Source organism: Schistocerca americana, chromosome X (genome assembly GCF_021461395.2).
Source record: "Schistocerca americana isolate TAMUIC-IGC-003095 chromosome X, iqSchAmer2.1, whole genome shotgun sequence".
NCBI classification, from domain to species: domain Eukaryota; kingdom Metazoa; phylum Arthropoda; class Insecta; order Orthoptera; family Acrididae; genus Schistocerca; species Schistocerca americana.
Window position 1 is genome coordinate 581,348,450 of NC_060130.1, and position 121,896 is coordinate 581,470,345.

A 121,896-nucleotide genomic window follows, 5' to 3' on the forward strand; every position below is an offset into this window, starting at 1 on the left:
CATTTTTCATTAGATTATATGGTTCAAATGGCTCTGAGCACTATGGGACTTAACTACTGAGGTCATCAGTCCCCTAGAACTTAGAACTACTTAAACTTAACTAACCTAAGGGCATCACACACATCCATGCCCGAGGCAGGATTCGAACCTGCGACCGTAGCGGTCACGCGGTTCCAAACTGACGCGCTTAGAACCGCACAGCCACACCGGCCGGCTTAGATTATATGTTTCGATCACTCGGGATCATCTTCAGATCGAAAACAAAGTAAAACTAAATATGTACCATCTAATATTTCACAAAAGTAGAAACGAACAGAATGACAGTATTATGAAAAGGATAGATTGCTACTTACCACATAGCAGAGATGTTGAGTCGTAGATAGGCACAACAAAAACACTGTCAAACAAGTAAGCTTTCGGCCAAAGGTCTTATTATGAATTAGACTTAACAAACATACACACACTCACGCAAACGCAACTCACGCACACATGACCACTGTGTCTTGCTGCTGGTCTGGCCTCGGTTATCTACGACTCATCATATCCGCTATATGATGAGCAGCAGTCTATCATTTTCCTAATATTGTCATTAAACCATCCTGAATTTTCCATTGTTTGAAAATGTACACAAATGTACAGTTTACCTGAGTAATTGCACCGGCAACCCGTCTTGTCCGCTCAGAACAACATATCAGAGTACTGTATTTTGCAACAGCAGTCATTGGTTAAATAGGTATATGTTGGATGTAGGGAGAAGAAAGGGAAGGGTAAATGGAGTTAAGCTGATTGAGGAGGGGAAAGGAGGCGGGGAGGAAGTGGTGGGATGTCATGATTTTAACAAGAGAGGTCGTGCTAAAATTGTAGAACTTATAATTATGCAAAAATTCTCGTTGAAGCACTAACGGTACAGAACAATGCGTATATAACATGTAAACGGCATCAAATAGTAAACATTGGAAATTTGTGGTAAGGTCTTATGGGACCAAACTTCTGAGGTCATCGGTCCCTAAGCTTACGCATTACTTAATCTAACTTTAACTTACGCTAAGGCACACACGCATGACCGAGGGAGGATTCGAACCTCCGACGGGAGGCATCAAATAGTGAAATTATAATATGGATCAAGGCAGGAGGGCGGATTTAAGGGTCTTAAACTGTTTATCCGACTGCGGTGGCGGTCGACGTGGGGGTAAGCCGATTAGATTCCCGTTGACGGGAAAAATTTTCACTGCCAGTATTTGGCAGGTAAGGGGGGCAGAGTTGGTGACTTGAAGTTCTTAATTAGCAGACTTTGCGCCAATATCCCGGTTTAAATGCCAAAACTCGCCGCATTGTCTCATGAAGTGACTGCATGTGACACTGTTGATGATGAAGCGTCCGTCGGATAGGGGCGTTGTTAAACTCGGCGGCCCCTTGGTGCTATCCGTGAGGAGTAGGCTATGTGTCGGCACCGGGTTTCACCCTCTCCCTTCTCTCATCATCGTCATCAGCAGCAGCATCACACAACAAAAACACTATAGCCGGCAGTTGTGCCCGAGCGGTTCTAGGCGCTTCAGTCTGGAACCGCGCGACCGCTACGGTCGCAGGTTCGAATCCTGCCTCGGGCATGGACGTGTGTGATGTCCTTAGGTTAGTTAGGTTTAAGTAGTTCTAAGTTCTAGGGGACTGATGATCTCAGATGTTAAGTCCCATAGTGCTCAGAGCCATGTGAACCATTTGATCACAGATACATCTAGAGCAGTGGTTCCAAACCTGGGGGTAATTAATTCCTGACGCCTAAAATGAATATTTTTGATGGGAAAAAAATCAACGATTCGATTCCGTTACAGTCATGAAGCTAAATTACACTGATCGCCTCGCCTGGGCCCGTCAACACTTACATTGGACTGATGATGACTGGAAATATGTTCCTGGTCGGACGAGTCTCGTCTCAAATTGTATCGAGCGGATGGACATGTATGGGTATGGAGACAACCTCATGAATCCATGGACCCTGCATGTCAGCAGAGGACTGTTCAAGCCGGTGGAGGCTCTGTAATGGTGTGGGGCGCTTGTAGTTGGAGTGATATGGGACCCCTGATAGGTCTAGATGCGACTCTGACAGATGACACGTACGTAAACATCCCGTCTGGTCACCTGCATCCATTCATGTCCACTGTGCAATCCGACCGACTTAGGCAATTCCAGCAGGACAATGAACACCCCACACGTGAAGAACTTTTACAGAGTGGGTCCAAGAACACTCTTCTGAGTTTAAACACCAGCCACCAACTCCCCAGTCACGAACATTATTGAGCATATCTGGGATGCCTTGCAACCTGCTGTTCAAAAGAAATCTCCACCCCCGCGCACTCTTACAGATTTATGGACAGCGCTGCAGGATTCAAGATGTCAGTTCCCTCCATCACTGAGACGGCCGAAGTGGCCGTGCGGTTAAAGGCGCTGCAGTCTGGAACCGCAAGACCGCCAGGTTCGAATCCTGCCTCGGGCATGGATGTTTGTGATGTCCTTAGGTTAGTTAGGTTTAACTAGTTCTAAGTTCTAGGGGACTAATGACCTCAGCAGTTGAGTCCCATAGTGCTCAGAGCCATTTGAACCATTTGAACCTCCATCACTACTTCAGACATTAGTCGAGTCCATGCCAAGTCGTGTTGCGGCATTTCTGCGTGGTAGCGGGGGCTCTACACGATGTTATAAATACTAAATATGTCAAGAAAATGTCTTCTATAAGTTGTAGATAGTACCTGCATTAGCAAAGGAAAAAAACAGATAAATGAATTAATTGATAGCACGACACAGCAGTAAGTACAGAAGGGCTAATATAGTGCTGTACACAGTATTATTGTTATCATTTTACTACTATTATTTTTAGTGGCTGTGGTCAGGCACAAATTTTTACAGCTTGAAGACTCTCAATTTGTGCCAGTTCAGAAGTAAGGCGTGCAGCAGTCAAGTTATTTACGAAAGTTGAGTAGTGCGCACATTTTAACTTGGTTGATTTTAAATGGGGCTGCAGTGTGCAGGTCAAACAAGTACAGCAATGGAGAGAAGTAATGCAAGGGAAGTATATTTTGTAACAGGTGTCTACACTCAATATGGATAGTTAGCTTTCTTATCTGAGAAGGAGTTGCAGTAACACTTGCGATGCGCCACGAGTTCCTTCCTCATCCATTCTAACACACAGACACACACGCACACACACACACACACACACACACACACACACACACACACACACAAACTAAATATCATTCATCTTTCATCATTTTAAAAATAAAAGTGTTCCAAGAAAAGTCTTTCATCGTACAGTTTAGTTAGGTGCTAAAGTTGGTGATAATGTGGAGAAGGAGGGGGGCAACAGACACAATTGGGGGGGGGGGGGGGCGTAGCTACTACCTAATGTCTAATTGCACTCAGTTGTAATGGTCTAAGAACGGTTTGGTAACGGTGATCTAGCGCATAGACAACAGACGACGAGGCCATTTTCAGTGGAGCCCAATCTCGGAAGGGATAATGATCGGGAAACATATACCTGTTTCCAATCCCGTTTTCCTACTCACTGCATTCTCCCCAAATCTTATTTATAACGCAATAAGGGAAACGTGTCGTACATCGTCCAACATAGGAGCTGTAACCGAAAATCGTAACGTGCGCGTAGTCCGTCAGTCGCCCCATAAACAATGTTCTTTCCAAATTGACTATCACGACGTTGGCCTAATTAATTTATGGAAACCATGGAAAACCTAAATTTCGATGGCTGGACAGGGATTTAAACCGCACCCATTCCGGATGTTAGCCCAGTCCCTTAGCTATTTCAACACCACCCTAGACTATTTATGGCTTACTCCATTTAACTGTAAATCGTGCTGCATCATTATCAAAATGGTTCAAATGGCTCTGAGCATTATGGGACTTAACTTCTGAGGTCATCAGTCCCTTAGAACTTAGAACTACTTAAACCTAACTAACCTAAGGACATCACACACATCCATGCCCGAGGCAGGATTCGAACCTGCGACCGTAGCGGTCGCGCGGTTCCAAACTGTAGCGCCTAGAACCGCTCGGCCACACCGGCCGGCTGTATCATTATCGTCGAGTAATGTGTATGGTTTCATTTACGGCCCCCGCTAGTTTAAAAGCGGACCACATAACAGTTACACCAGGTCCCGAGTTCGAGTCTCGGTCCGGCACACCGTTTTAATCTGCCAGGAAGTTTCATATCAGCGCACACTCCGCTGTAGAGTGAAAATTTCATTCTAGAATTCTGTACTTGTTCATTATTGTACAGGTGTAGCATAATGTTACAACAATAATCTACAAATAATTTCAAATCTGACATAACAAAACTGAAGAGGTCACAACTGGAAAACAAGAAAAAGTACACCAAAAGCAAAAAGAAAACTCAAATACGACAAAAGATATTTTATATTTCATAAAATTAAAAGAAAATATATATAGAACAATATATCTAGAACCTATATCTAAAACATATTTGTAAGGGAAAGGTTTATTAAACAACCCAACATGATAATAGGTATTGAAGTGGACACATGTCGGGTGCGCGTACTGTGATAGGGAGATATTTCTAGCTTATCTCTGACAAGTCTGTCTTTGGAATACCACTTCATCATGTATGATTGAATTTGGTCTTAACGGTGCGACACAATACTGAGCTGATCCCGCAGCGACGGCAAACAACACTGTACTAAAACGCGGCGGTTGTGAGGACCTTACCCGGCTACATTCCCGTAAGTTATTTGAACACATCACTGTCCTTTTGCATCTGTATGTATGTTCATAAGCTTGTCCTGCTCATCTTAGTGACGGCACTATTACAGACTTATTCATTATTTTGAAAATATAAGGGGCGATCAAAAAGTTTTTGTTCGAAGGCCGCTCAGTCCGTAATCGGTATGCCAATCAGGCAAAATCGCCATGATCATTGAGGCAATTATCCCACCGATGCACTATGTTGAAGATACCCGTTTGGCAAAACACCGTATCCGGCTGTGTGAAAAAGTCCGTAACTGTCTGTCGAACATCCTCGTCTGATAGGAATCGTCGACCCTTCAAGGCATTATTTAAGGGAACGAAGGCGTGATAATTCCTCGGTGAGAGATCAGGCCTACAGGGCGGATGCTCGAGCGTCTTTCCTTTGATGTGGAGTAGCTTCTGCCTTACAACACTTGCGATATGGGGGCCCATGTTATCACGAATGAACAGCAACACTTGTCGCAGTTTTCCACAACGGTAGTTTTCAACAGATATTATGCCCCATAAACATTCTTCATCCTCCAGTGGATATTTGTTTGTCCTTTCGCAGTCAAGAAAAGAATAACAGCACTTTGGTCTTGTTTGGACGCATGTAGTAACAATGTCGCCATAGTTCACGTTGCAGCAATTACCCCGCACGCACGTGGGCAAGACACGAATGCCACACTAATCCCTCGCTCTATGTCGGTGCTTCCATACATGTACTGGAGTAGTGCTACATTGCATACACGCTGCAGCAACGCCCTCAAACGGAAACTTTTTGATCGTCCCTTATATATTCACAGAAACAAATGTAACTGGGGTAACAAACCGAATAAATCAAAATTACCTTATTGCTCTGTAACGAGCCACCAGAGACCACGTGCCTCTTGTATCAAAATACTTGGAAAATATTCCTGAACAACCTCCGAAGTTTTGACGTTAAAGTTCGGATTCAGTCTGTATTCTTAAGTTATCAACTTTTCTGTGGAAGTGTACTGATATTGACTTGCTGAGCAAAAAAACTAGTTATATTGAAGTCGTTTTATGTATCTGTATGTAATGTGGAACAAGCCAGAGCCTGGAAAACTTCATCGGGAGGATTAGATTAAGGTTCGGAGTGTTTACGGAGTTAATAAAGTTGCCTGTCACTTTCGCCGTGTGTAGCATGAGGCGCAAGGTCGATGTGCCAGAGTGGCAAAAAGCGTTGATTGCCTTCGGGAGTATCAAAGGTCATTCCGTGGAGGAAGTGGTGCATTTCACGGTCTGACACCGTCCTACAGGTTTACTGCTTGTAAGGAACTCACGTCAGAATTGCGGTCGAGAGGCGATCTTAGTCCACTGGGGCCACCGCCATCTTTCGTGGCTCTTAGTTATCCAATACTCCTGCTGCGAGGCAGGAATTTCTGCAAGACATCAGCGCTTCTCTGTCCTGACCGATTAATGAAACAGATGTCTAGAGATAATCACATAAGATGGACAATACAGCAGAACTGCACACAGTAGACCATTGCTCGCTTCATCCTAAAATTCGTTATGTTATGGTGGACGAAGAGAAGCTTCAGTCCATAAGGACAGGAAACATAGCTATAAAATAGATGGTTAGTCATGTACATCAATGATACACAGAATAGGGTTCATCATAGGAGTCAGGAACATTCTTGGAGGACTGGACGTTGCTATGGTCTGTCGGTGTTTTAATTACACGGAAATTTATTCTTCGTTTTGAGTGACTTGTACATTTATTACAACTGCAGTACACCGGAGCATTAGCAGTACTAGCTCTGTCCTTGGAGTAGACACTTGTAATAGTTTTAACAGTAGAACTAGAAATAAGGGAAAGAAATAACAAAAAGTCAATCTTAATTTCTCCATTTACCTTATGATTCACGACATGCCACTACCTAAATTTAGAATTTTTCGCCTTTTTAGAAGCACGTCACAGATTTTGTTATACGAGCATGTGCACGAATGCCTTTATAAAGTCCACAAAAATCGCAAATAGCGATCTAAACAACGAACATACTTTTTCTTTATTTTAAATACTATCCTCTTCTTAGATGTAGAAAATTTTGTGTTGGTCTGCTTGCATGCACTATACTTTTTAGTAGGCAATCAGGCTGCCGAAAGTGCAACAAAATTTTCTATAGCGTTTCGGTCATTAAAAATCGAGAGCTTGAAAACAGCTAAAAATTTACAGCTGTGTCTAAATTTACATTTGGTACCTATAGGTCCGCAAACAAAATAGTGAAAGGCTTTTTTATCAACAAATAAGTACCACGAGAAAGCCTGAAACTGAAACACGCTTAATAGAACATAAGAACTTCATAGAACACATAAAAACCACATTTCTTTAAATTTTATAGCGATAATAAGCTTCTGCTGATCTCACTTTTGGCAAGTATTTACCTATTAGTGAGACTAATCGGTGTTGTAACTGTTCAAATATAATTATTCACGCAGGAATTTGAATTCAACGCCAAGGATGTCACTTTGATCACCGCACTCGTACACATCGTGGTCAATGAATAACTATGGAGTTACATTCTACAGATTTTCTGCATGGTACTGGTCGAAGCTTACGACGTATTAACCTTTAAATACTCAGGCTGTTGTACTGCATTCACCACATTTCCATGTTTGCTTATTCCTTGAAGAAATTGTGTTGCTCAACCTTGACCACTCACCTATCGTATCACTGAAGCTGGCAAACTTTCCCGGTATGGTTAAGTTTACATTTATATTTATTGGTTTTTATTATGTTTAATTACTGAACCTTTTTTGCTGAACCTCCTTTTCTTACAAGCTAAACTCACTGTATGCCTACAATAACCATAAATGGCCGCAACTAAGTAATTTTAGGACCTAAAATGTCAATCAGGAGGATGATGTGCTCAGTACACCACGCGAGCGATTCTAAACCTGTGTTGTTCTATACTGGGTCCACTCAGAGTGCGCCAAACCCATTTAATGTCGGAAAACTTTAATCTTATGTGCGAGAACGTATCACCTTCAATAACCAAGTACTTTACTGTCTTTTATGTCACATTTCGCGCTCGTTGATATCACCGTAGTAAAGTTGTACATCATTACCTGTGGTAATGTCACTGAACTGATCGCAGCTCAACAGCAATAATGTCACATTTGTTGTGGACAAGTGAAGGATAAGCTGTGTACGGAAATTTAGATGCGTGCAAAATATATTTGCCTCAGTTCATGCCCTACTACCGTACTTAGACCTCTTACGTAGAGACATTCTCGCGTGACAAGTTAAACGAGCCTTCTTTACACTTCTTGGATAACTTTCACAGAAGAAAATATCGGACGAAGATGAGGAAACGAACAAGTATTCCGTGTTAGATTCTATTCTGTTTCTCTTAAGTAACCTTCTTCCAGTACTACAATAAGATGTTACTTTTTTCTCTGAAGGTAGTGAGTGATACGCAGAAGCCTCCATTAGATACAACTTCATCAAACGTATTAAGAAGTTTCATCAATAATTTAAAACAAATGTAAGAATATACACCAATGCATCTTCTAAAATGTCGAAAGTGTCATAAGGAATACTGCGGCTTGTGTTACTGTCTTACCACCATGATCGAGCTTCCCATTGTTTCTTAAATCAAGATACGAAATCTCTCCAAATTTCTCCATAAAATATTTCTGTTCGATTGCCAAAATCATCTCAGTTACGTAGGTAATTCAGGAAGTAAGTTGAACATACCCTCCCACGCTAAAACCGATGTGCAACAAGAATGGCGCGTTGCCAAAAGAGAGTACATGTTCCTATCTCCTGCAGAGACAGCTCTGCTGATGGTGCCAATAATTTGACCAAGCCCGTAAAGATGTGTGTGATGCTGATTAGGAAGTCCAGATTTCGCACCATGCGATTTCCATCTTTTCGGCAAGCTGAAAGAACGTCTGGGGGAATGAGATTTTCCAACGATGAAGAAATTCACACAGCGGTTATCGAATGGCTACGTGGCCAATTAGCGGATTTTTATCGTCGAGGAATTGAGCGACTGATAGAGAATTTTGATTTGATGACTGTGTTGAAAAATAGTGTCATGTATCCGTGTTACATTGCAGTTTAGTGCAACATTTAATAAAAGTTACTTGGCCTGCCACTACTTTAAGCCCCTGGTAGATAGCCTCTCAACAAGCAAAACTGTTAAAATGAGGTTGTACTTTGGCATAGATGACAGAACTAAATTTCAGCGAAGCCGCATCACCAGCCTAAAACACGCAGCAAAATCGCGCTATTTCCTTTCTTTCTAAAAGTTGCCACTCCAGCAAAAATGTCATCAAGGTCAGTCTCAGAATCATGTACTGTAAACAATGGCGTTTTTACGGTATATCAGTCGCTTTTGCAACATAAGCTGTTCTCGCCAGACAGTAACAGCCGATACGCGGTGTGGTTTCGCTCGTAAGAGGATAGCCTCTTCCCAAGCACCGTGCATGTAATTTCATACTGCGCCCGTCTCACATCTCGTGCTGATTCTTTTTTACCCTGGCTTTGCTTTAGGCCTTGACACGTGTTCTGGCGTTGCAAGGAATGGAAAAGAACTGGAGTAAAAATATCCCTGCGAGATAATGTAATATTATAGGCTTTCGACTTTTATGTTGTTTCGTGATGTTATTCAGTAGTTTTTTGGACTGACTACAATTATGTTTATAAGTGACGATAGTCTATGTTGTTGTTGTTACGGCCTTCAGTCTGAAGACGAGTTTGATGGAGCTCTCCATGCTAGTCTATCCTGTACAAGCATCTTCATCTCCGAATAACTACTGCAACCCACATCCATTTGAACCTGCTTACTATCCTCGCCTCTTGGTCTTCCTCTGCAGTTTTTACGCCCCCCCTCCCCCCCCCCCCCTCATACACACACTTCCTTGCAATAGCAAACTGACGATTCCTTGATGTCCAGAATGTGTAGTATCAACCGATACCTTCTGTTAGTCAAGTTATGCCACTTTTTTTTTTTTTTTTTTTTTTTTTTGCTTTCATTAACGTTCATCTACCGTCCTCTTTTCAAGACAATCTCCATTCCGTTCAGTTGCAATTTCAAGTACCGAGAACGATACTGTTATCTGTGGCTTAATTACATTACTGAAATTCTGCATACGAATTTGTGATAAAGGGCTAACAAAAAAGCAACAGTCACATAAATATCAATAAAATTCATGAGCAACTGACCCAAATCACCAAACTAGTAACGTGTATCACCTATTTTCGCCCTGATGATGGTGATGACGATGCGTCTTGTCACGGACTCCACGAGACACTGAAAGCAGTGGGGAGCCATCATGATCCATGACCGCTCAACCTCCGCCCGTAACTCACAGAGAATGGTCGGAGCTTTCCCGAAGGCGACTGCATCTCGCTCAGTGGTTTCTCAAAAGTACTCAACAGGAATCAGGTAAGGTGAACGTGGAGAGGACGGTTTGCAAGCATTCGCATGTCCTTGGTGTGGTTCTCAAACCATTTGAGCGCAATTCGGCATCAATGGGGAATGGCAGAAGGGAGGGGGTGAGTACCGTCATGCTCAAGGTACAGACCGCTTGAGGGCTGCAGAAGATGCACATGGTATCTCAGTCGTCCGCCAAAGTAGGTGATTTCAGTCGTATCAAGCGTCCGATTTAGGACTATGTACGAGTAAGCTTCCCTACATTAGAATACCACCAGTCTCCACAACCGACCTAAAGGGTGCCCTACTGGCGAACGTGTTGCATCGACGTTTGTTGATTCCGAAGTATTCGCATCCAGCTCCCAGCATGTACCAACGTGTATCACGTCTCACCAGTGCAAGCAACGCTTACTCATGCTGCAAGCAATGGCGACGTTTCTGCGTCCATTTTCCTTGTGATGTACGGTGGGAAGATCATGTGATCATAAGTATCCGGACACCTGGCTGAAAATGACTTACAAGTTCCTGGCGCCCTCCATCGGTAATTCTGGAATTCAATATGGTGTTGGCCCACCTTTAGCCTTGATGACAGCTTCCACTCTCGCAGGCATACGTTCAGTTAGGTGCTGGAAGGTTTCTTGGAAAATGGCAGCCCATTCTTCACGGAGTGCTGCACTGAGGAGAGGTATCGATATCGGTCGGTGAGGCCTAGCACAAAGTTAGCATTCCAAAACATCCCAAAGGTGTTCTATAGGATTCAGGTCAGGACTCTGTGCAGGCCAGTCTATTACAGGAATGTTATTGCCGTGTAACCACTCCGCCACAGGCCGTGCATTATGAACAGGTGTTCGATGGTGTTAAAAGATGCAATCGCCATCCCCGAATCGCTCTTCAACAGTGGGAAGCAAGAAGGTGCTTAAAACATCAATGTAGGCCTGTGCGGTGATAGTGCCACGCAAAAGAATAAGGGTCTAAGCCACCTCCATGAAAAACACGACCATACCATAACATCACCGCCTCCGAATTTTACTGTTGGTACTACACACGCTGGCAGATGATGTTCACCGGGCATTCGCCATACCCACATCCTGCCATCGGATCGCTACATTGTGTACCGTGATTCGTCACTCCACACAGCGTTTTTCCACTGTTCAATCGTCCAATGCTTACGTTCCTTACACCAAGCGAGGCGTCGTTTGGCATTTACCGGCGTGATGCGTAGCTTATGGGCAGCCGCTCGACCATAAACTCCAAGAGTTTTCATCTCCCGCCTAACTCTCATAGTACTGGCAGTGATCCAGATGCAGTGTGGAATTCCTGTGTGTTGATCTGGATAGATGTCTACCTATTAAACATTACTACTCTCTTCAACTGTTGGCGGTCTGTGTCAGTCAACAGACGAGGTCAGCCTGTACGCTTTTGTGCTGTACATGTCCCTTCACGTTTCCACTTCCCTATCACATCGGAAACAGTAGACCTAGGGATGTGTGGAAATCTCGCGTACAGACGTATAACACAAGTGACACCCAATCACCTGACCACGTTCGAAGTCCGTGAGTTCAGCGGAGAGCCCCATTCTACTCTCTCACGGCGCCTAATGACTACTGAGGTCGCTGATATGGAGTACCTGGCAGTAGGTGGCAGCACAATGCACCTAACGTGAAAAACGTATGTTTCTGGGGGTGTCCGGATACTTCTGATCACATCGTGTACATCTGAAGCACCACGACTTGTATACGCTACAGTGATAAGGTCTTGTACTAATTACATTTTTCCTCATGTACATGACTCTGGCAGTAGCGGTATTTTTCAATCCGAAGTGCTGATGGTACACCCTTGATTCGACGTGCCTGCAAGGCCTTAGACACAGAGTTCCGTGCGTAAGGCACTTCAGTCTGACTGTGGTGAAAAACACTGTTTTTGTGAGACTTGCTCATCCAGCGCGCGAGTGTCGCGTTAATTGGCGATACAAGACTGACGACATCCCATTCAAATAACAATTGGAACAATTCTATTCTCTGCTGCACAAGAGCGCCGTTTCCAACACAACAGCTATCTCTAATGGAATTGCTCATGAATCTACATTCAAATATGTGGCACCCACCACTTTACATCACAATTGCCTCCATTATTGGCGTTTGTTGCGAGTTGAGCTGGTTAGCTAATCCAGTTAAACAGCGAGTACGTCGGAGTTCCCGGCCACTGCGCTCCCTCCAGTTATCTCCGGTGCTATCGTAGGAAGCGACGAGAAAATGGAGGACTCAGGCGGCCAGAGGATACCTACTTACCGACTAGCGTGCTCGGAACTGGTATTTACTGTGTTGTCGTGGTAGTTATTAAGAAAATGGAGGAAATGCTCATTTGACGGAAGCGATCTAACGGACTTTCACACTGTGTGTTGTGGTATGCTTTACATTCTCTATACAGCAGCATTTTTCTTTCAAAATGCTATTGTATTTGTAATTATGAAACATATTCCGTTTAGGCAGTACCAAATGGTGTGGCTCGCTTTCTCAGAAAGGCCAGACTTCATAACCATAGTCAGTCTCAGACTAGTTTCCTCAATCACATATCGTTTTCATCTCCGGAAATGATTTTTTAAAATGAAATATGCGAAATTGCACCATGGCACAGATGGGCTTAAAACGCGCAGGTAAACACACGAACTGTGCCTGAGCTACGTGTTTTCTTAATGGTTAAGGCAAATGCAGGACTGTAGGAGCAGGAAAGAATTTCTGAAAAAGAAAAATTTTGTAATGTCTAATATAAATTTAAATGTTAGGGATGCTTTTCTGAAGGTATTTGTCTTCTGTGTAGCCTCCTACGGAAGTGAAACGAGAACGATACACACTAACAGAATTGAAAGTTTCGACATGCAGTGCTACAGAAGAATGTTAGAATTATATGGGTAAATTGAATACCTAATGAGAGGTTGCTGAATCGAATTGAGATAAAAATAAGGCTTCGATTGACAGGGCATATCCAGAGTAATCAAGAAATAGTTGATTTGGTAATGGAAGGAAGTGTGAGGGAGCGAAAATTGTAGGGAGAGACCAAGGCTTGAATACAGCAAGCAGATTCAAATGGATATAGATTGCGGTAGTCATGCAGAGATTAAGGAAGTTGCACAGGATGTATTACTGTAGAGAGCTGCATCAAAACATTCCTGAGACTTAAGACCATAACAGCGTAAGACAGCAGTACGGACGATTGTCAGCTCTCTTCCCCTGACGATGGGACAGTAAAATGGTTCAAATGGCTCTGAGCACTATGGGATTTAACATCTGAGGTCATCAGTCCCATAGAACTTAGAACTACTTAAACCTAACTAACCTAAGGACATCACACACATCCATGCCCGAAGCAGGATTCGAACCTGCGACCGTAGCGGTAGCGCGGTTCCAGACTGAAGCGCCTAGAACCGCTCGGTCACACCGGCCGGCACGATGGGACAGTAGTTAGCGGTGTTGTCTTGTTACTCTATGATCAAATTCCACACACGTTATATCATTAAAGTCTTCTTCGAAGGCTATATCCAATGCCACAGAAAAAATTTGAAGGTCCGTTAAGGAACACAGTCGCTGCCATATTTCGGTAGTTCCAGTGTTAAAAATTGCTTGAGTGCGCCAGGCAATTCGCTACATAGTTCACTACAACTGAGCAATAATAGTACCTCACTATATTTCTTCCTCCTGGATATTATTGAGGTGGCCTGTCTTAGCTGCATCGCCCCGCATAAGATATTTCACCACAATCACGCTACAGGCAAAACTATGCCGTGATCGTCGGTCCCTCGAAGCACAAGAAGTTCCATTGTCGCACCTAAAGGTTGTCGCTGAATCAGGGTCAAAATTTATGGTAACAGAGGACTAGCAATGCCGACTAGAGCTCCGAAGCCAACCCCATAGTCAGTTATCAATGTCTCGACTCCTTGTCGCACTCGCAGTTAAACGCCACGAATAGCTTATGAATATAACGATGGCTGCTTTGTGGTTGTTGGTGTGAGGTGTGATAACGATGGTGATGGCGAATGTTACGTTCGTAAACATGGAATGACCCTTCAGTGGTTACAAAATCGTTTCAAATTTACAAAGACCATGGTAGTATGAGCTCACTGATCAGTATCACGTTGCATCCCTCTGGCATGGATGCATCCTCTGACTCGCTTGAAAAGGGTATAACAAAGCGGCTGAATCTTCTCCTGAGGCAAGCTACCCCACAACTATTTTAATTTGTGATTGATTTCCCGGATACTGGCACTAGGACGAATTTAACGTCCGAGCTGGTTACACACACGTTCTGCCAGGGTCGTATCTGGCGTACTACCTCAACATCATGAAGACAGTTCATAGAGATACGTACCGTGTGTGGAGCAAGCATTGTCCTACTGAAAAATTTTAAGACGATACTGTTAAAAAAAATGGTTCAAATGGCACTGAGCACTATGGGACTTAACATCTGTGGTCATCAGTCCCCTAAAACTTAGAACTACTTAAACCTAACTAACCTAACGACATCACACACATCCATGCCCGAGGCAGGATTCGAACCTGCGACCGTAGCAGTCGCGCGGTTCCGGACTGCGCGCCTAGAACCGCTAGACCACCGCGGCCGGCACGATACTGTCGCTTGGGAGGTAACACATGAGGACTCAAGATATCCGTGACGTACCATTGTACCGTCAGAGTTCCCTGAAGTCATAACAGATGGTTTCCCACACCATGATGCCATGAGCACCACCGCTATGCCTATGCTCTGTACGGAACTACGATTCATCGCTAAACTCAATGTGACTGAGCCCTTTTTTTGTGGTGTTGATGGCAGCCTTCGAATAAGACGGTAGTTCCCTAGTCCATCTGCTGATAGTGTCCGACCAATGATACGGAATGGCACATAATGTTGCAGGGAGAATCCATTACATGTTCTCGGATGACAGGCACAGATATGAAGGGGTTAAAATGTGCCTGATGCACAATACGACTATCTCCACTTGTGGTGCTCAGACCTGGTGGACGAGAACATTGACGACGAGTATACTAGCCCCCACGACCTCACGCAGTTCAACGTCGGGCCACTGTCACATTGGACTGCCCCATAAATCTTGATATTGCTCGACTCGACCAGCTGGTCAAATGGAAACCCACAACGAGGCTCGTTTCAAACTCCGTCAGATATCGATAACGTTGTACGCTTCATCCCCGTGTCTTGCACAGCGAACACTCAACAAGGCCCACGAGAAATACGGGCCTCACAATGAACTTGTGAATTCACACTAGCCAGCTCGAGGCCCACGAGAAAGACAGGCCGTGGCGTGTACGTTACAGCACGGGACACTGCAGGTCTTACGAGTGCCAGCAGACGTCTCTGGCGGGGACTGAGTAACTACCTCAGAGGAGTTAAATAATTCTTGCCTGCATGTTCAAATGTATGTAAGTTTACGACAGCACTCGACAAAATTAAGACTTTCAGCGGGTACCTTTTCAAATAAATACTGATTCCCTTGGGCCCCTGCACGGTCCCAATATTTTGCGAAATGTGGCGGACAAGCCGCCTAGTGTGACATAACAAGTTCGTTGCAAGACCCGTACGTCTCGTTGCCCACGAGTCGGCTTGCTCACCACACATCAAGAACGCTCGGCTCCGGGCAGAACACATGGGAAATCAGTGTCTCATCCGAAAGTTACACACTAAAGATCTTAAGTCTGTAGTGTGCTATCGACAGGTTGCGCGTATTTCAACGCTCAGTCAAGAATTATTATACTAGTTTGAAATAGTTATTCGCTCCTCGCCAGAGACAGTTGCTGTCATTCGTAAGACCTGCAGTCCCACGTGCTGTGACGTACGAGCCACGATCTATCTTTCTCGTGGGCATCGATCACTAAAGATCTGACGCTGTACACGGCTCTTACACTGAAGCGCCAAAGAAACTGGTATACGTATGTCTATTCAAATACAGAGATATGTAAACAGGCAGAATACGGCGCTGCGGTCGGTAACGCCTATATAAGACAACACGTGTGTGGCGCAGTTGTTAGATCGGTTACTACTGCTACAATGGCAGGTTATCAAGATGTGTGTGTGTTTGAACGTGATGTTATTGTGGTGTCACCGCCAGACACCACACTTGCTAGGTGGTAGCCTTTAAAACGGCCGCGGTCCGGTAGTATACGTCGGACCCGCGTGTCGCCACTGTCAGTGACTGCAGACCGAGCGTCGCCACACGGCAGGTCTAGAGAGACGTCCTGGCACTCGCCCCAGTTGTGCAGCAGACTTTGCTAGCGATGCTACACTGACAAATTACGCTCTCATTTGCCGAGACGATAGTTAGCATAGCCTTCAGCTACGTCATTTGCTACGACCTAGCAAGGCGCCATTACCAGTTAAAATTGAGATTGTAAAACATGTACCGTCAAGAGCGATGTACACCAGTTATGGATTAAAGTTAAGTATTCCAGCAGCAACGTACCTTATTGGCTATATTAATTACATTGTCCTGTTCCAGACCTCACGGCAGTTTGCGTGAGCTTAAACGCGTGCATTTCGGCTTCCCCCAAACCCCGTGAATTGGCCTCTGCCAATTCATAACATTGGCGACGAGCTAAATCGCGTTTGTACCCATTGATACCCTGATTTACTTGTGTCATGGCTTCGCCACAATCTCCAGATGTACTGTCCGAATTTTATCGCTTGCAGAATCAGCAGACGCAGGCCTTATTGGATGCCCTTGGACAGCTCGTCCAGGGTCAACGTGCAATGCAAAACGATGCGGCCGCCGCCACTCCACCGCTACCGCAGCCACAACACGCAGTTGCACCACCTTTTCGTCCTTTTGATGCGGCACTGGAAAGCTGGACGGAATGGTCACGCCAATTTGGATTCCATCTCGCCGCCTACAGAATTCAAGGTATTGAGCGGCAGCCTTTTTTGCTTGCTTGTATAGGAGTGTCCACCTACTGTGTGATAGTGAAATTGTTTCCCCGACGCGACGGAGCAACTCTGTCCTACGACGAAATTTTGACTGCATTAGATGCATATTTCAAGGACTCAGTCAATGTAGTTGCAAAAAGGTATACTTTCTTTCGTACAAAACGTACGGCCGGTCAAACTAATCGGGAGTGGGTTGCAACTTTGCAAGGCCTTACTAGGGATTGTGCTTTTGAGTGTGAATGTGGACTCCCTTATTCAGATACTATAGTGCGTGATGCATTTGCACAGAACGTTTCTGATGTTCGTATAAGAGAACAGATTTTGAAACTAGTCAATCCCTCCCTTCAGCAAGTGATGGACATATTGGATAGGCAAGACACACTTGACTTTGCTCAGGAATCATTTGAAACTTCGCCGGCTGTGCGTCACATTAACCGGCCCGCCGGGCGAGCTGCACGGAACGGTAAGCAGCCCTCGCGCCCGTCCGCGCAACTGCCGCCAAGCTCTCCGCTACGTGTGCCGTGCAAGCAAGCAAATGCAGTGCTAAAATCATGCCCGCGGTGTGCTACTAGACATTCGCGTGAGAATTGCCCGTCACGCCAGGCTATTTGCTTTTTCTGTAATAAAAAAGGGCATTTTCAAAGTGTTTGCCAGAATAAGCTCCGAATGGACACTCACGACCGTTCCAGGCCCTTTGCTTCGCGCCGGAATCGGAATCGAACCAAGAATACTCAGGCTCGTGAACCTTCGCCCATGGAAATTCATGTAGTTCAATCCACTCCGCCCAGTGCCACTCTCTCTAACATGACAGTGTTCGTCCCACAAATAGTGTGCGTCGACATCGACGGAAATCCCGTCAAGTCGCAAGTGATTCTGTACCAGTGTCTGTTCATGTTGCACGAGACAGTCGCTCTTGTCGTCAGCAGGACAATAAACTTTTTGTAGATTTGGACATAAATGGCAACGTGATACCATTCCAGCTCGATACTGGAGCTGCAGTTTCATTGATCAATAAAGACACGTACAAACAACTGGGCACGCCTCCGTTGCGTGCCGAAAATGTTACGTTAAATAGTTATTCAGGACAAGCTATCCCTGTGTTAGGACAGTGCAGCCTTCTTGCAACATACAAGGGACAAACAAAACTTGTGTCATTTTACGTACTTCGTTCTTCTTCTGCAGTGAACTTGTTTGGTTTAGATTTATTTCAGTTGTTTAACTTGTCTATAGTCAATCAGGTCCTATCAGTGAACCAGACTGTGCCTTTAGCCAGTGTTTCTCGTCTATGTGAAGAATTTGCAGACATTTTTGCACCGGGCCTTGGTTGCGCAAAGAACTATAAAGCACATTTGGATATGAAAGTAAACGCGCAACCAAAATTTTTCAGAGCGCGCAATGTGCTCCACGCATTGCGTGATGAGGTCGCAAGAACATTACACGATTTGAAATCACAAGGTGTAATTGAACGTGTGCAGGCTTCTCTCTGGGCATCACCCTTAGTAATTTTGCCAAAACCTTCCGAAAAATTGAGACTTTGTGTGGACTTCAAACCTACAGTGAATCCACAACTAGTGATTGCAACTTTTCCTTTACCCCGCCTGGAAGAACTTTTTGACAAACTGTGCCCGGGTAAATATTTTTCGAATTGGACCTAGCAGATGCGTACTTGCAAATACCGGTGGACGAAGAATCCCAGCGCGTTTTGGTGGTTAACACGCATCTTGGTTTGTATCGATTCAAAAGACTGCCATTCGGGTGTGCATCCGCCCCTGCATTGTTTCAGCAATATCTGCAAACTGTTTGTGCATCGGTCCCTATTGCAGCAAACTATCTGGACGATATTGTGATCTCCGGACAGACGGAAGAAGAACATTTAGCCAATCTCAGAACATTATTTCTGGTCTTGCGACAGGATGGTCTTCGCTTGCGGAAGGACAAATGTGTGTTTTTTGCTCGGGACTTACCATATCTGGGCCATATACTCAATGCCCAAGGCATACATCCCAGTCCAGAGCACCTCCGTGCCATACAGGACTTGCCTTCGCCGCAGAATTTGAAGCAGCTACAGAGTGTGCTGGGAAAAATCAATTACTACCATAAATATGTGCGCAACGCCTCTTCCATTTCAGCTCCGCTTCATCACTTACGCCGTAAAGGTGTTCCGTTCGTCTGGACGATGGAATGCGAACGCGCCTTTCGCCAGTTGAAATCGGCTTTGCATTCCACTACTTGCCTTATGCCATTCGATCCCCAGAAACCCCTTTTGTTGATGGTAGATGCATCGGATATCGGGATCGGTGCTGTGCTTGCGCACAAAGATGCATCGCATGATCGCCCTATTGCCTTTGCGTCCAAATTGCTCTCGTCTGCGCAAAGAAATTATTCACAGATAGAGAAAGAAGCTTTGGCTCTCGTATTTGGTGTTACTAAGTTTCATGATTTCTTGTATGGTCGTCACTTTACCATCATCACAGACCAAAAACCTTTGACATCGTTTTTTCATCCGAACAAGCCTGTACCTCCACGTACAGCGCAGAAATTTATTCGCTGGTCTATTTTCCTCACGCAGTACCGCTACGATATCTTGTATCGGTCCACTGCTAAGCACGGAAACGCCGATGCGTTGTCCCGTTTGCCTGTTGCTGAGGATAGAGCGTTCGATTCTTCCGAACTTGCTTGCATGTACATTGATGCGGAAACCGATGACGTAGTCGAATCGTTTCCGATTGATTTTCGTCGTGTAGCTTCAGCCACAGCTGCTGACCCTGTCCTTGCTACCGTTTTGCGTTTTGTTGCTACGCAATGGCCCTAATTTGCTACGCAATGTCACGGATCGAGGATCCGTTGGTTCGCCGATTTTTTGCTCACAAGGAGAGACTTTTTGTTCGATGTGGTGTTTTGCTGTTGCGTTCTGATAATGATCAGTCCAGGGTCGTGGTCCCACGTTCGTTACAGTCCTCTGTCTTATGGCTTCTCCACCAAGGGCATAGGGGTATAGTGAGAACGGAACAACTTGCTCGTCAGCACTGTACTTGGTTCGGAATAGATGCGGCGATTACGAATATGTGCTCTTCTTGCATGGCGTGTGCCGAACAACAATCCGCACCACCGCGGAAATTCTTTGCATGGCCAAAAGCCACTTCCCCTTGGCAACGCTTACACATCGATTTTGCTGGTCCATTCTGGAATGCTCGATGGTTGGGTGTGGTAGATTCATTCAGTAATTTTCCTTTTGTTGTCCGAATGTCTTCCACGACGTCATCTGCCACCATCCAAGCGTTATCCGCTATCTTTTGCATTGAAGGTCTTCCACAGACTATTGTTTCTGACAATGGCCCACAATTCATGTCCGCAGAATTTCAGTCATTCTGCAAGGCCAATGGTATTCAACATCTGACATCCGCGCCGTTTTCGCCTCAGTCAAACGGTGCCGCTGAACGATTGGTCCGGACTTTCCAGTCACAGATGTTGAAGTTGAAAGAGTCGCATTCTCGGGAGGACGCGTTATTGCTGTTTTTGTCTTCGTATCGCTCTCAGCCCCGAGATGGTCGCTCGCCGGCTGAGTTGCTCCACTGTCGTCCTCATCGAACCTTGATGTCTTTGCTGTATCCGCCGCATCGGGTTCCTGTGCAGTGGCAGACGCCTGCTTTTGCTCCGGGCGACGTTGTATACAATCGCAACTATCGAGGTTCACGGCGTTGGCTCGCAGCGCGCATTCTTCGCTGCCTCGGCCGCGCTAGGTATCTGGTTTTGGGGGCCTCTGGTGAGGTGCGTCGGCATCTCAATCAGCTGCGCCTCTGGCGTCGCACGGGTTCTACCGCTCCCCGTCTGCTTTCAGCGACGGTGCCGTCCGGTCAGCGCCCTGGGGACCTATCTACTGGCTCGCCTCATCCCCAGGTGTTACCGACGCTGCCTTCCATTTTGCACCATGGCGACGCGCCGCCGCCGCCGCCTCCTGTTCTCCCGCCGGCGACGCCCGCAGTGGACGCTTCGCTGCAGCCGCCGGGCGCCTCCCTGGGTCACGCGCCGCCGATCGCTTCCCGTGACCAGCTGTCCTCCGACATGGAACTCTTGCCGGCTCCGGACCAGATGTCGTCTTCGCCCGTCGGGTGCCCCGACGCGATGGAGGTCGACCCTTCGGCCCCTCCTGTCTCTCTACGGGCACATACACCGCATGTTGGCGTGCACCCTGGACTAGGTTTTCAGGCGTTTCCTAGCTCCCCTCGGACCGAATGGCAGGGTGCGGGTGGCACAGCCTCGCCTGTTGTTAGGCTCCCCACCTCGTCGCATACGTCAACATGGGGTCCTCCCCACGGCGGGCGGAAGCCTTATAACACAACCGTACGCCGATTTGCGGGGGAGGAATGTGGTGGCACCGCCAGACACAACACTTGCTAGGTGGTAGCCTTTAAAACGGCCGCGGTCCGGTAGTATACGTCGGACCCGCGTGTCGCCACTGTCAGTGATTGCAGACCGAGCGCCGCCACACGGCAGGTCTAGAGAGACGTCCTGGCACTCGCCCCAGTTGTACAGCAGACTTTGCTAGCGATGCTACACTGACAAATTACGCTCTCATTTGCCGAGACGATAGTTAGCATAGCCTTCAGCTACGTCATTTGCTACGACCTAGCAAGGCGCCATTACCAGTTAAAATTGAGATTGTAAAACATGTACCGTCAAGAGCGATGTACACCAATTATGGATTATAGTTAAGTATTCCAGCAGCAACGTACGTTATTGGCTATATTAATTACATTGTGCTGTTCCAGACCTCACGCCAGTTTGCGTGAGCTTAAACGCGTGCGTTTCGGCTTCCTCCAAACCCCGTGAATTGGCTTCTGCCAATTCATAACAGTTATAGTCGGCGCACGAGCGATGGGACGCAGCATCTGCGAGGTAGCGATGAAGTGGGGATTTTCCAGTGCGACCATTTCACGAGTGTACCGTGAATATCAGAAATCCGCTAAGACATCAAATCTCCGACATCGCTGCGACCGGAAAAGATCCTGGAAGAACGGGACGAGCGACGACTGAAGAGAATCGTTCAACGTGACAGAAGTGCAACCCTTCCGCAAATTGCTGCAGATTTCGATGCTGGGCCATCAACAAGTGTCACCGTGCGAACCATTCAACGAAACATCATCGACATGGGCTTTCAGAGCCGAAGGCCCATTCGTGTGCCATTGATGACTGCACGACACAAACGCCTCGCCTGGGCCCGTCAACACCGGCATTGGACTGTTTATGACTGGAAACATGTTGCCTGGTCGAACGAGTGTCTCGTTTCAAATTGTAACGAGAGGATGGACGTGTACTGGTATGAAGACAACCTCATGAATCCATGAACCCTGCATGTCAGCAGGAGACTGTTCTAGCTGGTGGGAACTCTATAATGGTGTGGAGCGTGTGCAGTTGGAGTGATATGGGACCCCTGATACGTCTAGATACGACTCTGACAGGTGACATGTACGTAAGCATCCGTCTGATCACCTGCATCCATTCATGTCCATTTTGTATTCCAGCAGGACAATGCGACACCCCACACGTCCAGAATTGCTACAGAGTGGCTCCAGTAACACTCTTCTGAGTTTAAACACTTCCACTGGACATCAAATCCCGAGACATGAACATTATTGATGCCTCGCAAAGTGCTGTTCAGGAGGGATCTCCAGCCCCTCGTACTCTTGCGGATTAATGGACAGCGCTGCAGAATTCATGGTGTCATGCACTCTGATAGCCGTTCTACCTGCCACAGAAAATTGAAATTAGAAATCATTCAGATGCTTGTCAGTGGTCTGTACTTCACGAAGTTACGTTGTCATCCGACCATGTCGTTCAAATGGTTCAAATGGCTCTAAGCACTATGAGACTTAACATCTGAGGTCATCAGTCCCCTAGACTTAGAACTACTTAAACCTAACTAACCTAAAGACGTCTCACACATCCACCACCGAGGCAGGATTCGAACCTGCGACCGTAGCAGCAGCGCGGTTCCGGACTGAAGCGCCTAGAACCGGTAGGCCACAGCGCCCGGCGGCCACGTCGTTTGACTGCTTCATTCTTTTTTTGTGTGTGTGTGACAATGTAGTAAAGCTCTGATGTCACAGCCACTGCTATGTAATTTAATGACGTACACTTGCCAATAGGTCTCTGACTCTTCTCTTGACGACAGTGGTCAGCTATGTAACGATGAGAATACCGCATTTGCTATGTTACTTTATTATGCGATGTAATACAGGTAGCACATTAAGATGATCAGACTGCAGAACTGTAAACTGTACCTTTGGCAGATGAAAGTTTATGCAATTCACATATTTCGACCAAGTATTAAATTTTCTTGTGACTTTTTCTTCCTAGTCTTACTCAAGGCCTGATTATCGCATTGGGTAAGCCTACTCTCACAGCTGAGAGGGCTGTTGAATGTTGCGATCGGTTGGCTGTTTTCATTAAGGAATTATTCAAGCGGTCTTATTCCATGATAAATATACCATGCAAAAATTTGTAGGATGTCGTACCAAAGTGGTTCATGGCGTGGGTTCCTGTAGTCATGTCCTAGTTCATGAACCACGGGCAAACTATGAGTGGCCAAGTAAGTGGTCCCGACAGTCGGGAGACCAGTTACTTTTGAATAAGGCTGGGCATCTCGGACATATTCTGAGTCGTGGTCACCTTTGTGTTCAGACGGCAAAGACTACCAAATCCACCGGTTAGTCCCTCAACCGTTAGGGGTAAAACCCAATGGGACTCGGGGCAAGTAAGGCTAGCAACCTGCTTCCCTGGTACTTTAAATATGATGCTGGCAACAATCAGAGCAAAATGCCTCGGACCTTTGGAGGTGACGGAGTCCCACCTCTAACTGACAAACCAGGGACTCCTAAGATACGACTTGGCAAACAAATGGTAATGAGATGGGGAGCTATTAATGTCAATGGGGGCTACTCTGGGAAGAAGGTAGAGCTGGCAGAGGCTGCAAATAAGATGGGGCTGGACGTTTTAGCTGTTAGTGACATTCGGGTAAGGGGTGAGAATGAAGAGGAAGTGGGAGAATACAAGGTCTACCTGTCAGGAGTCAAAGCAGGAATAGCACAATGGGGTGTAGGGCTTTACATCAGGAAAGAAATGGAACCCAGCGTAGTTGCAATAAGATATGTAAACGAACGACTGGTGTGGATAGATTTGACAGTGTCTAGCAAAAAAATTAGGATTGTGTCAGTATATTCGCACTGTGAAGGGACAGATCAACATAAGATGGATAGTTTTTATGAGGCACTCAGTGATGTAGTTGTTAGAGTAAAGGACAAGGACAGTGTTCTGCTCATGGGTGATTTTAATGCCAGGATTGGAAATCGAACAGAAGGGTATGAAAAGGTTATGGGTAAATTTGGAGAGGATATGGAGGCCAACAGGAACGGGAAACAACTCTTGGATTTCTGTGCCAGTATGGGCTTAGTAATCACAAACTCCTTTTTTAAACATAAGAACATTCACCGGTATACTTGGGAAGGCAGGGGAACCAGATCTGTCATTGACTATATAATAACAGATCAGGAATTCAGGAAGGCTGTGAGGGACACACGTGTATTCAGGGCATTCTTTGATGACACTGATCATTATTTAATCTGCATTGAAATTGGGATTGTGAGGCCGAAAGTGCAGGAGGTCAGGTCCACATGTAGGAGGATAAGAGTGGAGAAACTTCAGGATAAGGAAATCAGGCACAAGTACATAACAGCGATCTCAGAAAGGTACCAGTTAGTTGAATGTAGTCAATTACAGTCATTGGAAAAGGAATGGACAAGGTACAGGGACACAGTACTAGAAGTGGCTAAAGAATGTCTTGGAACAGTAGTGTGTAAAAGTAGGATGAAGCAAACAGCTTGGTGGAATGACACAGTCAAGGCAGCCTGTAAAAGGAAAAAGAAGGCGTATCAAGAATGGGTACATACTAGAACTCAGGTAGACAGAGAAAGTTATGTTGAAGAAAGAAACAAAGCCAAACAGATAATTGCAGCATCCAAGAAGAAATCTTCGGAAGACTTTGGAAACAGGTTGGAGACCTTGGGTCCAGCTGCTGGAAAACCATTCTGGAGTTTAATTAGCAGTCTTCGAAAGGGAGGTAAGAAGGAAATGACAAGTATTTTGGACAGGTCAGGAAAACTGCTGGTGAATCCTGTGGATGCCTTGGGCAGATGGAGGGAATATTTTGAAGAGTTGCTCAATGTAGGTGAAAATACGATCAGTAATGTTTCAGATTTCGAGGTTGAATGGGATAGGAATGATGATGGAAGTAGGATCACATTTGAGGAAGTGGAGAAAATGGTCAATAGATTGCAGTGCAATAAAGCAGCTGGGGTGGATGAAATTAAGTCGGAACTCATCAAATACAGTGGAATGTCAGGTCTTAAATGGCTACACAGGATAATTGAAATGGCGTGGGAGTCGGGACGGGTTCCATCAGACTGGACAAAAGGAGTAATCACACCAATCTTTAAACATGGAAACAGAAAAGATTGTAACAACTACAGAGGTATCTCTTTAATCAGCGCTGTGGGTAAAATCTTCACAGGTATTGTTGAAAGGAAAGTGCGAGTATTTGTTGAGAACCAATTGGATGAAAATCAGTGTGGGTTTAGGCCTCTTAGAGGTTGTCAGGACCAGATCTTTAGCTTAAGGCAAATAATGGAGAAGTGTTATGAGTGGAACAGGGAATTGTATCTATGCTTTATAGATCTAGAAAAGGCATATGACCGGGTTCCTAGGAGGAAGTTATTGTCTGTTCTACGAGATTATGGAATAGGAGGCAAACTTTTGCAAGCAATTAAAGGTCTTTACATGGATAGTCAGGCAGCAGTTAGAGTTGACGATAAAATGGGTTCATGGTTCAGAGTAGTTTCAGGAGTAAGACAAGGCTGCAACCTGTCTCCACTGTTGTTCATATTATTTATGGATCATATGTTGAAAACAATAGACTGGCTGGGTGAGATTAAGATATGTGAACACAAAATAAGCAGTCTTGCATATGCGGAAGGTGGCGCAAATCTATACACATACAACACAAGCCACCGTACAGTGCGTGGTGGAGGGTACCCTATGCCACTTCTAGTCATTCTCTTTCCCATTCCACCCGCAAATAGAGCGAGGGAAAAACGGCTATCTGTATGCTTCTGTATGAGCCCTAATTTCTCGTATCTTATCTTCGTGCTCCTTACACGAAACGTATGTATGCGGCACTAGAATCATTCTGCAGTCAGTTTGAAATGCTGGTTCTCTAACTTTTCTCAATAATATTCCTTTAAAAGAACGTTATCCTCCCTCCACTGTTTCACATTTGTGTTCAACAAGCATTGCCTTAATACCTGAGTGTTGTTCGAACCTACCGGCAACAAATCTAGAAGTCCGCCTGTAAATAGTCTCGATGCCTTCCTTTAATCCGACATGCTGCGTATCACAAACACTAGAGAAGTATTCAAGAATAGGCCACACTAGCGTCCCATATGGCGTCTCTTTTACATATGAACCACACTTACCCGAAAATTCTCCCAATAAACCACCATTCACCTTCCCCACCACAATCCTCAGATGCTTGTTCCATTAAATATCGCTCTGCAGCGCTATGCACAAATATTTACACAACGTGACTGTGTCAAGCAGGACACTATTAATGCTGTATCCTTATATTACGGGTTTGTTTCTCCTACTCATCCGCATTAACTTACATTTTTCTGCAGTTACAGCTAGCTGTCATTCATCACACCAACTAGAAATTTTATCTAAGTCATATTGTATCCTCCTACAGTCACCCAACTTTGACACCCTCCGTACACCACAGCATCATCAGCAAACAACCACAGATTGCTGCCCACCCTGATCCACTCAAGGAATGCCACGAAAACAATCCTCAGACCATAACGCTCCGACGATTGTTGCAGGGTGTTTGCTTTCAAAAGTTATACGCCGTACGCGCCAATGGCCATCTGTCCACATAACATAAATCACGACTCATCTGAAAAGGACAGCTGTCGTCACACAGTGGACATCCATTGTCGATACTAGCGTGCAATTTCCAACCTTTGTCGGCGATGAACAGCAGTCGGCATAAGTGCATGAACTAGGCGCCTGCTGCTGACAAGGGAACCTCCCTATCGCACCCCCCTCAGATTTAGTTATAAGTTGGTACAGTGGATAGGTCTTGAAAAACGGAACACAGATCAATCGAGAAAACAGGAAGAAGTTGTGTGGAACTATGAAAAAAATAAGCAAAATATACAAACTAAGTAGTCCATGCGCAACATATGCAACATCAAAGATAATCTGAGCTCAGTAGCGCCGTGGCCCCTTGGTTAGCGTGAGCAGCTCCCGGACGAGAGGTCCTTGGTTCAAGTCTCCCACCGAGTGAAAATTTCGCTTTCCTTATTCACGCAAAGTTATTATCTGTCCGTTCGTTTATTGACGTCTCTGTTCACTGTAATAAGTTTAGTGTCTGTGTTTTGATACCACACCGCAAAACTGTGCGATTAGTAGACGAAAGGACGTGCCTCTCGAATGGGAACCTAAAACATTTGATCGCAAGGTCATAGGTCAACCGATTCCTCCACAGGAAAACACGTCTGATATGTTCAATACGACACTGGTGACGGCATGTGCGTCACATGACAGGAATATGTTGTCGACCCACCTAACTTATACACTTGGCGAATGAGTAAAAAGATTCTTCTACCTCGCCCGATTTGGGTTTTCTTGTGGATGTGATAATCACTCCCAGAAAAGTGATGAAAACATAGCGGAGGGACAGATAATAATTGTTTGAAAATAAAGAGTTAAACTTTTCACGCGAGGGAAGACTGGAACCAAGGACCTCTCGTGCCGCAGCTGCTCACGCTAACCACGGGACCACGGCGCTCCTGAGCTGCAACTATCCTTGATGTTGCCTATCTTGCACATGGACTACTCAGTTTGTATATTTTGCTTATTTAGCCGGCCGAAGTGGCCGTGCGGTTAAAGGCGCTGCAGTCTGGAACCGCAAGACCGCTACGGTCGCAGGTTCGAATCCTGCCTCGGGCATGGATGTTTGTGATGTCCTTAGGTTAGTTAGGTTTAACTAGTTCTAAGTTCTAGGGGACTAATGACCTCAGCAGTTGAGTCCCATAGTGCTCAGAGCCATTTTGCTTATTTTTTTCATAGTTCCACACAACTTCTTCCTGTTTTCTCGATTGATCTGTGTTCAGTTTTTCAAGGCCTATCCACTGTGCCAACTTACAACTAAATCTGAGGGGGGTGCGATGGGGAGGTTCCCTTGTGAGACCCATACGTAGTAATGTTCACTGACGCCTGTTGGCGTGACCATGCTGGTAGCCCCTTGGTTCATCTGGGCGGTCAGTTGCTCAACATTTGCACGTCTGTTCGCCCCTACACATCTCCGAAGCCGTCATTCATCCCTGTCATCTATGGTCCGTAGTGCACGACAGCTGCCTCGGCGTCGGTTTTGGTTCAAATGGCCGTAAGCACTATGGAACTTCACATCTGAGGTCATCAGTCCCCTAGAACTTAGAATTACTTAAGCCTAAGTAACCTAAGGACACCACACACATCCATGGCCGAGGCAGGATTCGAAGCTGCGACCGTAGCAGCAGCGCGGTTTCAGACTGAAGGGCCTAGAACCGCTCGGCCACAGCGACCGGCGTAGGTTTTGGGTAGCGCCATTTCGCCACTCACGGTATACTTTAACCACGACGGCACGCGAACAGTTCACAAACTTAGCCGTTTTTGGAAATGCTTCCACCTTTGGCGCGAAAGCCCATGATTATACCGTTTTGGACAACGGATAAATTGCTCCGTATCCGCATTATGACAACGATCGCACTATCATCCGCGTCCCTCCAGCACGCTTTATACATGGTGTCGGAAATTCCTGTAACCACCTTCTAAAACTTGAGTCCATTCTATGACAATTTCAATTCAGATGTTTAACTCATCCATTTCTGCGTGAGGAATTAAATTAGGGGTGACGGAGTACAGTTATTATGTAACAATTCGAAAAGAGACACAAAGAAACATTCTTTTATCACTTAATCACATTTGTTTGTATTAACATTGAAACATTAGATGTTGACGTTCTTCCAAAACAGAAAGACTCCAGCATACCGCACGTACAGAAGAATACTGACGCATTACGTCTACATCGGCTCGATGTGGTGACCGCCGAGGTTGATACAGACATTGTACCTACGAAGTATGTTCTGGTACACACTCTCTATCCCACGTGGTGTCTCTTCAGTATCTAGTGAGGCAGCCAGAACTGGTGCCTGCAGATCTTCCTCTGTCTCTACAGAGTCTCGTGCATTAAACTTTGTAAGGCAGACGTTGAGTGACATCAGGTGACCGTCTGACGTAGTACGCGTCATTCTGTGTACTCTATTGCATACGAGCACAAGCAAATCTGAGACTTTTCTCTTTCCGTCAGCAGACATGGTCGGCATTCAAAATATTTAGTACCCACTTCCCTCTTCAAGTCCTAGAATTCTGGAACGGGAATTTTCGAACGCCCTATATAGGGTGTTACAAAAAGGTACGGCCAAACCTTCAGGAAATAATCCTCGCACACAAAGAAAGAAAATATGTTATGTGGACATGCGTCCGGAAACGCTTACTTTCCATGTTAGAGCTCATTTTATTACTTCTCTTCAAGTCACATTAATCATGGAATGGAAACACACAGCAACAGAACGTATCAGCGTGACTTCAAACACTTAGTTACAGGAATTGTTCAAATGTCCTCCAGGATACATGCATCCGCCCTCCGTCGCATGGAATCCCTGATGCGCTGATGCAGCCCTGGAGAATGGCGTATTGTATCACAGCCGTCCACAATACGAGCACGAAGAGTCTCTACACTTGGTACCGGGGTTGCGCAGACAAGAGCTTTCAAATGCCCCCATAAATGAAAGTCAAGAGGGTTGAGGTCAGGAGAGCGTAGAGGCCATGGAATTGGTCCGCCTCTACCAACCCATCGGTCACCGAATCTGTTGTTGAGAAGCGTACGAACACTTCGACTGAAATGTGCAGGAGCTCCATCGTGCATGAACCACATGTTGTGTCGTACTTGTAAAGGCACATGTTCTAGCAGCACAGGTAGAGTATCCCGTATGAAATCATGATAACGTGCTCCATTGAGCGTAGGTGGAAGAACATGGGGCCCAATCAAGACATCACCAACAATGCCTGCCCAAACGTTCACAGAAAATCTGTATTGATGACGTGATTGCATAATTGCGTGCGGATTCTCGTCAGCCCACACATGTGGCGGTGAATCGAGGAAGTACAGAACATACTGACGAAACTAAAATGAGCTCTAACATGGGAATTAAGCGTTTCCGGACACATGTCCACATAGCATCTTTTCTTTATTTGTGTGTGAGGAATGTTTCCTGAAAGTTTGGCCGTACCTTTTTGAAACACCCTGAATACGCTCCACTGCTAGTGCTCGCACCTGCCACCTGCAGTTTGACGTCGAACATATGCGGTGCTCCCATTAACGTGACCGGCCGTTTATTACACATTAGTGATCCTTGTAGACTGTCATCGTAATTTTTCACCAATCGGAAACAAAAGGTTTACGGCGTTCGATAAAGATCGTGTAGTTATTTGTACACAGATAAAGTACGTGGCCTGCGGTTGCGGCACAGATAAGATACTCGGTTTGTCGGTTGCTACAATGGTAATATTGGTGTCGACTGACGGTGATTTTAGCACAGATGCGGAGCGGCAGTGGTCGCTATGCGGGTGTGCTGCGCGGAGACCCCGCAAGTGCGGCGGCGGGCCGGCTTTTTGTACGGCAAGGTCGCGGAAACCTCACGTTTTCCCTTTCTCCGCGGCGGCGGCGGCAGCGGCAGCGGCGGCGCCGGAGCAGGGTCTGCGGCAGCGGCGCTTTCACTGCCAGTTGACATGCGGCCACGCGCGCTCGCACCTGCCATGGGCTGATGGCTGCTGCCGCCGCCGTCCAGGACCCGGAGCTCGCCTTCCGCTTCTACGACAGGTGGAGGAGGCGCAACGAGGCGCTGGCCCGCCGCTGGCTCAACGAGCCTCTCTGCCAGGAGGGGCAGCCGCCTGCCATCTTCCACAGCCTGCACTGCAAGATCCAGCTGCTGCGGCAGGAGATTGTGCGTACACCTCTCATCTGCTCTCCTCCTACGATAAGTGAACTGTCCTCGAACCCAGTTTAAAAGTTCCGAGCTTCGCTTTTTGTGTTGTCGCTGTATGTGGTACTAGCCCGGTGCTACCAATGTAGGTCGGTAGGGAAGCGGCTTCGTGCAGTAAGCATCCTCACCTGTCCTGTTGAATCTAGATCTTAACACGGAAACGTTAGTGTGCAAGTCACAGTGCATATCGCATCTTTGTTTAGCTATACGTCACTTCTCAGTCAGTCATCAAAATGATGAGCGTTTTCTGTGACCTCTACATTCTTTTTTATATGCGTTAACGAATTAGCTATCGAAAATGCTGCTTTTATGGCACACGACACTGGCTTTTGTACGTTAATGCAGCACCAACTGTCATTTCGAAAATCGTGTCTGACAAGGACGAATGTATTGCCTTAGCAGTATATTTCCAATATTAATAACTTTATTTTCCCCGAGGTAAGCTAGACAAATAGCAATAACGAAGAATGCGAAGCAAACGTAATGTTTTAATTCCTAAGACTCAAGATGAGCAGCGAGTCTACAATTCTAAATGACGCCGACGGTTTAATCATAATGCTTTTTGCTTGAATCTTCATCATCCTAGCGTACTTGTCTCTGTCATCGGCACGCCCTCTTGTTCAGTTGAAGTGGACTGTGTGGGGTGTCCAGGGACACACACTGTGAATTCTAATCTAGGTCAGCCTAGCTTGCGAGAAGATGCCAAGGTCTGAGGAAGTGCGCGAAACAGCCTTCACGCGGCTGGATTGCTGTTGCTTGCGGGCTCCCACACACTAACTTCATGCAAAATAGGCTCTATTTGCAAGACGGGATATTGTCCTCACGGAAATATTTCACATCGTTGTCTGTGTTAGTCACAGTAGTAAGCAACCTTTTCGGCGTGGCCAGCCAACTGAAAGAAGTGTGTGTAACCACCATCTGGCAGTAGGAAAAAACAACAGATATTAATAATGCTGTCCTTAAGTACGCGACATCGATCGAAAATGCGATGATTGGAGTGGCTCATGTCCCAGAAAACTGATCCTCTCTTTCAGTGTTAATATGTTTTTGGGAAGTATCCCTCCCACCACACTTACAATATTACTGCAAAGAGAGACGTAAATCTGTATGCGAACGTCTATTCTTTGTATACACTACTGGAAAGCAAACTCTCTACAAGGGTTTCTCCTTTTATCGCGATATAATGCTGCAGCTGTAGCTGGAGTATGCGCCTGTTTTCTATGCGAATGGAGGAATAAATCGGTTGTAACCTGTTCGAGAAACCACATCGGCGCCGTGATGAGCTTACGGGAAAACACGTTAGTCGGAGCAGGATTCGGACCACATATCTCCCAATTAGGGGAGCAGCCCTTTAGCGCTGCGCCATGTCGCTTTGTTGCCCGCCATTTACTCGGCCTTGCCAGCCTGATCTGAAAATGTTACTTCTGGGTCGCCTTTGGCGGCAGACAGTGACGTAGCGTTTCCGCATTCTCCGGACAGTCTGCACTGCGCAACAGGAGCCGCCGCTACGCAACGTCTCAGCGGATCACTGCCGCTGACACGGTTCCCAGTCCTGTCTCAGTTTACTCCTGTGTACAAAGCTGCGCTTCGGTACTATTGTAGTAACCTTGCACAAAATTTTACGATTGTCTGTCTGTCTCTTCCATTATTGAAATATGCCCGACATGGTTTATCACAGATAAATCTGGTTTAGTAGTTGTCAACGAAATTGCAGTAGGTAGCTCTTATTACATTCCCTGTACGATTCGTAAGCGCTGTGTTTGCACACTGCTTGGCAGACCAGTTCAGATTACTGTCTCGAGGAAACGGCATAAGCAGAGTCAGGAAACAATACTAAGGACGTTGAAAGTTCGTCTCTGAAGCAAATGAGAAAGCAGACTGAAAAATATGCTAACAAAATTGTTTCTAAAATGACAAATACACTTCGTCTACACGGAAAACAAAGAAATTAGTCAGAAAAATCTAGTCTGATGTTCATCCGTAATCATCTTTCATGAATCTCTAATACGATTTTAAGTATATTAACGGCTTGTGTACAAAACATTTGTTCAGTCATGACTCCATCATTTGCGATACGACCGAGTGCGAGAACAATATTTTTTTTTTTTTTTTGCTCAAATCGTGTACTTCAAGACGCATGGACAGAAAGGTTTATTTTCAGTGCACTTATTGTATTTTAACATGAAACAGGATTCATTGAACGATACACTGTGAAAATACATTACATGCACTGATGATAAGGCGGTAAAGCCTCGATAGCTGACTAGTCAAATAAAACTAATGAGAAGCGATTGTGGTGCAACAAAAAAAATCAAATGGCTCTGAGCACTATGGGACTTAACTTCTGAGGTCATCAGTCCCCTAGAACTTAGAACTACTTAAACCTAACTAACCTAAGGACAGCACACACATCCATGCCCGAGGCAGTATTCGAACCTGCGACCGTAGCGATCGCGCGGTTCCAGACTGTAGCGCCTAGAACCGCTCGGCCACTCCGGCCGGCAATACTGTGATGATACCTTCCGAAATATCGCGGCTGATTTGTTACTCATACATGTCCTATATGAGTTCGTGCTCCATCTCTAATAACATTGACATCGATTAACTTTAAACTCTACTCTTCCTTCCTTTGAAGCATATTTTGTAGATCAGCTGGTCACAAGCAAGTGCTAGTAGGTCATAAACGCTACTGTTTTGAAATTTGTGGTAAGTTCCTATGGGAGCAAACTGCTTAGGTCATCGGCCCCTATAAACGCTACTGTTCCAAAGGTTGTGGCGGAAATGAATATACTGGAATAGTTCTGAATAGCAGTGTCTATAAATAAAGCACTAAGAGGGAGAAACATTACTGCTACCGTAACAAACTGTTCCGGTTGACGGCCGGAGTGGCCGAGCTGTTCTAGGCGCTTCAGTCTGGAACCACGCGACCGCTACGGTCGCAGGTTCAAATCCTCTCTCGAGCGTGGATGTGTGTGATGTCTTTAGGTTAGTTACGTTTAAGCAGTTCTAAATTCTAGGGGAGTGATGACCTCAGATGTTAAGTCCCATAGTGCTCAGAGCCATTTTGAACCGTTCCGGTTCGGAAAGTTGTTTACTGCGCTATTTTTTCAACCTTTAGTAAGTTTAAGACCACCATAATATGTTTAACAGTCAGCGTGGTTCATTTTAACAGCAAACTAATCTTGGTAAGCCACCTTCTTCGACAGAGAAATTTAAAACTCAAAAATGAATGCGCGTACTGTCCAAAATATTGATTTCTTTCTCTCTATTCTTAAGTCTATGAATTCTTCGTTGTTGCATGTTCTTATCTGGAAATAACCAGCAAAAATTGTTAATGTAAATTATTATTATTCACAGGATCACGATATTTAAAGTGTAGATAATCTACGGAACGTGGTACTGATTGCTTTAATCGGTATGAAAACAGACAAAAGCAATTAGAAATTATTCGGCTTTTAGTCACTATTTAATTTATTAGTTTCTCGTATTTCGAAAGATGCTTGGAGTTTAGGATCTCGTCGGCGTTGAGGCTTTTTGAGAACAGAGCATTTGCGCATATCAAGAAGGATGAGGATTGAAGTGATTTTCACCTGTTTCAGAAAAAGTCGCAGGATTTACCTGAATTAATTTAGGGGAAATCACAGATAACCTGAATTGGGACTGCCGGATTGTTCGATAGCTTGAGTGTAGTGATCTCAGCGTCGTATGTTCCTAAGCGCGCTAAATGTCTCCCGATACTGTAAGCACCTTATCACCACAGACGCGGAAGCATATACAGGATATTGCCTCACACGGCGGAAGTCTTATCTTAGCTGTTTGAAGCATGGTCCTCTGTTAACAATGGAACATAAATCGGTGAAAACTGCGTAAAAAACAAATTTTGATGGAAATCAGACTAATTAGTTCTTATGCTTTCCGTTATTTTGCTACGGAGCTGAACCGTAACAGCTGAGGCGGCTGTCGTTTGTTCTCAGGCGTTGCACAAGTCAGCTGTGACCTTTCCAAACACCGGGAACACTGTTGAAACGGAACACAAGACGCATACGTCGCTGTTCCTTTGCTGGAAAAGTCAGCATAGCTCTGTATCCTTGCTTGTACAAACTCTTGTAGTCGGAATTACGTCTTTAAATAATGAACTTGTCACAGCCAGAATGAATAGTCGGTGACTTTCTTTTAGATGTGCGTTTACTATTCGCAGAATATTTATCTCTTTTGCGTTAGTTCGAAAAATGCGCCATAAATATATGCCAAAGATTAATGATAAAATCTCACTAAGAGCAAAAATTTGCAAAAACACATAATTTTTTTTTCTTTACATTACAAAAAGTATATGGGTAATGCAGCACAAAGCGCATCACACAGACCTGAACTAACGAGCTGCTCGTTACACTGCAACTCGAAAAACTGTACAAAGACAGTAACTGACGTAGAGTTGCGCTATTTTAATATTTCGATTATCAATGTGAGAAAATGAGAAGTCGATGTCTTTATTTTCGAGAGCTTGCAGAACTCTGCACTACTACTAATTTCTCTGATTTTTGCTGTTGGGAAGAACATTTAGAAGGTGCAATAAATCTACTAAAGAGACTGCCTACACTATGCTTGTCCGTCTTCTTCTGAGTATTGCTGCACGGTATGGATTTTACGAGTACCAGATAAAATTGACGGAGGACATCGAAAAAGTTCAAGGAAGGGTACTCGTTTTATATCATCACAGAATAGGGGGCAGTGTGTCAGTGATATGATAAGCGAGTTTGGTGGCAATCATTAAAACGAAAGCGTTTTTCGTTGCGGCGAAATATTTTTCCATAAGTTTCAATCAATTATTTTCTCTTCCGAATGTCAAAATATTTTGTTGACTTCCACCTGCAGAGGGATAAAATAAGAGTAACCAGAGCTCTTAAGGAAACATTTAAGTGTTCAATTTTCCCTCGTGCCGTTCGAGAGTGGAACGGTACAGAAATAATCTGAAAGTGGTTCCATACACCTTCTGCCAAACACTTAAGTGTGAACTGCAGGGTAATCATATTGTTATAAATGTAAATGAAGGGAGAAGGCATCTAAGAACTCTGGAATGTATGACAATGTGTAATTTCCATGACATTTGGTCTAATATAGGAACGATTGGTCTTTCGATAACAACGTAGTCCCTAGATTTATACTATCACAAACATCTTTTTGTTAAAAAATCAAACAGATGTCTCTAAACATCCAGTACGTATTAGGCGAATAACAAGTTTCCTCCAGCGTACGACAAGAATGCTACCAGATACTGACACTGTAAGCAACTAAGCTTGCTCTTCTGTATGGTTGAGTCAGCTGACTTTGCTCAGCCTGATATGGCAGGGTATGCTTCAAGTCTCATCGAATGCTGAGAACTGCAGGCCACCACGTGCTTTTTTTTTCACACGTCCCTCTTGTGACATTTTATTCGGCGTTCGACTCAAGAGGCTCTTCAGAGGAGCACCATAGACACACGACGACACAAGCTAACTCTTCTTTCACAAGCATTAAAAATCACACACACTCACAGGCCAAATTTTACTAAAACATTTTATCATTGTCCTCTCTCATTATGCGGTAAGCTCACAAGACTCCACATACTCATTGTTGGTCTGCACACTTAAAACAACCATGAATAGATGATTTTGTCACGTTCCCCATCAGATGAATATACGAAATGATTTTGCTAAATGGGAACAAACGGTGGAGGTTCGAGGTCTCCCTCGGGCATGTGTGTGTGTGTGTGTGTGTGTGTGTGTGTGTGTGTGCGTGTGTGTGTGTGTGTGTTGTTCTTAGCATAAGTTAGTTTAAGTAGTGTGTAAGTCTAGGGACCGATGACCTCAGCAGTTTGGTCCCTTAGGAATTCACACACATTTGAACATCTTCTCAACGACGGTTTCCTGCAGTTTGTCCCCATTCAGCAAAATCATCCTGTAGAGTTAGTTAATTGATGTAGAACGACTACGTTTGCGGGCTACTAATACGTGAATTGTTTGTATGTTTGTTTACACTTCGCAATCCAGTGTACAGTGTGTGCCGGGTGTTATAGTATTATCACCACCCCACGCGCTATGAGAGACTGTCCATACCCCGCTCTATGAGCTCGGATGTCTATATTTTTTTAGTGTCGTCGTCATTAAGCAAGATTTATGGTGAAGAAAATAGACTGTCTCTTGACTCGTTTTAGATTTTGTAAATCTCTCTGCGTTGCTCATCGACGTACTTGCGGCGCCTCCTATTAGAAGCTTGTTGAGCACGCATGTGACAATCCCACACTGACTAAACAAATCTGTGACGAATCATGCAGCCCTTCTTTGAATCTTTTCTATCTCTTCCATTAATCCAACTTGGTAAGTGACTCATACCGACAAACTATACTCGTGAACTGGTTGAATGTTGGTTTTCCAACACTTTTCTCTCATCCATGAATTATACTTCCTCATAATTCTCCCAATAAATCTGAGTCTGACTATTGTCTTTCTCATGGATAAATTTAAGTGGTAGTTTCACGTCATATTGTTTCTGACTGATGCTTCTAGATAAACTATCTGATCAAAAGTATCCGGGCACTCCTATTTAATTTAGAATTGACCACTAGATGTCACGAGAGACGGGCCAGCCAGTATAAAAGGAGGCGGCGAGTATTTCATTGTCAATAGAGAAGCAATAACAGCGGAATGGGTCTTCTAGGAGTGCTCAGTGACTTAGAACGTGGATTGCTGATTGGATTTCACCTGAGTAACAAATCTATCAGGAACATTTCAAACCTCCTAAAGCTGCCCAGTTCGATTTGGTAATGTTACTATGAAGTGGAAACCCGATGCAACGACCACAGCTGAACCAAGACCAGGAAGACTTCATGTACTGTGGAACACGGATTGTAGAGCATTGCAGAGAGTGACTGTAAAAAATCGGATGACATCAGCGGAATGAATCACTCGTGAGTCCCACAGCGCTACCAGCTAGCAAGATGACTGTGCGTAGTTAAAAAGAATTGGCTACAATGCTCGAGCAGTTCCTCATAAGCCACACATCTCTCATGTCAGTGCTAAGCAACGCTTGAGGTGGTGTAAAGAGCTGGACAGTGGGCACCTAACAACGTGTGATTTGGAGCGATGAATCACACTATACACTGTAGCAGTCATGTGGAAGGGTCTGGATTTGGTGAATGCCTGGAGATCACACATAGACCTGTGGTCATGTGTAGTGGCAGCAGTCAAATATGAGGATGTCATCTCGTTTTTATTCTTAATAAAACGCTAAATGTGGAGAGATATGAATACTTTTTACAGCATTGTGTACTGTGTACACTAGAGGAACTGTTCGGAGACGATGATTGTATCAGCAGTGCAATGCACCCTGTCATAAAGCGGCATATGTGAGGCTATGGTCTGTGGACATTAATATTCCTGAATTGGTCTGCCCTGCCCAGAGTCCAGATCTGAACTCAGTGTAACACTAATTTTAATTTTAATAATCAACAGCCTCAGTTGCACCGTTTACCTAGAATTTACCTAGGTTTCAGTCGGGATAACCCAACCTTCTTCAGAATAACAGTAACTACCGTTTATCCATAGTGGACATCGTCAAGCGAAAACTACAAATCCATTAACTTTCGTCAGACTGTAAAAACTTATCTGAAACTGCCTCGGCCCCATTTCGCAATTTCAGATAAGTTTTTACAGTCTGACGAAAGTTAATGGATTTGTAGTTTTCGCTTGACGATGTCCACTATGGATAAACGGTAGTTACTGTTATTCTGAAGAAGGTTGGGTTATCCCGACTGAAACGAAGGTAAATTCTAGGTAATCGTTGCAACTGAGGCTGTTGATTATTAAAATTAAAATTAATATTTATACAGTTGCTGACAGGACCGCGAAATGTTGAAAATATTCAGTATAACACCTTTGGGATGAGTTAGACCGTCGACTTCTTTCCAGATCCCAGCGTCCAACATCAGTATTATCTGTGGTTCCCGCTCTTACGGAAGAATGTGCTACCATTCCTACACAAACATTCAGACATCTCATTGAAAGTGTCCCCAGCAAAGTTCAAGCCATCATAAAGATGGAGGGCGGACACGTCCCATGTTAATGTGTCCCGATACTTTTGATAAGATAGTGCACTAAACGGTTGTGGCTGACTCAAGTGAGTTACTCCTACACGTAGCCAAACGATATAGTACCTTTTCGTCTGTTTATACGCATTATATTTTATTTATTTGTATTTAGCATCAGCTGCCAATATTTACACCAGATGTTAATAATTTGCAAGTCTGTACTTCGTAAAAAATTCTGACTCTGTCACATCCACGTACACAACTGCGTCCTCCGCAAAGAGCCTCAGTGCTATAGACGTTACTCGCCGGGTCACTGACATAAACAAAGTGATCAGCAGCGGTCTTGTCCATCTGTCTTCAGGTACGCCGGACGCCACATACCTTTCTGACGATGTCTCCCTTGGTTCGGGGACAGACATTTGAACCTCAGCATATATAAATGTAACATAGTCTTCGTGCTTGTGGGAATTCTTGTGCCTCTGTCCCGCATCGGCGCAGGGTCGACATGGCTATTCACGGATTTGGCACGGTTACTTTAAGGTGTGGTCGGGCGCGCTTCCCATTGCCACCCCATGACCCTTCAGGACGGAATTCGTAAACCTCAACTGTCTGCAAGTGTAAAATTGAGCGAAACTGTTCTAAATGTTTGCGAATCCTGTAACTGGAGTAGTACTTACGTACCAGGCTAGTATTCACTTAGTGGGATGTAGGAAACAGTCTAAAAACCACATCTAGGTAGGCCGTTACACCGACCCTTGTCATTAATCCAACCAGCGGATTCGATTAGGGGCAGGCGCACCTTCCCATGCCGGAAACAGTGCTTTAACACGCCCAGCTATCGGGACGGGTCGAACCAACCCCATCTGTAACAACCGTATAATATATGGGGGTACTGTCCAGAGCAAACTATCATGGAACGACCACATTAAGCTAATTGTAGGAAAAGAACATGCCAGACTGAGATTCATTAGAAAGATCCTAAGGAAATGCAATTCACAAGCTCACAAAATTGTTATTCGATCGATTTTTTAGTGTTGCCCTGCAATCTGGAACACTTACCAAGCAGAATTAATAGAGGAAATCGAGAAAGTGGAAAGAAGAGCGGCACATTTTGTCACGGATTCGTGTAATAAGCATGAGAGCATGACATTGATGCTCATCAAACTCCTGTGCGAGACGTTATAAGACAGACGCTGTACATCACCGAGAGATTTACTGCAAAAATTCCGTGGGGGATCGTTTCAATAAGAGTCAGGCATCATCTATTTCCTTCCACGCTCGTATCGTGAAATGACTATGACGGGAAAATCAGACCAATCGGAGCTGCTACAGGGCCTTACCGACAATCGTTCTTCGTGTGCACTATTTGTAATTGGAAGAGGGAAGAGCGTAAACCATAATGGTACCGGAAGTAACCTCTGCCACACACAATAAGATGGCTTATGGGATACAGATAAGCTGCAGCTTTCCCTCCAGACAGAACTCAACACGTCGTTCTTAACGAAACAAGATCGATGGATAGGAAGGTAACGTGAGGAGTATCCCAAGGAAGTGCGATAGGGCCGTAAGTGTTTGCAAAATTTACAAATAATAATACTGTCGTGTGAATGAATGGCCAGGTGTAAGTCTTTCAATTGAACACCACTTCGGCAAATTGTGTAAACCTAATCTGCCCCATTTAACCAACCGAGGAAAGTGGACCTACCGTTTAATGTGGAAATCAACCCACATGTCGTTTCTGGCGACTGCACACGTCGTCGACAGACGAAGACTAGATTAAAGGCAGACTGAAAATTTTCGTAGTCCGGCCGGGAATCGAGCCTGTGACCTGTCGGTTTCCCGATACAAGATTTACCACTATACCGCCGGGCCCAACGGTATATATAAATGATCTAGTGGATAACGTCGGAAGCTGTATAAGGCTGTCCGCAGATCATGCTATTGTCTATAAGGAGGTAGCAGCGCCAGAAGACTGTAACGAATAGCAGGAAGACTTGTAGAGGATCAATGATTGGTGCAAGGGCTGGCAATTCACCCTGAAAGTAAATAACTGTATCTCTAACACACTGCGCATAAAGAGGCGAAGAAATTCACGACTTTTCGAGTACGTTCTTGGCAACAAATCACTGTAAACACTATCGTAAAGCACCTGGGGACGACCATCCGGAACAACCTAAAATGGACTACATAAAACAAATTGTAAGAAAAGCAGATACCAGGCCTAGATTCATTAAGATAACCTTAAGAAAATGTAACTTATCCACGAAGAAAGCAGCTTATGAAACACTTACTCGACTGATTTTTGAGCACTGCCGATCAGTCTTGTGAACTGACAGGGTTGAATTAATGGAAGATACAGAGAAAGTCAAACAAAGAGTGATGCGTTTCGTCACGGGATCGTTTAGCGGGTGCAAGAGCATTACGGAAACGCTCAACAAACTATAGAGGCAGATGGTACAAGGGAAGCGTTGTGGATCACAGAGAGGTTGAAATTCCGAGAGATAACGTTCTGGGAAGAGACGGATAGCATATTACTTCCTCCCACGTTCATCTCACGAAATGACCATATCGATAAAACACAATAAATTATAGCTAGTACGGAGGTTTATCAACAATCATTCCTCTCAAACTCCATTCGCAAATGGAACAGTAAAGGTGTAAACAGATATCGGTACAACAAGTAACCTGTCCCACGCACAGCAAGGTGGTTTGTGTGTGTAGATGTAGATATAGATGCAAAGAGGCCTATTTGAGTGGGTGCTAGGATTAAATCGATCTAAAACTGTTTAGTCTGATACTCTAAGTATCTAAGTCAGTAACATGAACTTAAGCTGGCTGGACTATTATACACGATTTTTATCACGCGACAGTAACGTTCTTAAAATAGACATACGATAAGAAATACTAAAAAGTATTACTCAACATATATTTAAAAACAGTTTCTGTTCACTTGCATTCAATTAAAATGACTGAACTAAAGCTCTATACAAACTAAATACAGCTGCTGCTCTGCCGTTGACTGGCGATCATTCGTCAGTGACTGAAGCACTACAGGGTTATTACAAATGATTGAAGCGATTTCACAGCTCTACAGTAACTTTATTATTTGAGATATTTTCACAATGCTTTGCACACATATACAAAAACTCAAAAAGTTTTTTTAGGCATTCACAAATGTTGTGTGTCACAGCGATTATTCTGTCCTTTTTGAACCAAGAAATCAAGATATTAGTGCCAAGCACGCCGCAGAACAACGAAATTGATGTCTGTGAAATGCATTCTTAACTGAAGTGCAAGCAATTTCTAGCCTTTCAGATAATAACAGAAACATGAAACAAGAGCCAATAGTAGCTTGAATAATGGCACGAGGTACTTTCCTACGTCACAGTAATTCACTGGCGGGATTAGTGATTGACATGAACCAGCAGATTTCGTGAGAATTTTAGCTTGAAAGGAAATACAGGACGAAAGCAGCTAAAACAAGGAAGAACATGAGCAACTGTCAACTACGTTACACACACTGGGGAGAGAAAATTGCCTTATTCTGGGATTCAGCATTAAATCCTGAAGATAGGGTGTGACCTTACCAGTCACGTCGTTTATTTTTTTCGAATGTGTTTTCTTTTAATTCCTTAAGTAAATCATAAGTTTCACGAGTTCCTTAGAGTGATAGTGCGTTGGGTTACGCATTACACAAGTAACTGTGGTGGCTTCCACAGCTGAGGAACCGCAGCCAGCTTGTTGCTCCCTACATGACGCTTTTACTTTCAGCCGGAGGCATGGGAAAGCTGTCACCCGCGTGGATGTTTGCTCACCCAGTGGCATGTAGTACAGCGCGGTACCTCAAATTTGGAGCCTAATTATTTTCGTCTTAATAAAGATTTATTGTTGTTCGCAAATGGCCCCTGACTGGAACATAAGAGAGAATCGCTGACTGCCTTACCTACTGTATGTATTACTTACATTTTCGTGGAATTTAATTTTAAATTTATCAAACACTGAATAAATTCTGTGCTTCAAAAACGGTCGAGTGTAACCGGAAACGCATGACGAGCTAGTCTGAGTGCTGGAGTAAGTCTGTGAGCGTCTAGAGCTCAACGAAGCCGAGGTGGCGCGTCGTGCATAGCGTATTACCTTGTAAATTATAATTTTGTTGAAAGAAGGGAGGAAATTTTTTTCAGATGTCGCAGCACTCGTGTGTGGTTTGGCATTGTCTTGCTGAAGGAGTGGGTGCTCCATATGTGGAGGAACTCTACGAATTCGAAACTCAATTACAGCAAGCTGTTTCTCGCTCGTCGACATAGTTACGTTACACACCGCTAAATTACACACTACAGTTCGAAACGGTCTACTGGCAGAGTGCTGAAAATATGTAGTCATGAAGAATAAAGATGTAGAATGTTAATAACATACGTTTTGTTTAAAAAACTGTAAGACTTTTCACTAAAAAAAATTTGGAGGCAATACTTTCCAGCACGCACCATATTATTTTAGCTTTGGGATGCGAATCGTGGACGGATTTGCAAATTTTCCAGTATATCACAGATATGTGAGATTGTGCGTTAGAAGCAGTTCCACTTTAGTAAAAAATGTGATAATAGCTTCCCGAATTTTCGTGAAAAACTTTGCCTGACTGTAAGTTATTGAAGTCATATTTATGAAAAGTATAATGTCGATGTGCTGTCCACTTTGTAATAAACTGAGGGACAAAGATCCAGGAAGGGGGTCGAGATTAACGCGTCGCTGATTGGCGAGATTCGTACGTGATGAATGTTTCGCCTGGCAGAATGCTGTAATACGTATCCGCGACACTTAATTTCATGGCACAGCCTACATATGGGTAACGATTAGTTTCATCTGTGAGAAGCAGACTTATCAAGTAAACTGCTGCACTGACAGACACAGGTCGAGAAAAACACCAGTAAAATGAATGCGACCACTGCTGACAAAGTTTTCGTTTACATTACATATTTGGAACATGGCATGTACTCAAGTATGATTACTTTTTGATGACCGAGCACCACTTCTGTAAGAATCAGCATGGATTCTGCGAGCACCGGTCGTGAATCTAAGCCATTTATTTCCCCTAACTAGATATACAGAGCTGTAGATGTCATAGTCATGTGGTGCTGTGTTAATTCACTTCCACAAAACCTTTGATAGAGTTCCCCTTTACCGCCTAATAAGGAAAATATGCTTCACGTAATACCATAGAACTGCATGCAGGAAGAACCGATCTGTAGGAAACTGGGGCAAAGACTAACAGCTGTTCCTCAACATAAGCAGATTTTATGTAATGCACATAAATGGCGCAAAAGGCCCACTACTGATTAATTGCACAATATAAGTCAGGTAGATTCTAGAGGAAGTGTAAAAGCCCGCATCTCGTGGTCGTGCGGTAGCGTTCTCGCTTCCCACCCCCGGGTTCCCGGGTTCGATTGCCGGCGGGGTCAGGGATTTTCTCTACCTCGTGATGGCTGGGTGTTGTGTGCTGTCCTTAGGTTAGTTAGGTTTAAGTGGTTCTAAGTTATAGGGGACTTATGACCACAGCAGTTGAGTCCCATAGTGCTCAGAGCCATTTGAACCATTTTTTTTAAGTTTAACAGTAAAATTATGATGATATTTCAAAGAACGGATGTTTGCAAGCTTCTAAGGACCATTATTTCAATCTCCATTGTCACAAATAAGTGTGTCATTACAAAATCTGCTCTTAAAGTATGCTTTTTATTTTCATGCTACCAATAATTTGAACTTCACAGTAACATCATGCAGTTCTTGTGCAGTTCCTTCAGACGTCCTTAGCCAAAAGAGTGAACAGATCTGAGGGCGCTGTAGGTTGCTGATAATGAAGCTAAGCCAGCACCGCAACCCTGTATTTAAGGTCACTTTAGATTGGTTCTGTTAAATTACAGTTTGGCGGATTACATCTTACTAGAAAGAGATGTTACGGTTACAACGAAAGTCTCAGTAACGAAATCAGCTACGTAAAATTTTGTCCCACGTCAATTTACACCATCTCACATGTGCCCTGTGTTCGCGTGAATCCCAATAATAGATAATCTTCTGACGATAATTCCTCACTCTAGACTGTTTCGGGCAATTGCTAGTTATAAACAAACTTGTAAGGAAGTGATTTCAATTCTAAAGGTATTGACAAGTTTCCTTTTGCAGGCATGCTAAAGAAAACAGGCAAAGAAACATAAATAAAATATTAACTCGAAGACGGAGTTAATGTTCCTTTCTTCGTAAAGATTTTGTATTTACAGCAATCACTGAAAATAATTTACCTACAGGTCAGAACAAGTTCTGCGTTCATTAGGTTTATCTAGTGATAACTTACAATATTTTAACATTTTCTTGACACATACATCACGACTAGAACATGGCTGCAGATAAAGTACGATGGCTGTTCGTTTATTAATGGCTCTGAGCACTATGGGACTCAACTGCTGTGGTCATCAGTCCCCTAGAACTTAGAACTACTTAAACCTAACTAACCTAAGGACATCACACACATCCACGCCCGAGGCAGGATTCGAACCTGCGACCGTAGCGGTCGTGCGGTTCCAGACTGTAGCGCCTTTAACCGCTCGGCCACTCCGGCCGGCCAGTTCGTTTATTAAGGTCCAATCGGTCACGAAATGGAAACCACAGTAAAAATGCAATGAAACTTTGCACAGATGTATTGGGCAGTGTCTACAGCGTGCCCGTCGATCGCGTCACGTCGCTCTTTTCAGTTCTGAGCGCACAGTGAGCACTTAAAGATGTCTAGAAAATAGTGTCTCCCTCCAAGCATGAGTTCTTGTTGAGAGATTTCTCCTGATTTCTTGCAGCCCAAATGACGTCATGGATTTCCGTCAACATGACAACTCTCGGTCGCACACAGCAGGAACAATGAAGACGCTCCTGCAACGTTTTCGATGAGAAATGTTTGATCACCCACCATTACAGCTCGTACTTAGCTCCCTCTGATTTTCGGCTCCGCTCACATGAACCACTGGCTATGAAGACAGTATTTTGGAACAAATAACAAACTGGAGATCAGTGTAGAGAATGGGCGGAAAGCACAGGCGGCTACCTTCTATAAGGAGGGTATTGGAAAGTTGGTACAACAATATGATAAATATCTAAGTCGGAGCGGCGACTATGTAGAAAAGTATCTGGAAGGTGTAGCAAACTGTTGTAAATAAAACATTTTTTTTATTTTCACTGTGATTTCTGTTCATGACCGACCTGACCTTAATAAATGAATAGCCCTCATACTTACAAGAAACAAACGCCGTCTTCATGTAGGTCTTACCTGAATATCGTCATAAATACTCTCAAAAATAACAACTGCGCGTTTCATTTTAAAGCTAGCAGATCTACATTTTGTGTTTTCCAGAATGCAGCGAAACATGGGTCACAACGTGACCAACTCTTGTTGAAATAGCGCGTATTAAACTTTCACTTTTACGTCACACGCTAAAAGAGAAATGTCTATTCATCCTTGATTCCATGACGTAATTATATGTATTCCTTAGCATCGACAATCTGGAAATCACTGTTTGTCTCTCTAACTGACTTGTAAAGCTCTTACAGTGTTTTGGGAAGCATTTTGTAAAATGACTAAATTAATGTACAGGTGCTAAACAAACATGTAGATCCGTCGTTCCTAAGACAAGCAGACGTGAATTATTGTCTCATTATCGTCGCGACAAATATTGCTATTGTCGTTATTACTTTCTTTCTTATAGAGAGTGTAACTGTACGACAAAAGTTTTGAAAACTCTTCCCCGTTAGGTGCACTTGAGACGTCGTTCTTTAGTTTCGAATTCTAGCGATGCACCGACAGCAAAGTCGTTAAATGTTAGTTTAAGGATGCAGAGTGTCCAGCAACTTAGATTTTGGTTCTCTTAAAAAGACAGTTCAGAATTAATGGGTTCTTAAAACCTTTGTAATGATAATATCTTACCATACAATGTAAGCTTCCACGGCCGGTAATTACATACTTGTTAATTTTGCTTATACGAACGTTAGTCTGTGGTCTAACCCATAGCTCTGTGCCTAAAGTTTCGTCTCCTAATGCTGAAGACATCCTCAAAAACTGTAAGGACTTCATTAGTTGCTTTTCGAAAGCAAACAGTCTCCTTCTTCTTCTTTAGCTTGCACCTTGTCCCACAGTTTTCGCAGGGTCGGCATTGTTACAATCGTAGTTGACATGCTTAATATGAAGGGGTGGCCGAATGCCCTTCCTGCTGACACCCCATATCCCCCCCCCCCACTCCCCGGTATGGAATCAGCGTACCCCAACTGTCTGCGTCTGGTGTAAATCATAAAATAATGCGAACGTGTTGCAAATGTCTGCGAGTCGTGTAACTGAAGCGGAACGTGGGAACCAGCCCGGTATTCGACTAGTGGATTGTGGAGAACCGCCTAAAAACCAAATCCAGGCTGGCCAGGACACGGGCCCTCGTCGTTCGATTCGGGGCCGGCGCGTCTACCAGAGTCCAGGAATCAGCGCATTAGCGCTCTCCGAAAGCAAATAAACTCATTTATTCATATAAAGAGTTTCTCTTGCATATGATATTACAATGTTGGCCATTAAGTCTCATGTAAAACGATACATATACGCACATGAATAAAAGTTTTGCATCATCCCGACATGTCGTGAAGGTGTGTTATTGTATGCTGTTCCTGTACTGACCGGAAGGTCACCCCTGACGTTGTTTGTAAACATACACACACTTACCGGAGCGCTAGGTAGAGATAAAACGGTGCATTCGAAGGGACTGCAGTATTTCAGTTGAAACTGAAGCACCAAACTTCTGTGGAACAGCATAGTGAATATCCATCAGATCATGAAGGACAATTGCGACTAATGATCGTGTTAGCATCATCACGTTACGCGCGGAAGACTTGTCAACCAGGGAAGTTGCTCGACGTGTGCACCATAGTCAAAGTGATGTGGTGCGAACATTGAATTGGTTCCAATTGACAGATAGTGTTAAGGACTAACACTACACAGGCCGTCCACGTTTGACAGGTGAACAAGATGATCGATATTTACGACTTTTGAGTCAAAGAAACTGTGGGCTGCGTGCTCCAGAGCCTAATTTGGCGTTCGAAGAGGCTGCAGGACGTCTTGTATCAAGCTGTTAGGAGACGATTGCATGATGCGAATCTCTATTCCCTAAGATCATGGAGAGTATGACGTCGTACATCACTGCACCATGGCCTCCGTTGCAGATGGCCAAGAAATCATGCAGAATGGACACACCAAGATTGACGTCGGGTGTTATTTACGGACGAAACTCCGATGTGTTTGTAACCTGATATTCGCAGAAAATGTGTTTGGAGATAACCCGGTAATATCGAACGCCTCCAACACTGTGTCTCACATGTGCAGCAAAGTGGTAGTGGAGTGATGTTCAGGGCTGGCATCACATGTGGCCACCGTACATCTTTCGTGGTTGTTTATGGCAATCTCACTGCACTACTTTACAAGGACGATATTCTGCAACCAACAGTGGGACCGTATGGCCAACATTTCGGTGAAGATTTCATCTTGATGGATCATAACTCAAGTGCTCATCGAGCTGTTCTCGTGAACAAGTTCTTTCAGCATGCCAGGATCGCCAGAATGGAGTGACCTGCCTGTTCCCCAGACATGAACCCAATAGAACATGTGAGGGATCGATTGAAACTAGCTGTTTTTGGATATCGCCAATGGTGGTCGTTGAAGTTTGGGACTGTTTGGACCTTTATGATTTCATCGATGGTATGCCACGGCAGATTCAAGCCTGCATCCGAGCACGGGGACCACGTTTTGACGTTGCTCTGGAGTGCTGTGAAAATTCCCCCATGGGAAACAGACGATTTTGCCAATATAAAAAGTTTTTTTTCGTTTGGTAATCTGAGCACATTGCAAATAAATAAAAGCACATGCTTCAGAGCCAATGTTTGTCTTCTGTTCAATGAATTTCGAAATGAAAGTTAGCCAGTTCTTCTAAGGAGTGAACTCTGTAAGATACTACCTACGTATGACACCATCAATATTTTCTTTATTGTATTGGGTTGTTGAACGAACTTTCGATGTTCAAACTGAATTGCCTATAAGCTATTCTGTACGAATAAGAGCAGGTCAGACAATAAGCTGTCAACAACCTAATCATAATGACTACAAAAACGACAAAAATAGCTATCGTCTAACTGCCAGGAAGAACGAAAGGAAAAACATTGACGTGGACATAACCGCCACAGTAAAACTAAGGTGAGACTGAAAACCGAATTTACTAAATATGTTAGCTGTGCTCTTGGCTCTTCCTTACCGAAGCTGCCACATGGTTCTTCGTATTTCTGGAATTTTTGTGCCTGTACACCCGTCCTGTAGTTACGATGTCACCGTAATTGACATGGAGTACTTTCGTTTGCGCCACCAGCCTGAAAATTATGTATGTCATGTTCTGTCTATTTTCATATGAAACTTTTGATATATTTTGGTTTTGAGGCGGGCATGGCAATCAGTCCGACGTTAATAAACGCAGGTGTGACCCACGACCAGAAAACCACACCTAGGCTGGCGAACGAACCAAAGCAACGGTCACTAATCCGGCTGTGCACTTTCTCTTAGTCAAAGCTAACGCTACACTCATTACGCTGTGGAATCAAGCGTGTCATTATTATTGGTTTGTTGCACACGAAATATCAGATACCTGGTTAAAGCTTCAGAAAGTCGGATGGTACTAGCCAATGTGAAAGTGACGTGAACAAGAAACCGGTTGCGTGTAGTATTCCATGTGACCGTACGGCCACGTGGAGGCAAGCTGAATTAATTAACTTCCTTCTAAAAACTGTTAGAATGTCGCTGCAACGTAGCAGAGGCAGCAGACGTTTCAAGAAAACGTAAGAGCTTTATCCACTAAATACGTCAATAAGGCGGCGATTGCTCAGAAAACTTCTGACCAGACTAAATTATCCTTTAACGAAGTACATTCTTGCATTGCCAGTTATCCTCGACGATAAATTGAAAATATTAATATCGTCTAACACATACAAAACTGTGAAGGATATAGGGACCTTAGATGGACTTACAATAAGGTGTTCGTAGTGTGACTCTCTGCATGTATCAGATGTAAAATGCTCAGTTATTATAAAGAGCAGCGACAGTGCTACGAAAATTGATTACTGTATGATCACTCTGTGACAACTATTGCTCTGGGCTCTAACTATGTTTTCTTCATACGAGGAACACAATGGCTAAACATTCGTGCTATGCCTCTGCTATTGCCTAGCCATTGTTAAATCGATTAGTTTCATTTAAATGAAATTAACTGAAGATAGAGATCAAATCAGTGAAGATGCAATGACATAAGTGACAATAGAAGTTTGGGTCACACCAGGAGGTGTGCTCAAGTGGCTAAATGGGTAATGCGACTGCTCATGAAAACCAAAGTCTCATGTTCGATTCCCTTTGTAGAACAAATTTTCCCGTTTCACAACATATTCTTTACTCTGCTAGTTGAGTCTAGCCATTCGTTCGAAATAAAACGCTGAGACCCATTTTCACCTATTTTCGTGGTACATACTCAAAAACTAAAATGGAGTCACACTTCCTTCCTCGCTGCAGTGCGATAGATATTTATCTCTAACGTCTGATGTGTGTTTGTGTATTGTAATATAATGTTGCGTTCGTGTTGCGATGATAACTGATGGTTCAAATGGCTCTGAGCACTATGCGACTTAACTTCTGAGGTCATCAGTCGCCTAGAACTTAGAACTAATTAAACCTAACTAACCTAAGGACATCACACACATCCATGCCCGAGGCAGGATTCGAACCTGCGACCGTAGCTGTCGCCCGGTTCCAGACTGTAGCGACTAGAACCGCACGGCCACTCCGGCCGGCGACGATAACTGAATTGAAAATAAGGGAAGCGCGTGGCCCCGTGCTACCACGCAACATAATGGCAGTTTTTCTTTTCTTCTCCATTGTTGTTTTCGTTTTTATTGTTGTTGTTGCTCTCATTTGAATTCCCGAAACTACGTACTCCTCACGAACAGCACCAAGGCACCAACGACACCAGTGCGACAGGCGATTTCAGAATTAATCCACTTCACAGGTACACAATCAAGCGATCAGAAACTGCACACCACCTCTCCTCCGCCTTCTGGGCATACTCTGACAATGGGGATCTTTTTCACCTCCTAGATTCGAAACTTGTACCTCCGGACCTCAGATTTAACCTACTTCACTGGTGATCAGAAACTACAGACCACCTCTCCTCCGCTTTCTGAGGGTACTCTGACAGTGAGAATCTTTTTCACCACCTACATTCGAAACTTGTACCTCCGGATTCGTCACCACCTCACTGCCGTAGCCACCGACAGCGGAAAAGAGCGTTTCTGGAATTTTTCGGCTTAATTACTTGAAACAATGGATAATGTCGAGCTCTGCATAATACCTGAGGAAATGTTGCGGGTTGTTCGACCTAAATTTATTACTAGAAATGTGGTTAAACACATTCGAGGCGGTGGCCGAGTCTCTCTCGGGCACTTGCATAGCCAGTGCCCGAGTGAGACTTGGGCGCCGTCTCAAAGGGTTAACGTTGTGACAACAGGAATCATTGGCTAAAATGGCTCTGAGCACTATGGGACTCAACTGCTGAGGTTATTAGTCCCCTAGAACTTAGAACTACTTAAACCTAACTAACCTAAGGACATCACAAACATCCATGCCCGAGGCAGGATTCGAACCTGCGACCGTAGCGGTCTTGCGGCTCCAGACTGCAGCGCCTTTAACTGCACGGCCACTTCGGCCGGCTCAGGAATCATTCACAAGAAGAGAATCACCTTCATCGCTGCCACCTTACGCTTCTTTACAGTTCTATTGATGTCACTGTCACAGGAATCGTCCTCAGAATCATAAAAACATTCACTCACACAGTCTTCCGGATCTTCATTCTCACTAGGAACATTTGAATAACCTTCGTCAAAAACCTCTGACACAATGTCAGTTTCGTTCATTTTCTTCCGTTTTCTCAATAGACCATCTCTGAAAGCAGGAGGAACTTCAAGACGAAACTAATAACTATTTGAAATACCAAAAACTACATGAAGCCAATCAAGTTTGATACATTAACTATTGGTGTAAATTCCTAAATGGACGAAATACGTACGATGTATCACACCAGATGAAATCTACAGACAGCGAGGTATCTCGAGATCCGCTCGTCACGAATGGCGTGCAAAACACGAGTAAAATCGGGCTCCGCCTGCAATGTGTTAACTAGATAAAAAAATGATCTTCAGGGGAGGCATCGATTATCTAAGTAAGCTTTAGTTAATATCTTTTTGCGAGTAATACCTATTTGAGAAGAAAATAATTCCTTTCCACCTTGTTACGTCTCGCTTAAATTCGAAATTTCATGGACAACAACCTCATAGTAATACATTAATCGATAGTCAGCGCATCCCCTTATTTAGCCGAAAATCCAAGGTGACAGAGTGCCTGAGGCCGATGGCGTCAGCTTCTCTGGCAATAAACCACGTGCACTTAAATGGCCATCAGACATTTGTTGCCGTAGGGGTGACGTCATGGGTGCGGGGAGGCTGAGGCGCGGGCGTCTGGAACGTGAGGCAACCTTGGCCGGCATGTCGCCTGGCGCCCACAGCGCACGTTCTCTCGCACACCCGGCCACGTCGCGATAATTCCGCGACGAAGGAATTATCGGAGTGGGACGGAAATCGGTAGATGTCATGTACACGTACAGACAAACGAATGATTACAATTTCAGAAAAATTCGATGATTTATTCAAGAGAAAGAGCTTCACAAATTGAGCAAGTTAGTAACGTGCTGCTCCACCTCTCAGTTATTCGGCTTGACACTGATTGACAAAACTGTTAGATGTCCTCCTGAGGGTTGGGTTGTTTTGCGGAAGGAGACCAGACAGCGAGGTCATCATTCTCATCGGATTAGGGAAGGACGGGGAAGGAAGTCGGCCGTGCCCTTTGAAAGGAACCATCCCGGCATTTGCTTGGAGCGATTTAGGGAAATCACGGAAAACCTAAATCAGGATGGCCGGACGCGGGCTTGAACCGTCGTCCTCCCGAATGCGAGTCCAGTGTTTAACCACTGCGCCACCTCGCTCGGTGTCCTCCTGAGGGATATTGTGCCAAATTCTGTCCAACTGACACGTTAGATCGCCAAAATTCCTAGATGGTTGCAAAGCCCTGCCCATAATGCCCCAAACGTTGTCAATTGAGGATAGATCCGATGACCTTGCTGACCAAAGTAGGGTATGGAAGCCACGAAGACAACCAGTAGAAACTCTCGCACTGTGGGGGCAGGCACTATCTTGCTGAAATGTAAGCCCAGGATGGCTTGCCATGAAGGGCCTCAAAACAGGGCTACGAATATCGTAGACGTACCGCTTTGCTGAAAGGATGTCGCGATTGACAACCAAAGACGTCCTGCCATGAAATGAAATGGCACCCCATACCGTCCCTCCTGGCTGGCGGCCGGGCCGTATGGGGGGCGACAGTCAGGTAGCTATCCCACTACTGTCCGCTGCGTCTCCAGACACATCTTCGACATGGAATCTCTCTGAGTGGAGTAGAACTGTCTGCAGTGGCGAGCCGCGCTTCGAACTGAACGTCTATGACTACAGAATACATGTCTAGAGACGACCAGGACAGCAGTGGAATACCAACCTGATTGACTGCTCCCGCCATACGACCCGCAAACCGGGAGTGATGATTTAGAGTGCCATTTCTGTTCATAGTAGAACCCGTTTGATGTCATCCGCGGGACCCTTATAGCACAACGGTACGTGGACGATATTCTACGCCCCGTTTTATTGCCCATCAGGGCAGGCCATCCTGAGCTTACATTTCAGCAAGATAATGCCCGCACCCACACAGCGAGAGTTTCTACTGCTTGTCTTTGTGCATGCCAAACCCTACCTTGGCCAGCAAGGTAGGCACATCTCTCCACAACTGAGGACGTTTGCAACATTATGGGCAGGGCTTTCCAACCATCTCGGGATTCTGGCGATCTAACGAACCAATTGGACAGAATTTGGCACAATATCCTCAGGAGGACATCTAACAACTTTGTCAATCAGTGTCAAGGGAATAAATGCTTGCGTAAGGACCGGAGATGAGCCAACATGTCACTGACTTGCACAATTGGTGAAGCTCTTTTTCTTGAATAAGTCAAACAGTTGTTCTGAAGTTGTAAGCCGGCCTGTGTGGCCGTGCGGTTCTAGGCGCTTTAGTCTGGAACCGCGTGACCGCTACGGTTGCAGGTTCGAATCCTGCCTCGGGCATGGATGTGTGTGATGTCCTTAGGTTAATTAGGTTTAAGTAGTTCTAAGTTCTAGGGGACTGATGACCACAGATGTTAAGTCCTTTAGTTCTCAGAGCCATTTGAACAATTTTTTTAAAGTTGTAATTATTTATTTGTCACATATACCGATTTCCGTCCCATTTAGATAATTTCTTCATGGCGCGTCTTTTTTCATCTTCTTACATAGTATTAAAGAAAGAGGGCAACCATTGCTAGCAGTTCAAAAGCAATTTTGTAGTTAGAAAGTGTGAAACGGCAATCTTCTACTGCCACTTACTTTCACTGTTTGACACCATGTATGAAACGTTTCACAAGAAATCAGAAATATACACAGGGTGGCTTACCGGTAACAACATTCTTTGGTAAGCATGTCGAGAAATAACTCAAGACTTCAGTTGTTTCTTGCCTTTTTTCAAAGGACGTAATATAGTTCCCGTTCGCAATACTGAGTTTCCATCTTTCCACCGATCTTTCATGTTTAAGATTTATTGTATTGTTTACGTAGTCCGGCTCTCCATTTCATCTCCCTACGAACTGATAAGCTTTGTCTTTACCGTCGACTATTGATTTTATCTTGCCTTCTGTTAAGATATGCGAAGTACAATCATTGAAAAGAACTTATTCTACGATACACAGATTCTTTCTGTGAGCTTAAATATGTACACGTAATACTCGTCTCAGTATTAGTATTTTGGAATCATTAATTGTGTTTATATCTGACCTTTCAATCCACCAATCCTCAGCTGCGCAAGTTGTTAGCTCACATATAGAGTGTCCCAAGAGCAATAGTCAGTATCCATGGATATGACAGGAACTATCATTCGAAGCAAAAAAGCCTAGCAAGCGTGGTTCCTGAAATGCATACCTTAAGAGCTATGAGCACTTCTTCGTCTTCGATAGTGTGAAACGCATCTCTTCTACTGAACATGTGCTATCTCTTAAGTTATGCATTTTAGAGCAGATATTTACTAGACTTTTTTTCTTGTTTTGGTCTACACTACCTCCTCCCAAAACATGGAAAGCAAAGAGCTTGCAGCAGAAAAGATTTGTTTCAAAGTATCGAAGATAAAGAAGTACTAGCAGCTCTTAAAGTATACATTTTACAGTCCACGTTTACTAGACTTTTTTGCTTCGAATGATGCTTCCTGTCATATCCATTAATACTTACCATTTCTTTCTCCTGGAGCACCCTGTATATCTTTCTCGGCTGCATCGTTTCAAATACACTGAAGAGCCGAAGAAACTTGTACACCTGCCTTATATCTTGTAGGGCCTCCGCGCGCACGCAGAAGTGACGCAACACCACGTGGCGTGGACTCGACTAACGTCTGAAGTAGTGCTGGACAGAATTGGCACTACGAATCCTGCAGGGCTGTCCATAAATCCGCAAGCGTACGAGGAGGTGGAGATCTCCTCTGAACAGCACGTTGCAAGGCATCCCAGATAGGCTCAATAATGTTCATGTCTGGGGAGTGTTGGCCAGCGGAAGTGTTTAAACTCAGAAGAGTGTTCCTGTAGCCATTCTGTAGCAGTCCAGGACATGTGGGCCCAGACGAGGCGTAAAGCGTTGTGTCGTGCAGTCATCGAGGGTATACGAGCGAGCCTTCGGCTCTGAAAGCCCATATCGATGATGTTTCGCCTAGCGTTGAAATCTGCAGAAATTTGCGCAAGGGTTGCACTTCTATCACGGTGAAAGATTCTCTTCAGTCGTCCTTGGTCCCATTCTTGCAGGATCTTTTTCCGGCCGTAGCGATGTCGGAGATTTGATGTTTTACCGGATTCACGGTACACTCGTGAAATGGTCGTACGGGAAATACTCCACTTCATCACTACCTCGGAGATGCTGTGTCCCATCGCTCGTGCGCCGACTGTAACACCACGTTCAAACTCACTTAAATATTGATAACTTACCACTATAGCAGCAGTAACCGATCTCACAACTGCACCAGACAGTTGTGTAAGATAGGCGTTGCCGACCGCAGCGCCGTATTCTGCCTGCTTACATCTCTCTGTATTTAAATATGCATGCTTCTGCAAGTTTTTTCGGCGCTTCAGTGTATGTTTGAGAGGCTCTGTGCATACCTCATCTGATCAAAAGTATCCGGACACCTATTAGCTGACGTTAATATAGCGTGTGCCCACCGTTCGCTTTTATGACGACTTGATCTCAGCTGAGGACACTTTCAGTGAGGTGTCTGAATGTCTGTGAAGGAAAAGCTGCCCATTCTTCCTCAAGAGACGAAACCAGAGTAGTTAGTGATACTGGACGTTGGCGTCTAGAGCGAAGCCGGCTATCTAAGTCGTCCCAGAGGTGTTACACTAGATTCAGATCGAGACTGTGGACAGTCCAGTCCATTTCAGGTAAGTTATTTTCCGCAAACCACTGTCTCAAATACGCTACCTTGTGACACGGTGTATTGTTATAGCTGATACAATCATCGTCTCCAAACAGTGCCTCTGTTGTACGCAGTGCATAATGCTGTAAAATGTATCCATATCCATCGACAGTTAGCGTTATCTTATGTGCAATAAGAGGACTGAACCATAACCACGAAAAACACTCCCGTACCGTAACACCACGTATTTAACTGTTGGCATTACGTATGATGACAAGAAACGTCCTCCAGGCATTCTCAAAATCAATTCCTTCCATCGGATTTCCACATGGTATGGCGTGATTTATCACTACGGATCACTCGTACCCAGTCATCTGCTATCCAGTGGCATCGCTCTTTACTTCACCTCGAGCGTTGCTTAGCACTGACGACAGAAATGTGTGGCTGACGAGGAGCTATTCTTTTTAATTCCCCAGGCACAGTCACGATGCTAGCTGGGCTGGTGGTAGCCCTTTGGAGCTCACGAGTGATTCCTTCCTCCGATCATGCGGTTTCTTGAAATCATCCTCCACAACGATGGGCCGTCTTTCAGTACATTTAGCTGTGGTTGTTCCTTTTCGTTCCCACTTCACGGTCACATCACCGACAGTCGACTTGACCAATTTTACTCCGGTCAAAATATCAACAAACAAAAAATGGTTCCAATGGCTCTGAGCACTATGGGACTTAACATCTGAGATCATCAGTCCGCTAGAACTTAGAACTACTTAAACCTAACTAACCTAAGGACATCACACACATCCATGCCCGAGGCAGGATTCGAACCTGCGACCGTAGCGGTCGCGCGGTTCCAGACTGAAGCGCCTAGAACCGCTTGGCCACCGTGGCCGGCCTCTGGTCAAAATATCCCTGATGGATACGTTACTCAGGCGACATCCAAGGACTGGTACACTTTCGAAGTCGCTAAGCTCTTCTGATCGACCCGTTCTGCTGTTATTACTTCTCTTGTGGCAATATAATTCTCCCCACCTCCTTTTACATTGACGGGTCCGCCTCTCATGACAGCTAGTGGTCAATTCCTCATATATAGGGTGTCTGAGTACTTTTGGTCAATAGTATAAGTAGGCTTCATTATTGTGGAATGAACAACTAGTAAAGGGTCGCTTTCTGCATCTACATACATTTTTACTCCACAAACCACCTTGCAGCGTGTGGTGGAGGGTACTTTTTGTACTAATGTCACTTACCCACTTCCTGTGCCAGGCGGGAATGGTTCGCGTAAAGAACGATTGTTTTAGCTAGATATACGTAGGAGTAAGGAATATATTGGCCCACTCTCATAATATTAACAGCAAACCACATCGTCACGCAGAACGCCTAACTTACAGCGTCTGCCACTGGAGCTGGCAGGGCATCTCAGTAACGCTTCAAATTCTGTCTAACACTGTTATTTATGTCATTGTGTAGGACAGTAGCTCATTGTACGTTTGTCGAATTCGCAGCGACATCAGAAACTCAAAGTGGCAAAATATTTCGACGTTCCAGCTGACCACCATCTTCTGATGCTCAGCTGAACTGCCGCGATGCCAGAGCCGTCGCCCCTGTAGAGGGTATTTCGAGAGGAATACTTCAGTTTTAGGAAGGGGTAGTATAGAGAAACTCGAATAACACATTCCATATAACATGTATCAAGTTCGTATTGGTTACCGAGATGCAGCTGTTAGGAAGTGGCTGAAAAACATACTAACCTAAGGTGTTAAGCAATGGCAGGTAATTAAATCCAAAATCGATATTCATAAATCATTAAGTATGTAGTAAGTCCGTTTATAATACATTTCGTTGAGAGAGAAAAGCTTCTGTCCACAAATCAGCATTGATTTAGAAAGCATCGCTCGTGTGAAACTCGGCTTCCGTTTTGTCGCACGACATCCTGCAAATCAGGAATGAAGGGCAACACATAGATTCCATATTCCTAGATTTCCATAAAGCTTTTGACATAATGCCACGCTACAGACTGTAAACGATACGTGAGTGGAGAAGACTTTATAAGTAATAGAACCCAGTACGTTTGCGGCGGGGCGGGGTCAGTCGTCTGCATCCTCTCTTTCACTTATGGAAAGTCCACCCACCTCGATATGCTTCTTTCCAACGTCCCTTCACTCTGTAGTAGCAGATACGTGCTAGGCAGTGTAAAGCAGCGTTGATGAAACCACTACCTAATACCTACCACACAGAGGCCGCGTAGCTCGAGTTGAAAGTCCTGAAAGTTCATATTTAAAAAATCGGGAATTTGGAGGATGCATTCTATTTGCAGAAGCCTTTAAAATTAGATTGAATCCGTTTTTTATTCATATGGAAACACGTGAAATAGTTATCAAGTCTGTATTTAATATGGTAATGCTCAATCATTCAAAGTTCACTGTCTGTAAAACATAGTTTCACTCGAAAAGCAGCCAGAATTTTTTCCAATCCGACCCGAATAATTTTCATGTTCTACCAGGTACCGACCCACAACTATCCGCGAGTTAACCATCCGGTCGTTTCAGTGGTCTTCTCCGAAAGAAGTGCTCGTCAAAATATTCGGTACAAAGCACGAAACATGCCACGCGGAATTCTTACTACAACTGGAAAGTTTACACGATCATAACTCTCAAACTATTTAATATAGAAACACCAAACTTCCATTAAAATGTTCGTAACTCCAGGCGCTTCAGTCACGAGGTATTCGAACCCCAAGTAACTCACTATTTCTTCATTTTTCAGAGTCTTTTTAGGGAGCTATCTAACTTGGTGTTATCCGTAGGTCGGTTAGCAAGCGACTATCTCGAACTACTCACTGCCCATTCCACTATATTCGCGCAGGAACAGCTTAATTCTGATTGGTGGTTGATCTAAACGACCAGTCAGAATGTTCCTTCCAGATCATTCTCACGGCAAAACTTGCCTTATCCAATCAATAATCTGATAGTAATTAACGTCATTAAAATTTCAGTTTCTACTATATTGTTTAATCAAAATAAGCTAAGTACGAATTATTCTTCAAATTGATAAACTTATTCCGCTTCTAAATTTCATTCTGGCTGCTCTTATGCAAAAACAAGCTCACACCGACATACGTCATCTGAATCATGGTTGCACCATAACTTTCCCACGGTCTATTTGTACAAGGTTTTATGAAAAATGACACATTAAGTTTTAACGTATGTCCCACATCCACTCTCTCAATCATTCTCATGCACTCACGCAACAAAATATAATCAAATAATAATTTTGACCGATTTTTGTATTATGTAATGCACAGTAACTAACGTGTTAGAAAAGACAATTCTAACTAATTGATTTTTATGCACTGGTAACTTGGTAATGGCTTTAAATGATAATGAAAGTCAATCTGTATTTGTTCCTAACTTGGTTTTAAAAAACAAGCATTGGTTTTAGGTCTTTTAGGTAATTTTCTCTATCTCCGGAACTATAATAAATAAAAATCTGAAATTTTGACAGCATAATTCCATTAATAACAAAAGGCTGTGTACCTAATTTTAACGAAATCGGATAATAACTAACATGGATTATTTAGATTCATAGAGGGTATGAATCTTCGTATTGACTGACTGTCACACTATGCAGTTCTCGTGGCAGGCAGCGTGAGCTGCGCTGTGAGCAAAGCGAAAAAAACGTAACCATCGTGCAGCCACCGTACCAAACGGCTGCATGGCTTACTGCAACGAATGTCATCTCGTAATAACTTGCTATGTTACTCGTTGTCATGGACGGCGACTGTCCATTGGAGACAAGGATGTCGTCAGGAGTCCCCAGGGAAGTTTGATAGGACTGCTCTTGTTCTCTATATACATAAACGATCGGACATATAGGTGAATCACAATCTGCGACTGTTTACTGATGACTGTAATGTACGGGAAAATGACGTCGAGTGACTACAGAAGGATGCGGGATGACGTGTACAGAATTTCTATTTGGAGTGATGAACGGCAGATTGTCCTAAGTGTTGAGAAATGGAAGATTATGCAGATGAGTAGGAAAAATAATCCCCTAATGTTCGAATCAGTATTAGTGGTGTGCTGCTTGACACGGGAGCGTCGATTAAATATCTTGACGTAACGAGCGAAAGAGACGTGAAATTAAACGAGCACGTAAGGTCGGAATATTCGACTTTGGCTTATTGGGAGAACTCTAGGAAAATGTAAGACACCTATAAAGAAGACAGGGTACAGTACACTTGCTTGATCCATTCTTAAGTACTCCATAAGTGTTTGGGATCCCCAGCAGGTCAGATTAAACGAAAACATCGAAGCAGTTCAGAGGCGTGCTGCTAAATTTGTCACTGGCAGGTTCCATCAATACGCAAGTATTAAGTAAACGCTCCGTGAACTGAAATGGAGTCCCCTGGAACGAAGAAGACGTTCTTTTCGCAAAAAACTATGGAGAAAGTTTAGCGAACCGGCATTTGTGACAGGTTATAAAAGGATTCTGCTCCCATCAACATACATCTCGTGTAAGAACCACGAAGATAAGATGAGAGAAACCAAGACTTGTTTTTCTGTCGCTCACTTTATGAGTGGAATTGGAAAGGGAATGACTAGCATTGGTACAAAGTACCATCCCCATGCACCTTATGGTTGCATGGGAAGTATTTATGTAGATGTAAATGTAAATTTCATGCACTCTCGAATTCTCTTGACAAGTCTAGGCGTAGCTCTCTTCTGACAGCGTCATGGCCTTCTTTAACAAGAGTAGCGCTATTCATAACCCGTACGATCAATCGTCTGTTGTGTTCAACTTTTCTTTGAAGATTTTCCCCTTCAACCATCGTCACAGGCAAAAATCTATATGGGTAAGGTCTGGCGAGCTTGGTGGTCAAGAAACGTGAACATTTTTTCCAGATTCATCATCCGAGTAACGTTAGATTTAGTTGATGTGTCACCTAACAAATGGAATGTGGGGGGATCATGACAGAAGAACATACCCATCCTTACAAATAAAGGAACCTCTTCCAGTAACGTTTGAAGCTCGTTTTCAAAAAATTGTAGATAACAGATTCCTGTGGCGCGATGCAGTAAGACGACAGGCCCAGTCAGCTGATAGTTTATCACACCACGCCAAATAGCTACAGAGAAGCGTTCTTGAAAATGTTTTTCCATAAGGCATGTGGGTTTTCTTTGGACCACAGATGTGACTTAAGAGTATAATTTCACGAGAAAAATGGCTTTCCCAATAAACAGTGTTAATTGGATCACTCGGCGATTTGCAATTAGCCAAAGAATTCCAATCGTCTATCTTAGCTACTTCTCGAAGGCGCAGAATGAGCCGTAAATGATAAGGATAGCGGCAGTGCATACGTAATGACCACCAAATTCTTGTGTGTGGAACACCGAGACTGGTAGAAATTCTGCGTGTGTTTGTTGAAGGACTCCGTTCTAGCAGCTGAGTAATTTCTTCAACATCATCCACACATTTTGTTTATCTGCGCATTGAGATGAAATGTGACCACTGGGCACTGTACCAGTATCACGCAGTTTAGTAAAAACGCGAGTAAACACTCTTGAGTCTGGTACTCTGAGGCTATGAAATCGTCCACCGTATTCTCTACCGACAGCAGCAGCGTTTCCATTATAAGACACGTACACAAATGCTATATCGGCATACTCAGCATTTGTAAATATTTGCCGTACACTTAAATAATGCATTACAACTGGTCAAAAATTCACAGATAGAGTTGAAACGTTAACTGTATGTAACCGCAAGCACAACTTCACATGTTGAACTCCAAAACAAAAATGACAATCGATAAACAAACCCATATCAACTGAAGTACCAATATAAGAAAACATTCTCCAGACCATAACGCTCCGACGATCGTTACAGGGTGTTTGCTTTCAGATGTTTTACACGTACACGCCAAAGGCCATCTATATGACGGACCATAATACGTGATTCGTCTGAAACGGCCACCCGTCGCCGCACAGTGGACATCCAGTTTGCCGTACCGGCTTGTAAATGCGAGCCTTCGTCGCTGATGAACAGCAGTAAGCAGGAGACTCTGTTGGTAGCCCCTCCCCCCCTTGGTTCATCTGTGCGGTTAGTTGCTCGAAAGTTGCTCATCTATTTGCCCGTACACATCGCCGCAGCTGTCGTTCACCCGTGCCATCTATGGCCTGTGGTGCGCCACAGTTGCTTCGGCGCCGACTTTGGATAGCGCTATTTTGCCGTGCATGGTACACTTTAACGACGACGGCACGTGGACACTTTGCAAATTAGCCATTTCTGAAATGCTTCCACTCTTGTCCCGAAAGCCAATGATCATGCCCTTCTGGACGTCACGTAAATCGCTCCGTTTCCGCATTACGACAACAACTTCACTGTTTTCTGCATACTGCGACGCGACTTATATACCCTCCACTGCTAGTGCTTCCACCTGTCGTCTGTGTGTGATTATTGGATGTTGACGTCGGACTTAGGCTGTGGTCACATTATTGTTATTGGGCTGTGTGCACCGCAATCAGGACTAAATTGCTGCCGACTACGCCAGAAGCGTTGTGAAGCGATACATTTTAAAACGAGGTTCCATGTCGTCCTTAATAGAGGCCTTTGTCTGGGTTAATCAGATTATCTGATAATCTAATCTCCGTCGCCTCCCTAAGGCCAATGTCCCAATATCGAGTCGCGCCAGATAGTTCTGACGGACGCCTCTGACGTCTCAGCAGTTCGGCTTAGCATTTGGCAGCCAGTTGAAACACAGATATATCATGTAAACCTGATTTTGAGATCAGACTGCAAATCCGGTAAAGTTGTTATTTTGTGTTCTCTTGCTCAGTTTACAGGATTTAGAAACAGCACTGCTGAAGATTCTGAGGTACTCCACCTCTTCCATTTCTTTCTGCATGTCAGTTAAATCACAAAATTTAATGAGTTTTCCTCTGTTCCTTCACCACCAACGAAACTTGCCTATTCATCCAATTATTGTGCCAGGAGAATAAAATACGCAATTATGTTAAATGTGCTATGAAAACCATAATCGTATCAGCAAACGAATTACAGTAATTGTTCTGTACACACTACTGTCAGCAGATGTAGAGACAAAGACAGATTAACATTAATGACTTGTCCATACCCTGTTGCCCCAGTATGTGTTCCTGTTAGAGCGGATTCCTCGGACCAGTAATTCCTCTGATTGCTTGTGCGACTCTCGCATTAACTCTGTAATCTTCAGCGCTATCCAACCCCTGCTTAAACGCAGTTTAATTTGCAACTGCTTGAAACAGTTATCTATGTTCTTCCGTGTGGGGTCCTATTTTTACTCGGAGCTGCATCACTTCTCGTACGGAGAATTCCGGCCAACTAGAAGATTAACCTTTTTGCTTTATTAATTAAGAAAGTCAGAAACGTTTCATATTATTTATTTTCATTACTTTTTGGTTGGGAATGAACCCATATGGGCTTAGACCCGTAGAGTGGCTTTCCTTTGTGAGCATTTTACTTACATTCTCTTGCGATGAGCTTTGTCCTTTCTTATATCGCTTTCTTAGGTTTTTGGTTCTGCATCTACATCTACATCTACATTCATACTCCGCAAGCCACTTAACGGTGTGTGGCAGAGGGTACTTTGAATACCTCTATCTGTTCTCCCTTCTATTCCAGTCTGGTATTGTTCGAGGAAAGAAAGATTGTCGGTATGCCTCTGTGTGAGCTCTAATCTCTCTGATTTTATCCTCATGGTCTCTTCGCGAGATATACGTAGGAGGGAGCAATATACTGCTTGACTCCTCGGTGAAGGTATGTTCTCGAAACTTCAACAAAAGCCCGTACCGAGCTACTGAGCGTCTCTCCTGCAGAGTCTTCCACTGGAGTTTATCTATCATCTCCGTAACGCTTTCGCGATTACTAAATGATCCTGTAACGAAGCGCGCTACTCTCCATTGGATCTTCTCTCTCTCTTCTATCAACCCTATCTGGTACGGATCCCACACTGGTGAGCAATATTCAAGCAGTGGGCGAACAAGTGTACTGTAACCTACTTCCTTTGTTTTCGGATTTATTTCCTTAGGATTCTTCCAATGAATCTCAGTCTGGCATCCGCTTTACCGACGATCAACTTTATATGATCATTCCATTTGAAATCACTCCTAATGCCTACTCCCAGATAATTCACGGAATTAACTGCTTCCAGTTGCTGACCTGCTATATTGTAGCTAAATGATGAAGGATCTTTCTTTCTATGTATTCGCAGCGCATTAAACTTGTCTACATTGAGATTCAATTGCCATTCCCTGCACCATGTGTCGATTCGTTGCAGATCCTCCTGCATTTCAGTACAATTTTCCATTGTTACAACCTCTCGATATACCACAGCATCATCCGCAAAAAGCCTCAGTGAACTTCCGATGTTATCCACAAGGTCATTTATGTATATTGTGAATAGCAACGTTCCTACGACACTCCCCTGCGGCACACCTGAAATCACTCTTACTTCGGAAGACTTCTCTCCATTGAGAATGACATGCTGCGTTCTGTTATCTAGGAACTCTTCAATCGAATCACACAATTGGTCTGATAGTTCATATGCTCTTACTTTGTTCATTAAACGACTGTGGGGAACTGTATCGAACGTGTTGCGGAAGTCAAGAAACACGGCATCTACCTGGGAACCCGAGTCTATGGCCCTCTGAGTCATCTCAACTATTCATTTCTAAATCTGCTCTTATATATGGGGTGGTCAGTGTGGTGTGCGTACTGTAAGACCTTCGGTACACACACCATCAGATTATTTGACTGGTCGCTCTAGCGAAGTAGGCGAGTGTCAGCAGTATGTCTCGTGGTCTTATCGTGGCGTGTTTATCTTCTGCCGTTAGGTCAGACGATAGAAATGCCACTTGCACGCTTAGAGTAGCAGATTGACGGTGACCAACTTTAAACAGAACTTGATTAATTTTCACACACATTTATTAAAATAATAAAAAGCATAGACATTACGTAACTTGATTCTGGATGCTGTTTACAATTGACAATCTGAAGTTCCTTTGGTATTGGTACTTTAATCTTATTCTCACATATCTCTGATACTTGACAAAGTGTCTAAACATTTCTCTTCATGGCTATGTACAGGAATATGATAATCTTATTAGGTGCAGACTGAATCTTGACTATAGACTGGTACAGACTAATGCAGACAAATGCAGACTCGTACAGACTGGTGCAGACCAATGCAGACTGTTACAGACTGGTGCAGACAAATGAAGAATGACTAATCGGAGGTCTGTACAGTCGTTATAATACTCCGCACGTTCAGGTATCACTGCGTGAGTGTGATCCGCGAGGAGAAAAGGTACTACGTTAGCAGCAATCTCATTGGCTGCGTTACATACTAATACGCGGATCGGCGGAAGTAGAATTTGGTTCGTCTCTAAGGCAGCGCCATCTCGTAGTGCGGAGATGGATGAGTGCTGCGCCTCCGTTGTTGTGCTTAGTGGGGCGCGCTCTAGTGGGAAAGTCTTGTAAGCGCTGACTACGCAGACCTATGTACACAACAGTCAGAAATAGTCTGGAAAGCTTGTAAGGGTGTTACAGGGTAGGTTGTGCAGAGGAATAACTGTTTCCGAATTAATTAGCATTGCAAATTCAAGTGGTCCACCAGATACAGTTAGTGTCAATTGTTCTCGTAGCATAGGTGATAGCTCACGTGACTGCTCAGCCTTCGGTCTTAGTTTCATCCTGACTGCAGTCCCACGTCCAATTTGTGTATCGCCTTCTTTATCGGTATGGCGACACCGGCTCTGGTGCGCCGCTTGAATTAGCACGTGCAACGGCCTGACTGGCTAACTTCAAAGCTAATTAACTTGTAAATGGCGCAACATGTCGAATTTTTTTCTTTACAGTTATTTCTCAGCACAACCTACCCTCCAACACCTTTACAAGCTTTTCAGCTGTGTATGGCCACATTGTATAAAAGGTAAAGTCTGTGGCCGCACTATAGGCCTGGCTGCAGGTAGAGTGCAGCCATCTTCACCGCGGCAGTAGGAGGGGAGGAGTGCCGATCCATTGCCACAGCCGCCTTTTATCCCCAGGAAAGATCTGCGGTACTCATTTGATAGCAGACTGAGTGGACGGGCCGTCCTGGAGGAACAGGAATGAGGGAGAACACCCACTCCGATCTGGGATTCAACCCAAAACCTCCAAGAATGGAGTCTAGTGCTCTACCCATTAGACTACCACAGCCACATGATTTATTTTAAATATACAGAGTTCCAACATTGGATTCCGTAGAAATGTTGGAACACGTGAGGCAATACTGACCTACGTCTTATCTTAGAAGAAAGATTAAGGAAAGGCAAACCTATGTTTCTAGCATTTGTAGACTTAGAGAAAGCTTTTGACAATGTTGACTGGAACACTTTCAAATTCTGAAGGTGGCAGGGGTAAAATACAGGGAGCGAAAGGCTATTTACAATTTGTACAGAAACCAGATGGCAGTTATAAGAGTCGAGGGACATGAAAGGGAAGCAGTGGTTGGGAAGGGAGTGAAGCAGGGTTGTAGCCTCTCCCCGATGCTATTCAATCTTTATATTGAGCAAGCAGTAAAGGAAACAAAAGAAAAGTTCGGAGTAGGTATTAAAATCCATGGAGAAGAAATAAAAACTTTGAGGTTCGCCGATGACATAGTAATTCTGTCAGAGACAGCAAAGGACTTGAAGGAGCAGTTGAACGGAATGGACAGTGTCTTGAAAGGAGGGTATAAGATGAACATCAACAAAAGCAAAACGAGGATAATGGAATGTAGTCGAATTAAGTCGCGTGATGCTGAGGGAATTAGATTAGGAAATGAGACACTTAAAGTGGTAAATGAGTTTTGCTATTTGGGGAGCAAAATAACTGATGATGGTCGAAGTAGAGAGGATATAAACTGTAGACTGGCAGTGGCAAGGAAACTGTTTCTGAAGAAGAGAAATTTGTTAACATTGAGTATTGATTTAAGTGTCAAAAAGTCGTTTCTGAAAGTATTTGTATGGAGTGTAGCCATGTATGGAAGTGAAACATGGGCGATAAATAGTTTAGACAAGAAGAGAATAGAAGCTTTCGAAATGTGGCGCTACAGAAGAATGCTGAAGATTAGATGGGTAGATCACATAACTAATGAGGAGGTATTGAATAAAATTGGGGAGAAGAGGAGTTTGTGGCACAACTTGACTAGAAGTAGGGATCGATTGGTAGGACATGTTCTGAGGCATCAAGGGATCACCAATTTAGTACTGGAGGGCAGCGTGGAGGGTAAAAATCGTAGAGGGAGACCAAGAGATGAATACACTAAGCAGATTCAGAAGGATGTAGTCTGCAGTAGGTACGGGGAGATGAAGAAGCTTGCACAGGATAGAGTAGCATGGAGAGCTGCATCAAACCAGTCTCAGGACTGAAGACCACAACAACAACATACAGAGTGTCAGGAGTATAAGTGAAGATATTGTTATTGGTTACTGAGGACAATGTACTTAACAACATTACATCAATATTTACTTCATTTGCAAACTAGTAATTATAGCTACTATGAGTAGTATGTTTTTAAGTTGGTCAGTACCTCGACGTACATGTGGCAAGAGCAAGCCATTAATTCTTATTTTCCCCTGGGCAGCGGATCAGGTGCTTAAGTGTGGACACATAGATGCAAAACGGTTAGGAACCGCAAGACCGCTACGGTCGCAGGTTCGAATCCTGCCTCGGGCATGGATGTTTGTGATGTCCTTAGGTTAGTTAGGTTTAACTAGTTCTAAGTTCTAGGGGACTGATGACCACAGCAGTTAAGTCCCATAGTGCTCAGAGCCATTTGCCAACCAAAACGGTTAGTCTACACTGACAGGCTTAGTTCACTTATCGGCGCAGTAGCTACTGTGCAGAAAACATCAGGTAGTAAATTATGTGACATGTTCGGAGGGACACTGTTAGATGCAGAGAAAAAACAGCTAACACACTGAAGTGGGTACATATTAAGGTATCAATGATCATTGTATCTGCAATTGTATCCATAACGTATATTCTTACTCTCCTTATCTTTCATCGTCATTCCTACCTCTACCACACTAGTCTATGAATTAGAACCTATGATTGCTCCGGGCTCACAATTTTCTTGTTCTTTAAGTACCACCCTCGCTGACAGCCAGATTATTAGAGATAGAGCATAATGTCAGAAGGGCGGTGCGATTGCTCACACGCTTACTGAACTGGCAAGAGAGTCTAACAGAAATGTCGAACCATCTTTAACTGTGAGACTCTCGAAGAAAGCGTGTATATCGCGAGAGCTTGTGTAAGGAACTTCAAAAATCGTCTTTCAGAGCAAAAAAGTACGAATATTCCTTAGGCCCCTTCGTATCTATCCCGAAGACAAAATTAGGAGAATAACAGCTAACACGTTCTTAGCATGCTCCAAGAGTGAATGGAAGGGGAAGAATCTTAATATGTGATACAGTTAAATGTATCCTTTGTCACGGACTCCACAGTGGTTGGCAGAGTAGTTTTAGATGTTAGTTGTGCAAAAATATTACGACTCATTTTCTCCGTTCACCACATCCACTCGTTACAGAATGAAAATGAACACAAACAAATTATATAACTGCTAATATATGTCTGAAAACGTGTAAAGTTAAACCGAAATTAAAATAAGAATCGTTTCTCCATGCTTTTAAAGCATAACATCGAATGACGACAGAGGTTAGCAGCAGCAAGTGTATCTCTTAGTAGAGCAGAAGTTGCATAATTTCATATCTGTGATCGACAGTGACCAACCAGAAAATAGTACAGTAGTTATGAGGTTTCTTTTTGATATTTCAGTTAAGTTACTAAACTCATTTTTGTACGGATAAAGTCCCTATGCAGGCAAACATTGTTTCTTTGTTTCAGTGCTGTGTTCTCTCCAGCTACATTGGTGCTAAGAGTAACAAGCTTAGATTATCAGTATTTCTGCTTCGATGGAGAAAAATCGACCACGAATTCTGCTGATCGGTATCGAAACGTTCATCGATACTAGAAAGTAACTTCAGTGTAACAGTCTTATTAAAACTTATATGCATCCGAACCATTGCGGCATTTTCGTAAGTGATTTAGGAAAACCACGTAAAATCTAAATATGGACTGCCCGATGAGTATTTCAGTCGCCCTTCTCGCGAATGCAAGTCCGTTGTCTTACCACGCACCACCTCTCATAGGTGTGGGTGTTCGGCTTTCAAGTGTTCATATATAGCCATAGCGAATAACTTACGGTAAACCTGACCCAAACATAGTCCTTCCATCTTAGCATCAGGAGCACATGTGTGAAATAATACTGAGGTAGTGAAGGCTCTGAATCGTTAAGATCTAGGCGCTCAGTCCGGAACCGCGGAACTGCTACGGTCGCAGGTTCGAATCCTGCCTCGGGCATGGATGTGTGTGATGTCCTTAGCTTAGTTAAGTTTAAGTAGTTCTAAGTTCTAGGAGACTGATGACCACAGATGTTAAGTCCCATAGTGCTCAGAGCCATTTGAACCATTTTTTGAATCGTTAAGAATGGCTCAGGTAAGTCGAAAATTCAATCTTTATCCTCCTTAGTAAAATTCCAGCCATGAAGCTGTTCACTGCTCGAAGCCATATTTCTGCAAAGGAGAGTATAAGAAACTGTCGGAATATTTGTGTGTTGAAGAATTTGTAAAGTTACACACCTATACACTGCAGCGTTCGTGAAAAAATTCAAACGTCATTTTTCTCAGCTAAAACCTCCCTCTTTGTTCTCTATTAAACACTGTCAAATTTGCAAAATGAATGACGGAAGAGTTTTTTCGATCATTATTTAATACGTTGTCACTGCAGTTTTTTATACTTGAGAAAAATCCCAACGCTATTAGAATCACTATCTAACATTTCTGCGGTATAGTTGCAGGTAATTTCTTTTTTTTTCTCACTAAAATAAAATTTATTTATTTTCAATTACATATCTATTTATTTTAATGGGAATATACTTGTAAAATCTTCCATTTCACAATGGATTTTAAGTTATTAGAACAGACTACTGTTAAATATGGTATAATTTTTGGGGCTACGGTTTCCAACGATTTGTAATACTGATAGCACGTAATAATTACTTTTGTTGTAATACTCTAATATCACATTGCAGATTCGAAATGAAGTGAAACAGTATCCGTCAGAAACAGCATTACATGTCTCGCAAGAAGAACCTTACAAGAACCTGATTTATGACGGAACGTCTCGCAAGGACATTTGCATGAGCAACGGGATCTGTTTCAAGGCCAGACACCTATGGTTGGGTAATACGACCGCTCTGGTAGAGAGTGTCATGTTCGCGTGGGTTTCATACTGTATTCAAATTCCTCAGAAAACTCTTTCGCGATGCTGTGAAGGTTATCCCAAATTGGCAGGATGGCTTCGCAGAAAAACCCGCCGGCTAGATCGCGCTTACAGTGCAAGCCTTTTAAGTAAGTCTAATCCAGTACTGTTACGGATTTTCCACTCACTAATACCAGACACGCTGTTATATTTTTATCGGTTGAGGAGATGTACTGCGAACGTCCAGCATCACAGTCACCGTTCACTCTGTGGTTTACTCGAAATCAGCGCCATAACGGAATATCACAGTTTACTTTTATTTATTCAGACAACATTTTATGTTTAACAATTCTCTTTCTTAGCTCCACTCACAAGGGGACCGCGCCTACTCTTCATCAAAGATTTCGTCCAGATTTGTGGTATACGCAGGGTCTGGCAAGAAATGAAAGCAACAGAGGTAGGAGCTCCAGATGGCTAAGCGTTTAGGGGAAAAAAGCAGTTCTGGCGCGAGTCGAGCGAACCATTTATGTTAGCCTAGTTTCCAGGTAGCGGTTGGTGCAGCGGAAAAAGTACACAACGGTAATGCAAGCATCGCGGAGTAGAGTCCCCATGCGGCAACGTTTTTATTTTCAATTTTTACGATATTTACAGTGCAAATAAACCGAAATAATGCTCAGAATTTTGCATGTATTAATATTTTCATTAAAATCGCGGAAAGGAGAAGCAAAGGAAAATCTGAGATTGCCAATAAAGTTTCAGGAAGTTATTTTATCCTTAAGTACAGTCCCTTCTTGGAAAGTTATTTGCAGAGTCCTCGTGAATGCTGTAAATAAAATCCTTTCTTGGAAATTCATTAGTAATCCCAAATATTTCTTAGGCTTTTTTGATGTCTTTTATGAAAATATTGATAAATACAATATACGGAGCATTTATTCGGTTTAGTTGCGAGCAAGATAAAAGTTTAAAATAAAAAAATGATTCTGCATAAGGAATCGATCCCACGAGCTTCCGACCATCGTTTTATACTCTATCCACCGCGTCAACCGCTGCCTGGAATCCACGCTAACATAGATGGCTGATGTCTCACCCGATCCTCATGAAACATGCTATTTTTTCTAAACGCTTGGCCATCTGGAGCTCCCACTTCTGTCACTCTCATTTCTGGTCAATCCCTGAATAGACCATAAATTTGGACGAGCAGGCTCGGTGGCCTTGTCAGTTCGTTTGTCATCTTGTCGTGGCATCACCAAGCGGCTCAAATCATCGTCCAGTCACCCAGATTTAAAATGTGTATGATTTCCCAAAATCACTTAAAGCGAATGCCAGGATGATTCCTTTAGAAGGGGACCGTCGATTTCCTTCCACGTTCTTGCAACTGCCAGCTTGTGCTCCGTCTCTAATGACCTCGATGTCGACGGGACGTTAAACCCTAACCTTCCTTCCTTGCTTCAGTCTACATTTTAACATAACGAAACGATTTCTCATTCACAAATTTACAGAACAGTTTTCTTTGCATCTCTGTACAAACAATCATATCATAAGTGTTGTGTACCTCGCGCACTGGTCGGGGATGACGCTTGTGAGCTATCTCTGTGTATCTGCGGCTACGTCGCATCTTCTTGTAACGCGACGAGGTGACTGCGTCCTGGCGGCCTTCTCCAGAACTGGTGATATCACACCTTCTGTAGGACTCAGTTGCACAAGTGCTACCTGCTAGTTCGCAAGGCCAGCAATGTACGATGCGAAATTTCTGTGAGACGCTCTAACAACAAGTTCTCCGGTATCGACTGAATCTTGTATTATTTCGCTGGCTTTTAAAATACTACTTGCTTCATATAAAGCAACGAAACTTGTTGTTTTGTGTTTTATTGTTTGTGACATACCGCCTATTTAACTGGGACAAATTAAGAAACACAACAGCCTATATTCATCTCTGGAGACAATATACACAGCTGAATACCAAAATTACGTCACTAGGAATGAGTCATAAGAAAACTATGAAATATGTGTCCTAGATGGCTGATCAACGTCTAAAACTTTAATCTGACACAACTACATTACTGCTGTAAGTATTCATATTTTAAGACGCCATCTCGAGCTGCAGTAAGGCATCAAATCAGAGAGGCAATAGTATTTTTCGGAGTTATTATTGCCATGCCGTTTCAGTTCGAGCCCACAGATCATCGTCACTCGTACTGACGTCCGGGCGGTTCCGATGGGCTAATTACTAATTTGACTTATTCGACATATTTTTAGCCAGCGACATATCAGGCTAGCAGGCAGATCAGGGAAGAAGAGGGGCACTATGTCAAAATTCTGTGCATCTACACTCTGAGGCGCCTTGTCACGGTCCTTGCGGCTTGCCTCGTCGAAGGGTCGAGTCCTCCCTCGAGCATGGGTGTGTGTGTTGCCCATAGCGTAAGTTAGTTTAAATTAGATTAAGTGGTGTGTAGGCTTAGGGACCGATGACCTCAGCAGTTTGGTCCCATAAGACCTTACCACAAATTTCCAAATTTACCACACTCTGCTACGTCAGGCTTTGTATCCGTTGGTACAGGCTATGTATCCGTTGGTACTTAAGTGTGGGGCCTAAGGGTTAACATCATTTTTGCAGAATGACAGAAGAGTTTTCTCTGGAGTTACACACGGACAGGTCCGCTGTTAGGAACGTTATCGTTGGAAACGTCAGGGAAGCTCTAAAACCAGTCATCGCTTTGGTTGGCTTTTTTTTTTTTTTTTTTTTTTTTTTTTTTTGAGTCATCAGTCTTCTGACTGGTTTGATGCGGCCCGCCGCTAATTCCTCTCCTCTGCCAACCTCTTCATCTCACAGTAGCACTTGCAGCCGACGTATTCAATTATTTGCTGGATGTGTTCCAATCTCTGTCTTCCTCTACAGTTTTTGCCCTCTACAGCACCCTCTGGTACGATGGATATCATTTCCTGATGTCTTAACAGATGTCCTATCAACCTGTCCTTCTCCTTGGCCTATGAAATTAATGATAACCGGCGAAGACCAAGGCTAATTTCACGATCCAATACTTAGTTACCATTGAGGACTTCAACTGAAACTCATTTTCAGAGGTCGGTGACACGACGATCCATTGGGAAACAATGGCATTCTTCTTATGTTCGTGCTATTGCCCACTGGTTACGGATTACAATAACGCACGTTCAGCGTCGCCTGTGGTGGAACAAGACGCGCTAGTATTCGTCTGAGGATCATTGGAATAAAGTTTTCAATGAACATTCGACATATTCAACCTGCCTAGACTCATGACGGTACTCCAAAATGTCAGACCCCTCAAAATCATGTGAATCTTAATATAATTACGTGTACTTTCTAAGAAGCTAACACCATTGCCGCAGTGGTAACACCGGTTCCCGTCAGATCACCGACGTTAAGCGCTGCCGTTCTTGGCTAGCACTTGGATGGGTGACCATCCGAGTCTGCCGAGCGCTGTTGGTAAGCAGGGTGCACTCAGCACTTGTGAGGCCAACCGAGGAGCTACTCGACTGAGAAGTAGCGACTCCGGTCACGAAAACTGACGAACCGGCCAGTGTGGACGACCGGTTCAAGGCGCTTCAGTCCGGAACCGCGCGACCGCTACGGTCGCAGGTTCGAATCCTGCCTCGGGCATGGATGTGTGTGATGTCCTTAGGCTAGTTAGGTTTAAGTAGTTCTAAGTTCTAGGGAACTGATGGCCTCAGATGTTAAGTCCCATAGTGCTCAGAGCCATTTGAAACATTTTTGAAAACTGACAACGGTGGGGAGAGATGTGTGCTCACCGACCATATGCCCTTCCGTATCCGCATCCAATGATGACACCGCTGTCAGTACCGTTGGACAAGCCGTGGCTTGTTGGGACGGAGATTAATTTCTATGAAAATATAGCAGTTATCAGCATGTTTTAAATAATTAAAGAATGAACAAGCACCTTATTATTTAAAATCGAAGGAGATATTACATTTAATTTCTTTAAAACATAAAATTTCGTGGTATATCGAAAATCGGAATCCCTTAATTTTTTTAAATAATATGAAAATGTTCGTGTCACATCTTTCACTTTGTGGCGGCACGCCAGCGTACCACCGGTTGCGAAACGCCCTAGAGCTGTTTTCGCTGGTTTGGGCGGGGACCATTACTTTTGGGTGATAGCAGAAAAACGAAGGTATTTATGAAAACTTTTTAGTCGATAACGTGTTTTCCTCTGTGGAAACTTCTTGAAGTCGTACCTATCCTGTATCGGCATGATATTTTTCCTATACAAAAGCACCGTGTTCAAAAAAAGAAAGGAGTATTTCCTTCAGTAGTCTACTCAAATCCCCGACCTGTTTGTTTCCCATATAACAACTCAGGAATGAACTAGAGCTTTGGTTGCATCCCAGATTTACTGGTCCAAAAACATAGCATTAATTGTTCATCATAAAATGGCTCTGAACACTATGGGACTTAACATCTGAGGTCATCAGTCCCCTAGAACTTAGAACTACTTAAACCTAACTAACCTAAGGACATCACACACATCCATGCCCGAGGCAGGATTCGAACCTGCGATCGCAGCGGTCGCGCGGTTCCAGACTGAAGCGCCTAGAACCGCTCGGTCACACCGGCCGCCTGTTCATCATATTTCAGGATGATTGGGAGCAAACAAGAATTTGGTAATAACAGAGTAGTAGAAAGCCTTGCTTGATGATACAACGCTGTTAATTATGCCTTACATGTCTGGTGTCCTTGAACGAACAGCAATGGGTGTCCGAGGACTTTAAGACACATAGTGTATATTCTTTGTTGCGTAGGTAGCTTCCACATTTCAGGAAATAATTAATAAAGTGCTGTCTTTTTTTTAATTTTTCCCCAGGAGAGTGATGAACGAAGGGTATGTCCTTCCCCTCCACTATTCCTCAGAGTAACAATTATTGGCAACATCCTTTGCTTGTAGTGGCATAGCTCGAGCGTAACTGACACATATCACGCCTTAATGAGTGGCCGCTCCTGTGTATGTAGGTGGTTTATTTATTTTTTTTTCTTTCATCAGTCTTCTGACTACTTTGATACGGCCCGCCACGAATACATCCTTTGTATCACAGTAGCACTTGCTCTCGTCGTCCTCAATCATTTTTAGGTTTATTTCAACCTCTGTCTTCCCCTGCAGTTTTTAAACTCCCTCTAGTACCATGAAAGTAATATTCACCGATGTCTTAACACGTTTTCGGTCATCTGGTCCTGTCTTCTTCTCGGTGTTTCCCACATTCCTTTCTTACTGATTCTGCGGAGAACCTCATCATTCCTTATCTTATCAGTTTATTTTAATTTCAACATCCTTCCACAGCACTAAATTTCAAACACTTCGATTCTCTTCTATTCCGGTTTCCCTGTGGTCCATGATTCAACACCATACATAGAATGCTGTGCTCCAAACATACACTCTCAGAAATTTCTTCCTTAACTTAAGGATTACGTTTGCCACTAGTAAACCTCTTGTGGCCAGGAACGCCCCCTTTGCTTTTGTTAGTCTGTTTCTTACGTCTTCCTTGCTTCGTCCGTCATGTGTTATTTTGCTTCCAAGGCAGTAGAATTCCTTAACTGCGTCTACTTCGTGGTCACCAATTTTGATGTTAAGTTTCACGCTAGTCTCATTTCTGCCACTCCTCTTTACTCTCGTTTTTCTTCGGTCTACCCTCAATCCATATTCGGTACTCGTTATACTGTTCATTCCACCCATCAGGTCCTGTAATTCTTCCTCACTTTCACTAAGAATAGCAATGTCATTAGCGAATCTTAAAATTGATATCCTTTCACCCTGAATTTTAAATTCACTCTTGAACCTTTCTTTTATTTCCCTCATTACTTCTTCGATGTATAGATTGAGTATTAGGCGCAAAAGACTGCATCCATGTCTTACACACTTTTTAATCCGAATACTTCATTCTTGATCCTCTATTTTATTTTTGCCTTTTGGTTCCTACTCATTTTGTATATTACCCGCTTTTCCCTATTGCTTATTCCAATTTTTCTGAAAATTTAGAAAATCTGGCACAATTTTACATTGTCAAACTTTTTTGTAGGCCTGCAAATCTAATGAACGTGCCTTAATTTTTCTTAGGTCTTGCTTTCGTTATCAATTGCAATGTCAGAATGGCCTCTCTAATGCCTTTACCTTTCCAAAATCCAAACTGATCGTCATCTAACAAATCCTCCGTTTTCTTTCCATTCTTCTGCATATTCTTCTTCTCAGTAATCTGGTTCTGTGAGACGTTAACCTGATTGTACGATAGGTCTCGCACTTACCTGCGCTTGCTGTCTTCGTAATTGTGTGGATGATATTTTTCCGAAAGTTTGATGCTATTTCTCCACTCTCATTAGTTTCTACACACCAACCTGAACAGTCATTGGTTGCCACTTTCCCCATTTATTTTAGAAATCCCAATGTAAGGTTGTCGCTCTTCTGCCTTATTTGATCGCAAGTCTTCCAAAGCTCCGTTAAACTCCGACTTAATATTGGATCCCCTATGCCTTCCACCTCGATTCCCTTTCCTATTCTATCAGGTCATTAGTCAAGTAGTTCGCCTGGTAGAGGCCTTCAGTGTATTCTTTCCACCTAGCTACTCTCTCCTCTGCGATTAATAGTGGAATCCCCGTTGCGCTCTTAATGTTGACGCCCTCACTTTTAACTTCATAGATCATTTCATTTTCAATTTTTTTTACTTTTCCTGAAGCTATTCCACCTTGGCTTCCCTGTTCTTCCTATTTATTTCAATCCTAAGTGACTTATATTGCTGTATGCCTATCTTTCCCTGAACGTTTTTGTCCCTCCTCCTTCGTCGATCGGTTGAAGCATTTCTTCCTTTACCCGAAGTTTCTTCGCAATTACTTTCCTTGTACCCATGTTTGTCTGTCGAACTTTTGTGATTGCCCTTTTTAGAATTGTCCAATCCTATCCTAATGAACTGCCAATTGGGTATTCACTGGCGCAGTATGTACGCCTCAGAGAAATTCAAACACTTTTCATCATCCTCAGAACTTCAGTATCCCACTTCTTTCCACATTGGTTTTTCCAGACTATTCTCTTAAATTAGAGTCTATTCTTCCTCATTACTACGTTGTGATCTGAGTCTATATCTGCTCCTTAGTATGCCTTACAACCCAGCATCTGAGTTCGGAATCTCTTGTCTGACCATGACGCAACCAGTCTTCCCATGTCTCCAGGCCTTTTCCAAATACATCTCCTCCGCTTGTGATTTGCGAACAATGTGTTCGCTATTACTAACAGACATTTATTGAAGAACTCAGTTATTCTTTCTTTCTTCTCTCTCATTCCTGTTATCAGTCCCAAATCCTCCAGGCACTCTGTCTTCTATTTATTCCCCTATTACCTCGTTCAAGTTCCCCATGATTATTGGATTATCATCACCCTTTACGTACTAAATTATCCATTCAGTCCTCACATACTTTTTCTTTCTCTTCATCTTCTGTTTGTGACGTTGGCATGTGCGCTTGAACTAGTATTGTTCTCGTTGGTTTGTTGTCGATTCTGTTGAGAACTCCGGCCGGTGTGGCTGAGCGGTTCTAGGCGCTTCAGTCTGGAACCGCGCAACAGATACAGTCTCAGGTTCGAATCCTGCCTCGGGCATGGATGTTTGTGATTCCTTAGGTTAGTTAGGTTTAAGTAGTTCTAAGTTCTAGGGGACTGATGAACTCAGATGTTAAGTTCATTGTGCTCAGAGCCGTTTGAACCATTTGTTGAGAACAACCGTATACTTGAACTGTTCACAGTAACTCACTCTCTGTCCTATCTTTATTTACATAATGGGTCCTACTCCCATTATACCATTTTCTGCTACTATTGCTAGTACCCTATATTCGTCTGATCACAAATCCGTATCTCCTTACCATTTCAATTCACTGACACCCACTATAACTAGAGCGAATCTTTGCAATTCCCTTTTTAGATCTTCTAGCTTCCATACCACGTTCAAACTTCTGGCATTCCACGCTCGGATTCGTAGAATGTGACCCATTCACTGGTATTCAATATTTTTCTCACGGTTACCTCCCCCTTGGCAGTCCCCTCTCGGAGATCCGAATAGGGGGACTAATCTTGAATGTTTTGCCAACAGAGAGATCATCATGACACTTTTGTTTTCATTTACAGGCCACCAGTCCTGTTGATACGCACTATGTATTTTTAATGCAGTGGTTTCCGTTTCCTTCTATATGCCGTGGATTACTGCTGATTCTTCCGCATTTTAGGATCATTTTCCGACCCTAAGGGCAAGACACTGCCCTGAAATTCTGTCCGCTCCTCCACCCTCATCGACAAGGTAGTTCGTAGAACGAGGATGACGCCATATACCGTAAGTCTACGGCCACCATTTCTGATGATTTTTATTCAAAAATTAAGCAATGACTGTGTGCGAACCCGGGACGCAGCATGTTTTGAATACTGATACTGTGTCCTGTCGCCAACATGAGTGCTGTGGCTGTATTCGTTACTGCTCGTGGCTGTAACCTGAAGTAGGGAAGGCGTGAAGACTTGCGCCAACATAGGTTTTGGAACCACAGCAATAGTGTGGTTAACCCCAAATAGAGATCTGGAGAAGTAAAATACATGGGAATTATGCCGAGGATATGAAGGAGGAACTTGCTGCTGGTCACGGCAAGTCTGATATGACATGGAAGACGCTAAACAGAATGTGGATTTGAGTGATGCGGTACGAGGAAAATCTAAGGAAATAGGGACAGGTCAACATATATGCGCAATGAGTATGCGGGTGAGCTGCAAGACGTAAGACACTTTCTTGTCTGTAAGAAACTGCGTGAACCCTATGTACGATCGACTTACAGCTAACGAAAAAGCTGTCCAAAGAGCAGAATTTTGAGCTCGACGGTCAATTTGATATCTTTGCTTTTATACTGGATTTATTTGATATGTATTGTTTGTAATATTGACTTTATTTGTACATTTCATTTATTACTGTATAATTTCGTAATTGGATATTCTTGATGGTGAAAATGGTAATAGCACAAATAATAGTTATTATAATAACTTTTCCAGAATTGGTCGTTCTAAAACTGTCCATACATGGAAGTGATCTATTTGTCATTGTGTATGGCCACCGTTAAATTTTTTACAGTTACTATTCAAATAAATCCATATAAAATAAGGAAGTCATACTCTCCATCTTCCACAAATATCCAGTTATTTACAAGCGTACCGTTGTGCCGGCTGCTGTCACGCAATACTGAAGGAAATAAATCATTGTTTTAAGGTCCCGTGAACATCATCATTAAGAGACGAAGCACTGGCTTAGTTGAAGGAGAGGAAGATAAGGAAAGATCACATAATTCATCGGAAGGAATCTAGGAAAACTGGGAAAAACCTAAATCAACATCGTCAGAAGGGTTCAAATGGTTCAAATGGCTCTAAGCACTATGGGACTTAACATCTCGCCAGAAGGGAATTTCCCATTTCATCGCAACATAGGCTCCGTATCACAAATCATTGTGCCACAGCAGTCGGTGTCATTCTAAAATGTCTATCAGTCACTGGAGAAAGGTCTTCTGTGTATTCTTCAGTCACTTCTGAGGCGGTCAGAACTTTCTTACAGTTCTAGTAATTTATCTGCTCATGTAATGCGGACGATTTCGGGAAACTAAAATCTTGACAGTAGATGTTACAGATACTGCGAAGAGCTGCGGCGGGTCAGTCAAAAAAATGGTTCAAATGGCTCTGAGCACTATGGGACTCAACTGCTGTGGTCATAAGTCCCCTAGAACTTAGAACTACTTAAACCTAACTAACCTAAGGACAGCACACAACACCCAGCCATCACGAGGCAGAGAAAATCCCTGACCCCGCCGGGAATCGAACCCGGGTCAGTCATCCTATGTGTGACTCTTGAGTGAGTTTCCACACTCATACAGACGAGTGTTATTGAAATACAGTAAAAATATAGAAATACATTCGACCCGATAAGTTAACATAGTTTATATTTTCAGCTTCATCTGGTTCAAAATGGCTCTGAGCACTATGGGACTTAACATCTATGGTCATCAGTCCCCTAGAACTTAGAACTACTTAAACCTAACTAACCTAAGGACATCACACAACACCCAGTCATCACGCGGTACAGAAAATCCCTGACCCCGCCGGTAATCGAACCCGGGAACCCGGGCGTGGGAAGCGAAAACGCTACCGCACCACCACGAACTGCGGAGGCTTCATCTAGAGGTCACTGAAAAATTATCATCTTTTGTATGACAAGGCAACTATTTTTTTCGGTAAGTGTTCTTTCCTCCGATAATAATCAACCACAGATGCGTTACAGGTTAGCTGCTGTTACATAAGAGTTTAAGAGTTTAGAAACTCATTGGAATCTCGTTAGGCCAGTCGTCTTCGCAGCTTTCGACAGTAACAATTACGTAAATGAGACTGCATCATGTTTTTTGGATATTTTGTATCTGTTGCGACAGGAAGGTAACATCTGTGTTCGAGTACTGGGAATCATCAAGTTCTGCACCTGCGCTGTGGCCACGCTGCTCACCTTGTGAAATCTTGTCATATTAAAGGCAGCATGTGGCATGTATACTTTCTCTTATCATTGACGACTTTCACTCGGAACCAGAACCTCTTCCGGGCTTTTCCTGAATTCCGGACCAGAATATTGAAGTGAAAATCTTTAACACACTTCTCGCTCCCCTGATTTATCAAAGCTCCCGACCATTTCATTTACCCTACTGTAATGGCGTCCTCTCTCCCGTCGTCCTTCTCAAATCAAACAAGAACTCAGTACTCCAGCTGATTAGCTTTAAATCGTGATACACGTCTTCTAAGCCTATAAGTTCACTTCTGTACAGCAGGTACCCGTAAAACAACCAGTACCGCCGTGCGTCCATCAGTACCGAGTATTTGTAGCAACTGCTCAGATTGAACGTCCCAGTAGGCACAAATGGCCTACCGTGGATTACATACGAATTATTAAAACGTAATTAAACAACATCCTGTACGCTTGTCACCACAAAATGCAGTAAACTTTCTTCCCCTCATCCCACCGTATTTTTATTCAAATTTCTAGCAGTGACTGTATTCGAACCCGTGACGCTGGCCTACTGACCTATCGCCAACCCGAAAGCAGTGACTGTATTCGTTAGCTGACTGTAACATGAAGCAGGGACAACATACAAGAAGCAATTTTCATAAAAGTAATATTAATATATTTTGTTAATTCTGGAAATATCTTCCGTCATTTGTTTGTAGCAACAACCGTCGCGAGAAATGTGCGTTCAGTGTCATACTTCTATTGTTTTTGTTCAATTACCAGGGTCTTCCTCTTAAAAAAGTTAGCTACTTAGCATTCTATACTATATTTTGCTGATATTTTTATTTGTTTCTCAGCTGAGTTGACAGAATATTTTTATTCTACTATGATCGCATTTCATTAAAGCAGTAACTCCTCCATTATCCTCTGCCTCTGTAAAAAGCAATGGCGCTACGACAGCAAAGGATTCCGATAGTTTTTTTCATTTACTGATAGTTTGTAAGTTTAGGCAAGTAAGTCTCAATACTGTTGAACAGCCGTGTTTTCCGCTGAAACAGATTTTTCGTATTAACATGAACGATCTAAACTCTGCTCAGACAGCTTTATCATTTCCTTCGTCATTCCTAGTTACTTTTTCTGTGTATTGATTTAGTTCAACGGACTGCATTTCCGAAGTATAATGTACTCAGTTTCTTACATCGGGAACGCGGTTTCCTGCTTTTAATACACTGCTGGCCCTTAAAACTGCATCACCAGCAATAGCAAAAAATAACGAAAATTTACTTATGTGCGTTTAGAGAATACTACAAAGAATCCTTAATTAAATTTGGAAATGAACAGGGTGCAAAATTTAGTACACGGAGTTGCTACGTCTGATAGCAACAAAGGCGCTGACACGTGTGGTCATCGAATCGAAATACGCTTCCGTCATTAGCGAATACAGAAAAACTTCAAGGAAGAGGCACTAAAGATATCTTGAGCTACCTTTACTTTTACGGCAATAAACAAAATCAAGTCACATGCAAAGTTTATTATTATAATATAAGGGCAAGTTTCCAATGACGACGTCATCTGGAGCCGGCCGGAGTGGCCGTGCGGATCTAGGCGCTCCAGTCTGGAACCGAGCGACCGCTTCGGTCGCAGGTTTGAATCCTGCCTCGGGCATGGATGTGTGTGATGTCCTTAGGTTAGTTAGGTTTAATTAGCTCTAAGTTCTAGGCGACTGATGACCTCAGAAGTTAAGTCGCATAGTGCTCAGAGCCATTTTTTTAATAGATTACATTTCCTAGTGATTCTTCTAGGGAATCTGTCTGGCGTATGCCTTATCAGCAATTAATTTTATGTGGTCGTTCCACGTCAGATCACCCCGTACGCATACTCCTGGATATTTTAACGGTGTAACTGATTCCAGTGAGTGTTTTTCAAACGTGTGATCATACAATAAAGGGGCTTTCCGTCTCTGTATTCATAATACGTTGCATTTCTTTATGTTGAGAGTCAATTGGCACTCCCTGTACCAAGCGTCAATCCTCTTCAGGTCTTCCTGCATTTCGTCACAATTTTCTAGAGTTTAGACTTTTCTGTATACAACAGCATCATCCGATAAAAGCCTCTTGGAACCTCTGACGTCATATACTATATCATTTATGTATATCGTCAAAAATAATGATCCTATGACACTCTCTTGAAGAAAGCAAGAAGTTACTTTCCCTCCTAAAGACTTCTTTCCTTTGAGAACGACCTGTTCTGTCCCGTTTGTCACAAACTCTTCAGTCCAGTCACACAGCTGGTCTTATAATATGTACGCTCGTGTTTTGCTCATTAGGAGGCAATGCGTAACTTTATCGAATGCCCCAAGGAATATGGCATCTACCTGGGCGCCCGTACCTACTGTTTCCACGTCTCGGTGGACGGACAGAGCAAGCTCGGCTTCGACGATCGTTGCTGTAGGAACCTATGTTGATTCCTACAGAGGAGACGAAATGATAATTTCCTCAAGATTTTTGTCAGAAATTTGTAAAAATGTACTTTCATGCAGTAAAAGCAACATATACACTGATGAGCCAAAAATTATGAGCACCTACTTAAAAGAGTGTTGGTCCACTTCCGGACCGAAATTCAGCAATTATTCTGCGTTATATGGATCTGACAAGTATTTGATAGGTTTCCAGAGGTTTGTGCACCAGATGCCTATGCACAGGTCACACACTACCCGTAATTTAGTTGGGAGCGGAGCTGGCACCCGATAGCGTCCCAGTGGGTTCGTCGGATTCAGATAAGCAGAATTTTATGGCCAAGACATCAATGTGAGTTCACTCTCGTGCTCCTCAGCACGATTCTGGCTTGTGACACGTACAATTATCCTGGAGGAAGATGCCATTGCTGCTGAGGAAGATATCAAGCATAAGAGGTTACAGGTGGTCCATAATAATGTTCACGCAGTCCACAGCTGTTATGGTGCCTTCAATTACTACCACAGGTCCCATGGAAGCCCAGGTGAATGTCCCCCATAACATAATACTGCTGCCACCAGCTTGTGTCCATGGCGTGCTACATGTTTCGAGCAGGCGTTAGCCTGAATGACCGCGTATGTAAACACGACCGTTGACATGGTTTAACAATAAACGGGAGTCATTCGACCTGGCGAAACGATTCCATTGATCGACGGTCCAATCTCGATGATCCCGTGCCCACTGTAATCACAACTGACGATGTTGTTGGATCAGCATGGGAATCCGTAGGGGTCCTCTGCTGCGGAACCCCACGTTCAACGCTGTGTGCTGAACGGTGTCTTCCAAAACGCTTGTACCTCGGCCGGCACGGTACTCTGTCGTCAGATCTGCCACAGATCGCCGCCTATCCGGCTTTGGAGAGCGAGCAAGCCTTTGATCCGTATGTTCTGTGATGAGGTATGAAGGTCCAACTTCTTGCCGCCTACTTGTGGTTTCAGCATTCTTCAACCACCTCCCATAGATGCTGACGAAAATAGCACGCGAACAGCCTATCAACTTCGCCGTTTCCGAAATGCTCGCTCCCAGGCACCGGGCCACAACAATCTGACTTTTGTCAAAGTCGCTTAAGTAGGCGGATTTCCGCATTTGTGCCACTTATCGTCGCTAGACTGATTCCCCATTTGTCTCTGCTCCGCTCATGTACTTCTCTTACCGCGTCACGTGCCCTCACCGCCACCAGGCAGCATACAACCGCGCGGTGGACTGTGGTCAATGTTTTAGCTCATCAATGTATATTCGCACATCACAAATACCAGAGTAAGTTATGTAAAAATTTCAGTGATACCAGTATGCTACTGAGAATGTCCAAAAGTTTGACAATGCCAGCATCAAAATTTATAGAAGTACACGGTTCAGTCATTCATTGGTAACAGATCAAGACAGGCAATTCTTTGGCGATCGGCCGGCCGAGGTGGCCGAGCGGTTCTAGGCGCTACAGTCTGGAACCGCGTGACTGCTACGGTCGCAGGTTCGAATCCTGCCTCGGGAATGGATGTGTGTGATGTCCTTAGGTTAGTTAGGTTTCAGTAGTTCTAAGTTCTAGGGGACTGATGACCTCAGTTGTTAAGTCCCATAGTGCTCAGAGCCATTTGAACTATTCAGTGTTGTCTGTTACTCTACCTGTGTTAGGCTTCGGGGTTCTGACAATTGGTGAATGTTAGTAACGTCGAAGCAAGTGTCAGAAATCAACAGATTAACAGATGACACCGGGAATTATTGAAATACTTGAGCAATTGTTTAAACTTAAAAAGTAGTGAGTTTTTCGAGTATGAATTTCTGAATGCTTTCCTGACATTTTTATTTGTGGATAGCTAGAATTTCGTGACGTTGGCAGCGAAGGAACGTGGAAATTGTATGGTGTTCACATAATACTTTCCAACATACAGATCTGAAGTGTTCTGTGACAGAGTGAAGACAGCGTCCTGTTTAACGACAAGGCTAGAAACGCCACATAGCTACTGGGAGCGATGGTGGGGAAAAATGAAACACGTCTTTGTTTATCACTATGATATTCTTCCAACAGGTCTTGCTTATTATGTAGTCGGAGCTTAATATAGAGATGCGATATTGCGTATCCAGGAAGCAACCTTGCAAGATAAACCCGGCCCAATCCACTAGATATCACTGCGCACAAATATACTATCGGACACCACAGAGCCCTGTTGATAACCTGAATCTAAGGGGTTATCTAATCTGTGCTGTATCAGTTCGAGAGCCATCTGATTAGGCTACATGTTTTCAGTCCTCTGTCGGGTTGTGAGCGAATTGCAAAGGAGTAAAGTTTCCGTTTGGTTCTCTTAATTTAAGTTTTCTATTACGCAACGTTGGAATGAAGCAGAGAAAAGCAATACAGTAGAAGATGAATGGGAAGCTTTGAGAGATTAAATAAAGAAGACAGCAAAGTATCACATAGATAAGAAGTCAATGGCAAGCAGGAATCCTTGGACAAAACAGAAGATACTGAGTTTAATTGACGAAAACACAAAACGTAAAAATATGCAGCAAATGAAGCAGGCGAAAGGGGATATAAATGTCTAAAAATTGAAACTGACAGAAAATGAACAATGGCTAAGCAGAAATTTTTAGAGTTCAAATACAAGACTGTAGAAGCCTGAATGACTAGGGGGATACCGCCTATAAGAAAGTGAAAGAGACCTTCTAGAAAAGAGAAGCAACTGTATGAATATCAAGAGCTCAGATGGCAAGCCAGTACTGAACAAAGACGGGAAAACTAAACAGGTGGAAGGAATATATACAGAGATTGTGGAAAGGAAGAAAATTTGAGTACTGGTACAATGTTATTGAAAGAGAAAAGGAAGTAGATGGAGGATGAGTTAGGAGATAAAATACTGCGAGAAAAATTTCATAAAGCACTGAAACACGCAAGTGGCAAAGAGCCCGTAGAGTTGACGACGTTGCCTCAGATTTATTGAGATCCTTGGGAGAGCAAGCCATGACAAAACAACTCCACCTGGTATGAGACAGGCGAAATGCTCTTAGACTTCAAGAAGAATGAAATATTCTAGTTGCAAATAATTATTTAAATGAAAATGAATTGGTAATATACCACGCTTTTAAATTTGACTAACAAGTATAAAATGATTTCTCCAAGCCCCACACACATTCCTGACCCCGTACAGATAATCTTGAAATTTTGTGATTGTAAACTTGTAATAGCTATGAAAATACCTATGAGGCTTAAAACGAAAAACGTGCGGTACATGCAGTAGGTAATAATAAGGATGGCAATTAGTCCTGCATCAGTTATAAATTTAAATACCTACTAAAATTTCACACTCACAAATTTTCAGGAGTGTCTGTATGGGGTTAGCAATTTTTATGGTGCTAGGAGAAATCATATTATACTTTTAGTCCGATTTAAAAGCATAGTACGTATATTAAAAATTCATTTTTATTTAAATAATTATTTTCTGCTTTTATGTCTTGTGCGTATGAAGTTTTCCAATCGATTTCAAACGTTTTGATGAGATCACAACAGAGAACTGTGGTAAACTTCAGGTTTACTTCAGTTTCTCTTCATCTGACTCACCCAATATATTGCTTACCCCTACGTATATCTCGCGAAAAGACGATGAAGATAAAAATCAGAGAGATTTGAGTTCACACAGAGGCTTACCAGCAATCGTTCTTCCTGTGAACCGTTCGTGACTGGAATAGGAAAAGGAGGAAACGGTAGTCGTACACAAATTACTCTCTGCCACTCACTAGACAAGACAGAGAGTTAATGTTGCATTGTCATCCAGTTCTGAGCTATGCTGAAAATTTCAGGTCTCTAACTCATCGTGAAATGATAGTGGTAAACAAAGTACGCCCCACTACACACTAGACAAGGCAGCGAGTTAGTATTGCATTGCCATCCAGTTCTGAGCTATGTTTATAGTTTCAAGTTTCTAGCTCATCGAGATTTAAGTTTAAAGTCAATTCAAAAATTTGAAAGTTTGTCCACTCACGTACGGCCTGGAATGCATTCCAAAACTATCCACACAACATGCAGATCGTGCAGGGCAGCCAAGACGTGAGGCGTTACAAACATTTTTCACCCCCACCACTACCCCTACCAAACAGCCTGACAAGAAAGCCAGTTCATATTGCATTGTCATCCAGTTCTGAGCTATGTTTAAAATTTCATATCTCTATCTCTTTGTGAGGTTAGTTTCTAGTCAACTGCAAAATTTGTACCGAATAGAGAGACAGAAACGAAACTGACATAAAAACGTACGACCATACGACTTGTCTTAGAAGACAGGATAAAGAGAGGAAAACGTACATTTATAACATTTATAGATTTAGAGAAAAATTTTGGCAATATTGACAGGACTAAACTCTTTGTAATTTTGAAGGTAATTGGGATAAAATGCAGAGAGAGCAAGGTTATTTACAATTTATACAGGAACCAAACTGCAACTGCAATAGTCAAAGGATCTGAAAAGGAAGCAGTAGCTGAGAAGCGAGGAGACAGGATTGTAGCTTATCGCTGTTGTTCAATCTGTACACACAGCAAACGGAAAATATGACCAAGGAGAAATTGAAAAAGAAATTAAAGATCAGAGAGAAGAAACGAAAGCTATGAGGTGTGCTGATGACACAGTAATTCTGTCAGAGACAGCAAGAGCAGTTTAATGGAGTGGACAATGTATTGTAAAGAGGTTATAAGATGAACATCAACAAAAGTAAGATAGGGGTAATAGAATGTAGTCGAATTAAACCAGGCAGTGCTGAGGGAATTAGATACTAAAAGTAGTAGATGAGTTTAGCTATTCACGCATCAAAATAACTGATCATGGCCAAAGTAGAGGCAATACAAAATACGGTCTGACAATAGCAAGGAACGCATTTCTGGGAAAGAGGAATCTGTTAACACCGAATAAAATGTTCAATGTTACGAAGTCTTCTCTGGACGTACTTGTCTGAAGTGTATACTTGAGGGAAATGAAACGTGGACGATAAGCAGTCAGACAAGAAGAGAATAGAGTCTTTCGCGATGTGGTCCTGTGAATACGGAAGATGAGACAGGTAGATCGAATAACTGTGAAAGAAATAAAGAATTGAATTGGGGAGAAAAGAAATTTATGGCACAACTTGACTAAAAGAACGGATCGGTTGATAGGACACACCGTGGGACATCAGCGAATAGTCAATTTGGTACTGGAGAGAAGTGTAATGGGTAAAATTTGTACAGGGAGACCTAGGCATGAATATAGTAAGCAGGTTCAAATGAAAAAAGACTCACCACGAAGGGATTGTCCGAATGGCAGGGAAGTCGGTAGATGTGATGTACACGTACAGGCAAACGAATGATTACAATTTCAGAAAAGTTGGATGATTTATTCGAGGGAAAGAGCTTTACAAATTGAGCAAATGTATAACGCGTTGATCCACCTCTGACCCTTATACAAGTAGTTATTCGGCTTGGCATTGACTGACAGAATTGTTGAATGTCGTTCTGAGTCATATCGTGCCAGATTCTGTCCAACTGGAACGTTAGATTGTCAGAATACCGAGATGACCTATAATGCCCCAGACGTTCTCAATTGGGGAGAGGTCTGGCGGACTTGCAGGCCAAGAAAGAGTTTGGCAAGCTGGAAGACAAACAGTAAAAATTCTATCCGTACGTGTGCGGGCATTATCTTGCCGAAACGTAAGCCCAGGATGGCTTGCCATGAAGGCAACAAGAATATTGTCAACTAATGTAGGTTGATTCTTACACAGAAGAAGACAGCAACCAGTCACTATTAATACTGCTATTTATTTACTTAAATAGCACCGTAACCGGTTTCGAACTGACAAGTTCATCATCAGACGGCTGTTTACATGATTTGCAAGATACACTTTACATAATCGTCAGTTTTCAATTTTTGTTCTTCCACTGTGGTGAAATATTCTTGGTAAAATCGAAAACTGACGATTATGTAAAGTGTATCTTGCAAATCATGTGAACAGCCGTCTGATGATGAACTTGTCAGTTCGAAACCGGTTACGGCGCTATTTACTTAAATAAATAGCAATATTAATAGTGGCTGGTTGCAGTCTTCTTCTTTGTAAGAATCAACCTATATGAATTGTACACAGCCACGGCCTCACTATGTCAGTTTTAGACAAAATAGAAATATTGTCAACGTACTGCTGTGCTGTATGTGTTCCGCGGGTGACAACCAAAGGGGTCCTGCTATGAAACGAATTGGCACCCCAGACCATCACTCTTCTTTATCGGGCCGTATGGCGAACGACAGTCAAGCTGGTACTTTGCCACTCTCCGCGGCATCTCCAGATACCTCTTCGCTGGTTATTTCGGTCATCACTGAAGACAATTTTACTCCAGTCAGTGAAATTCCAGGCCAAATATGTGACTGGAGATGTGCTCGACAGCAGTGAAATACCAAACTGATTGTCATCCATCATATGGCCTGGCAACCAGAAGTGATTATCTGGGTGCCATTTCATTTTATAGCAGGACACCTTATGTTGCCATCCGCTGCACCATTTTACGGCACAGCCATACGTCGACGATAACCTACGCCCCGTTTTGTTGCCCTTCAAGGCAAACCACCTTGGGCTTACATTCCAACAAGATAATGTCTGCCTGCACATGGCGAGAGTTTCTATCACTTCTCTTCGTGCAAGTCAAAGCCTACCTTGGCCAGCGAGTTCGTCAGGTTTCCTCCCAATTGAGAACATTTGCAGCATTAAGGGCAGGGCCATCCAGCGATGTCGGGATTCTGACGACCTAACGCGCTAATTGGACAGAATTTGGCACGCTATCCCCCAGGAGGACGTCCAATAATTCTATCAATCAATGCCAAGTCGAACAACTGTTTGCATGAGGCCAGAGGAGTGATTTATCACCTGCCGTCTGTGAGGCCGAAAATATGCCGTGGTCACGTTAATGTGACCGGACCGTGCGCTTGTAAGATATATAACGGAAAATGTGGAAGCATGAAGTAGATGATAGAAGGCGAACTATTTATATATATGCCCATGTTTTTCGTTATATACCTTGAAATTACTTTCATAGCTATTAATATTTCACGATCACAGATTATCAGAACTATCTCTATGGGGTTAAGAATCTAAATGGAGTTAGAAAAAATTATTGTATCCTTTTTAATCGAATTTAAAAACGTTTTATACTAAAGATTTATTTTTATTTAAGTAATCATCTCATGATTTTTCATCTTGTTTCTGACAGGTATCACAGCACTTGTCAAAGAAACGTTTTTGTGGTTGAATGAAAGTCTGCCTCATCAGCTGCCCTTTGAGTATGGCCTCACGTTGACTTTGTAGTCTTGCTTCGCGTTTCTGACTTGTCTCTCTAGGAGTTAATTAAGAGTGTCTGAATACATCTGTTTCCAATCGAGATATACACTGGCGGTAAAACAATCGCAACACCAAGAAAGGGTTGTGCGACGAAAATTGGTAGGCATGTTTCTATAAGTGAAAGATGTCTATTCAGATTTCGCGCCAGTCGCATAAGAGGGGCGCTAGTAACGTCACTTTGAGAAGGCAAATGATACTTGCTTTAAATATATGCTGTATCGGTCGTGAGTGATAGTTACCTTTGAGATTGGACGTTGTGAGTTGATTTTAGTCAAGAATGCTTTTAAGGCGACAAAGACGCCGTTGTTAACATCTCACTGAGTTTGAAGGAGGTCATGTAATGGGGCTACGAGTAGTTGAGGAAAGACCATCGTGTTCGGCGTATGGCTCTGGTACATCGTACTGCACCTGCAGTAGCAACCTGAACAGCAGTTGGCACCACAGTGACACAATGAACTATTATAAATCGGTTACGTCAAAAACAGCTCCGAGCCAAACGCCCTGTAGCGTGCATTCCACTGACCCCAAATCCCCGCCATTTGGTGCTTCAGCGGTGTCCAGCGAGAGCTCACTGGAGCGCTGGGTGGACGTCTGTCGTGTTTTCTGGTTCCGCTTCGGTGTCAGTGATGGCTGTGTGTTGGTTAGGAGGCCAGTTGAGGGCCTGCAACCAACCTTTCTACGTGCTAGACACACTGCATCTACAGCTATAATTATCACCTGGGGCGAGTTTTTGTATGGCATCAGCAGCACTCTCGTAGCTATCCCAAGCACCCTCGCTGTAAAATTGTACGTCAGTCTGGTGAGTGGATCTGTTGTGCTGCCATTCATGAGCAGCATTCCAGCAAGGTATTGTCCAACAGGATAACGACCGCCCACATACCGCTGATGTAACCCAACATGCTCTACAGAGGTCCACATGCCGCCTTGGCCTCCTCGACCACCAGATCTAAAATGGTTCAAATGGCTCTGAGCACTATGGGACTTAACTGCTGAGGTCATCAGTCCCCTAGAACTTAGAACTACTTAAACCTAACTAACCTAAGAACATCACACACATCCATGTCCGAGGCAGGATTCGAACCTGCGACCGTAGCGGTCTCGCGGTTCCAGGCTCGGCCACCTCGGCCGGCCGATCACCAGATCTATCTTCAATTGAGCACATATGGGGCGTCATTGGACGACAACTCCAGTCTCATCCACAAACAGCATTAACCGTCCATGTGTTGACCAACCAAGTTCAATTGTCATGGAACTCCATCCCACAAACTGACATCTGGCACCTGTACAACACAATGCATGCACGTTTGCGTGATTACATTCAGCATTATGGCCGTAACGCCGGTTATTAATGTACCAGCAGCTCACATTTGCTATGTCTTATCTCGCGCATATATTGACCTGTGATTTTGCAATGTTCAGCACTTAAATACGTTACCTTGACAAATGCATTCCCGAAATTTCATTATTTTATATTAATTGTTTTTTGGTACTGCGATTTTTCCCATCAATGTATGTGCTTCAGTTGTCTCAGTCTCTCTTGTTTGAGCATGACGAACTGTGTCTCTAGCAATAATGCGATACACTCTGCGGCCGTTTCATTTGCGCTTGCTTGTGCACGTAATTGCATGTCAGCGGCAAGTTGAGAGAAAGTACACCCACTGTCTCGATCGATTGCGCTTGAGCCATTCTTCTTTGCCATTTGCATGTACGGTTTGCACTGCTTCTCGAAAACTTCTTTAGCTTGCTTGCACTGCTAATTTTGCAGACTTACATGCTTCCAATTCCTGTTGAAGCCTCTCCTGTCGTTTTAACTTCGCGTTCTCTGGGTGTTGCTTGCGTAGGACGGCTGTCTCCTTAACCATCGAAGAAAATGTCACAAACGCCCCCTGTTCGCTGTTAATATTATTAATTTCTTGTTGCAAGCTATGTGACTGGAAGCTGTGTGACTGGAATCTGACAAAGGTCAGGAGTGACTCAAAGAACCAGCAGAGACTGCAGACCAGCCAGGGACAGTCAACAGTGGTTAGTTGAGTGTGAACAGGAGAACAACAACATGAGGAAAGTGAAGAACGGAGACGGCATGGCAGCATAACAAAGTTTAAATGAGGTAGTCCAAAAGCGAAAACCTAATATGTAGCGAAATCTGAGACCAAAACAATTATGTGTAATGAGAATGATACAAGAGAGTAGTAAATACACAACTGAAAGCAGAGCCCCTGTGTGGCTAGTTTTATAGTGTAGCTGTAAACACTAATTGGCTGGCAAAGTAGGTGTGGCCATGCAGTGCCAAGCGACCTGCGGTGCAAAGGCAGGAACAACGTTTGTTGATGTAACAATGCCGCCTAGTGGTCATCAGGTGTACCACCTGGAATGTCTTCCAATACTACCCACACTACACGCCAGTCCTATAGGGCAGCCAGAATGTTGGGTGTTGCCAATCCTTTCCACCCCCTCTCCCCTGCCATGGGAGCTAAGTGGATCACAGACAAGAAAGCGAGTTAATATTGCATTGTCATCCAGTTCTCAGTTACGTTCAAAATTTCAACTCTCTAACTCGTCGATAGGTTAGTTTAAAATCAACTTCAAAATGTGTACTCAACAGACAGACAAACAAGAAACGACCTAAGAAAAACGTGTTAAAAAGATCATGGCGATAAACTGCGCCATTCTCCTCTAAGCGCCGGCCGAAGTGGCCGTGCGGTTAAAGGCGCTGCAGTCTGGAACCGCAAGACCGCTACGGTCGCAGGTTCGAATCCTGCCTCGGGCATGGATATTTGTGATGTCCTTAGGTTAGTTAGGTTTAACTAGTTCTAAGTTCTAGGGGACTAATAACCTCAGCAGTTGAGTCCCATAGTGCTCAGAGCCATTTGAACCATTTCTCCTCTAAGCTTATAACCAACTCATACCACCGTTTTGTCGTCAAAACGTCGTATTCTAATCCTCTTTACAATTACTTCAAGAGCCCATTCAGTGTTAGTTAGTTACATGTTGCAAAGATTATTTGAAAAGTTTTTTTTTCAGAATATGTATACAAGATTAGTTTTAACATTAGTGCACATATTATTTTTCAGTACTACTTCTACAATTAAACTTAAAAATTAGGTTTCTTTGTACTCCTATTAAGGGCATCCTGATGGATCTACTGCTTTCAAATTCAAAAAGAAAGCTAACTAATACTTATTTGTGCTGTTTGCCAGTACGTTATGCAGTGGAATTTACCGAATGTTTTGAACAATTTTCATGGTCTGCTATTACTCACGTTGAAGAAATAGCTGAGATCAAACACCACACTGTCTAGTGTGGCTGTTCATGCCATCGTGCCAGTGTTCGCGCTGTATATTTGACTCTGTGAATGAACGAATACTGAATGTGCACATAGTTCCAGAAACGACGTGTCCTACTTCCATAGCATTAATCATCGTGTTTCGTTCTCATACTGGCATTTCACATTGTCTTGTCATATGCAACTCGGAATGTAAATAAACACATTGCACACGTATGTGTGTTCACATGAGTCAATACCAGAAGCATTATAGTGTGGCCTTTTAACCAAGTATTCTTCCCAGTCAGTATATAAAGATACATTTGCATATTATTGCCAGTTAAAAAATCGAATGAACAGAGTAGTGCAAATAAAACAGCCACATAAAAGCAAGAGCCAAATAGTAGATGCATGAGGATGCACTGCATGTGAAGAAGGCAGAAGTTAATTTTTCACTACTGCTCTCAGGTACTACGTTAGTACCACCGTGTGTAAGACGAATCCATTGCAAATTTATTACATACACGAGTTGTCCATCACTCCGAAAATTTTCTTCTCCACTTGCAGTAACATTAAGCGACATAACATCAAAAAACTTCTTCAAAATCTCACTTCTAACATTGACAAAAGATACGAATTGTACTGTCTTTTATCAGTGCATGCCGTGTGTGCTACCACTTAGAATATGATTATTTAGAGTTAGTACACATACCTTCTCCTTCCTCATTCAGTTTACGATTTGTTTCGATCGTAGAAAGACACAAACCTACAAAACGAGGGTTTCTTAAACAGATATTTGTTTGCGAAATTTATATCAATCAAATGGTTCAAATGGTTCTGAGCACTATGGGACTTAACATCCGTGGTCATCAGTCCCCTAGAACTTAGAACTACTTAAACCTAACTAACCTAAGGACATCACACACATCCATGCCCGAGGCAGGATTCGAACCTGCGACCGTAGCAGCCGCGCGGTTCCGGACTGCGCGCCTAGAACCGCTAGACCACCGCGGCCGGCTTATATCAATCAATTGTTCTTCAATCTTTCTGGATATTGAAGAATTTATTAAATTTTGCGCCGAGCATACTTTTAGTTAGGATTTTGATGCTGTGTATACTGATATACCTAAAATGCATATGCTTGTGGTACATAAACATAATCCTACTAAACATTACAAACGTACCTGAGTGCGCAAAAAAAAATTCCTTAACACCGGGTGGTTATAAATAAAGTGCAGCTACTCTCTGAGGTCCTGCGTGGGCTGTAATTATGGTATGACAGCGAAACTTGGTAGATATTGTAATGTGTTAATGCGGAGCCGGTTTATGCTGGAAAAAATTTATTCCAATTTTGACCATTAGGTGCAAATCCGGCGGTGTACAGCATCTCGTCGACGTCTCCGGTGTTCATATTGAACAAAGTGTGTTACGTGGCGATTAATAACAAAATCAGCATTATGCCTTTCTTACTTGTTTTACCTTTTCTGCCCATGTCCTGTTCCTGATCCATTACATATGAAAGCATTTCTGTACATCTCTCTTGTATTCACAGCACCAGATTTGAACCTGGTGGCCAAAACTGGAACAATTTTTTTCTGGCATAAATCGGTTCCACATTAATGCATTAGACTATCTACCAAGTTTCGCTACCATATGATAATTACAGCCTACACTGGACCTCTGTGAGTAGCACTCCGTCTTCAGAGCACAAGTGGCCCATCGGGACCATACGACCTCCGCGTCATCCTCAGACGAGAATGTGGATAGGAGGTGCGTGTGGTCAGCACACCGCTCTCCCGGTCGTTATGATGGTTTTCTTTGACCTGAGCCGCTGCTATTCGGTCGAGTAGCTCCTCAGTTGGCATCACGAGGCTGAGTGCACCCCGAAAAATGGCAACAGCGCATGCCGGCCACTCCCGACAGCGTTTAACTTCTGTGATCTGACGGGAACCGGTGTATCTACTGCGGTAAGGCCGTTGCCACCACTGAGAGTAGCTGCACTTTAATTATAACCACCCCGCACATTTGTCTTTTGAACTTTTTCTACAATGAATTTGTCGTATTTTATTTTGTGACCCCTATTCCAGAAACTGTCCAGTCTTCTGAAACAGTTAAGCATATCAGACACTCGGAGTGTTCTCCAGTTCCTAAGAGTTCATAAGCAGTATCATATATTTGACTGAATCTGGCTGTGACATGTGTCGGTTTACTTCATTGCCCCATAAGAAAAATCGTGAGCCGACACTTACAAGGGAACCTCCCCATCGCACCCCCCTCAGATTTAGTTATAAGTTGGCGCAGTGGATAGACCTTGAAAAACTGAACACAGGTCAACCGAGAAAACAGGAAGAAGTTGTGTGGAACTATGAAAAAATAAGTAAAATATACAAACTGAGTAGTTCATGCGCAAGATAAGCAACATCAAGGACAAATTGAACAAAGGAGCGCCGTGGTCCCGTGGTTAGCGTGAGCAGCTGCAGAACTAGAGGTCCTTGGTTCAAATCTTCTTTTTAATTTTTTATTTTCAGACAATTATCTAAGTTCAGGCACTCACACATAATCAACTTCGCTCTCCAAAATTCCAGGACATGTTCAGATTTGCTTGAACATATGCAGGATTTGACGGTCTACACACGAAAATTTGAAAACGTAAAAACATATGTTTTGACAGAGCACAGGGAAAAGTGTGCGAGTGTGAGACTTTTGGGTTCATTTGTTGCAGTTTATGTGACAAACTCTTATGTTTTCATCACTTTTTGGGAGTAATTATCATATCCACAAGAAAACCTAAATTGGGCAACGTAGAAGAATCTTTTTACCCATTCGCCAAGTGTACAAGTTAGGTGGGTCGACAACATATTCCTGTCATGTGACGCTCATGCCGTCACCAGTGTCGTACAGAATATATCAGACGTGTTTTCCTGTGGAGGAATCGGTTGACCTATGACATAGCGATCAAATGTTTTCGGTTCCCATTGGAGAGGCACGTCTTTTCGTCTACTAATCGCACGGTTTTGCGGTGCGGCCGCAAAACACAGACACTAAACTTATTATAGTGAACAGAGACGTCAATGAACGAATGGATAGATCATAACTTTGCTAAAATAAAGAAAAATTTTTCGATTGAGGGGAGACTTGAACCATGGACCTCTCGTTCCGCAGCTGCTCACGCTAACCACGGGACCACGGCGCTCCTGCGTTCCGTCAGTCCTTGATATTGCCTATCTTCGCGTGGACTACTCAGTTTGTATATTTTGTTTATTTTTTTATAGTTCCACACAACTTCTTCCTGTTTGCTCAATTGATCTGTGTTCGGTTTTTCAAGGCCTATCCACTGTGCGAACTTATAACTAAATCTGAGGGGGTGCGATGGGGAGGTTCCCTTGTTAGACTGCTTTGAAATGAATATTTCTCATGATCCTATTTTTCTAGTTTACACAAGCTCAACAGTATTCGTGTTGAACGCTTCCGCGATGCTGCTCCTTGTTTTAGTAAAGTCTGGTAGCTCATCTTCAATCGCATTATCTCTCTTTCCCACACAAGGCACTATGGATCTAGATGACCTAACAGTCACTCAGACCAAAACCCTAAGACCACATGCCTCGTTTCGAACACATTTCCCCGTTATTTTAGCTAAAGATTTGACTGTCAGTTGTAGCATATGTTAGTTACAGTCACTGACAGCAGCAATTCCTATCAGATTTGAAACAGTTTGTCATTGACAGGGCATGACATTCGTCTCCCGTCCTTGTCGGCTGGGATCTTTTTACGACCTCCGTTCTTATTCCGTTTTACATAGCTGCGAGAGGTGTACCAATAATTGTAGACACGTTGGACAATCTGCGTTGAAACACCAACAAATCGGGCAAAGTCATTCAGGGTGTGGTTGTGGGTCCGTCCAGACATAATGCCTACCTTCTGCCTTATTGTCACGTCTCCACGCCGAACTGCGTTACTGCCTAATTCCATACAACCGACTGTCAGGTCAGAAAACTCCACCTTGTCCCTGTAAGCAGCATGTGCTGTCACTGATAACTTCCTGTTCCAGTCGGGAAGACTGGGGTTCAAATCGCCGTCCAGTTAGCAACACTAAATCCCTCGAGACGAATGTTGACTTAGTTCGTCTAAATAAATCATGTCCGATTTCTCGCCCTTCTTTGCAAAGTCGGTGGTAGTGCTCCGTCTGTAATGACTTCACCGGCTATGAAACCTTAAACGCTGATTTTCCTTTCCCCATCTTGCGTGTATTTTCTAATCTGCATGAGAAGATCTTGAGAACTCGATTTAAGTTAATATGTCGACCAATTTTTTTCCAGATAAATGCACATATATGTACTCGTTGCACACCAGCGGACTTCGTTTAGTCTATTCACGTCACACTTAATGACATAAATCAAGCAAAATTCATAGAATTAAATGTGGCTTACGAACTTACTCGTAAAATCTGACGAAACTTAGGCGAAGTATTGAACATTTCACAACTCATAAATAAAACGTGAATACATAGTTCCAGAAAAACTGTTTATATTCGAACTTGGAATATGCTTGAAATGTACAAATTCGATATATCAGACCGATATAACACAACTAATGTCGATACAGAGTGTGATAATACAAGTAGCGAGGAAGTTATCTTTATAGGCCTACGCGCACATGAAACTTGGTATAAAGGTGTGCAACTGGTCATGCGGTTACTATCTAGTCCTACAACATAGCTTTCGTGGATGTCGGATAGGCGATAACTGATTCTGGTTTCGCATCTCACCAAGCATTTTAAGCTAAATAAGAGGTCTATATTCTACACACCACAGTGAAGCGCACGGCCGAGGGTACGTCCCATTGTACCAGTTATTAGGGTTTCTTCCCCTTTCATTCCCACATGGAGCACGGAAAGAACGACTGTTTAAATGCCTCTGTGCGTACTGAGATTAATTTAATGTTCTCCACGCGATAACTACGGGAGCCAAACGTAGGGGTTGTAGTATAATCCTTGAGTCATCATTTAAAGGCGGTTCTTGAAACTTTGTAAGTAGGTTTTCTCGGGATAGTTTACGTCTATCTTCAAGAGTCTGCCAGTTCAGTTTCTTCAGCATCTCTGCGACACTCACCCACGGGTCAGACAAACTTGTGACCATTCGTGCTGCCCTTCCCTGTATGCTGTACGTTCAATATTCCCTGTTACTCCCACACACTTCAGCAATATTCTGTAATGGACCACACGAATTATTTGTAAGAAACCTCCTTTGTAGACTGATTCCGTTTCCCCAATAAACTGAAGTCGACTACTTGTTTTTGCCACGACAGAGTCCATGGGATCATCCCATTTCATATCCCTACAAAATGTTACACCCACGTATTTATATGAGTTGGCCGATTCCATCTGTGACTCACTGATATTATAGTCATAGGATACTAGGTTTTTTCATTTTGTAAAGTGCACCATTTTACATTTCTGATGATATGAAGCACCACTTTGAATTCTTATCAGTATCTGACTAAATATTTATACAGCTTCTTTCACACAGTACTTCATTATAGATAACTGCGTCACCTGCAAGAAGTCTAAGGTTATTATTAATATTGTGAGCAAGGTCATTAATATACAATATATAACACGATCAGCAAAGGTCCCAACACACTCCCCTTGGGTACACACGAAGCTACTTCTACATCTGACGATGACACTCCATCCGAGATAAATCGTCAGTGAATATGGTGGTCCCGCGCTGTTCTGCAAGAGAGTGTACGTGTTGGCTAGTACCAACGTTCACCTCTATGATGAGCAGTGAGAGTACACATGTTGTTACTGTCTCACATACACGAAGCTTTTAATACAAAATACATAGCGACATCCTTCCATGAACAGAATATAATTAGGATGGGGTCGCGGTCCGGGTCTCGAAACCTTCCCTAATGATCCAAAACATTATAACCACTTTAACAGCGTGTTGGTCCACCTTTGGAAGGCAGTACAGCAGCAGTTTTGGGTGGCATGGATTCAACAAGTCGTTGATAGGTTTCCGGAGGAATGTGGAAACAGGTGACTATGCATAGTTTACACAAACTAGGGACTGGTAGTTTGCGAGGGCAGAGCTGGAGCTTGATATTGTCCTAGATGTCTTGCATCGGATTCATATCATACAAATTTGTGGTCAAGTCATCAACTTGAATCACTGTCATGCCCCTCAAACCACTGCAACATGATTCTGGCCTCGTGACACGGACAGATATCGTGCTGGAAGATGAGGTCGCCATAGGGGAATAAATGAAGCGTGAAAAGCTGCAGATGGTTCGCAATAATGTTCACGTAGACCACAGCTGTAATGGTGCCTTCGACTACTATCACAGATCACATGGAAGCCCAGGTGAATGACCCCCACCGCAAAACACTGCCCCCACCAGCCTGCGTCCGTGGCGTGGTGGGTGCATAGACTTATTAAAAGGGTGTGTCGAGCTGCCATTTGCCTGACTGATTGTACATCGAGAGACGACCATCGACCTGCTGTATCAAAAAACGTTATTCATCCGACAAGTCTATATGTTTCCACTGATGCACCGTCTAATCTCAGTGATCCCGTGCCTACTGCAACCGTAAAGCAACGCTATCGTTGGGTCAACATGGGAACACGTAGAGGTCGTCTGCTGCTGATCGACACGTTCAACGATGTGTGTTGAGCAGAGTGCTCCGAAACACTTTTGTTTTATTCTCTGTTAACAGATATGACACAGATTGCCGCCTATTTTGCTTTACAGAGTGAGCAAGCCTCCGCCCCCCAAGTTTTAAAATGAAGCGTGGACGTCCAACATCGCTGGCGCCTACAGGCTTGAGTCAGCGTCCTTCACTTAGCACAGATGGTCACGAGATGGTAGTACGCGAACATCCAAGCATCTTCGCCGTTTCCGAGATGCTCGTCCCCAGATCCGGCTATAAGAATCTGCCCCTTGTCAAAGTCGCTTATGTCCGCGGATTTCACCATTTGCGGCCCGCACCGTCACTAGAACGATGCCCATTCGTTTCTGCTCCGCTTATGTACTTACTTTGCCGCGTCACGTGTGCGCAACGCCATCCCATCAAGCGGCAATTAGCATAGCAGTGGCTAGTGATCATGATAGTTTGGCACATCTGTGTATAGCAACAAATATTGATCGTCGTCATGTATCGTAACCTTTCGCTCTCTCTTGCAGAATCCTCTGCGTCCCGAAACACCCGCCACGTTCTATAAGAAACGTATGGACAAACATTTAACTGGCCACCTCTATCAGAATTTTACCTGTCTCTAATCTACCAGTGGTCTTCCGTAGCAACTCATCCGGTAAATGGTTTCACAATGTCACTCATCCGAGTTAATAATCCGCAGTTTCCTTCAAATGTTCAAATGTGTGTGAATTTCTAAGGGACCAAACTGCTGAGGTCATCGGTCCCTAGACTTACACATTACTTAAATGAACTTAAGCTAACTTACGCTAAGGACAACACGCACACAAAAAAATGGTTCAAATGGCTCTGAGCACTATGCGACTTAACTTCTGAGGTCATCAGTCGCCTAGAATTTAGAACTAATTAAACCTAACTAACCTAAGGACATCACACACATCCATGCCCGAGGCAGGATTCGAACCTGCGACCGTAGCGGTCGCTCGGTTCCAGACTGTAGCGCCTAGAACCGCACGGCCACTCCGGACGGCAAACACACACACGCACACACACACACACACACACACACACACACACACACACACACACGCCCCAGGGAAGTGTGATAGGACTGCTTTTGTTCTCTAAATACATAAATGATTTGGCTGAAAGGGTGAGCAGCAAACTGCGGTTGTTTGTTGATGATTCCGTGGTGTACGGTAAGGTGTCGAAGTTGAGTGACTGTAGGAAGATACAAGACGACTTTGACAAAATTTCCAGTTGGTGTGATGAATGACAGTTAGCCCTAAATGCGGAAAAATTTAAGTTAGTGCGGACGAGTAGGAAGATCAAACCTGTAATGTTCGGATACAGAATCGCTAGTGTCCTGTTTCACACGGTTTAGTCGTTTAAATAACTGGGCATAACGTTGCAAAGCGATATGAGGTGGAACGGTCCTGTGAGAATTGTCTTAGGGAACGCGAATGGTCGACTTCGGTTTATTGGGAGAATTTTAGGAAAGAGTGGTTCACCTATAAAGGAGACCGTATAGAGGACGCTGGCGCGACCTATTCTTGAGTACTGCTCGAATGTTTGGGATCCGCACCAGATCGGACGGAAGGAAGACATCAAAGCAATTCAGAGGCGGGCTGCTAGATTTGTTACCGATAAGTTTGAACGACATGTAGTGTTACGGAGATGCTTCGGGAACTCAAATGGGAATCCTTGGAGGGAAGGTGACGTTCTTTTCGAGAAACACTGTTGAGAAACCAGAATGAGATTTTCATTTTGCAGCGGAGTGTGCGCTGATATGAAACTTCCTAGCAGATTAAAACGGTGTGCCGGACCGAGACTCGAAGTCGGGACATTTGCCTTTCGCGGACAAGTGCTCTACCAACTGAGCTACCCAAGCACGACTCACGCCCCGTCCTCACAGCTTTACTTCTGCCAGTATCTCGTCTCCTACCTTCCAAACTTTACAGAAGCTCTCCTGCGAACTTCGAGTCTCGGTCCGGCACACCGTTTTAATCTGCCTGGAAGTTTCACTATTGAGAAAATTTAGAGAAATGGCATCTGAAGCTGACTGCTGCACGATTCTGCTGCAGCCAACATACATTGCGCGTAAGGACCCAGAGGATAAGATACCAGAGAGCTCATACGGAGGCATACAAACAGTCGTTTTTCCCTGGCTCCATTTGCGAGTGGAAGAGGAAAGGAAATGACAAGTAGTGGTACAGGGTACCCTTCATCAACCACCATACGGCTGCTTGCGAAGTATGTATGTAGATGTAGATATCTTGATCCACGTCTTTCACCATGTCATGTGAGAAAAGTGCGAGTTGGGTTTCACACAATCTGTGTTTGCGAAATCCTTCTTGTATGATCAGGAGGAGGTCGTTCTGTGCGATATACTTCATTATCTTCTAAGATTCTGCAACAAATGAATGTCAGGTATATTGCACGGTAGTTTTGTGGATCACTTCTGCAAGCCTTCTTGTAGACAGGTGTGAGTCCTCAAGTTTCTACTGGGATTCCATATCCAGCAGAAGTCGCTCACTGATGATTAGATACCGTAGCACTACCGAATTGCCCGGATGTTGATTGCTACGTTTTAAGCTCTGTTCCGAATAGTGTCTGACATTTTCTATGGCATTTAGACTGCGTGATTTAACGGGCCAGTTGGGGACCATAGGGTGTCTGAGAGTTTGTCAAATTAGGAACGTATGCGTGTGAACACAGCTGTTGTCATCTTGGAAGACAGGAGTGCCCACAGCGTATTCGTAACGAAGATATTGAAGAAAAGACCACACTTGGTCATCGACAATGTTGAAACAAACATTTTGATTCACGTTTACGGTAACCTGAGTCAGTGAGCCCAAATCACGGCACGAAAAAACACACCCAAATCATCAAAGTATCACCTCCAGCCAGAAGCCCAACCCTCCACATGGTATGGGTTAAATGCCTCATTGGGCAATCGGTGCACTGGCAGGGAGGAAGGAAGATTAGCGTTTAACGTCCCATCGACATGGATGTCATTAGATGCGGAGCTTAAACTCAGATTGTCTCAAGAATGGGGAAGAAATCGTCTGTGCCCTTTCAAAACAACCATCCCAGCATTTGCCTGGAGGGAAATCAAGGTGAAACTAAATCTGAGTGGTAGGACATGGATTTGAACCTCATCCTCCAGAATGCGAGTCTAGTGTATTAACCACTGTGTACCTTGTTCAGTCAGTGAACTAGATGCCGTATTATTATGTGAAAAGAGAAAGAATCACTAATCATCAGACCACACTAGATGCCTCCAATAAGCCACTCTTTAGTTTGTGAATTGTCTGGCCCACTGAAGACGTGCAGCTTCATGTGCCTTGATGAGCAATGACTTCTTTTAGCTATCCGTCTCCAAATGTCCACTGCATGCAATTCCCTACCAAATTTTCCCTCGGAAACTGGTTAAGATTGACCCACATTCACTCACAGCAGCATTTCCTGTCGGGTTTGAAATAGTTTGTCATTGACAAAGTGTGACAGTCGTCTTCGGTCCCTGTCAATTAAAGTGTTTATACAACCACTGTTCCTACACTGCATTGCTTAACTGAAGGTGATACATATTTTCTTGTTGATGCGTTTACCAGGTGATACATCAACAAATTGCGCAAACTAATTCAAGGTGTGGTCATTGACACGTCCAAAACACTTTCCTGCCATTGCGTCACACCTTCGTGCTGACCCGTCTCACTCTGCTGATACCATACAATCGACTGGCACATACCAGGTGGTTATCATTAAACTGATGGTGTTCTGAATTCTGCTGTGTGGGCTGTATACATTGCAGGATGCTGAAACATGGTAGGTATATTCATTAATCAATGTGCTCATAGAGTATACTGAAAAAAATAATAGTTCCACTTTCTGCCATCATGTGAAAGTATGGCGCTGTAAACAGTCAGAATGTGTTTTGGGTGCAGGAAAAGGGAAGGAACGATCCATCACATGATAATGCTAGTTCTGGCGAGTTTATTGGGAAATTGTCACAAGCTACATGTGTTCAGTATGGTCTCCAGATTCAGCAACATGCTGAATCCATAATACACCATATTTTACTGATGCTTGCAGCATATTCAACATAATCAGAGTGATATGTCATCTTATGCTATTATTCAGATCAGGAAGGGTTTGGATAGATCCCTGATAAACACAATCTTTCAGATATCCCCACAATCAGAAGTCACATAGATTTAGGTCGATGCATCCGGAAGGCCACACATCTTGAAATTGCCTAGAGATATTCCATTCATTACCAGAAGTTTCTCAAAGCAAATTTTTCACCTCGCAAGTTCTATGTGGTTAACTCCATCTTGCATGAAAATAGTGGTGTGGGCACAGTTGCATTGTTGCAAAGCTGGGATCACGTGTTGCAAAAGGAGGTTCTTATAACATACAGATGTCCCTGTACACCTAAAAAGCCCACGAGATGTCATCTGCTCAAAGAAAAATGGACCGAGAAGGAAGCAGCTTTTGAAATCACACCACAGAGTCACATAAGCTGAGTGCAGCAGATGTTCCTGCACAATGTATGGTGGAGTAGAATCCCTTATGTGACCATTCTGTGCATTCATGGCGCTGTGCAGAGTAAAATGTGCCTCGTCCATCCAAAGATATTCTCTGGCCACATGTCATCCATTTCCACGTGTGCCAAAGTTGAACGGCAAGGTCAAGGCATTGTAGCCTGTCTGCAGCTTCATTTGGTGCACATCCTGAATCTTGTGGGGATACCAGTTTAAAAAGCACTGCAAACACTTTGCTTTTGAACTGTTGACCTGGGGAGAGACAATTATCATGACATACCTTGAGCACTGGCTGCATAATTTGAAGCATGTGCTGCACAGTCAGCTATAGCTACACTAGCTTCATCAACAACTGTCATGGGGATGGGCTGCCTCCCTCTTCCTGCTGCACAACCTAATTCACATGTTTCTTCAAATTTCTTGATCATATTCTTTAGCCCATTTATCGACAAAGGGCCTCTTTGCAGCTGTTTCTGTCAGTGATATTCCCACAATGTAGTGCTGCTGTTTCTGCCATTCTGATAAAATAACTTTACCAGCATTACACAGTCTTTCTTCTCAATATCCATTGTGTTTCGCATGGAAAACTTCAACTTTCTTAACCCTTTACACCGACAGACACTGCACGAAAGGAACCTACATGCGTCGCCAAGCAACACAGCACAATGACACTGAAAGAGGAAACATTTCATATTCTGACTGCTAACAGCACCATATTTTCACCTGGAGACAAAAAGTGGAACTATTGATTTTTCAGCATATCCACCCCCTGACCCAATGCACCAGTTAATGTTTCAGCATCCTGCAATTAATACAGTCTGTATTGCAGCACTTGGAACACTGTCCATGTAATTATAACCACCCGGTGCATACCACTTCACTGCTATGATATAAGTCAGTGATGAAGGGTCACACGACTGCATGGTAGCAGCTCTACACCATCTACAGCAGTCCAAAGCAACCTGTGTGCTCTCTTAAGGTGGTGATTAATATTCTGTTCGAGAAAGTAACACTCATAAGATGAGATGTAAAACATTGAACTTGCTGTCTTTTCCAAGACAACATAAGATTTATGACTGCTTAGGAACATCATTTTTCTAATACAAAATTATGTTAAATACAATTAACAGTGAACAGTTTGGAGAATTGATGAAACTGTCTGTAGTTGGAGATAATCACCTTTATCCCAGTCAATGAAGACTGAAAACATCCGTGTAGACATGTGGGGGTGGATGGATGTTTAAAAATCGCTTTTTACATTTTTCTTGAATCACTCAAGAACCATGGCTTCTAGTGAAAATGTTTCTCTGTACAAAATTAAACTACATTACATTTCCTACAAGAAAGGTCTTACTCCTTTTTTTGTGATAGTTTCAATGTTGAACGGTATGTAAAGGTCACTGAGTTGTGGTTGTGCACTTCCCTCCTCTGTACATATGCAAACTGAAAAGTAAGCAGGCAATTCCTTACTCTCTTGAACCTACTGTGTCACAGCAAGCAACTGGACAGTGTTTCAAAAAGTTATACTGACCCTTCTGCAACACTCCTTATAAATCAATGGTGACAACATGCACAGCACACCAAGGGTTGTTTATTTTCCACAAAATGCATTAGTGCTGCATCAGATACAGATATGAGATAGTAATATTACCAACACAAGAAACACATATGGACAGATTCCATGTAAATCTCTTCAGATTGTTCTACACAGCTAGAGGGGAAATTGTTTCCTATTCAACTTGCACAATAGCTGTAGTGTTATTCTGGGGAAAGCAGCCTCCTCCATCATGACCACTCCTTGCTTGTCAGTTTACATATATTTCTTTTCTAGCACTCTTATGTGAGCAGGAAAAATAGCTTCAGTGAGCTCGTATTTATATAGTGGAGCTTTTTTCAGTTTATTGAGTACATATTTGCAGTTGTTAAACGAGGTTTTATGTAAAGTACATTCTTGTAAACAGTGGGTGAGAAGTGTTTAACTTGTGCGATTTTGTCAGTGACCGTTATAGTGTTAGTGGGAATAGGACTGGATAGGTAAATGTGCCACCTGGCTGATGGATATCATTGACATGTAACCATGTTTAGTCACTTGGTACTGAATTAATGAATTGCCAGAAAGTCATTGCACTTCTTTTGCCAGTAATTGTATTACTGGTAGACTTCATTCGGTTCAGGAATTGCTGGCACTTGTAGGGTAGGCTGCGCTGATTGCAACCACTTACCACAAATCTACAGTATATCTTACAAGGTGGGTGTGAACATATGTGATGGAATTAGACTGATCATGTTCAAGTCTAGAGCACTAACGTGCTGTAATACATTGCTTGGCTTATGTTAAAATATCTGAAACACCATAATAAGTAGGTAACCTGCTTCTGCTGCAAAGGGAGCCAATTTAAGCTTATGGGCCTCTTCAGATGTTGGGACAGCTGAGGTTGAATATTTCATATGCCTCATGTTGTGAGAAGTATTCCAGCCATTGATAATGGAGACAATGAAATTAACATTGTCAAATACATATTGACAGCATGTTACACTTGGGGCAGGCTCTTCAGTGTTGTAGAAAGTTGGCAGCTCTGACTATTCAGCTTATGCCTATAATAGCTCATCTAACAACTGCAAATAAGTACTCACTTAATAAACTGAAAATAACTCCACTACATAAACATGATTTTGGTAAAATTATTTTGTCTACTCACTTGAGAGAAGAGGAAAAGGAATGCTCGGTAGTTGTAATCTGTTTGTAATCTGAAAAGTGAGCAATGCTCATGATGACTAAGAATCAGTTTCCCCTCCAGTAGAGTATAAAAGTATGCAGAGATTTATGTAGAATCTGTCCATTTGCATTTCTTGTGTTAGTATTAACAGTAACATCTGTATTCAATGTAGTGTTAACGCACTTTGCGGAAAATAAATGCTCCTTGGCATGTCTGTGCACTGCATTGCCAGTGATTCATTAGGAATGTTGATGAAGGGTCATATAACTTTGTGAAACACTCTGCAGTAGCTTCTTGTGATATGTTGAGATCAACAGAGTGGGGATTCACCTGCCTACTTTTCAATCTCCAAACCTACAAAGGAGGGAAGTGCATGCATGACCACAATTCATCGATTGACTTTCCCTCATACTCCTGCACTCCATTCCCCTTCCTCCACCTTGCTATACCACCAGAACACAATTTAGCCCTTAATATGGCTCCGGATGGATGTTGTACATACATTTAATATTTGTTCTTAAACCACTTCACTGAACAATACACATTAATCTTTTATCATTAAAACACTATTTTTAATAATTTGTGATTTTTCCATTCCCTGCAATGTGGTAACAATTAGTCTTAAGAATTAATTAGATCTTTTTTGTATGAAATTTGATATAGTTTAATTTCGTACAGGGAAATCTTTTCCCTTAATATTTGATCATTGACTGGACTAATCATCTAAGGATGCTATATGGCCACGATATAATGATACAAGCCCTGAAGATAATCATGGTAGTAAGCATTTCCATTGCTAACCTTTTTCCTAGATATATTATTAGCCTGTGGACAAGTGGCCTGACAAAGGATATGATAAACATTATTGACACTGTTGTCACTGTCATCATTGTTGTCATTGTTGTCATGGTCATCATCCTCTCCAGCCTCCACAGCCTCCAGTCATTACTGTGTGTCTTTCCTCACTGTACATGGGCACAAGTCAAAAATTAAATGGATCTTGCTGAACATCAGCATAGGTGAAAATCAATTTTTAAATGGTAGCCATCATCACTTTGCACAAGTTCTGTATTCCATAACGTATAAAGTCAGCTTCAGTACTAAAATACCAGGACACAACCCTAGCTAAAAAGGCCTTCCATTAAGAGTGCTTGAACAACCATTTGAGACATCCCAGGCACTAATGCCATGTGAATGTTTGATTTCTATAGATTTATGCAGAAGTGTTCTTCTCAGCATAATCATAGTCACAAGCAGTTATACATTCATAAAGAGAAAACAAGTTTTTAAATATCTGTGGCTCTATGCAGAACCTCTCATTCTTGCCTAATTCGAAACACAGAATCAGAACATCATTCCATGTTACTGCAGCTTGCCTGTAAGAGCCATTCACTGTTAATTGTATTCAATGTAATTTTATATTAGAGAAATGATGTTCCTAAGCAGTCATATATATTATGCTGTCTTGGAAAGACAGCAAGTTCAGTGTTATCTTATGATTGTTTGTATAACTTTCATTTTCCACAATCTCAGCGCAAAAAATAGTAATTTTTGAGAACATTTCTCATGGAGAACAACAGCTTTAAAATGAACATAAACAGCCTTTGCCACAAGAAACCTTTATTTTTGTTGTTACCAGTTTTGGTCAGTAACTGACCATCTTCATACCTCATACACAATAAGAGGAAAATAACAGTTGGGAAACCTTCATCAGCTACTGATTTCAAGGACCAGTTTGCAGGCTGCAGTTAAGCTTGGTATTGTCATCCATAATGTGATGTGCATATATACACACTTCTTGCCTTTAAAAATGGGCAAGAACTGCATCTATACAAATATCACATTACATAAATAAAGTAACTTACAGTTTTAACTCACTGAGAATTTTACTGCCTACTGAGCAAAAATAATAGGTATGACAGAGATAGACAGATCATGGAAACCCCATAATTTTAAAACTGTGTAGTTCACATGATGCGGGTAGGATCACAAACTGAGTTTGGCATTATAATAAAACTAAAATTCACAATAATTAGGGTAGATTTTTTTCATGCATAACTTACAAAGCAAACTTAAGTTACAGTAGAATAAAGTACAAATGCAGCCATACATCCTATAATAACTAAAGTTTTTGAGGAAGTAATACTGTTTGAAAAAAGAAATACTGTTCAATAAAGCATGCAGCACTCCACAAGACAAACACATTTGCAACAGGCTTTCACAACAACTTAAAACATTGTAGACTTTCAAACACTAGATGAACTCCTTTTTCCCATCACATGCAATCTATTTAGTGCAGGAGTGTTAAATATCCACATAATTGTTTTGTGGGATCTGCTATTCCCTTAAATGAATGGAAATGTTCATGTGCATGTACTTTTGATTCACTCAGTTATGTTATAGTAACTGCATCTCATGGAAATGTACCAGAAACCAAGAAAATAATTAATACAATAAAAAATTCGCTTCAGTTTCAATAATTTCTTATTTATTGCACAAATAGTTTCAAAGCCTAAAGTGTCATCTTCAGGTGCCAACAGCTGCAAAAAAGAGGAAGAGCTACTGCCATACAAGAACTATGGGGCTGAAATACCAAAATGATAGGTAAAGCCATGAAAAGGGGTGTACTCACATAATCATGGAAACATAAACATGTGGCAGTCAGGACAGTCAGTCATGGGGGGCACACCCACATCAGACAAACACATGGCACTGGAACAAAGACGCTAACATAGAGGGAGTGATTTGTACAAAAATTAACTCTATAAACCAGACCCAGGCACTGGACCAGCAAGCATGGCACCCGCCTCAATAGCACAACAAGGAAGTGAGTAGTACAGCTGGCCAGGAAGCCAGCTGATTGCAGTGGTGGAAGTGACTGACATAGGGACCAGCTGAAGTAGAGAGCCAAGGAAGTGCAGGAAAGGGGCTGACAGAATATACTCCCCAGAATGAAATTTTCACTCTGTTTTAGAGTGTGGGCTGATATGAAACTTAATCTGCCAGGAAGTGTCAGAATATACTGTGTATATTATTCTAACCCTGACTAAGATTTTTATGCTAAGACTTCTTTTTTGCTCTTTAAGGTGAGTCTATGCATAATTACTGGTCTTAACAGTTAGCATCATTCTCCTACCACACTTCACCTGTCATTGTCTAATTGCTCAATTTTTAGATATACTTTTTTCTACAATCCATACTCCATGTTTTGGTTTCAATTTTATCTTTTTTTATCTTTTTACTCTAATGTACTCAGTCAATTTGACTTTTAGGCATTTTTTCTCCACACTCATGTTTTATGTTATTATATTTATGCTTATTTTTCTAATTCTGTTTTGTATTGATCTTGCAAATCTCACTTACATAAGTGGACACACTAGTCAGGCCATTTCTCACACATTTTTGGTTATCTACTTCAGTTCCCTGCCTCATTGGCTCCTACATAAGCCGCTTCCACTGCCACTGTCAGCTAGCTTCCTGGCCGGCTACACTAGTCACTGCCATGTTGTACTGTTGACGCAGTTGTCACGGTTGTTGGTCTTACATGTGAGTGCAGCTACTTATTTAGTTATTACTGAATTCATTTTTGTCCAGATCCCTCCCTCTATGTTAGCATCTTTGATCCATCCCCCTGCATTTGTTTTACATGGGTGTGAAACCCCCCCCCCCCCCCCCCCCCAATTAATGATTGGCCCAACTGTCATAATTATATGAGCACACTACTTTTCACAGTTTTACCTTTAATTTAGGTATGTCAGCTCCACAGTTCTTGTATGCTAGTAGCTTCTGCTCTTGTGTGAAGTTGGTGGCACCTGAAGATGAAGCTTTGTACATAAAAACTATGCAGGCTTGTTCAAATGGTTCAGTCATGCTGATTTTGGTTTTCCATTGTCTTCCCATATCATTCTAAGCCAATGCTGGGATGATTCCTATTGATACACAATAGCCAAAACTTGCCCTATTCCTCAAACATTATTAAATTTCATAATTTTAGTAATCATAGTTATTATCCCTGTTGTTCTGGTTTCAACATTTTGTAATTCACCAGTCATAAGTTCTTGATTTTTTTTAAAATTCTGGTTACATAGTGAGGTATCCTGTGTTTATGTGGTACAGATAAAGAGATCTTTTTGAATAAAAATGAGCAAAGAAATAAATAAAATATTGTGTTTGTTTCAGGCAAGTTTAGTGGCAAAAGATACGGAAATATTTGAGCAACTTTTTGCTCTTCAAGAAGCTGTCTTGGATCTGAAAGACCAAGTGGACTATTCAAGTTCAAATGAATCAGCATCACCATACCAGTCACCATCCTCAACTCGATCAAATTCTAGCAGTGAAGCTGACCGAAATGTTAGAACTAAGGTGAAGTAGAACATTTTAGTAGTGCAATTAGCAGTTCAACTGTTTTGTAATAATTTATGGATCTGAATAAATGTATTAACTATACACTTGCACTTACAGTGAAAATTTGTGGATTTACTCTATAATATAATATTCTTCTGTTCAAGTGTCTATTTCTCTGTGTGCAAAATATAAATATAGACTGTAACTCTGCAAAATTTGCTATGCAGCTGAGTATATTTTACAAACTGTTGTTAAACACTCTGAAACAGAATATGATCCAAAAAATGATGTTAGTAACAGGAAAACAAGAACATTCTTCAGTGCTCTGTAACATCCTTACAAGAAAATCATAATTCTGGACAGACTACTATCTTATTAAGGCTATTTATTTTTCACCACTCTTATCTTGCATAGTTTGTGTTTGTTTATAGGAAACCTGTTCCTCAACAATGTTTTCACCACAGTAAACCAGTTACATACTGTCACCTGTATAACAGAGATAAAAGTAAACATGCTTTTTCTCAACACTGTCTCCTGAATCATGAATGGAATGATGCAGCTCATGCTTACTGTTCAGTCTGTCAATATGCCTTTAACTGTCATTTCAAGGTCAGACAGTGCTTGAGTAGTTGCTTTACTGCAATGAGAATTGTCAGCATGGGATGTCACCAAATCACAGTACACCACAACATCATTAAGACATTAACTTACTATTATGAGACACGAAACATTGAAGATCTGCCTCACAGTGATCACCTGTGGTCAACATGAACTGATCTGCTCCTAACAGATTATTGTTTGTATGTCTCCCAAGAAGAATGCAACAGAACTGTGTGTTGTCTTCTGGAGGCAACGGGAGGGCTGTGTCAACTCGTAAACTCATACAGTGCACAGCCATCTCCACATTGTAAAATTGACCTCTAGGTATCCGTAACAAGCAACAACACAAACACCCAGCACTGTTGTGTGTAAAAAAGGTGGTTGAGGGAACACTTAGTTTGGGACATGGATTAAACGCTTCAGGTTATCTTCACTGACAAGTTCATGACTTGTGTGTTAGCTGATGATTGTTGTAGAAGAGTGTGGAGGTGTCTAGTTACCACTGTACAGCTTAAAAATGAACTCCCACAGGTTCAGCAGAGATGTGGGTAAGTCACATTTTGGCTCATTATCATTAATAGATGTCAGCTGCCTCTCACGACTATCAATGGAAATATGACGACGGTGCAATATCATGAAAGGATCCTCAAGCCTATTATCTGGCCCTACAGTCATCATTTCAGTGATGGGTTCATCTTTGAAGACAATGACACATGAGAATGCCATGACCACCTTGCAAACATTTTCCTCCAGGAGACAGGAATCAAAAAAATGTCACACCATGAATGGGAGAAATTGAATTGAGTATTGTGATGTCTCAGGAGCCCGCCTCACACATTGGATGATCTCAGGAGGATCATTGTAAAGAAGTGGGTCAGGTGTGAGCAGCAATGTACTGAGCACATTTTGGACAGGAAGCCAAGGGGGATTGAAATATTTTACAGTGAACTGGTTGGAGCAACATCATACTGAACGCTACTCAAAAGCAGATTTTGATTTCAGAGGTACACTATCTAAAAGGCTGTCTTTATTTTGCTTATTGCTTATTATTTATCTTATATTTTAGTTTTAGTTTCATAAGGCTTATTCTTTCATTCCTTGTTCTCCTTAAACCTAAATTCAAACATGTTTACACGTGATGCTAAACTTTTTCTTTTTTGTGGGAGTGGGAGGGTGGGGGGGGGGGGGGGAGGTGGGGGGGAGGAGGATTAGTTTATGTGTGTACAATCATTTTGCTCATGTACCATGCACTAAGCCATGGGATAACTAAGGATTGTGCTTTCCAAAGCATATTCAGTCCAGATACCTTCTTTTTCTAGCAGCTGAAAAAGTGAGTCAGGATTTGGTCAATTTGTGTATCTTTTGCACTTTTACAAATTTCATCTGTCATAGAAATCTAAATTCATTCTAACTCATGGGATGCTATTAGCACTAACAATATATGGGCCAACAATGAAGCATCTTGGAGCTTCTGTACACACAAAAAATGTGATCTTCACTGTTATGTAACTGTATCCTCATGAGAAAGGGCACAATTCATGCTTCATAGGAGATTCATTGGCAGCTTTTAAAGGAGATTATGGATATTATCCTCACAGTTACAGCATTTTACACCATAGTTCTTCATACAGGGTGGTTATAAAACTACTGTTGACTTGTACCTGAGTTCATTCAAAATTAAATACCATTTTGTATTTTTATTCCAAATTAAAACATTATTTTGTATTCATCAAATGAAATCTGCGACTTGTGAATAATAGTGTTATAGTGTTTAGCTGTATTTATTTACTCTATAAATTTTAACATAATTCTTTTGTTTTAAGGTGTAAATTCATTTGTGTGTGTGTGTGTGTGTGTGTGTGTGTGTGTGTGTGTTTGTGTGCACAAGCACCCATGTGTACACATGCATAGTACTAATTGTTGTCATCATTTCAGAGATCAGCTAGCTTCGTACGACAGCATGTGTCCTACCCACCTATAAAACGCAACCGATCTAATCGCATGAAAGCCACAACACCCCAACATGGCTGCCAAGATTCTTATGACTCTGGGATTCACACTTCAGATCATGAAATATTTGTGTGATTGCTCTCATGTACTGTGTATTATCAATGTGTACAGATCTTATTATCTGTAAACTGTTTTGGATTGAAGAGAGGAAAGAACTACAGTAAATATTCATTGTATAAATGAGTCAGTTCAGCAGCAACACAATAACAAAATGTTACATATTTTCACATTATGATGTGAGCTACTTATAAGTACAAGTTCTGAGAAGGACTAATGTTTCATTATTACTGTGTTTATATTATGTTGGAAATAAAAATATTTATTTGAGAATGTCATCATTTAAATGTTTTAAGTTTTGATAAGCAGAAAAGTACATTGAAAGGGCATTTCTTTATGACGAGTAGTAGATATTAAGTTATGGTACTAGTAGTACTAGTAGTTACATTCATCCATGGATCACATTTACAAAGATGCTGAGATTGTCATGCCACTACAGTTAAAAAACATAAATATTAGTCTTATGTGCAGAGATTCACATACTTACTGGCCTACTTTGACAAGTGTGGGACATATGGTCAGCCATGGCATCATAGTAGGAAATGTCACATCATTTGTCTGAAGCTATTTAAGGAGGCAACAGAAAACATAAATCAGGATGGTCAGATGAAGATTAAAGACAGACTCCAACCTCATGAATGTACGGCCAACCTGTTAAAAACTGTGCAGCTTGATTCATTTTATCCATAGTGTTCAGTTATGTATTGTTTATAATTCTTCCAAATAAGTTATTTAATAACATATTACGTCTCAGGAGAAATGGTCTGTATTCATGGACATTACAGAAATGATCATTCAAAGTAAAAAGTCTAGTAAACATGAGCTCTAACATGCATACCTTAAGAACTTTGAGCACTTCTTCATCTTTGATACTGTGAAACAAATCTTGTCTATTGCTTTACAGATTTTGAGAGGTATTAGTATAGAAAAAATCAAGAAAAACATGTTCAGTAAACATGGGCTCTAAAACACATACCTTAAGAGCTATGAGCACTTGTTCATCTTCACTATTGTGAAACACAACTCTTCTACCAACATGTGTTTATAGCTCTTAAGGTATACATTTTAAAGCCCATATTTACTAGAGATTATTTTCTTTTTTTGGTCTGTTATGCCTCCTCCACAAATATGGAAAGCAAAGATCTTGCAGTAGAAGAGGTTTGTTTCACAGTATTGAAGATGAAGAAATGCTCATATCTCTTAAGGTATGTACTTTATGGCTGATGTTCACTACAATTTTTTTTCCCCGAATAATCATTCTTGTCCTATCCCTAAATATTGACTTTCCTACATCCTACATCCTACATCAATTATTCATTTCTCAAAATCAGTCACTGCATCCACTACACAAATAATTTCACAATGCAAAAAGCTACTGTTACACTCTTCATTCATTTCTCAACATTAATCACTGCTCATTTTGCACACATGCACTATACATCCAAATAATAACCTGACATCAGGACCATTACAATGATATTTGGTTCCTACTTCGTGTACTATAACATCTCATTTGCTTGTCTAAAAAACTGAATCTGCATCTCTCCATAATAAGTGAGATGTTGAGTCAGAAAGAGGATGAGATGTTCATATTATCCATTGAAGAGGTATGGTATAAGGTTTACCAGGATAACAAAAACATTCTAGTACAAAAATTCCATTTTTAAACAATTTTGTTTTATAATCTTCTTAGGCATTTGATAGTACAATTTTATTCATTGATAGGAAATACTCTTTAGAGTTTTATGTCTATTTTTTCTTAGCAAATGTGATTTTAGTCTAGATCTTATTCCAGAGTGATGTACAGAAGTATTCCTGCAGTAATTAAGAGGGCTTTGTTATGTGTAAAATTGACTGGTAAATGTACTCACATGGACATGATGTACTTAAAATCCCCAATATTTTGAACAGATTGTTACAGTAAGCCTGATTATTAGTTCTGGTTAATATTGTTATGGCCCTTTCCTGTAGTCGAACACTGCAATCCTATTTTGTGTATTTGCAACAAAGAAACAACTTCCACAGCTAAGAACTGATTGTGCATACAAATAGTAAAAGTCACAGACTGTTACACTACGTGAAAGGGCTCTAAGGGCATAATGTACTCATGGCACTCAGTTTATAAGTATATTTGTATGTTCACAGCACTAAACCAGACAACTAGTATTCACTTTTAGAAATATTGTTTGTTTTATAATCTATAAGGGTATCATCTACATTTAATTTGACAGTATCATTTTCCCTCTTCACATTGAAAATCACGGAACTTATTTTCATTATGTTCAATGTAACTTTAGTGCATATTGATGAAGTGTAACCTTCCTTGCTCTGCAAGGAGTCTCTTTTTTTTTTCTCAGTAACTATAATGTTGTTGTCAGCAGCAATGATAATTTTTTCCCTTGCTTAATATTATTGGGAAAGTCGTTGATGTAGGTCACAAATAGTATTGGCACAAATATGATACATGTATTAATGTATTTTGATTCTGATAAGTGATTTACTAAGAGTTTAGCATTATTTGATGTTTGTGTTACCTCCACTCTTTGTACCCTCTTTGCTAGATAAAAACAGAATAAGTCATTAGCTAGACTTCTTATTTCTAATTACTCTAGCTCCTTAGAGTAGATTATTATGGCCAATAATATGAAAACCCTTAGAGAAATCTAACACAACGTCTGTGACACACAAAAGCAACAAGCACCATTTTTTTGAAAATAATTCTGCTACTATGGGTGAATCTGTACCTTTATCTCTTCAAAACCCAGACTTACAAGGCTGTATTTGTTGAAGTAAGTAACTAAGCTTTCATTTGTAATTGGTTCTATTATTGCTTGAGACTGTAGTGAAATGGATCAGTAGTTTTCTATGTCATCTGCAGAGACACAACTCTTGCTAATATTAAATATGCTGGAAATATCCCTGATGTGAATGATCCATTTATTATGATTGTTAAAGGAGCTCTATATGTATTGTTTCAGTACACAGATTGGTACTTTATTTGGCCCTGTTAACTTTTTTAGGCTTTTTGTACAGTTTTATTGACTTCATGCTCTTTTGCTGGTATAATATACACATCTGGATATAGATCAAAAGATAGCTTGCTTCTTTCTGTAAATTAAGTATTCAATTTAATTTTTCCCTGTAAGCTCTCCAGCTATATGTAAGGAAACATTTCAATAGAATTAGTTACTACTGTTTTGACAGCAGCCTGCACCAGTTCCTTTTCCTCAGAACAGTTCAACTATATTTATGGAAACAATGCAACAATAGCAGGCACTGTGCTACCAATACACTCATGAACAAGTGAACATACAACTAGCTTGCTTTGAGTTGGCTGCTGAATTCAAATCAGAATAGGACTCATAGGTATCTTTAGGCATTATAAAGTAGGTTGCACAGCATATCAGGAAAAATTGTTTTCAAGGAGAAAATAAAACACATGTTGCAAATCGGTATAAATTAGTTGTGTGTGTATATGTGCACTGATTCATGACACCATGTCTAAATTTGTGGTACGAGATGTTTTAAACAAAAAAATGAACCACAGGATATATATAACTATTATTTAACTTAAGGGATGAATAAAATTATTTAATACAAAGGAAAAATATGTGATCCATGAAGTAGATCTTGATAACGTAATGTATTAGAATATTTCTGAATGGGGAATCCATGATAAATAAATTTCATACCCAAACTTTGCCTAAGTAAGAAAATAAGTGAACTCTAGTCCTGATTCTACATCCTTCACAGCAAATCTTGAGCAGCTCTTCATGCTTAACTTGTTAATTCAGTCACATCATAATACCTATTAGGCTTGTTTAAAAATATCTTTTAACTATCTTGCAGCATTTAGCATATCCTGCTTAACTTGAAACTACATTATGCTCACTACAGTCCTCTTTTCGGGTGTTCTGAATTTCAGGGTCTGTGCATTTGACTGCCCTTCCCGCATTTCGTAGTTTAGTTCTGTAGTGAGCTGATTGATGTCATCACATCCTCATGTATGCTGAGATGAGAAAAAAATCATTTACAGAGGACCAACCCACCATCTTCCATGAAAAGTGTGAAAAACAATTTAAAATCCACACTCAGGCTTGTCAGTGTGCCTGACAAACAGTTATTAACCTGGGCTTAGACTTGACCAGTGTTTGGCTCATCTACCTGTCTCATGAGCTAACACACTATATCATTGCACATAAATTTCTGGAGACTTGTCTTACAACTGTTGAAATACAATTGATCACATATGGTTGCATCTTTTAAAAGTAAGATCATGGTAGATAAAAAATATGTGCTATATAATGTGTATCAGAAATATTTTCTGCAAACTTTGAGGACTGAGGGGCAAGAGGGGGTGGGGGGAGGGGGGGGAGGGGGCCTCAGCATCCTCAATGACAAGTTGTTGCTGTTGGAACATGATCACAGAAGACTTCTATGCATTTGAACTTAGTCTGTGCAGAACATTTCATGAGTGTGATAGTAGTGAAATACTTGAAAGTGTTCAGTTAACCATGGTAAGATATTCATTTTGTCATCAAGCAGCTATGAGTTTGATGTATAGCTGCCCAAATGGTAATGGTTGAATCAGAAAATGTTTCCAGAGAGAAGACAGCTGAGTTCTCCAGTTTTTGTAGTTGTTTATCATTCTGTTGGTGAGAAAGAGGTAAGCTGAGAATTTCTCATATTTCTGATCACTAAGAACACATTCTGCAGGTAGTCACAGAAGACACATGAATCAGCACACAACACATTGCTGTTGCATGTGGTACACCTCACAATACCATACCAATGGTACTCCAAAAAGCAATTGTACACATATCATCACTACTAGCATTTGCAGGGTTCACCTACTGATCATCAACTACAGGAGAACTTTTTCCAATTTTTCCACCCACATTCTGCTGATCCATTGTTCATATTTTTACTTTTGTTTGCAGATGAGACAACATATGGAAGAGATAAAATAGCAAATGTTCACAAACAACATTTCTTGGGTGAATAAAAATCATGTGATTCCGGCTGGAGACAAGCAGCAATTTAAAATTAATGTGAGGGCTGGAATTTCAGGTGACTGTCTAATTGGTCCATATAGGGGATGGTCCATTATATGTAACTAAAAATATAAAGACAAGAGCAAGTGAAAGAGGGTACTGTGTTTCTTAGAGATGAAGCAATAGCTGAAAATGAATGCTGAAATATTTTTTGTAAAATCTTGTAGAAGTAGAATCAGTGTTTTGTTAGGTGCCACCTGTCCTACCTATATTACATTATGCTTTTGTCAACATGTGCAACTTCTTGTTGCCCCTAAATTATTTTCTATTACATGATATTGACACTTCCTTTGATTTTTTATGCCAGCTGGAAAGTTCATATATTCCATTTTTATACAAAAAGGAATAAACTGTTATGTTTCCAATTGTATCATTTTTCTTGTTCCTTACTTTTATGGAAAACATTAATTTGTATGACTTAAGCACTGCTGACTGGTCCATGTTGGCCAGTATATAGAAGAGGTATAATTTTATGCCTTTTCTTATCTAAGACTGCATTAAATGAACATTAATTGAGTTTACTGTCAGTTCTTGGCAGAATATGATAGTAAATGCACAGAAAATCTCTCTTTCTACATACTTTCCAACAATTTTTATTTTTCACCTACAGGTTTTCAGTTTCTTAGGTTATCCTCAAATGACAACTGAACATCAAACTGCAGATAAAATAATTATAGGGCAGATATAAATATTTAATATTATACAAGTTGCAACATTTAGAAATGTAAAGTTGATATATTCAAATTTTATACAAAAAGGAATATGTTGCTATGTTTCCAATTGTATCACTTTTCTAATTCCTTACTTTTATGGAAAACATTAATTTGTATGACTTAAGCACATTTTCTCTTGATTGAAAATGCACTCAACAAAAGCTAATACAGTTTTATGCAGTCAGTAGATATCATGTTAAGACAGCAATTCCCACAGCTTTGTCT

At 42.6% G+C, this 121,896-nt stretch overlaps 1 protein-coding gene across 1 annotated transcript; it reads left to right on the forward strand.

The window, feature by feature from the left end:
• The first annotated feature begins 31,000 nt into the window (after positions 1-31,000).
• On the forward strand, positions 31,001-116,182 carry LOC124556643. The gene is made up of 3 exons (XM_047130608.1): positions 31,001-31,243; positions 113,073-113,255; positions 115,773-116,182. Exons 1-3 carry the CDS (start codon positions 31,064-31,066, stop codon positions 115,920-115,922), a joined length of 513 nt encoding a protein of 170 aa, XP_046986564.1. The 5' UTR covers positions 31,001-31,063; the 3' UTR covers positions 115,923-116,182.
• Positions 116,183-121,896: the final 5,714 nt, after the last annotated feature.

Excerpts from the sequence above, each read along its gene's own strand:
- LOC124556643 (XM_047130608.1), top strand. The coding sequence starts at position 31,064 with ATGGCTGCTGCCGCCGCCGTCCAGGACCCGGAGCTCGCCTTCCGCTTC. Across the intron at positions 31,244-113,072 it reads AGCTGCTGCGGCAGGAGATT|GCAAGTTTAGTGGCAAAAGA; the intron begins GTGCGTACACCT and ends TGTTTGTTTCAG. Across the intron at positions 113,256-115,772 it reads ACCGAAATGTTAGAACTAAG|AGATCAGCTAGCTTCGTACG; the intron begins GTGAAGTAGAAC and ends TCATCATTTCAG.